General features: G+C 37.9%; 4 protein-coding genes and 2 long non-coding RNA genes across 23 annotated transcripts; 4 read left to right on the top strand and 2 right to left on the bottom strand.

Moving 5' to 3' along the window:
• The first annotated feature begins 3,078 nt into the window (after positions 1–3,078).
• Positions 3,079–20,363, top strand: LOC136266237 (carnitine O-acetyltransferase-like). 2 transcript variants are annotated; one of them, XM_066061248.1, is made up of 15 exons: positions 3,079–3,238; positions 8,891–9,196; positions 9,393–9,511; positions 17,859–17,912; positions 17,964–18,018; positions 18,070–18,123; positions 18,184–18,370; positions 18,819–19,012; positions 19,066–19,166; positions 19,217–19,348; positions 19,398–19,520; positions 19,574–19,709; positions 19,761–19,823; positions 19,872–20,000; positions 20,060–20,363. In XM_066061248.1, exons 1-15 carry the CDS (start codon positions 3,218–3,220, stop codon positions 20,276–20,278), a joined length of 1,893 nt encoding a protein of 630 aa, XP_065917320.1. In that variant the 5' UTR covers positions 3,079–3,217; the 3' UTR covers positions 20,279–20,363. The 2 variants fall into 2 exon arrangements, with proteins under 2 accessions (XP_065917320.1, XP_065917319.1); XM_066061247.1 differs by having other exon boundaries at positions 17,964–18,123.
• An 85-nt stretch (positions 20,364–20,448) lies between these two features.
• On the top strand, positions 20,449–84,192 carry LOC136266236 (far upstream element-binding protein 3-like). 4 transcript variants are annotated; one of them, XM_066061244.1, is made up of 25 exons: positions 20,450–20,598; positions 24,384–24,429; positions 24,478–24,561; positions 24,856–24,922; positions 40,069–40,142; positions 40,194–40,265; positions 40,323–40,383; positions 40,901–40,961; positions 54,799–54,865; positions 55,048–55,079; positions 55,179–55,277; positions 55,362–55,409; positions 56,425–56,469; positions 57,089–57,142; positions 57,196–57,298; positions 57,351–57,445; positions 57,500–57,629; positions 62,921–63,022; positions 63,401–63,465; positions 63,691–63,740; positions 67,325–67,469; positions 67,531–67,567; positions 81,561–81,620; positions 81,666–82,078; positions 84,063–84,192. In XM_066061244.1, the coding sequence occupies exons 1-25, from the start codon at positions 20,539–20,541 to the stop codon at positions 84,063–84,065; spliced, it is 2,073 nt and encodes a 690-aa protein (XP_065917316.1). In that variant the 5' UTR covers positions 20,450–20,538; the 3' UTR covers positions 84,066–84,192. The 4 variants fall into 4 exon arrangements, with proteins under 4 accessions (XP_065917318.1, XP_065917316.1, XP_065917315.1 ...); XM_066061243.1 differs by having other exon boundaries at positions 57,491–57,629; XM_066061245.1 differs by lacking the exon at positions 56,425–56,469 and having other exon boundaries at positions 57,491–57,629.
• Positions 52,239–54,792, top strand: LOC136266238 (uncharacterized). Its single transcript, XM_066061249.1, has one exon. It carries the CDS (start codon positions 52,285–52,287, stop codon positions 53,170–53,172), a length of 888 nt encoding a protein of 295 aa, XP_065917321.1. The 5' UTR covers positions 52,239–52,284; the 3' UTR covers positions 53,173–54,792.
• Positions 84,193–91,138: 6,946 nt separating the features above from the next.
• On the bottom strand, positions 91,139–93,347 carry LOC136266233 (uncharacterized). 4 transcript variants are annotated; one of them, XR_010705974.1, is made up of 8 exons: positions 93,012–93,343; positions 92,903–92,958; positions 92,784–92,855; positions 92,523–92,646; positions 92,408–92,474; positions 92,243–92,360; positions 91,374–91,623; positions 91,139–91,329 (listed from the first exon to the last, which is right to left on the bottom strand). It is a non-coding gene; the product is annotated as an uncharacterized lncRNA (long non-coding RNA). The 4 variants fall into 4 exon arrangements; XR_010705976.1 differs by having other exon boundaries at positions 91,139–91,623; positions 92,235–92,360; positions 93,012–93,347; XR_010705973.1 differs by having other exon boundaries at positions 91,139–91,623; positions 93,012–93,347.
• LOC136266234 (uncharacterized) lies at positions 93,305–103,299 on the top strand. 10 transcript variants are annotated; one of them, XR_010705985.1, is made up of 7 exons: positions 93,374–93,482; positions 95,667–95,706; positions 95,771–97,226; positions 99,427–99,589; positions 100,925–101,073; positions 102,700–102,812; positions 102,875–103,259. It is a non-coding gene; the product is annotated as an uncharacterized lncRNA (long non-coding RNA). The 10 variants fall into 10 exon arrangements; XR_010705986.1 differs by having other exon boundaries at positions 93,468–93,482; positions 95,625–95,706; XR_010705979.1 differs by having other exon boundaries at positions 93,305–93,482; positions 93,536–97,226; positions 102,875–103,299.
• Positions 93,377–100,853, bottom strand: LOC136266232 (uncharacterized). 2 transcript variants are annotated; one of them, XM_066061242.1, is made up of 10 exons: positions 100,422–100,853; positions 99,842–100,046; positions 99,425–99,791; positions 97,037–97,319; positions 95,727–95,835; positions 95,622–95,673; positions 94,490–94,693; positions 94,376–94,444; positions 94,274–94,326; positions 93,377–94,227 (listed from the first exon to the last, which is right to left on the bottom strand). In XM_066061242.1, the coding sequence occupies exons 1-10, from the start codon at positions 100,505–100,507 to the stop codon at positions 93,616–93,618; spliced, it is 2,040 nt and encodes a 679-aa protein (XP_065917314.1). In that variant the 5' UTR covers positions 100,508–100,853; the 3' UTR covers positions 93,377–93,615. The 2 variants fall into 2 exon arrangements, with proteins under 2 accessions (XP_065917314.1, XP_065917313.1); XM_066061241.1 differs by having other exon boundaries at positions 94,376–94,693.
• Positions 103,300–104,025: the final 726 nt, after the last annotated feature.

The following is a 104,025-nucleotide window of genomic DNA, read 5'->3' as shown; positions in this document are numbered from 1 at the left end:
TAATATTATATGGCATACACAAGACCATGTGCATTTCATTTACAAAATATTCTTAGCAGGCTAAATGTTTCCATGCATTAGATGGTGTTGCAGATGCTAGTTTTCATACCTAGCAACTATGGAGGATTAATAGTATTTTGTGTGGTGACTGTTCTATTAGAGTATTTGACTGACTGCTCTATTAGAGTATCTCGATCTTGCTTTATTGTTGTTTTTTTTGGGGGGGGGGGGGGGCGTGCCTCACCTTGGATCCGCCACTGGGCTGTATGGCCTTGTCCGTGATGAAAAAGTGTGGTGGAGAAAAGATGGCTTCCTTTAAACTGCAGCCGGGTAGAAAGTGACATCCAAGCACAACAAAAAGAAGTCAATAATTATATCCTCCTGATATCATGATGAACAGCCCCATAAAAAGCTATCACACAGCAATACCATTAGTTGACTGTTCAGTAGAATACTCAGTGTGTGTCACAAGTGTTCTTACTATTTATATCTCATTGGGTGCAATCACAAAAATCTACTTCTTTAATAATTGTTGATGAAGTATTTGATTTTACTGCATATCAGGTATGCTCTACCAGTGTGGGGACCCCCTCTTCTCAATCGACAAGTTGGCCACTTAGAGTATAATACAGAATAGGGCAGCGAGGGTGGTTTCATCTCTTTAAAAAAGTTTGACCATGATTCTGCCACATGAACAGCTTGGTTGGCCTAACACATACATATCTGAAGAAATCAAGATCTGTAGTTCACCATCACTAGTTTCCAGTGTTTGCAACTGCAGCCTCCAATAATGGTTAGAATCATAATACTAGATGTTTTGCTTTGCTAACAGTCTTCATTGTCACCTGGTTAGAACATGGCAATATTTCCAACATATTACCACTTGCTGGTGAAATAATTGCCATTAAAGTGCTCCGCAAGCATGGGGATTTAGTCTCATTAATTAGGGGGCAAGCAACTATGTACTATGCCTTCCATGAATAAAATTATTTAAAGTTGTAAAGCTAACACAGGTACTGCAGTTCCCTGTGCCTGACAAATAACATTTTAGTTGAGACATTGAACTCAGCTTAGTGTAAATCTGAGTGAAATTCTCCAAAGAATGTACAAGTGGTTACAAAACACTAATTTTTACACTAAAATTGATTCTTCTCCTACAGCTAATTGGAAACTTCCCAAAAATAAGGTATGAAAACAGAATTTTAGGTATGACTACTATAGTTTTAAAAGAGGAGATTACTGTTTCAGGGAAGCTTAGATAATTCAATAACTTATTTGAACGAATACTTTAAATTTTACTTCTATGCTTTTGTTACAAATATACTTAAGTAGAAGAGGACAAAGTGTAAGAAACAGAACTAAAAGTGAAAGACTAGATGCAAAATTGGTGATTCCCATACTTTTGGTCTAAAACACTCAACCAAGTCTTAATGTCTACTTCTAATTGGTCTTAATGTCAGTACTTCTAATTGGAGATGATGATTTTTAAGTACGTACCACAAACACATCTGATTCAAAAGGGAGTAGAAAGGCAGCAGAGATTAATGAAAACCATCATTTTGTAAGTAAAGCCATAGGAATTAGCCGGTAACGTGCCCCCTGACTCTTACTACCTGGTTTATAATAGATAATGTGTGTGAATAATTATTTGCTTTTTGTCATTTTTTTGTGTGTTTTTCTAGCTACTCTGGCATGGAAGAATATATGGCTAAGCCAAATGTCACGAGTTTGAACAAAAAATCAAATCAATTAGCTATAGATCTGAGCTACTGCTTAGCTAGTTGAAATAATTTCAGCTACACTGTTACTTACAATGATAGGAAGTCATAGTTGGTGTTTGGAATTTTTATGCAGATTTTGTACAGTAAGACTTTAAATGATGATGATGATAACGTAGTACAATAATTTAATTACAGGGGGTCAGGAGTCTAGTCACAGGGTTACCAAGTTATTAAAAACTGGAGCCCTGGCAAGACAAAAAGAATAAAATTGTCTCAGTAGCTAGCCTAGCTATTTAATCGACTATATGTACATCCCATGGGATGGCAACACACTGCTAGTACAAGAACCGATACCAAGTACCTTAAAGTAGTTACTTCATAGTGCACACATTTATTACATAGTGCATTTCATGGTATTCTTGTACACATTTTCAGTATGGTTCATGTTTATAATGAAGTAGCCAATCAAGATTCACAAAGAAGGAAGTCACTGAAATGCAAACCAGTGGATATTCCAGTATTTTTCTGGAGAAGTGTAGATAATATCATAATGGTGCTTACAAAAACACTAGCTAAACATTCTAATACTGAAACAGTGATGAGAGAAGAACCATCAGTATTATTGATGACACAAACAATTACAATCAAATGTCCTCGGACACATGCTACCACAAAAATAGGGCATAAAAAGCCCCACAGGTGGGCATGGCAAGGAGTACAATTAACAAAAAACAAAACACACACACAATTAATAATGAAAAATGTCTTGCCAACATAATGTTCAAAAGTCCACACACCATTCTTGGCAGCTCTTCGCCATAAATATTCTCCTAGAAGAGGATATTGAAATTGCCGCTGCTAAATCAAAGATTCTCTTACATTGAGATTTTAACATGCTCTATTAGAGTTATTGACTGTTCTATTAGAGTATATCGATCTTTTTCTCAGTAAAGCGTTTTCCCACGTAGGTTTCAGCATTGATCAGTAATTTTGCTGGGAGTTCCCTGAGTTACGTAGCTATTAGTGTTATACTTGATGCTTTTAGGCGTCCACTGTACTAGTAAAATGAGCAAGTACAAACAAACGTTATTTTATTTACACACGTGATAAGAATCGGTATCTGCAACAATATAATGGCCGATTCCGATACTTCATGAAAACAGTAGTATCGGCCCGATACCGATACCGATACTAGAATCGGTGCAGCCCTACATTGTACCCTTTGGTAGATGGCACTAATATAAGTCTTGTAATGGTGGTCACTGAATGGCATGACTACGAATGGCAGACAGCCAACTACTCATTGTTGTTTGTTTTACATCTGTATGTGTGTATGTCTGTATGATACGTGTGGACTCTGTGGACCACCTTGTACAGGCTTTTTAGCATTGCTCACGTGAAAACCACGTGATACGCATTGTATCCCACCATCCAGCTGGAGTGTACGTTCGTGGATCCAATCATTCTCTTGGGTTCTGTATTACTGATTATGAAGTATGAGTCGCAAGTTATTCAAGGTATCATCATGTATCGTTTAATGCATAACGTTTTGATTGTGGGTTTCGCCTCGTTTGTGATTAACGTGATTGTCTGCATTGAGCATTGATTTCGTAGCCAGTGACAGCCGTTTTCTTAGTTCATCATGCAAGTGTACCGTGGCCAGCAAATAATACATAGGTGGCTTTTGCGGTACTGTTACTTGGACTCCTCAATGTTTTAAGCTCTTAATTAGCATACTGAACACGGTATGTTCTCGCAGTATGTAGCGAAGTATGTAGTACTAGTGTTCTTTTTGAGGTTCTTTTTACGTTCGGTTACAACCTGTGGTTATGGATCACATGGTTACTTGAGAGGCTAGGACTATTTTACACTTGGCAACACTAAAGGTAGGCACTTTAACTATTTTTGTTAATTATAATACACCACTTTTTAAGCACTTGGTTATTTTTAATGCTGTGCCTAGAGTCGCGGCACATTTTGCTGCTCATGTCATGGCGCAGTCACCCAGTAATTCACACCCTAGTTGTATGAAGGTAAGTTTTTGTTGAGTTTGACATGAGATAGGGTTGGCATGCGTCCAGTATGCCCCGAGTATTCAACTTTAGGACACATGCCTATATAGAGGGTTTGCACGCGAAAAGTATTGTGGCGCGAATTATAAAAATGCCTAGCAACCATTGCTAGTCTGACATTTGTGAGGTTTACTTTTCAATGGTACGCATTGGGGCAAATACACTTACTTGGTCACCACGCTTTACCAAGTAAGAGAATCTCTGTCAAAAGCTAGGATAATGTTAGAAACAAACATTAAATACTAGCAATAAGTTGGACAAGTGTAATATCAAATTTTTGTCAATTAGTCGTGAACATTAACACTTTGTACGATTTTTACGACGGCTATCCTAGTTATACAAGTGACTAACCTAGCGAACGTATTCCGTTCTACACTGAACCATTGAGAATGGTCGTAGCCTTCACTCGCTTACCTCACAAATGTCTGACAAGCAACGGTTGTTAAGCATTTTACGAAAATAAGTCATAATGCATCACGCGTGCATTCCCTCTATAGTAGTATGTCCCAAGTATTTGACTTTAGGATATGCGCCTAGTATTATGCCCTGAGCATTCGACTTTAGGGTGATGTGTCTTGTACTTTAGAGTTAGGGCTAGGGTCAGCGTTCAAGTTTGGTTTCTTCTTTACTGGCATTATATAGGCTTCTTCATGAATGACATATATAAGGTACAAACTAAGAATGTAGGGTTAGTGTGTAGTACTAGTGTAATAGTCAAAATTTTTTATTCTTGTATCTATCATGACTCTAGGCACAGCCTACTTGGCAATTGTACATGTGCTAAGTCCAGAGGAACAGTCTGGTGCAGACGACCCTTTTTACATGCTTATAAAGTGCCCCAAAAAGGGTCCACGTAACGGTGGCATAAAGGACTTGTGTCATTGTTATTGAATGGTGCGTCCAATCAGATCGCAATTAAGTACATTTTTGATGACCCTTTTTACGTGCTTATATTATAAAGTGCCCCGAAAATGATCCACATAATGGTGGCATAAAGGACTTGTGCCACTATTATTGAATGGTGCGTCCAATCAGATCGCAATTAAGTACATTTTTGATGACCCTTTTTACGTGCTTGTATTATAAAGTGCCCCGAAAATGATCCACAAAATGGTGGCATAAAGGACTTGTGCCACTATTATTGAATGGTGCGTCCAATCAGATTGCAATTAAGTACACTGTTGCAGCATGACGAGTAAACTACAGTGTTGAAACATAAGCTGTGCAAATTCTTTTAGTATCGGGGTGGGTAAACATTGATTTTCTATTTAACATTCGCCTTCCCTGGAAATATCGTCTACACAGTAGTTGTGCCATGATATGAAAGTTTTAATACCACAATAATCATGACACTATGGAACCTTATATCACAATAGCCACAACTTATTAAGTACTAGCAGCGGTACCTGCCCTTTGTGCACGTTGAACCAAGTGATTGATATAATAATATTGTGCCTGTCCTTCATGCAGGTGATGGGTATTGTGTTGTTACACATGTATTGCTGCAACAGCTAAATATACTCCAGTGGCCATGTTTGTGATCCATTTAGCCCACCAACTGTACGCGCTAATTGAGACAATTGCAAGTTTATGTATACTCCTTTGTACATTGACACACTCACATGCATCTGTATTCGCAACTAAAAACAAACTGCAAGTGCACTTATGTAACATATGGAGTTAGTTTGTGCATAACAGTTGAATACACAGTGAAGTTGAATTAAAGTTGCTATGCTGATCATGTGATTCAGCTCAATGTGCAGACCTGCAAATATCTGTTGCTTTCACTGTTATATATCTACTGTACATGTGCCATGTATGAATGCTAGTTCTCCTTGCTCCTAGTCTCTATCACTCCAAGTACAGGTGTAGCAACTTGTTAATATTCAAAGTTACAATGTATTCATTTGACTTTGGCCGCACACTCAAAGCTATGTTTCTATCCCTGCACTGTGCTATTCTTTCCCTTCTTCAGAGTTCATATTCTGCTGTGCCCATGTGCGAACCATTGGCTTTGAAATTCCATCTAACCAACTATGAAGTTTGTAAGTTCTGGCATGCATAGTTCCAGTCATCCTAGCCTCGTAAGAGCATATTATACTATCAATTTATGCAGTTACATTCTGTTCCTTCAGTCTTTGGTTCATTCAAAGCTGTATTCCTATCCTGGCCTGCGCTGTTGTTATCCTTCACCCGATTTCATATTCCGTGTAACTGAAGCTTCCTCAGTCACGACTTTGGCTGAGATGTCTCATTGTTACTCTTCTACTTTGCTGTGATCCACCTATTTACCATTCTGTAAACACAGAAACTCGTTTTCCTTCATAGCGCATTGTTTAGAATAGTTAAACACGTCACCTGCGTCTGACGTCATCACTGCTGACATAGCAACAGACTTGCAAAGTAAGCGTGTTTCCGTAATCACATTATATTATACTTCAATTTTCCTATCTGTTTGCTTTCTTGCTGGATTGTAAGGTAAGTTCATTAGTTGTACGCATGATTTCCATCATAGGATATACAATTTGGGGTAGAGATTGAATAGGTTTGTAGAGCTTGAAGTTAAATACAGACGTAATGTGGGTGTGGCACGTGTCAGAAAACTTTGAAGATTTCTTTACCATAGTGAAATCCTAGCGGTAGAAATCGCCATGTAACTACCACCAAGGGGTGTTCATTATAATGTAGATCAACAGCTTAGGGCTGCAATAGCCATTCCATGTAGTGGGAAGTAGCTATGCTCATAAAACCTATTTATGAACTTGCGGTAATGGCAATTTATCTACGCTGTACAGTGAATGGGACATGCTAGAAATTCCTATTAATGAACTCCTTAGTGCCAGCTTGATAGCGATTAATATGCAGTAAATCCAAGGTCAATCAGTGCAACTGTTCGGGAGTTAGCTGGATCACGGACAGACAGACAGACAGCTTTTCTGCTTTATATAGTAGATTAAATTGACAAAGCACCACTGCTGTTCAGTACTTGTGATCTTATTATGATTGTTATTGGGAGCCGCAGGGGAAAATTATGCATTCCTAGGTACAAGTCTTGAGTGCTAGATAAAAAAGGGTCAGCTGTGCCAGACTAGAGGGACAAGAGGAGTACACATGCATATGTACTAGGAAATATTTCACTGTGTCAAATTCATGTGAGCCCAATGGATCCTGTAGAAAATGCCGATGGAGGATATTTATATTCATGATGGTGTGAATTTCACAGGTACAAATGTCTAGGAGAACTAGACATACGGTAATGACAATGGATGCATATGGCGGTCACTGACTTAATTCCTACGAAGAGTTACAACAATTATTAAATCACCATTTATATCCTTATTGGGGCGAGCCTGAGCAAGCCCCACACTAGGGAGTCAGCGGTGTAATGGACACGTTTACAATAAATTACGATATAAAGCGGATACCTTACACGTGCTTTCAGACCATTCTCCTTATACGGTGTGCATAGTCCATACAAGTGCGTGTAATCGTCCATTCCACGGAGGATTTACCGCGTAGATTACTGCTTAGCCATATTTGGTATGTGTAATGGTTCATATTACGAGAGTTATTGGTGTAGATTACTGTTATGCCATGTGAGTGATGTCTGGCCACGTGTAACTATTGAATGGATATGGAGGAACGTCTTAGATGTAGGAGGGAGCAGTACAGGCTCAGAATGGATGCAGAAACTCCTGAAGAGACAGAAAGGAGAAGGCATAGAAACCGTGAATAGCTATATGCGGTGTCGTAGAACTGCAATGACTTGAAAAGAAGTGGGTAAAGTAGCAGATCAAAGACTTGACCTTATCAACACTTATCATACCATCAATAAAAGCTTTGCAGATGTGTACATAGTGATTTTGCACAGGCTATATTGATTCTTAGACACTCTCCTCCATAATGTTTCAGTAGTTTTCACTGCCATCAATACTTCAAAAATATACACTCAAGCTCGCCCCATGATGCTGTTAGCATCTGTCTAGTTTATGCTTGTTACAGTATATTTGTTATGGACATGTAAAAGAACCTCATTTTATAAAATACTTTTTACTGGTGCTTTAGTAAATTGTTGCTACATGTATGCTCATGCGACCTGGTTTTATCATCATTATGAATAAATCCTTTGTTTGTGAGTACATTTTTAGTGCGTACCCTACTCAAAAAGTTGTACATGTAACCCTGTAGCAGCCATCTTTTTGCAGGGAATATGCGTGTTAGAATCCCATAACACTGATCATAATACAAAATAATGACTTTATTATGGTGAATCAGTACTATTATTATTATCGTTATTACCGTATAGTAAAAAACTTTGGTGATAAAACAGTTTGGAAAAAACACAATATAGAAGAATTGGCAGAAAAAAAAACTTTGGCGGATGGGGACTCGATCCACCCTATATATTTCCTCTTAATTTACGTGTTATCTCATCGAACATATATGATAGATTGCTGAGGGGGAGTATAAGTGTGCTATCTATATATAAACGTACAACATGCTAGTGTCATTCGATGATGATGAATGTTGAGTGCAAAGTTTAGTTAGTTTTAATACAGTGATCCAGCATAGCACGAGACTATGTAGATCCAGCAGTGCAGGCGATCATGCATATCACAGCATTTTGTTGAATCCCTCACAGAGTGATGAACTGTGCCTTCTTTTTTATCTCTTGGTAGTGGTTTGAAATATTGCAGGACAAGTTGTGCAGGACTGATTGGTCTGACTCGCTATATGCAGTCATGTGATTGCTAAAAAATTGGTGGAAAAAACTTTGGCATACAGTACTACTATACATATGTGCATGTAACTGCCCAGCATGCTTTAGGCACTTCAAAGTACTCTACCATTAGTCTATAGTTAACAATTGATCATAGTACGTAAGCATAGAAACAGCTGTGGTGTGCATGTGGCATGAATGTACTGTACCATGGTTGCTAGCTTTTGACCATTGCCTGCATGTTGACACTCAAACATGTTGCAGCTATCCTGCTATATGGTAGGGATCCAAGCGATAAATATTAATGAATTATTTTTTGTCGCTTGGATAAAATTAAATACACTATTTATATACTTCATGTATTAATATTGACGTAGTTTGTGTCAAAAGATGTTGTGAGAAGTGTGATGGCTACAAGACAAGCACGTTTGCACACTATTGTTTCATACCACCCACAAGGACCAAAGGGTGACATGCTCAAAAGTCAGTCTTCTTTGCCCAGACTACCCGTGCCTCCTCTTCAGCAGTCATTGCAGAAATATTTGAGAGCAATCAAACCAATTATCAATGAAATTGAATATCAAAAGACACTTAAAGTTGTGGAAAAGTTTGGTAGAAAGAATGGAGAAGGGGAGAGACTTCAAAAAGCATTGGAGGAGAGAGCTAAGACTCATGATAGTTGGGTAAGTGATTCTTGTAATGTAGATCTTGTGTACTACATGTACACGTAATTGTAGTGGATTTCATGCATCCCAATTGTGTTTTTTTATTATTCACATCATCACAGATTAAAACTGCATGTAGTTGAATTTTACATACACTGTACATCTTGATGGAGAATGTGGACAGTAATTCATGTGTTGTATTGTATTTCTTTAGCTTAAGGAGTGGTGGGATCGTGAGGCTTATTTAGGCTTCAGGGAGTCAGTTGTGATCACTAGTAATCCATCCATCACACATCCGAAGTATCATGCTATTGACAGAGATTCATTTTTTAGGTAAGATAGTGACAGATCACATTTGTTTTTGGCCTTTCACATAATTATGTTTACTTGTATATCAAATGTATAGACTCACTATTGTAGTACATATAGTACTGTGTGCAACGAACTGAACATAGCTGCATGAAAACAAATTGTAATGACTGCATCACTTTTTCAGTAATTAATAGTTGGGGCATGCATTCAGACAAAAGCAATAAGTGTGGCACCATTCTTTCGTTTGATGCGGTATAAGCATGTCATAGTGATGTTACAAAAAAAGTAAACAAACAAAAATTAGAAATTTTAAGTTAATTTGATTAGGTATCATGGTTTTGAACAAGAAACAATTAATGGGTGGTATACCTACTCTGTACACTTGAAATACTCTTGCATGTGGTCTTGTGTGTAGCTTTATGCATTGTGAATTATGTTTGGGACAAGACAATTACTTGAAAAAATACCATTAAGTTTATGTGCTATATAGATATTATTAATACATTGCTGTACCGTGATGCTTACACAGTAATGAAAAAATCTTTCTGTTATTAATGCATGCATCATGTCAAAATCAGCAGAAACAACTGATGCACAATTACCAAATGATAATATATTGAGTATGTCAACATGATTATATACGCATGCTCTGTGTGGAATAAATATTGTAATGCAAATGCTGAACCTACAGTATAGGATGTCTAATACCTAGCTCTTACTGGCTTTGTTGCAGGCCAGGGGTGGTGGAGCAGGCCAAAGAGTGAGGGGGCCAGGCCAGCTGTAAGTTGAAGACCAAAAAAAAAAAAAAGGTCGCAGCCTGCTGACAATAGCTGCTCTCCACCAATTATATCTCCTTATTTATAACTACACATATGTAGCTAAGTAATTTGCTACACTGCTTCTCTGAATACTGTGACTGCTCTATTAGAGTATCCAAATCCTGACTGTTCTATTAGAGTATCTCGATCTTTTCTTGCAAACAGTGTCCCAAAAAAGTGGGGGGGCCATGGCCCCCCCGTCTCCACCGCCTATGCTTTGTTGGTTTCATTGCATGAAGATGATGACAACCAGCTGGGGCTGTGGGATTGTGACTACAATTGCATTTGCAAGTTTTGATTACTGCCATTTGCATTCTATATATTATTCTGGGCTGTGTGTCTTTAAAAAAGACAATTACTTGTGACAAGAGTACATAATAATAGAAGAGGGAGGAGAGTGTCTAACTCTCAATATAATCCATACAAACACACTGTGCTCAAACCCTCCTACTTGAATCCATAAAACTTTTAGAAATAAATCAATACCTTTAAGTGAACAGAAGACTGTTGATATTTCCTAATTGAAGTAGTAGAAGTGCTACAACCTCCTTCATAGAGCAAGCCATTTGTCACCTTTGGTGGCTATAGTTGATTGTGCAAGGTCTGAGCCAGTGAGTTTGGTAAATCCACTAAAGTTAGACACTCTCCTCCCTACTCTATTATTATGTACTCTTGCTTGTGATTTATGCAACTAAAGCTACCTTTGATACACTAGGGTGACATCAATACTAAAATTATAGATTATAAGGTGAATGGACTATACTTCCAATTAATTGATTAATTCTAACTTTTGTGATTGTTACATATCATGATTAAGGCTGCAATCGATTAGTATAGGTAATCGCACACATTTGAGTGCAATTAGGGAATAATTGTACGAAAATGCGTGTTATTGCCTACTAATCACATAGTGACCACCCTTCATGGTTTGTAGTACACATCTATCCAGTTCTATGTGGCCATTAACTTCTACAGGGTGATTGCATCATCCTTCTTCGTATTACACCTTTTTTTTGTTGCACTTAAAAGGCTTCACGTGTCAGCAATTCTGATTAGCTACTCAAAATGTCTACATATGTCGCACTTAAAAGGCTTCTATTGTCAGCTCATTTGATTGGCTATTCATTATATCACTTTCTTGTTGCACTTAAAAGGCTTCTGTTATTCTGCTATTTTATTGGCTACTGTATAGTGCAATTACAGAAACAAGGCCATGGGATTTGGGATTAATTTAATTGCACTCCTTACTATTGAGACTAATGTATGGCAAATTAAATCACTATGTGATGATCACAGAAGCCTTTTAAGTGCAGCAAGAAAGTGATATAATGAATAGCCAATGAAATGAGCTGACAAATAGAAGCCTTTTAAGTGCAACATATGTAGACATTTTGAGTAGCTAATCAGAATTGCTGAGACGTGAAGCCTTTTAAGTGCAACAAAAAATGGTGTGATATGAAGAAGGATGATGCAATCACCCTGTAGAAGTTAATGGCCACATAGAACTGGATAGATGTGTACTACAAACCATGAAGGGTGGTCACTATGTGATTAGTAGGCAATAACACGCATTTTCGTACAATTATTCCCTAATTGTACTCAAATGTGTGTGATTACCTATACTAATTGCACAGTCCTACAACCAGAAGATAAAAGATGCAGAGAGGAGACACTCATGTGAACCACAAAATGCACGTTCCAGATGTGAATTAGGTATTATAAAATGGTGGTTGCATAATTCTCTATCCTTGCAACTGTGATCTGGCAGGCTAACAGGTTTGATGTTTTTTTAAAATATATGTATTTATTTGGCCTCGTTAAAAGAGTTTTGTTATTTTCAATATGGCAGGTTTGATGTTGTAAAGGTACTTTTCATCATGCATAATATTTCTACAATGCTTTTTAGTAGCAGCATTTAAGGGAGCACCATTGTTTTTGGGGATCCTTATACTACTGGAATATTTAATAAAATTATTCATTTAAAACAAAGTAGCGATCAAGTGATAAAAAGTAGTGAAACAATAGATAAATGATAGTATTACAGCATAGAGTAGCTCAGTGGGAAAATTGATTCATCTATTGTACATGTTTCACTGCTTTTTATTGCTTGGATCCCTACTTCATTTTTACATTAATTATTTTAGTTTGTTTAGTTTTTTTTGTTTTAGCATTTACACATGTGACTGTTCTGTTAGGGTAACTGCTGTATTAGAGTATCTTGAGTCAGGGTCCTGCCTACCAAGGGGCATGGTTACTATTCCTGCTATAATAGTAGCATAAATGCTGCAAATAATTTTGTGACATCTAAATTATGCTGCTCAAGGAAAATGTTGATATGGAAAATTAACTCCTTGATGTGGTTTTGTTCCATGAAAAAGACGATGACCAGATTGATTGAAGATAAAAGGAAAGACAAGGCGCAGAGAGCACACACTCGTCAGAACCCCAAAAGGCACCATTGATGAGTTTGTTATTGTGGCATAAAATAGTGGCTGTACACTGCTTCATTTGGCCTCCAGCCTTGCAAGCTGGCAGGCTGGCAAACGAAAGTTCGAGTTTCAGCATTTAAAAAAAGATTCTATACTCAGCTGCCTGTAATTGTTTTATTGGTTTTTGTTATGAATGCACATGTTTAATGATTCTAATAATTGACACACACAGCGATTGGTGCGCATGCGTATATACACACATGACAGTATATCCCTAACATTGTACTACATCATCCATCCCCCTTTACAACCCCACAAAAAAACAACTACAAAACAGACAAAATCATTGAATAATAAAAAAAAATCACTGTAAATTTTAGTTAGAGTAAAGGTTCCTAAATAAACTACGCGGGCTATTAACGTTTTATGTACGTAGTCCCTAAGGCAGCTTGGTGGTTTTGAAACTTGGCCAGCTCTCAAGACCGCATGGTCAGAGTGCTGAGTTTGACTAGATGCATGCTCGGGTTGTACCATGTCAGGTTCATTGGCTTGTTGGGTTTCAATCATAGTTTCATTTGTGATCGGTATTGTCGATTCATCTTCAGTACCCCTTTCTGCTGTGTTCGTATTATCCAATGGTGTTTCTTTGGTTAGGCATAGATGTTTTCCCCATTGGCAGCTCTGACTATATAAGGTCTAGTACTGACTTTCTTTATGACTGTGGCCTTCTTCTACTGATTCATGTACTTAACTGGCTGCATATGGACAGTTTGTCCTACTGCGAGAGTTGGGAGTCCCTTTGCTGTTCTATCGTACTGTATTTTTGCTTGTTGTCTTCAATGTTGCATTTCATCTTCCGTTCTTAAACTCTCTGCTTCAAGAGTTTGCTAGATGTTGGTAGTTGTGTGCGCGTTCTCCATGAGTGCAACTTTTGGACTGGGCTACTATAGTGTCCTCCTGCTGTTGGTTTGTTACGCCATGACAGTATTGCCAGGTTTATGTCCCTGTTATCTTTGGTCACTTTCTTCAGCACACCATTGGCAATTTTAACCGCACTGATTCTGCTTTGCTATTGCTTTGGCTATGATATGGGGAGCTGGTGACATGATTAAAATCCCCACTATTTAGCAAAATCTTTGTAGAGCTGGGCTCTGAATTGTGGTCCATTGTCAGTAATCACCTTTTCTGGTATGCCATAATGCGCAAAGTGACCTTTGGTGCGCTGGTTCACTTAATGTGTCACTTGCGGTGTCACTTGCGGTGTCCAATTCCCAAAAGTCACTGTAGTAGTCAACCGTGATGAGATACACCCTGTACGACTTCCCACACAAACATGAACAGGTCCTGTGCAACAATAGACCATGGTGTAGTGTAGTTGGAACTTCTGATGACAGCAGAGGTTCTTTTTGTTGTTTCGCTGTGTACTTGTTACAAATGGAGCATTGGCTGGATTTCATTTGCCATGCCAGGCCAGAAAATGACATCCCTTGCTCGTCTAACACAGGCTTCTGGGCCTTGGTGACTCAAGTGAATCCTTCGCATGCATTTTGGGATTAACACTTTAGTGCCTTTGAAGATAATGTTAGTATCCACTACAAGTTCATTTCTGTAAGGCCAGAATGTTCTAATGGAAAGTGGTACATTTTGCTTGAGTTTTGGCTATCCTTGGTGAATGACTCTGGTAAGCTTACTTGGGGTCTCATCTAGGGCTGAGCGATACTACCGTTTTAGCGATATATCGCGATATTTAGAAAGTATCGATATCGCGATATTTTGTTATTAACTATCGTGATACCATGCCTGTACATTACTGTCATTAAAAATCCATTTGTTATGCAGTACTTGGCTAAGAATCCTTGTAAATGATAAAGTCCACCCATCTGGTTTCCCCTGCAGAGAGGTGTGAACACCATACATAACAACCTCAAAGCATGTGTTACAATAACTGTTACTGTAAACAAGGATGATAGTGGCTAGTTTGCTATCACCTATAAGGACTTCCTGCATGAATGCTGAGCAATAAGCCATGTGGCACCAGCTATGATTGACTTATTTGTAAGTATCGTGAACTATTCAGTATCGTGAATAGTGACTTTAGTATCGATCGTGATACTAAAATGGCAGTATCGCTCAGCCCTAGTCTCATCCTTACATGTAAGTGTTGCTTCTTTGAGACTTGCTAGCCCATTCTCACTGAGTCGCACATCCTTGGCTGGATTTATTTCTTCAGTTTCTTTGTACAGTTTGGCTTCTTGATTTAGTTGAAAATATTGCACTTTTAGTTTGTATTTCTGTAATCACAAGAGCATTTGCTGTAATCGTTTTGGTGCATTATAGATAGATTTGTTAAAAATGGGCACTAGTGGTCTGTGATCACAATGTAGCACCGTTTGCTCCCTACCATGAATATATTGATTGAAACACTCACACGCAAATACAATGGTTAGACACTTTTTTTCTATTTGTGTGTAATTTTGTTCTGCTTTCGTCAATAAGCGCGAGACAAAGGCAACAGGCTGTCCCTGTTAAAGAAGCGTTGCGCCCAGTCCTTTTTCAGAAGCATCACATTGTATTGTGGCCTCCTCCTTTACGTCATGAAATCTGAGGACTGGTGCTTTTGTGATCATAGCCTGGAATGCTTCTTCTTGTTGGCTTTGCCAAGTGAATATGGCTGACTGTTCTGTTAGTACTCTCAGTGGTGCTACTTCTGCTAGTTGTGGTAGAAAGCGAGACGAATATTGCAAGGAGCCTAAAAAGCATTCCACTGCCTTCTTGCTGTCTGGTCTAGGCATATCACCGATGGCCTTGACCTGGGCTTAGACCATGTTTAGTTAAGCGGTGTCTCATATATGAGACTTCTGAAAGGCAGAGTTTAAGCCTTTTCTTGTTAGCTTCAGATTCTATTCACGTGCTTGCTGAATCAGGTGTTCCAAGTTTGCATTATGATCACATTGACACCCTTCGTCACTATTTCCTCACCCAAAAACCAGTATGTCATCCGCAATTACCTCTACTCCGTGAAGGCCTTGTAGGACCGTGTGCATTCTCCTTTGGAATTCTTCAGGAGCAGAAGATATACCAAATGGCATGCGCAAATAGTGATAGCGGACAAATAGAGTCCAAAAGGTGGTCAAGTAAGAGCTAGTATCATCTACTGTAGCTTCACTTGTTGGAAACCATCATTAGCATCTAGCACAGAAAATACCCTTGCCTTTATCAACATAGGCTGGAGCTTCTCTAGTGTGGGCATTTGATACTTTGTTTTATTGCCTTGTTTAAATCTCAGGGATCTATACATAGTTGGAGTATACCCCATGCTTCATAATTGCCACCATGTTACTGATCCATGGTGTGGGCTTATCTACATTTGTTATAATACCTTGCTTAGTAAGCTCCGTCAATTTTTGTTTAACAACTCTTTCATTGCCACAGGTACCCTTTGGGGGATATGTTGTATTGGTACTACCGATTTATCTACATCTATGTGGTACTCATCCCCCAGACACCCCAAGCCCCTAAACACATCAACGTACTGGTCAATAAGTTTATACTAGTAACATTACAAACCGTATGAGCTGATATAAGTCCTAACTCCATGCATGTGGTACCTGATAGTACAGCCTTTTTGTCTCTGGTATGATATGTCTTGTTCTGGTATCTGCATTCTAGAGTTTACTGGCCTAAGGTGTTAATAACTGAATTATCATAACATTTCAGCTGTGAGGCTTCTGGGTTGCAGGGGTGGGTTTTTGATTGCACACACATCTTCTAGACGCATCACATTGCAGGTAGCTCCAGTATCCAACTGGCAGTCTGAGATGGTGCTACTTAACTCATGGTCAAAACTCAATGGTACAAAAAATTGTCCTTTATGGTTGTGGTTGACTGTTCCTATTTGTTCAACAGCAAAAAGTTCATCTTCACTCTCTGTTTCTTCTGATTGTGATTCTTGCACCACTGATATATGCTTTGTATATGTATCTGCTTTTCCTTTTCCTTGTAGACAGATTGTATGGAAATGATTAGCCTTTCCACATTGGCGACATGCCTTCCCATATGCTGGACATTTCATTCTGGCTGCTTCATGTTTTCCTCCACAATGCTTGCAGGTTGAGGGGGTGGTAGTGGGTTTTAGCTTGTACCAGTTTTTTGTAATTGGTAATTTTCTTGTGGTACACAGCACTCACTGGAATAGGGCTGTCCTCGCCTCCCATGTCTTTCAGCTGCTCCTGCGTTGCCTCACTAATTTGCAGAGCTTCCAGTGCTTTCTTGAGCAAACATTCTTTCTCTCAAAAGAGACGAGCTCTCACGCCCTTGTCATAGTAGCCTAATATAAGGCAATGGCATAACATTTTGTCGTGTAATACTCTGAATTTGCAAGTCTCTGCCAGGTGTTGTAGGCGGATTATGTATTGATCTACTGTTTCATTTTGTTGTTGCTGAGCAGAGTGAAATAGATATTGTTCATACAAAACATTTCGTGTAAGTGTGAAATATTCCTCAAACTTCTCGAGAATCTTGTTACTGTTGTTAGGTTTCTTATTGTCTTCATTGTTGAGGTCTAAGCACGAGAGGATTTGCCGGCACTCTCTACCCATCGCCATCTTCAATGTGGCTGTTTGTATTTCTTTGCCCTTGTCAGTTTGTTCCGTAGTGGTGGCAAAGTCGTTATAGGCTTCTTTATATACCTTCCAATTTGCTGCTGCAAATCCAGTGCAGATCAATGCGTCAGGGGAGGAAGTTGACAATTTACCATCTCAATCCTATTGTCTTACTAACACTTTACTTCTGACGCCATGTTATGAACACACATGTTTAATAATTCTAATAATTGACACACACACACATTGATTGGTGTGCATGCATATATACACACATGACAGTATATCCCTAACAGTTTTAATGCTGTATTTGATGTATTATTCCGTAAAGGTGATTTTCATCTCATAATATTTCACTAAGATGATTTTAAGAGCATCATTTTAAGTGACACGTGTCATTCGTACCGTTTATGTGTATATGCATATGTAATTCGCGTATTTTATATCCTTTTAAATGCTGGGAAGTCCATTTTAGCTCCATGCTGAGTATCATGTGGTATGTGTACTTCACCTTTTATAGGCATGCTACTAAAATGATTGTGGTTGTTGCAAAGTATTTGTTGCTGATCCGAAGGTACTAATAGAGATACTATTTGTTTTGAGATTTAAACATGTACTCTTTTAGTGCCATGCTTCCTCCAGAAATGACAAAGGATGGTCCAGTGTGCATGTCACAACATGTAAACTTGTTGTCGTGTTGTAGAATACCATTTAGTAGTGTTGATACTCAGAGAAGATCTCCTATTGATCAGTCATGTCACATTATTGTGGCACATAATGGTCATGTGAGTTTCCTGACTGTATATACATTGTACGCCTGATTATGGTATGTATGTTTCATACAGCTGTTCTCATTGGACATACTATGCCAATTATCTGATGGTAGCTATGGTCTTGTACCTGCTCAACACATAGAGGAACAGCTACACAGTATAGTTAACAGTACTCCTGTAAGGGCACAATACCCATTGGGTGTTTTGACTAGTGAACATAGAGACACTTGGTACCAAGCTAGAGAGAGGTTATTAACAGGTATATAATGCAAGAGCCAACCCCAGCTCAATTATATGTACTGAATAATGTGCTTTATAATTTCCATGTATCTGTATGTCCAATAAAAGTTCAATCTTTACAGACCTTGTTCATACATGCACATGTATATCTATCCAACAGGTCTAATTAAGGGATAGCAATACAGTACGCATGTGATGTGGTGGAGTAAAAAGATACTGTTTGTGTTTATGTAGGTTGTGTGTTCTATTTTGAAATTTTTTGCAATGCTGCATAGGTCACACATGCTATTTTAGTATTTGCCTACATATTGCATGTAAACAGTACTAAACACGATAACATTGTGTGATAGTATGAGAATGTGTCACTTTAATATATTTTATCAGTACTCGATCTTTGTCAGGTTATTAATTATGTGCTCGAGTTCTTTTACAAATGGTTATATGCTGTATGTCTCTTTTTGTGACAGATCCAGTTAACAGTAACAGCCTTGATGTAATAGAGAGGGCCCAATTCATAATTTCCTTGGATTCAGCACATCCTGGCATAGACCCTCATTCTCCTACTACCGTTGATGAAATGTCGATTATGAGTGGCAGATGTCTTCATGGGAATGGCTCAGCTCATGATAGCTGTAATCGATGGTTTGACCATGCTTTACAGGTTATTGAATGGTTGAAATTGTTTTAATAATACTTTTGTTTGCTTTCAAATAGCTATTCGTGGCTCCAGATGGAGGTAATGGATCTAACATAGAGCACTCGGCAGCTGATGGGGTTGCATCTGCTCAAGTCAATGCTTTTGCACTTGACAATATGTACGTATGTATCAATAATGTAGATATAAGAGACATGATTTGAAATACAGGAATTCGGATGATTTGTTAACCTATACTTCACCAGTTTCTAATGAACAGCTTACTCAAGCTCGGCAACTGGATTGGAAGATCAGTTCAGAAAGTGCCAATGATATTGAAACTGCCAAAGTGAATATAGACAGGTATACAGTACATATATACTGCTACTTTTTAGCATATATTTTGTAATAGTGCTGTGTCTGATTGTGACCACCAAAATTTTGTATTTGAAGATTTTGGTAAAGATTATGTGAAGTCACAGAAATTGTCACCAGATTGCTTTATGCAAGTTGCACTGCAGCTAACTTACTACAAGTATGTACTGAGCTACAGTGCTGTCACTCTGGTGTTATACATATTGCATTCAGAATGTATGGACACTTTACTGCAACTTATGAAAGTGCATCTACAAGGAAGTTTCTGTTTGGCAGAACTGACACAATTAGAGGAACTACTGCTGAAGCCTTGGAATTTTGTAAAGCAATGTCAAACCCAACTGCAACTGTAAGTTATAATCCTTCTACTGCTCTTTTCCACCTGTTATGTTTTCTAAAGGATACTGAGAGAGCTTCAAAACTTGTAGGTAGTGTTCAAGCTCATCGTAAATCTACAGTTGAGGTAATGGAGTGGACATACCAATAGTTGTGTGGATAATTCTGTTTGTAGGCAATGTCTGGGGAAGCTTTTGATCGACACTTACTAGGATTAAAGCTTTTAGTTAAAGAAGAATTACCGTCACTATACACAGATCCTGTATATTCCAAAGCCTTTCATTTTTGCTTGTCCACTAGCCAGGTAAGGAAAAGTAATGTTTAATATAATTCCCAGGTTATTTATTGTATGTATATGTGCAGATTCCAAGTGAGCATGGAATAATTTCTGGTTTTGGAGCAGTAGTGCCTGATGGGTATGGAGTTTGTTACAACCCGATGAAAAGCAAATACTTGATTTCAATTTCGTCATTCTGGCAATGCCCACAAACTAACTCTGCCAAATTTGGCACTGCCTTAAAGGAATCATTAAAGGAAATGAGGAATGTTCTCAACAGTAATGTTCTAAAGGCTAAGCTGTAGTATCAGCTATACACTGTTGAAAACTGAAACTGTACATGCAAGTTTGTAAATAACAAAACAAAATCAGAGCATTATTATCACAGGACATTAAGTACAGTAAATATATAGTGGATTGTCACTAGTTTAGTGCTCAGACCTTTGTATTTGCGCCAAGCTTTCATATCTTGATGATGCGAAGGGGCGTTAACCAACCACTTACATGTGAGTGGTGGGCGTTATTTAAAATCAGCGCGTGAGGTGTTCGAGAGCTATTGTTCGTTATGTCCGAATCCGAAGAAAAGGGAGTGACAATCCTTGATGCTGTTAGGAGAGCGAAAGAAGTGAGCATACAGTTTGCTGAACTTTCTACCGGCACGTATCTTAAGAAATTTCCATTGTTGTTTGGTCATGGGGGTGTATTTGTTAGTGGAATTATTTGTATGTGGTACTAGCCTATCTTAGCAAACATTTTTGCTACTTTACGCTTAGGTAAGTACTAGCACCTGTACTTGTATGGGGCGTATTAAATAGAACTGGTGCTTTCGGGTGCCAGTTTCGGCTCTAGTACAAAATATGAAGATGTAGACGAGTATATGATAATTTTCCCCAACAATTTTCTAATACAATTAGCAAACTACTATGCAGGCCGGATGAGCTTCAAATAGAGTACAAACTCGTGTTATACAGGGGGCGTGTCCGAATGACGTTATCCGCATACGCGCGCGTATTTCTTAAGTGGACACCATTTTCAGTGGTAAGAGGGTGAAGAGCTGTTGTGTCGTTGATTGCAAGAATAAGTTTAAGAAAGGTGGTAGATTGTCATTTTACAACTTTCCAGCGAATGAAGAATTGAGAAGTAAGTGGATTGCTGCCGTCAAAAAAGAGAACTGGGCACCTAATGAATCCACTGTCAATGCTCATCTGTAGCGAACATTTCGTGTCAGGCACAAGGAGCAAGAATCTCCTCGTGCCGAATTGTGTTCCTAGGCTGTTTAGTTGTGTGAAAAGCCCAGAAGGAAAAAGGCACCTTGAAAGAGAAATGGAAAGATTTGAAAGGAAGCAAGCCGTGCTGAAGAAACAACGCCAAATTTTGACTAAGGATGATGGAGGGAGTGCTACAGTTATGCAGCAGCAGCAAGATAGTGAGGAATTGGATGAAGAGTATAGTGAAGAATTAAGTGAAGCGTAGTTTCCAAGCAACGACAACTACCCAGAAGAATCTGCAAGAAGTGAAGCCAATGACATGGAAGTGGTAACCAATGAAGCAGAGCCACAGGATGAAGGTTTACTTGAAATTGCACAAGAACTTAAGAAAACTAATGAATTGCTTTTTACAACAGTTACAGAGCTTTTGGAGACCAGAAAACAGCTAGCAGAAACTATGCGCCAAAAGACAGAAACTGAGGCACAACTCTTGCAAACTAAGAGTGAATTATCAGAAGTAAAGAATGAGCTGTCAGTTTTACAGAAGAAGCATGACAGGTTATAAACTCAGAAAACGTCAAGTTACGCAGCAGAGTAGTCAGTGAAAGTTCATTAAGTGATGATGATAAGCCAGTGAAATATTATACTGGGTTACCATCGTACATATTGCTTAAGTGCATATTTGACTTTGTTATAGTTGGCTTGCCAAATGGGTTCTTTGCCAGTTCTTGTAGTCCCTTTGAACAATTCCTTATGGTTTTGATGAAACTTCGTCTTAACCTTGGAGACCAGGACTTAGCATACAGATTTGGAATACACCAATCAACTGTGTCTTGCTACTTCCAATAAATGGCTTGATGTTCTATACCAAAAGTTGTCGTGTTTGTTTGCTGGCCAGAAAGAGATCAATTAATGAAGTCAATGCTGATGGAGTTTCAGAAGAATTTTAGGAAGTGTGTAATTATTATCGACTGTTTTGAGGTTTTCATATAATGACCAACCTCACTCATGGCCCGGGCACAAACTTGGTCTAATTACAAAAAGCATAATACGGTTAAGTTTTTAATTGGGATTACACCTCAGGGATCCATTGCATTTATTTCCAAAGGTTGGGGTGGTTGAGTATCTGATGTCCACCTAACAGAGAACTGTGGCTTGCTATGGAATCTTCTACCTGGAGATACAGTTTTAGCGGATCGAGGCTTTAATATTCAAAAAGCTGCTGGGATGTACTGTGCAGAGGTTAAACTCCCACCCTTTACCAGAGGAAAGAAGCGGTTGAGTAAAATGGAGATTGATATTTCACGTTAACTATCTAGTGTCAGAATCCATGTCGAAAGAGTCATCGGTATGGTGAGACAAAAATATACCATCCTTCAGTCTATTTTACTGATTAATTTAATAATGTGTGAGGGTAGTGAAAGTGAATTAGACATTTCTTCTATAGATAAAATAGTTGTTATAGCTTGTGCACTGTGTAACCATTGTGATTCTGTTGTACCACTAGATTAATATTGTACAATTATTTCAAGTTTCGCAATACATGTACGCAATTACAAAATCAAAGAAGTTTTAAAGTATATTACAATGCCATATTTCACAATGAAATAGTCACTTATTCTGTTCAGCTTTCCCCTTGCATTTTGATTGATATTTCTCCTTGTGACAGTCCGGACAATACCATTTACCCTTTGGCAATTGACTTAATTTAAGTTGCAAGTAGGACAAGTGAAACCATTTTATTTTACAGCTAGGGTTATCACAACCGACCAGTTCTTCTTGTAAATTCTGTTGGCAGTAGCACCAAAGAGTGTCGTCTTCTTCAGAATCTGCACCACTATCTTCATCAAGCACTTGCAGACTATCTTGAGTGCTGGTAGGTACCTCACTTGTCACAGTTACTGTTGTGCTGACAGTATCATCAACTTCAGTAGTAGTCACATTGGTGGTACCATCTAAAGAGTCATGCACCATGTCCGTATGTAACACACTGTGCAGCTTTGAGGCTGTGACTCTACCCGATCGCTGTTCAAACCACACTTTGCTGTTTGACTGTTGTCGTGTATCCTCTTCAACCCTGGAAGCTTGCTGCACTGATAGTGAAATACTGTTATATACTTCATCGCACCTGTTTAGGAGGTCTGGAAATGACATTGATAATGTAGCTTTATCATAAAGGTAAGTTAACGGATTAGGTAGAGCACCACTAACATATTTTGGCACATAGGACTCATTAAATTCTGAAAGAAATGATAAGATTGGTTTTCCCTTCATTCTTGATAGCTGTAAATGGTGGTTTCTGAGATCTCCTTCAGTTGGCTTTGGTATTTCAAGCCTGGATTTCTTAGCTGAAATGCTCTGTTCTCCACTGTGATCATTACTTGATGGCTTTTGTTTTACTTGAGTTGCAAAATCAATGTTACAGATTTCATCAAATTTTACGCTCCGAAAGGTTGATGGTAGCCATGAACATGGTAGAGATGTTGAACTAAACTGACGCTTAGTAAGAGTATTAGTTTAGCAGCAAATAACATAGCAGCTACATGGGAACAAGCCTCTCCTAACCCAGCCATGCATGTACAATGGCCACACAGTACTTGACCATTCTCTTTAGTAGCTACCCAGACCTTCAGTGGCACCAATGACAGACTTTGGGAGTGTTTAATGGCTGACAAAAACAAATAGTTCCTTTGTCTCGCACTACCTGTGGCTACAACAGCAATATTGTTTAACCAGCCATTTACCAACAAGTTGAATCCATCTAAACTTTTATAAGCCCTCATTTCTTCTCCAGTGTACAAGCTGACAGTGAGAATTAGATAATTATACACGTCTGGGTACATTACATCAGGCCAATCGGTCCATTCAACAGTGTCAGCAATCCCATCCTTGCACTCTAAGTAGCAGTACGGATCTTTAGCACATCCAACAATTTTCATTTTATCTTCATACCTCTTCTTCCCTTCGTCCTTAAGCTCAGAAAAATACTTAGAGTACTTGAACGTTGACATAGTTCACCAGTACGGTTCCACTGAAAATGGCGTCCGCACGCGTGTACAGAATTAATAATATACAAACGTGATACTGACACACCCCCTGCATAACCTCTAAAGACTGTGCATTTAAAAGGTCTGTATGCCAATTTTCTTTTAATAATGTGTACAAAGTAATTAGGGTATTGTAATACTTTCATTTTCTTTAGATTGCTGCAGCTGCCAAAGCTAACGCTGCACCATTGAACGGAGAAGGTAAACCTGTTTATTATACAGAGTAATTTATTTTATGTTATAATGTAGATCCTTCTAGTCGCAAGAGGCCACCAGAGGATTCATCTAGCTTAGAATCAGGAGAAGGAGGTCCTCCTGTGAAAAAACCGGCAGGTAACTTGTTTGAAAAGTTTGTGATGTGTGTCCAAGAATTTGTGGTGGCAAAGACAAAGAATCCAGTACAAGCATATTGTCAACTTTTAATCAAAAGGCTGTGCTGCTATCTCTTAGTAATAGAAAATTGTTTATAGGTGTTGACATCTCTAGAGGTGTTCTTGTGCAGTGTGTTTGGTTGCTCTCTTAATTGATGCTTAATATACTCAATAAAGCTTTCAAATTATTTGACATGATGTATTAACTATTTGGGGGGTTGGTCTGATTTTTATGCATCATTCATACATATTTTAGGAATTGGAACTAGCCCAGCAGCTGGACAAATTGATCCTAAAGCTATTGCCAGACAAGCTATAATGAAGTAAGTTGTATTTTGATCAAAATAGTCCTGTTACAAAAACAAGGATTATTTGATTTGTCGGTTTACTGTTAATAGAGACAGACGATTTCCTCTAAAAAGTTATGTGAAGTAGTGATGTGCAATATACCGAAAAATTATCAACATTGCAATATATTTTTCAATATCAATATCATATCGAATCTCAATATTTATATAACCATAGATAATAGAGTACATAAAAGGGATGGGAAACGCAATAACGTGACGTCACATTGTTGTTAACGTGACGTCAAATTGTTGTTAAGACAGAATTTTGTAACCAGCGACTGTGAAACTTCGCTACAGTGAACTCAAGTAAGTAATTGAGGGGACTAGGATGGTGCCAACCCTCAAGGAAGTTGTATGCACAATTAAAGGAGATTGAAAGTGAAAAAAACGGCCCAAAAATTACTTTAAACCACTTACCTTTCTTTGTAAATGTATTTTATCCTTTTAACTGTGATAAACCTATTCCTTACCATTTAACAGAGAGAACCAGAGGAAATATCAGAGCAAAACAGGAACTGTTGCTTGAAGAAATGACTAATTATATTCCATTTTTACCAAAACTTTAAACCACCTTGCAGTACAACGCAAGGGTAAAAGACTGTGTTGGTGACACGCCTAGCTTACCACAAGATTCGAAAGTGGAACCGGCTATACAAGAAGCGGTATGGATGAGGCATGAAGGTACTATAAGCGAAAGTATGACGGCGTGTAACAATCACGGTTAATGCGATGGATACGTTTTGTTACAAAATCTACGGTCTGAATTCTCTCTCCAAAATCTCTCACAAAGGCCTAAATACTTGCTATAGTCTGTTGGATTACTATTTACGCTGCTTAGAACACTAATTCCCATGCTTGAGCACAAAACTGTCTTGTTCATTCAAGTCACGCATAACGGAAATCAAACCGGAAATTGTTTATGTTTCCTATCCCTTTTACTCTATTATCTATGATATAACCTATATCAATATTTATCGTATAGTCAATATTTTGCTACATTTTCAATATATTTTGGTAATTCACAACTTTTGGTGTGTGATTGTGCAATCACAGTAGAAATGAAGCTCAGTTCTGTACGGTTTAGCCATTGTAAAAAGCGTCTACCAGTTTCCCAGGGGAATTAGTAAAATGCGGAATAACGAAATAAGCAAAACTTAACTTTTGCAGATTGTACAAATAGTTATATGCTCTATAGTAATTATACTTTATTTACCTTGTAACAGCTCTGCATGGCGCACCACGGCATTGAATAGAACAGCAGCTGGCGAGCATTAAATGGGATGAGCACACAACCAATCACCCTAGCATGATCTACCTTCACTAACTTTACTTACCTCTTGATTCAAACCTGAAGAGTTTTTAAAGACACACAACCACTGGATTTCCCTACTAAACTCTAGTGTGACTCTAATAAATTTGGTCGTATGCACATGATATTTAACCTAAGAAAGAACTACCGTATAGTAAAAAACTGAGACGGTAAAAAACTTCGGCGAATTTGGCGAATAAGGTTCGATTCGCCAAAGTTTTTTACCGCCTTTTTTTTTTTTTCAGTTATCACATGATCACAATCGAGTGGCCACGTTGACGGATTGTGATGAAGTCTATCCTTCAATATTTCAAACCGCTACCAAAAGAGAAGACAGAAGATATTGCTCTACCTGCTCCACATGGACCGTTAAGCAGCAAAGTTCCACCGGGAGCAATCGAAGCGGCCAATGAAAGGGTATCGTCTAAGCTGCAACCTCCGCCGTCAACGAAATCCTCCAGTGATGCTGATTCCAGCAGGGGTAACTACATAAAAGTGAGTGATGCCCAAAGATTTGCTATCGCAAAGCGAGCGGCACAGTTTGGAACAACCGCTTCGATGAGATTTTTTTCCAGCAAATACCCTGATCAATTTGCGTCTTTGAAAGAACCTACTGTTAGGAGGTGGAAGAATAAATATAAGGCAGACTTGGCAAATAATGAATCTGTTGGCACTGTGAATGATGATTCTGAACAGGAAGAATCACGAGAACTCTGTTTGAAAAAGACTGGACGACCACTCAAGCTGGGTGAAGAACTCGATAAACAGGTCAGGGAGTATGTTGGGGTTCTAAGAGCTAAGGGCCTTGTTATCAACACTGCTGTTGTTATAGCTAGTGCTGAGGGTATACTCATGCACAAAGATGCCAACTTATTACAACAAATCGCTTTGACAGAAGGATGGGCAAAGTATCTGTTACGGCGAATGGGGTTTGTGAGGAGGAAGGCTACAACAAAAGCTAAAATCTCTGTTGAGGACTTTGAAGAAATCAAGAGAGACTACGTTTTAGACATGGAGGTAGTGGTATCAATGGATGAAATTCCTAAGGAGCTTATAATTAATTTTGATCAAACTGGAATACATTATGTTCCAGTTTCAGATTGGACGATGGCTGAAGAAGGGGCAAAACCGGTTGAATTGGTAGGCAAAGACGACAAAAGACAGCTAACTGCTGTTTTTGCAGGTTCCATGAGTGGAGAGTTTTTGCCACCTCAATTAGTTTATCAAGGGAAAACAACACGTTGCCTTCCACATTATGACTTTCCGTCGGATTGGCACATAACATTTTCTGCTAATCATTGGTCAAATGAGGACACGATGAAAGAGTACATTACCTACATTATTCTACCATACATCCATAAGAAGAGGGAAGAATTAAAGCTTGCTAGTGATTATCCAGCATTGCTTACCTTTGATAATTTCAAAGCCCAGTGTACTCATGCAATCCTCACTCTCCTCGATCAAAATAACATTAATGTTGTATTGGTTCCAGCAAACTGCACCGATAGGTTGCAACCACTAGATTTGAGTGTGAACAAATCAGTGAAATCTCACTTACGAAACGAGTTTCAGACCTGGTATGCCAAGAAAGTATGTACACAGTTGCAAGGAGAGTCGAAACACGAACCTGTTGATTTAAAACTTAGCACAGTCAAGCCATTGGGAGCTGGGTGGATGAAATCTTGCTATGACTACATAAAAGCAAACCTGACATCATTATAAATGGCTTCAGGGAAGCTGGAATTCTACTTTAACTCAACCAGTATTTGATTTTAATGATAATTTTATTAATGCAATAAATTATTTAATGAATCATAACATACACTATAGCAAAGCATGAGAAGTAGTGGGGTATATATCCACATTATTTAATTGCATGCCCTGAAAATGGTGTCATTTGTTTTGCAGCAAAACAGCGGACTAGGTGCATTCTCATTGCCGACTGTTTATACTTTTGCTTGCTTGGGTGTAATCCAAAAGCCAAGGCTGTAGCATTAGCAATAGAGAACAGCCCACAATCCATCCCTCCTTTCTGCTTTTGACAACGTCCCATTGTTATGGTGAGCTTCGGAAAATTTGCTGTAGCAAAGAGTTTGTGAATTATTCCAGTTGTTTCTTGATCACAGTGATTGAACAACGTATCAAAAACCTTCACTTCACCTAACTTGCAGTTTATAGTCGAAGCTGTAACCCAGTGATGCCTTGCTTGACAGTGAACAATTTGGATGCAGTTAGTGAGGAAACCATTTGGAAAAAGCTGATTTCTTTCTTGAAAAAGTGTAGACTGAAGTCCACTCACTTTTGGATATTGAGCTTTTAGCAACTCCTGTGAAAGATTGATCTCAAGATCAGAGAGTTCTTGGTCCATTATTATGTCTTCTTTACAAAAGTTTTTTGGCTTCTTTTTTGGTGGTGACTGATCAACCTGATCTTGAGTGCTGCATTGAGCAGTTAAATCCACCATTGATACAGACCCATCTATAGATTCCATAGCAACTGGCGGTGCAGTTGACTCAGCACTGGCATTAGCAAGAAAGTCCAAATTAACTAAATCATCCACACAATCTGCAGTTTTTATGCCCAACTTTACATTGATGGTTTCCTGTGTCTTTGCCCATTCCTTTTGGTCATCTATAATGTAGGTTAAAATACTAGGAATTTCTAATCCTCCTTGCTCAAGGTCAGCTGAATAACGTCGGTGCCCATTTACCCTACACTGAATCGTGCCACCACGCCTTATAAAGATTGAGCTCACTTTAGAAATCTTCCTAGGAACGTGTCCCACAGTCGAAAGTACTCCAGAAATATATTTCTTGATGGCAACGGCATGTGTATCGTGACTATTTCCAGGTTCTCATTCGCATAAAAGTTCATCGTATGCGTTTGGATTCGGCCATATACTTTGGTACTCATGATAACCTCTGCTGCTAGAGTCAACTGAAAAACGAAACGACGATCTTGGCATCGCAGGAGACTACAGCAAACTACACGCTTTCACTAGCACGTGGTTCCGGTTTGACCAAACCAGTTTACGAGAGTCCACATGCCTTGTCGTACGCCATTACGTAATTTCACAAAAGCCACCCAATCGTCAATGTTTTTTCTGTCAATTTTCAAACTGCGGGCATTCGCCAAACTTTTTTACCGTCAAAGTTTTTTACTATACGGTAGGTCATGTGTTACCATGGCAACTAATACATATCATACGATTTCATTTTCTATTGTCATGAAGACGGGTTTAAGGTGGCGCTGAAGTAATTGTGTGAAGCCGTACAATCCCCATTTGTCACAATTGAAATTAGCCCATGCGCTTAATTAGCTATTTTAGGGTAGTGAACTCTGCTTGTGAACCATGTAGTCTACGTTTAAAGGGTTCTTATGATAGTCTGTAATATTGTAGCTTAGCATGCCAAGTTCTGTGAAATCACCCGCTTTAATTTCGTGGCTATTAAACTCTGAACATACGAACCGATTTTAAAAATAACTCACCCGAGAAACAACCTAGCGCTAAGCCGCCTTGGCTGTTATGGTTTCTCACCTTGTAGAACAACTCTATGGAATCCTTTTTAACGATAACAACGTGGAAACTGGTTAAAATGCAAGCCTGCATTTTTCAACAAGTGATATCACGCCCGTCAACAGCGAATCGCAAAAAATCATTCCATAGACCTGTAAAGAAACGCTTCACCAGTGCCTCTGCCAAATTTTGAGGGTCTATGGTACATAAATATGGAATTATTTCACGAATTGTAAGACAGTGTAACTGGCCAGGGTGCGCTCCGTAAAGCAGTAATCACGTGATGATAGCTGGTGTTGTTCACGTGCAGTTACCAGAGTTTTGACAAGGTGATGAAGTTAGTACATGAATATCGTTACTTGTATCAGCAATAGTAGCCTGACAAGTCTAATGGAGTTGGCTCTTTCAATATTTCGAAGCACTTATCTTTGTTCTTTGGCCAGCCAAAATAAATCAGTACTAACACTGCGTTCACATTAGCACGGTAGCACGGTTCAGTTCGACTCGGTTCGGTACGGCCCAGTATTGCCTCTGTTCACACTATGTAGTCTCGCTCGCTAAGTGATCTGGTTTCTATAAGCGCACAATTAAATATTATTTAGTTTACTTACTAAAACTGGATGCAGCTCTTGCCCTTCGAGCCTCTTGTGCTGGAATTCTTTCATTTCAACCACATAGACGGCCATGTAGCTGAAACTGTAAATGCAGAAATCATGCCGCGAATCGGAGTGAGTGAAACAGTAACTGCCACGACGACAAATAGTTCATAATTGTCGTTAGGGTTTCTTCCGTGCTGAACCTCGTGTCGAACAGTGTTCCTGAGCCCTTCTTCATTGCATGTTGAGTTTATAAAATAATTATTTTGTGCGCCTGGTGAGTAATAATCGTACCGTACCGTACTGGCCTGGTTCAATCGGGTGGGCTGACTCGGTTCGGTTGGGCCCGGTATGGACGGTGTTCACATTGCACTTTTTGTCGAGCTGTACCGTTCCAAACCGTGCTACTGGGCTAGTGTGAATGGGGTGTAAATTAGGTGGTGTTTACCAGACCGGCTGTAAAACGAAAAACACATTAACTTGAGTGTGGCATCTCTCAGTGGCATCAGTTTGCCCTTGCTCAGTTTCGTTAAACGCTTGTTTGAGTTAAATGCCACACTCGCTCAGCCAGTCTACAACCGTCTTTTTATAGCATGTGTCTTGTTAGAAAAAAACATGGCGACAGAAAGTGAAGCGGACTCTTCATGTAGTACAAATAGTTTAAGTACCAGTGGTGGTAGCAGTAGTAGTAAGAAGGCAAGGCGACAAGTTACAAGAGCCACTTTTGAGAAGTGGCAGTGTGAGTTCAAAAAGGAATATCAGTCTATGTCATGGTTGCATTGTGAAGTTGAAAAGACGGACAAAAACATTGTCAGCAAGTTATTTTGTCTTGTATGCCAGAAATACGAAGGTAGGATTCAATCTGTGAAATATTTTTCGGCTGCATGGATTACAAGATCAGCGAATCACAATACAAGCAATATAATAGACCATACGAAAAGTGAGCAACACAAACAAGCTATGTCACGTTTGAGAATTGACCAAGCACGAGCTAGTAATGAATCTATCACCAGTTATTCTACAATCGCTTGCTGTCTTTCTGTCATTGATGAACAAACAAGGTTAAAACTTATAGGAAATTTGAGCTTTGTTATGTGATGGCAAGAGAGAGTATACCATTTATGAAATATCCATCATTACACCAACTGTAAATTCATCATGGAGTGGAATTAGGCACTGCTTACGGCACTGTAGATTCAGCAAAGACCTTACTGATTACATAGCTGAAAGTCGGCAACAAGCATTTATCGGATATTTTGGGAAGCACAACCACTTCTTTAGCTTTCTGATAGATGGGTCTGTGGATGCAGGTAATGTGGAGGATGAACTAGTAGTAATCCAGTATTGTAAAAAAGATAACGTGTGTGAAGAAATAAGATCAATAACTCGTTATTTTGCTGTATGTAATCCAACACAAGGCGATGCAGATGGACTATTAAATTGTTTAGGAGTGGCATTAGGTCACCTTGGAATTGAAGACATCCAAGACAAGAGCAATGTGCTTGAAGTTGGTGAGTTACCAATTTCTGATTGGTGGTGCGACTGTCAAGCCATTATACTGTCAACATTGGCCAGCATAATGGCTTGAGAGCCAAGTTAATTGCTGCCTTACCGTGGCTTTTCTGGTTGTGGTGTTATTCTCATAGACTTGAGCTGGCTTGCAGTTAGTTCATTGTATGGAAGTGTTTCAGATATGGGTCATTCCATGTCAAATCACCGAGAAATTGTAGGGTCACCTCTCGGATTTTGACGAAACTTGGTGTGTTTGTAGTACCTATGGTGCTCATCACCCATACCAATTTTTAGCCTCATACACCACATAGTTTCTGATTTATGACCACAAATATTTTGAATATTTCATGAAAAATTGGTTCGTCTTGAGTTACAAAATCAACTGTAGCTCACCACTGTGTAAATATTTAAAAATAAAATTTTCAGCGATTAAAGACTGTTAATTGATAGTTCAAGTAATCCATAAACTATGGGATATCAATTTAATTGAGGTTCAAGCAGGCTTCATTAAAAAGTTTAATCCTTAATATTTCAAAAAGTGCTTCTTTAAATTCTTTGAATTTTTTAGTAAATACTAATTAGGTTATGGTCTATTGTTGGTAAAAATTTTGTTTTGAGGCCACAATGGGTTAATTAAATATGTTGCGGTATGTAGTGGAATTATGTAGTCTATTATTGCTATATGAGAGTGTACACCTCTAATAACCACTGCTGATAAGGCCATGCCAACTTTGTCTTACACAATGAAGGTGTCCAAGTACAGTGCAACCTGTATAAGTGACCACCTGTATTGAAAGACCATCTTTGTGCTGCAATTTATTTAGCTGGATTTACTGTATGGGTAATTCTTTGCACATGGCCCCCTCGGAATTGGACAAATTTGGTGGGTGGATATCCAAAGTGGTCATATGTCCCTTCACCCATTGCTTGTATGGCTTCCCAGAAATGGCTTATTTAGCATGCTGTTTTCGCTGTACTTGTGATCATTCAAAGCATCATAACTTGGGTGTTTTTACAATGAATTATACCACTTTAAAGCTCAAAGAAAAAGCTTTCATTTGGTATATTTAACAGCTTAATTTGATGAAGTTGATAATTAACTATGTCTCCTAATCTTTGACCTTTGCTCTACCAAAAAGTGCTGATTAGAATTTTGTGAATATTTGTCAACATTCACCTATTAGTTGCAAAAGTTTCAGTTGGGATGAGATAAGTAGCTAGCGGTGTTTGCGGTATTATACATGTAGTAGATATCCCATGCAGTATTGCATACCTTGAAACCCATTCTGTTGATTTAGGTTTGCAGACACACAAGACTCTTTGATTCAACTGCAAGTTAATATAAACAGGTTGTGACAAAGGCATGCCTGTAATACAAGTTTGTTACTGTGGTGATACAATGTGATGCTGTTTGGTAGCAAAAGTCATTTCTTTTTCTTTTTTGTCAAAGTACACACAACCACTTCTTTTCCTTGGGTCTGTGAGAGTTAGAATGTCGAACAAGTTTGATGGACCGCAGAATGTCAGCTTTACTTCCCAGTGTCATTGCAAACTTCAAGCACACAAGCTAACCACCGATTCTCTTCTTGTAAACAAGTGACAAATCCAACAATGGATTCTGGTGAAACTTCATTCTTTGCTAGAGTAACTCTCTCTTTCCTGAAAACATCAGATTATGAGTAAAATTTTATTTCCACTCTGCTTTCTGAAATTGGCACAAAAGAGTGCTTTTCTCATACCATGGATTATACGCGAGAGTTGAAAGCAGCATCCCTATTGTCACAAATAATCTTCATTTTTACAATACCCACAGTAAGCAGAAAGTATGTTGTTACATGCTCAATTGAACAACTGATGTGGTGTCATTGTACTGCCTTTGCAAGCTATATAAGCTAGCTGCATTTGAAAACTATACAACTAAATAAATTGCAGCATAAAGGTGGTCTTTCAATACAGGTGGTCACTTATACAGGTTGCACTGTACTTATACAGGTTGCACTGTACTTGGACACCTTCATTGTGTAAGACAAAGTTGGCATGGACTTATCAGCAGTGGTTATTAGAGGTATACACTCCCATATAGCAATAATAGACTACAAAATTCCACTAAATACCACAACATATTTAATTATATCTCTTGAACCCATTGTGGCCCCACCACAAAAATTTTACCAACAATAGACCATAACCTTATTATTATTTACTAAAAAATTCAAAGAATTTAAAGCAGCATTTTTTTGAAATATTAAGGATTAAAGTTTTTAATGAAGCCTGCTTGAACCTCAATTAAATTGATATCCCATAGTTTAAGGATTACTTGAACTATCAATTAGCAGTCTTTCATTGCTGAAAATTTTATTTTAAAATATTAACACAGTGGTGAGCTACAGTTGATTTTGTAACTTAAGGCGAACCAATTTTTCATGAAATATTCAAAATATTTGTAGTCATAAATCAGAAACTATGTGGTGTATGAGGCTAAAAATTGGAACAGGTGATGAGCATCATAGGTACTACAAACACACCAAGTTTATTCAAAATCTGAGAGGTGACCCTACAATTTCTCGGTGATTTGACATGGAATGACCCATATGCTATTGAGATTGTATGTCCTTTACAAAAAGTCTTCCAAAAAGTCATGGGGATTCAGTACTATTGTTGATGATATCAAAGTAGTCTTTGATTTTCCTGTGAGTGGAGACCTTCCAATAAGATCATACGGTACCTGATGGATTGATCACAAGCGTAAAACTTTGCAGTGTGTGTTGGACAGATTCGGTGTATATATTACTCATTTTAGAGAAGTTTAGTCAAGACGTCACACTGAGAAGTTAAGACAGAGCTTGTCTAAAGGGATATCTCAAGTTGTGGAGACATTCCAAGATCTTGATAGGTTGTGCCATGTTTATAGAAGCTGTACGACCAGTTGCTGTGCTTAGCTTAAGTTTACAGGAGTTGAATACTGACATAGTTCTTTGTATTGAATGCACCTTAAAAATCTTTAAGGTCCTTAACTGCTTTACAAATACAGGACCCATTGCAATGGCCCACTGTGAAACTAGCTAGAGAGAGGATTAAAACTGTTGACGATAAAAGTGAACACCAAGGTGCAACACTGAAGTGTTACAATGTTTCTACTCTAGAGTTTTGTAAACAAAATGTTCTGGCCAATCTCGAAAGATTAATTAGCGAAACAAAAGAGCAACTCATGTGGTCAGACCCTGGATTACTCTGATCTACTTTAGCATTTATTGACACAAAAATTGGATATACAAAGACGATGGTGTTGGTGGGGATTATACAATGTTTGAGGTCAGAGAATCAGTGGAATGTATAATAACAAAATTCCGAAATCCACTTGAGACAAAAGAAGCCTCTCTCTCTTCAATTCAAGATGAGGTGGAAGAGATGCATGTAAATGAGTACTACCGAAAATTCTTGCCTATCAGCACCAGCAGCTATAGAGAAATATGATACAAACTGCACACATGTCATGATTCTAACAGGTGGCCAACCTTACTTTTACTAAGTGAGTTGATATTCAGTCTACCTTTCAGCAACAGCCATCTAGAGCAAATATTCTCATCCCTAGGATCCATTAAAACAAAACGCAGAACAAATCTTTCCATTACCACACTTCATAACTTACTTGAAATTTTCATTGAAGGTCTGCCTCTGTCAAAATTTTCACCTGATGTAGCTGTAAACCTGTGGTGGAAAGAATGTAATACCAGTTGAAGGGTTACCTTGTAAACTTTATAGACCGAGAAAGAAAAGTAGCACAAACAGATTTGATGAAAGCAGTAGCTCAGAAGATGAACTTACTCTCATGCGGTGGGACAAGTGGTTTAAACGAGTGAACAGTGATAATGAATTTGGTGATCAGATGACTTAGACTCATGTGAAGTACTTACTATATTTACTCACTTTGAGATTTACACTGTACCATTACTTAAGTTTATTGTTATTTTACTTGTAAGTTTTCACTTCTTCATCATTATGATCACAGTTCTATAGCAAGGTTAACTATATAAAATATGTTTAGCATGCATTGTCTATGAGAGAGGCTGAGCCCCTACCAGTTATGATGTCACGAGTGTATCACATGATTGAATGTCATTCCAAATGTGAAATATACACATCAATTGATCATGTAGTGGAAGCATTGTGCTTAATGTATGTCTTACCTGAAAGACTATAATTTTTTTTACAAAAATAGTGCCACCAGGTTCAATCTCATAGCACCTATTTTTTCAAATTTTCCTTGAGGGGGATGCCCCAGACTCCCCTAGAAGGAGAGCATGCTTCACATGCTCTGAGTGCGCTTTGCGTACTGTGTATACCCACAAGCAGCTATCCTCTGCCCCTCATTTTTTCGTACCTTCCTCCACCACTGGCCAATGTCAGGCAAAGTTTTACTTTACCTGACATTTTATCAGCCATAAGAAAAAATATATATAATTGTCTCTGGCTGAGATGTGCATTCAGATGTAACTAAGTCAGTGCCGTTCTTTCTTTTGATGTGGTATGTGCGTGTTCACCAGTCACAATAATATGTCACAAGAAAGTAAAACAAGTGTAAGGTAAAATTAGGAATTTTAAGTTTATTTAGGGATCATAGAAAAAAGTAGAGAAACAGGGGGCCCACCTGGAGATATACTAGTGGACATTTAATCCCTAAGTCAGTGGGTAAAAGAGATTGAATTAGGGATTAAATGTCTACTAGTATATCTTCAGGTATAGGTGATATCCCTTCCTTGCTTCTCTACTTTTTTCTATGTTCCCTAATAGAACGTAAGATTCCTATTTTCCTTACACTTATATCTAGGACCGCGTCACATACAACCAAGTACATACATCAACATGACATCCCCTGGTGAGGCTATTAGGTGGTGAAAGCACGATCCCCAAATCAACTCAATATGCCACAGTAGTGACAGATATAACGAAATAGTGGCGTCGTAACTAAAGGCCACCAGTAGCTAAGTGCCAGTACATCATTGGTTTGGAAATGGCACAGTGATGTGTACACATACAAAACATACAGGAGAGAACTATACATTATTGCAGTATTGTATGCGGCAATACATTGTAGACAACATCAACAGATAAAAATTATACAGCACAGTATCAACATCAACTAGAGCTAAATAAGTTTCATCAGTGGTGTAGCAATGGCAGAGTGATGGGTGACACACTATAATTATGCATACACAACTTGCAGGAGATAGATACACAATACTGTAGGAATATGCAAGCCAGATGAACCAGATAAAGGAAAACAGCCAAGCCAGCCAGAGCCTAGTAGCTAAGCCACTGGTGAAGGCAAAAAAGATTAGGCATGTATTGAATTGCCTGACTCCAACACGAAGGAAGTTGGCCATGCCAGCTGCACAAGACAAGGTTGTTTACTTGTATTTTATATGTAACTGTATTGTAAAGAGCATGACTTGTTTTAATGTTTTCTTGTATTGTTTAATTACATATTTTATGTGAATGAATCCACTGGCAGCTGTCATGGAGACTTGAGATCTTACAAACAAAAACTTACTTGTAATCTTTTTGTTTACCTGTAAAGTGGCCTCTGGCTCTTCTGCAGTCACTCCACCGGACATTTGTAATTAAGCAAGGGTGTGGGACTGGGTGTTATATAGAATTACATGTTCATTCAAGTCATCAGCACGAACAGGCGTAATTATTATACGTTTGTGCCTTTGTTCATTGGAGAGTCGAGTCCCGGTTAGTGCAAGTTCATAGGCCTTGCAGTTTTCCCCAAACATTAATTATTTATTTCATTCATTATTATTATTTGACGTAATTTTAACCGCATTTCGTATTTTTCTTAGTACTTGGGTGTATAATTACATAAAGTGGGGGTCTTAAGTAGTGAAATGGTACATGTATACAATTCAAAATAAAGAACAGGCTCAAAGTTTTAACTGTCAAGTGAATTTTCATAAGAAAAGAGGATATAGTTCTAGTGTTGTTTTTCCCTTTAGGTGGTTTGAGTCAATTATGCTTAAGCAACAAAAATTGAATTACAAAATAGTGTTAATTTAATGTATTAGTATTAATTCTTTAAGCATACAGCTAGGTACCTGATTGTTTAGGAACAGCACAACATCTACTTGTTGTCATACTAATTATTATTGTCATTACAATTTCTTTTTACAAATTTAAGTGTATGTAATTACATGTATGCTAGCTAACCCCTGGCTGTGGAACTTTGATACTATTATGTGCATGAAAGAGTTCATAATATTTGTATCATCCAGTACGATAGTTACTGTATACTAGGGGCCACAAAGGAGTAGGTGTGGCCCACGAAACTTTCACCCCCAAAAAAAAGCAGCCTCAATTTCCCCTGACGAGGAGGAGGCAGTATTGGTTAGGTAAAAACAAACAAGCTTTCAGATCGACCCGAAATGCTTTCAACAAGTTGCTACGGAATTTAAAAAATAATTTAATGGAATTTTCTAGTGACTGACTGCCTTATGCCTTCAGACAAGCGTGACTCGATAACGGCTAAGGCTACGGGCTTGATTTTTTCACTGTTCGATGTCGCTTCGGCCCGACAGGTACCTTTTGGCATACCGCAGTACGTATAATGCATTCTTCATGGACTTACCAGTGTCCTCCTTTCTGTTCCATTCATCTTTGCTGACAGCTCCTTTGTGTCCCATTCATCTTTGCTGACAGCGAAAAGTGTTGATTTGGCGATAGCATGTGATGGCTTCCCTTTGTAACGGAAAATATCTGTATTTGTCATAGTGGCTATTTTGATAGCAGAGGTGCTTTTCAAACAGTTTTTGATTCGTACTGCTGTGTAATGGGTTGAACATAGCCGACAACGAAGCGTAATGGATACTTCATTTTTCTAGCGCTAGACAGTAGGAAGAGCAAGATAATCGATTTGTACAGCAACTATACTGAAAATAAACTACAGGCGCTTACATTCGCAGCCATAACTTCCATTTGGATTAGTCTACAACGTTGCAATTTGGCTTAAAACGTTCACCATGGATCAGCACATCAACCAAGGTATAGTGTTAGCTTTGTAGTCACTTGTACATATACATATGAAGGCGGTTTGGTAGAAGAAATGATCACAGTCCTGTTTACGTTTACCGCATCGTAAACAAACGCACATGACACGCATATGGTTGGAGCTAGAGATACGAAACAAAGATTTTCAAGCTCCCCATGAACAGGTGAATAAGATGGTATATAGTTTTAATTGATTTGAGTCTTCCTTCCTCGAGTACTGGCCCAATAAAATTTGCATAATTTTTTTATAGTATGCATAATTTTACGAATTATTTTAAAATTTCAATTTTCTCAATACGCTTGCTTGTGCGAACAAGTTGGGTTTTTGCTGAGACAGTCACAATTGATATAACTGGGGCGCATGGCACCATTTCTTTTGGTATGCGTGGCACCATTTCTTTCGGTATGCGTGGACTGCAGAGGTGCTTTTCGAACAGTTCTTGATTCGAAATTCTGTGTAACAGGCTGAACATAGCTGACAACGAAGTCTAATGGATACTTCACTTTTCAGACGATAATTGGGGATGCGGCACTATTTCTAATGCGGTATGCGTGGGTTCACCAGTCATAATAATTATTTACAAAAAAAAGTTACCAAACAAATACACAGAAAAAATTGGAATTTTCAACTCAACCATGCACATCGATAAAAAGTACTGAAACAAGCTGGAGTGGTGCACGATATTAAACAATAAGAAGTGTTGTATCCCTACTGTGCATATCTTGAGCACAGTAGGGATATAACACTTCTTATTGTTTTACTGTGATTTAATATCATGCACTACTCCAGCTTGTTTCAGTACTTTTTATCGATGTGCTATGGTCCCTACTCTAGTTGAAAATTCGAAATTTTTCTGTGTACTTGTGGGGGAGAGTGTCGATCTAACTGGAGTACATTTAGCAAAGGCACTGCTGCAAGTAACACCTCTGGCTTCTGAAAGGCTTGACCTTATTATTCCCAATCATCACCTATCAACAGTTCTTTGTCATCAGTAGAATCTTGTAACAGTGCTTTAATACAGGCCATACTGGCAGTTAGGCACTCTCTCGCCTTACAAATGTTATGAACTCTTGGTACATGCATAGGCATAATAATAGGCTTTATGTTGTGTACACATGTCTTTCTTTGTTTTGATAGCTTAACGTGTAGAGTTGGTCTTACACAAATGGTCACTGTTGAAGTCAAAATACCCAACCGATTAGTTGGTCTTGGTAAGTTATTGCTTTGTTGAGAAGTTTAATTATACCATATTGACACCCTAGTGATTGGACACCAAGGAGAAATGATAAGTAGACTCCAAGCTGAATCAGGGGCTAGAATACAGGTTGCACCAGGTATTCTTTTGAAAATGCTTCAGCATAGCTATGTTGGAAATTTTTATGTATTGATAGATGGATCAGAGATAAATGGTGAAAGGCAGGTGACAATTTCGGGGACTCAAGACACTGTTGAGTTAGTTTAGTATCATTTGTGTTATGTATTTATACATATAGTTCATACATGTTAGTGAACATACTGGATTTGGATATGTAAACTTAGGCCTTATATTCAAATTTAATTAAGCATTCAAACACAAGACAGTAGAATATATACCAGGAGGGGTAGGACATGATGTCACAACACGTATAGTTTTGCATCATTTAATTAAATTCCAATGATAATTATACAAGTGATGAAAAACTAATGTACCAGCTACTTGCATCATTGTATCAAGCTACAAATTTTGTGTAGGAAAATTTCTGGTCTCCTTCCCCACTATACGGTATACGTAGGTTTTGAAGGTTTGTGAACTTTTGAAGCATGTTTTGTTTCCAACATACACTTATGATGCTTTGTTGCTATTGTTGTTATGTTACTGTATGGTAAATGTTACTGTATGGTGGTAATATGGTAGTGACCTAACTATTCCATGTATCTTGTTGTATATTGTTTTATATTGTACATTATTAAGCCAATTGTCAACATTTAGGAGGGCTAAGGTATTAGTTGAAAAAACTGTTAGAGAAGTTGGATTGGTTGATTTACCAACTGTAAGTTTGACCCAGTTGTATGTAAGCTATAGGAGTAAGTTATTGTGTAATGTATTTAATCTCCAGATCACAGGTGATTGCAATTGCATGCTTATATTTTTTGGGGTAGTGTTACAGCCAGAGCGCAAATGGAATCAATTAGTGCATGTGCCTGATATGCAATTACTTTAATCAGCTTATATAGATAAGATACATGTACACTATTTATCACTATTAGTATATAGTCATCACAAACTAACTAGGGTTACGCTAGCCTTTTATACCTACAAACATGTTAGAATATTGTTTTTGCTAACTTTCTCTTTAATACCACCGCATGCATGCTTCATAGCAATCTTATGCTGGTGAAACAAGTTCCTGAAGATGTTATGAATGCCTTTCACAATGGGCTATATGGGCATTAAAAAATGACATACCTAGCCTGGTAGGCAATGAATTCCTTCAAGGGGAAAGGAAGCGTCTCCCATGCTTGACGAACAAATATGAAGGGCAACCTCTCTAAAGAGTTATCTGAGAAAGCACAATAGATGCACTAGCTATAAACAGTTCAAGATACTTCTGTGTGCTTTTGTTGTTACACTGCATAGCAATGTAATTGCCAAATTACAAAATAATGAATGATTTACAAAATACACTGAATTATAATATTCACCAATTATATTCAGGTTGTTATAATTTCCCGACCAATTAATTTTATGATTCACGGATGCGACGGGTCAATGTTTTGGCACACCCATAAATAAGTGTAAATCACACACTCTTTCGAAAAGATTGCTAATATATCTAGACTCTTTAACCAATTAATGTTGGTAGCCGCCATATGTAGTATGGCATTATAAATCGCAAAAGAAATAAAATCCAGCATCACTATAAACTGTTTAGTGCGTGTAATTGTGAGATGCACTAGTGCTAAAGTGGACACGCCCATAGGTGAGCCGTTTCTGGGATAACCAGATTCTTCCCGGACTAGTGTGCGTTTGTTATGTAGTAGTGTAAAGTGTAACCTTTCATAATAATAGGTGAATTAAATCGTTCTTTTAGTTGAAAACAAGTTGTTAATAACAAAGAAAGTGTTATACATCAATGGAGACAGGTAAAGTCAACAGTCGGCTGCTTTATCCCAGATGTGGCCACGAGTGCAGATACGCATGCGCAACAGCAAAAATGGGACAAATTACAATGAAACCAGCTTTGGAATGGATCGCACTGTAAGTAAACTGTATAGAATAGAGTTCTTTGGAGTGTAAGGCACCTTTGTAGATAGTTGGTTGGGATTCTGTTGTTTGTTTGGGATGGTTTTTACCAATGTTTAGATTTGCCGAGTAATAACTTTGTTGCGGTTAGTATTATGTAAAGAAAACAACACAATTGAGTTCCTAAATTCATGGCGAGTATTTAGATGTATGGTTACTAAATAGTTCTGTGTATGGAAATGGTAATATGATGCAATTCGAAATGGTAATATGATGCAATTCGCAGTTTCGGCTAGTAGTCGGAACTCAGCTGGAAATGGGTTAATTTAATTAATATTATGCAAGCAATAACAGGTGTAGTAGCAAAGTAGAAGGAAATGGAGCTCCATCACTGTATTTCCGAAGAAATTTAGTGTTTGTTTTCCACCTGTCCAAGATCAAGATACTCTAATAGAGCAGTCATATAAACTCTAACAAACCAGTCAGTTGCAGCTGAAATGATTTACATTTTAGTTATTTTTTCAACTTGTCGGGTCACTACTAGAAGGCAAACAATCTGTGAAACATATGGTTAATTTTGGTATGGCATAAAATAAAGCATTAATTAAATTATATGCATGGTTGCTAATAGCTGAGATCACAAAATCATAGCATGCTATTTGGGATTATATTAAGAAGACAAAGTCGAGCATATCAATGGTGTCCTATTATTACCATCTGTTAGTATACATGGGCATGTGTGCCACCTGCCTGCAGTGCATCCACATGAAGGACTCCTATAAATACCACCACACTTGTCCGACGTTTGAATTGGTGAACCCGTTTGGTATGTGCTTGACTCCACCTTCTTCATGTAATCCCAAATAGCATGCAATCACTTCGTGATCTGAGCCATATGGAAATTATATTTCAGAAGGCTCAGTCTCACATGTCATGGTGTTGTTTGTAGCTTAACGCAGGGGAAGCTGAGACCATTGCACACATACAATATGTGACCGTCTCAGCGAAAACCTGTACAGTTCGCACAAGCATGCGTATTGAGACAATCGTAATTTTAAAATAATTTGTAAACTTACGCATGCTACAAGAAAAACTACCTGTATGCAATTTTTTATCAGGCCATTACTTGAAGAAGGAAGACTCAAATCGATTAAAACTATATACCATCTTATTCGCCTGCTCATCGAGAGTTTGAAAATCTTGGTTTCGTTTTTGTAGCTTCAACGGTATGGGTATCACATGTGTTTGTTTACAATGCGGTAAACGTAAAGAAGATTGTCATAGTTTCTCAACCAAGCTACCTTCATACGCCTATGCGCAAGTGACTACAAGGCTAAAACTATACCTTGGCTGATCTGCTAATCCATGGTGAACATTGTAAGCCAAATTCCAACTTTGTAGACTAATCCAAATGGAAGTTATGGCTGCGAATGCACCTACCTTCTCCCACCCATCATCGAAGCATTTAGGTATGTCTATAAAAGCAATCCAGTGGTAGAACTCATATTGGCTGGGTTGATTGATCACTCAGCGCGGAGAGGCTATCAGCCTTCACTGGCTTGGGTGATTAGTCGTACTGGAGTGAGCCCCGCAGGCTATTAGCCTACACTAGAGCACGTGGGCAACTGTGCTTTATTGCCCACAAAGAGTGCTTTATTCGTTCAATAAAGCACTCTTTGCGGTGCAATACAGCACTCTTTGTGGTCGATGAAGCACTGTTCGCCAGCTGAGAGTGCACAGTTTTATGAAATTTAAAGTACACCTTTTCCTTTGATCTCGCCCACACAAAGTTCTATAATGGATGGTTAAAAGGATTTATCGCAGCCAGCGGGTAATAGTACAAGAAGCAACCAGCTTATGCGATCTCACAGTGGCCATAAGTAGCTTCATGGTATCCTTAGGTCTTAAATCAGCTGTGGCAGATTCATATTGCCGGAGTGTCTCCACTGAACACAAACTGGCATTATGTGGGAAAATCAGTAAAAATATTCCCTTAGGACTGTTCCCTGAGAAGACTGTTTTGCTAAGGTTGATGGCACAAACTCTATCCCCTTCTGGCGTTTAACAACGTCGGTCCAATTGTAAAGAAGCCAAATCTGCCGACAGGGATAGTCTGGTCAACGAAATAATATCACCCAAGAAAACAGCCTCAATTTCCCCTAACGATGATCAGGCAGTATTGGATAGGTGAAACTAAGCCCAAACAAGCTTTCAGATCGACCCGAAACGCTTTCAACAAGTTGCTACGGAATTTTAAAATTAGTTTATTTAATGGAATTTTCTACTGACTGAGTAAGTAACTGACTGACTGACTGACTGATGCCTTCAGGCAAGTGTAACTCGATAACGACTAAGGCTACGGGCTTGATTTTTTCACTGTTCGATGTTGCTTTGGCCCGACAGGTGCCTTTTGGCATACCGCAGTACGTACAATGCATTATTCATGGACTTACCAGTGTCCTCCTTTGTGTCCCATTCATCTTTGCTGACAGCGAAAAGTGTCGATTTGGCGATAGCATGTTATGGCTTTCCTTCGTAATGGAAATTGTCCGTATTTGTCATAGTGGCTATTTTGATATCAGAGGTGCTTTTCAAACAGTTCTTGATTTATACTGCTGTGTAACAGGTTGAACATAGCCGACAACGAAACGTAATGGATACTTCTTCATTTTTCATATGATAATTGATATAACTGGGGCGCGGCACCATTTCTTTCGGTATACGAGGATTGCAGAGGTGCTTTTCGAACAGTTCTTTATCCGAAATGTTGCATAACGGGTTGAACAAAGCTGACAGCAAAGTGTAACGGATACTTTACTTTTCAGACGATAATTGGGGTGCGTGGCAACATTTCAGATGCGTGGGTTCACCAGTCATAATTATTATTTACAAAAAAAAGTTAACAAACAAGTACACAGAAAAATTTGGAATTTTCAACTAGAGTAGGGACTATAGCACATTGATAAAAAGTACTGAAACAAGCTGGAGTAGTGCACGATATTAATTCACAGTGAAACAATAAGAAGTCTTATTTCCCTACTGTGCTCAAGATACCATAATGGAAATGCACAGTAGGGATATAACATTTCTTGTTGTTTTACTGTGAATTAGTATTGTGCACTACTCCAGCTTGCTTCAGTACTTTTTATCGATGTGTTATGGTCCCTACTCTAGTTGAAAATTCCAATTTTTTCTGTTTACTTGTAACATTGCCAGTTTAAATGTGAGAAGCTTCAACAATAAGAAGCTTGATGGACCCAGTACTCTAGCACCACCTGCACACTCCATGCAGTTGTGTATCTAAGTGGAGGCCTAGCGTGAAAAGCTCCCTTCAAGAGCCAGCTGATTATGCCCACCTACACCCCATCCACTGGGTCATGGACTGATGAAATAATTGATCCGAAGGAGTTAAGGTAACAGGATTGATAGCCTACCTCGAACACTATAGGAGGAGAAACAGGATCACGGTGCCGTTCAAAACACCAGCAAACCCATTTGTTAAAATAAGTCTGTGAGGACTTTGTCCTCCAGAATGCCAACATAAGTTTTAAAGTCTCTGTTGAAAGCAACTGTTTCCCGGAGACAGGCCACACGGCCTGTGTAAGGTGAACTCCACCATCCTCTGTCACTCTTTTCTTTGCATCTGGGCCTCCTGAGGTTAGAGGAATCGAGGGTAGTCTGTCAACATTCCCAGGAGGGCATGGTACCAGGCCTGGCCTCTCCATACTGAAACTACCAGGACCAGTCAAGCTTCATCAAGTTCTCACTTTGTTGAGTAGTCGACCTACCAGGTACCGTGGAGGTTGGTGTATCCCTTCAAATGGCTCCAGTCCTTCTGAAGGCGTCCACTGCTTCTGCTTGGGGATCCGGTCTCCAGCTGAAGAACCATGGTAGCTAGCCATGAAGCAAACAGGACCCAGAGTTTGGTTGATCTTCTGGAGCACTATGTGGGATAGCATTCAATCCAATCTGCCCCTTTCCACTCTGGATTCGCAGTCTGCAGTTGTATTCAATACCCCCAGAATGTGCTGCGCTGTGAGCATTATGTCCCTTTCCAGTAACCTCAGATTTGTCTGCCACCAGCTAAGTTCCTCCTTGGCTTAGCGAGACGAAAGATAGGGGGTGGTCATAGTCCTGTTCCCCCGAAAGCTAACGCACTCTGCAGCTCACCTTGCAGAGCCCGATAGAAGGAGAGGGAAGGGTTGCCAGGATAGCCTGGGAGGCTGCATCCAGCTTCCCTATGAACTAGGAGAGGTGATGGGCTGACAGTCTCTCCTTCTGGTAGAGCCCGAATGCCTTTTTGAGGATCTGCCTCAATTTTTCCCTGGGGAGCTGGAGTTGAGTGCCCTGGGAATCCACCTGTAGGCCTAGATATTCCAATTCTTGGAATGGGAAAAGGTGCTAGTTCTCTGAATTGATCATGAACTCTACAGCTTCCACCTAGCAATAGTGTGGAGTAAAAGCCTTTCGGGCCACTGAGGAAAAGAGAGATGACTCTCTTCTGTACAAAAGAGTCCACTTCCTCCTGTACAAGAGCTGCTTGTTCCTGTGAGAATACCCCTTGTTGGGGTCTGTAGGTTGAGAGAGGCCTCCACAAAAGGTATTTGTACCCTTCTATGGTGTCCTTTATCAACATCTTCCAGGTGCCCACAAAAGAAGCCAGTCTTCCTGCCACCTTCAAAAGAATCTTTACTTTGGTGGAACCCTAAATCCCATTCCCTTTGCCTAGGGATGTTTGTATTGGAAACATAGGTACAGCAAGGCATACAGGATGAATGGAGTTCTGGGTAATGTCATTTTCAGGCTTTGTTGGAGGGTCTCTTCTGTTCTTCCTGCTGACGTTTCGTTAGTGGATGGCATGGACTCAAGTCAGTCAGGCAGTAGAAAATTTCACTAAATACATATATTATTAAACTTTGTAGCAACTTTTCAGGTTGTACTGAAGGCACTCATGGACTTGGTTATATCTAACCAATACTGCCAAGGTGCCATGAAGGTATTGTGAGGGTGATACTTTTGGCCAGAAAAGCCCAAACTTTTACGATCCTTAATGCACAGTGATTAAGTCTGGCGTCGTTCTTTTGATGCAGTATGCATTAATTTAATGCTACGAAAAAAGTAACAAGATGATGTATTTTTTCTGCAAACCAGGTGCCATGCAGCCAGCTAACTGATAATTAGGATGCTAGCACCTTTTTGAAGCCACACAAATGCTGTTCTTTTTACCTTTGATACAGGCAAAAAAGAATCTAAACTACTGCTTCAAGGATTGACTGAACTGTCTACTATACAGAGTCCAAAGTACCTTGCTTCATTCACTCGCTATTACCTCAAAGTTAACCCATACATTTTTCCTATTCTGAGATATTGGCTGCTTGCACAGGCATCTTCTTCAATAAACTTGTGGAAACTTAGCGCATGGATTTGTCTTTGCACTTCTTCTTTCTTGAGTTATGAATTGAAGAGCGAGTGCCCGCGAGCGAACTTCGACATCCAGGCCTTGCAACTTCGTGCTGGATCACAACTATTATAATTCTATGCGCTAATTGTTTACAAATTTATCACTGATGGCCCACTAAAAGTTTGGTAGAGATCTGATTATCGTGTATTCCAGAATATCACCTTTTGCAATGTAGTGTAGAAATTGCGTACACCAACCAGTTAATACAACAAATTCCAATAAACTACTGTACAAATGCCAACTTTATCAAATAACAAGCTATAAATGAAGTTCTGAACAAAATAAAAGCTCTTGTTCATTTTTACACCTTCCTGTTGCTTGTGGAGTCGCCAAGCCACACTGTCAGTGTCTTTTATTGGGTGAAAAATCCTACTGGAACATCCTCACTGCCTAAAAACAAGTGTACAATTACTAATATAACTTAATTACCAGCATACACTATCACTCGAGAAACACAGGAAGAACGTGTGTTGGCTACAAACCAGCTTGCATTCGCACATGTCTTTAAAACTAACATTTACTTTCAGGCTAATTCATTCTATTGTCACTCTTGGGCACCCAGACAATCATTTTTTTGAAGGTTTTCAAATGAAACAGGTTGTTTCTTGGTCAATTTCTTTGGTGCAAAGCACAGTCACCTAACAGGAATACTTTGAGTATGCATAATATTGCCAATTATGATGTAACAGCCGCATGTGGTGAAGTGGGTTGTCCCTTGAATGGCTTCAAAAACTACTAGCACCCTTAAATAACTATGTTATTATTTTAGCTAATAGGTTATTGTTGGTTTTGCAATAATACATCAATTAATCAGAAGAGGTAAAACATGCACACGTGAGGGCATATATTTTGTACAGGGAAGCTATTTCGTGGGGTTATCAACAAAAAATACGTGCCGATCGAACTCTTTTTCTTATGCTTAATTCAACGGTGCAATCAACCCCATTCAACCCCATTCAACCCCAGTGATTCAGTTTCAATATACACAACCTATTGGAGGAACCGTCACGTGATGAATAACTAACTGTACAAAATAAAGCCAAACAGCAAGTTGGGAAGAGAAAACCAGTGAAAATCAACTGCACAAGTGTCTACAGTACGTAGCTTTGCAATTCATCAAATCTTATTTACGAATTGATTTTCTGTGATTTTACCATTTGAAGAATGCAATTACTGCGAATTTTCAATAGCGCTTAAGTCTTGTCGTACCTCCTCTGTCAATTAATTAACTTATTGTAATTTTGGATTTCATAATTTTTGCAATATACTGCTAAGGAAGCACTTGTTAAACAAACTGCTTTTAACAACATATCACGCAAAGAAGTATCTTCTAAACTGTTTTATAGTTTGACTATCCCACAAATTCTCTCAAAAAGCATCCAAGCTGCTATTCATTTTCGTTTGTGTACATAGGGAACATGCCTCCTTTCAGTTCTAAAGGATAGGCTATTTCTGGTAGTCTACTAGGCCTACACCATTGTTTTTCAGTTGTTAAACACCTGTTGAACCTGAATGAAAGGTTAATTCACAATCTGAGGAGAGTCATCACATCCGTGTTTCAGACCGCCAGAAGAAACCACCTCAGAGCAAGCTTTACCTGTTTGAAAGTTTAATACACACTTCATTTCGCATTTACTTTTTACATGCAAGCTCACGTGGGTGCATATGGACAAACTTAAATAGGTAGGCACCCTTACAAAAATGTATATGTAAACTACATGCAAACAATTTGCATGCTGAATGCAATCTGCTCACAAGCAGATGTTTATATGCACAAGTATAAGATTTGGCCCATTTGCATGCAAACCAAGATTTGCAAGCAGCATGCATGAACTTGTTTGTGAGCAAATGTTTGTAATTCACACGCATCCCTTAGTGCATGCAAACTGCTTTCGAGTGCTTGCAAACTGCTTACATGTACTGTATTACTGAAATTCTAATAATATAGTATGGTTACAATAAGGTATCGTATACACATAACTATTTCTTAAGGTTCCTTCTTGCACCAGCACAAACACTGTTGATGATTATGTTCATTTTCCCTTCCTTGATTTTCTCATTTTGGTAGTTACTCAGTATAAGGTCTGCAATGATAAGGAATATGTCACCGCATAGTAAATTTGAAATTCTACATACCTTTGAGGGCATTTAGCTTCAATGTACCGAGTGCCGTTGTGGTAGAGTTCTTCCTTCCCACTGCACATGATCCTGCCAAAGTATCCATGCCAAACACTATAACTAAAATCTTTCTCAAAGCCACTGTCCACCCTAGAGCACTTGACAGGATCATGTGCACAGCCAGCTCTTACTCTCTTGACAGTTCCAATACACTTGGCATACTGGTACTAGAATCACCACCTGTAGCATTACCAGAAGCCATTGCAGCTTCAAGCTGTTTTACTCTCTCCTCTAAAGAGTGGTACAGTGCTAAAAGATCGGGAGCTTCCTGTTGTGGAGGAGGATAGGCAGGATACGGATAGAAGCTATGGTTGGCCATACCAGAACCTGTAATTATATGTATTCAACGTGTTGATAACTGTGACAATTTTATATGTATTTTAATTATTACCATAATAAAAGTTGTCAAAAAGTTGCCGTTGCGTAGGGAAACCAGGATTATCTGGACTATTGAATGCTCTGCCCCCATGTGGTGTGCCATGTCCAGTGGTGGTGGTATGTCCAGTTGAGGTGGTGGTGGTGGTACATCCAGTTGAGGCGGTGGCGGTGGTACGTCCAGTTGAGGTGGCGATTGTACTAATACTTGTGACCACACTGGTAGCAGTGGTAAAACTAATCACAGTCGCAGAACTAGTCACAGTCGTAGAACTGGTCATAGTGGTGTTACTTCGAGCCACTGTAGTGGCATTGCTTCGGACCACTGGTGCTGTTGTACTCCTAGGATTGACTGACAGTGTGGCAGTACTAGTTGCATTGATATTTCTATTCATGGTAGTACTGCTTCCCACAGTAGTAGTGGCAGCACTAGTGTTAATTTTTATTGCAGGGAGATTCAGAGGTGGTGGCAGTGGCGGAACTTCATCATCATTATCACCACCAAGAATCTCTTCCTCAATTTTTTTGTCCACAGCAGACTTCTTACTAGGTTTTTTTTCCCTTGTGAATAGCTGGACTAGCACGGTTCCTGGAATTGTAATTGTTCATCTCTAGCTTCAGTGTTTTAGCGTCATTTCCTAAATGAAACAAGAAGTTACAGTAAGTATATAATTGAGGAGAAATTTTACAAGTTTGGTTGATGCTTACCTACTGAAATGATTTTTGCTTCATAATATCTGCCTTTCCATTTAACTGTAACATCCTGTTTCGGAGCGAAAATACCCTTCTTAACGCCTTTACGTTTAATTAGGCTGGTCTTTTGGCAGCCATCCCACAAGACAAATGCGTCGGAATATTCCGCCATTCTATCATCTAGCTGCTTTACCGGTACGAACTACGTTGTTAACAACAGGTGCAGGCTATTATAACGAGCGCTCTTTTCTTTAAACTAGCTGATGATTGGCTTATATTAAACGGCGCGGGTATTGTGTAATTGAGTAGTGCCAAGCTTTCATTGCGTGGCTTACCTTAATGGCGGAGAGAAAGGAATAACGAAAAAGAGTTTCGTACAAGGGATACTTGGGAGTCAGATAATCCAATTTCCTCTATGCCGAGAAGAACACGACATCCCGATGTGAAAGCCATCAAAGCGCTCGAGGGAAATTCATTAGTCTAAGGTGATAATTATGTTGTGACTTACCATAATTTACATAGGTGGTTATGTTTACAGCCAGCAGTTTAAAAGTGGACTTACCACAGACAATTACCCACACATTCAAAGATGACCAAACTCCACCAGGTGCTACTATATGACTAGATAGCTGTATAGCCCCACATAACTAACTTGCACATAAATGGAACAGTTACTACTATAGCTACACTGTAAAAGATCATAACATCAAAATATTTTTAATGGCTTTTCATTTCTGTGCAATTATTATGTGAGACTTTGCTGTTCAGTTGATAATGATATAATACACACAATTATAGAACAGTTATCTGGTCGATGTGAGGAATCACAGTCAAGTTCTGATGATTTGCAGCCGTATAATGAATGTCCTGGCGATAACCACCAGCACTTTGAACACCCTGATATAGATAAACAGCACTGTGAACACCCGAATGATGACCAGTACTCTGATTATGATCAGCACTTTGAATGCCCTGGTGATGACCAGTACTTTGAATGCCCTGATGATGGCCAGTACTTTGAACACCCTGATGATGACCAGTACTTTGAACGCCCTGAGATGAAGAGCACAATGAAGAGGAGCACACTGAGAATGATAGACCACCAACTAATGATGATCCAGATAATGATCCATTGCTCTCAAATGATACTCCTCTTTATGCAGGTGCTTCCATCACTGTCAATGTAAAAATGGTACTTTTGTTGGCGTTTGCAGTTCGCCATAAGCTAACCAATGAGGCCATATATGATTTACTATACCTCATCCATACCATCTGCCCACAACCTAATAGAGCTTGCACATCTTTGTTCAAGTTTTAAAAAAAAATTTCTAGCTTAATTATCCCAGTACATTTTTGTTATTACTGTTCCAAATATTTAAATCCCATCAGCAATATTGCGACCTCTGCATACTCTGTTTGCAAAATGGCTTTTAGTTCTATAAAGGATTTCAACTGTTTTGTTCATTTTTCGGTTAGTGACCAAATCAAGTCCCTTTTCACTAGGAAACAATTTTTTACTAATATACAACATTGTTTTTTGAGGGTCAAAGTAAACGAAAGTGATTATGAAGATATATATGATGGCAGCCTGTACCAGAAACTCATGTTACCAAATGGAGTAGTTTCATCTAAAAACAACATTTCATTGACATGGAATGTAGATGGTTTACCACTTTTCAAGTCCTTCAAGTTTAGCTTATGGCATCTCTATTTTGTCTTAAATGAGCTGGGTGTTATGAAGTTGTTGATGTTACTTTGGTTTAACTCAGCGCACAACCATGAAAGATACTATTTGGGAAGGAAAGTTAGCATAGTAGACAAATGTCTTAGTGAAATTAATCCACCATCTATCATTACCAGAAGACCACATGGATCAGAGCATTTCAAATTTTACAAAGCTTCAGAGTATCAATCCTTTTTACTTTATTATTCTTTGCCTGTATTACACGACATTTTACCACCAGAATATTGGAACCACTATGCATGCTTTGTAGTATCTATTTACAATTTAACACAACAGTCTATTTCCGATGAGCAACTACAATATTGTGAACAAACAATTAAACAGTTTTGTTGCAAATTTGAACAATTGTATGGAAGGCGATACATGTCTGCAAACATCCACTTGTTGCTTCACTTGACTCAGTGTGTAAGAGAATTAGGGCCACTGTGGGTATACTCGTGTTTTTGCTTTGAAAGCCAGAATGGTATTTTGAAGTCATTGGTGCATGGAACACAGCATGTAGAGAAGCAAATAATTTCTTCTTTTTCGTACCAAAAAAAAATTTGCCTTCACTTGCCAATGAATTAATACTGGATGACAGTGTTTACATGGATGTATTTGGTCAGCTGCATCTTTGCCGTCATGTTCCAAAGCATAATTGTTCAAAGATTTTTGATGATGTGTACTTGCTAGGAAAACCTACAAATCCAAACACTAATGCAGTCCGAAGTGAATGCCTGTGTCGAATATGATATAAGTAGTTGCGTAATATATTCTCGGATAAATAAAAGTGAATGATATACTTATTCATGCATGCTACTGCAACAGAGGAAAGAAAAGTAATTCTGCTATAGCTTATTACAATAAAGATCATAGCAAGATTGAATATGGTATTGTCCAAAAAATTGTATACATTTTTCACTGCAATGAGATTTCTTACTTGTACACAACTTGCAGCACACAGCACTTCTCTTTCACTTGGTGGACACAGAATTCCTCACATATTAACTTGTAATCCTCCATCAGATTTAGATGTTGTAGCCGTCAGGGTAACTGACATTTGTAGCCCTTGTGTTTTCATGTCTTTTACTGATGTAACTGATAAAACCTCTATTTCTGTATTAGCCAATGTATTAGAGAGAGACTAGAGTTTTAAATGTACACTGTATATACTTTATATAAAATTAAGTATTGCTTTAGATGGTAATTAACTGTTAATTTGTCAAATTATATAGCATAATTCTACCTGCTATCAAACACTACTAAATTGTTTACATGCAAATTGATAGCCCATTAATAGCGTAGTTCTGCTATCGGTTGCTATTAAATTGTTTGCATGTAAATTGATAGCACATTAATAGCACAGTTCTGCTATCAGTTGCTATTAAATTGTTTACATGCAAATTGATAGCACATTAATAGCGTAGTTCTGCTATCAGTTGCTATTAAATTGTTTACATGCAAATTGATAGCACATTAATAGCACAGTTCTGCTATCAGTTGCTATTAAATTGTTTGCATGCAATTTGGTTGCATAAATAATGAACAAGTGAGCAGTTTGCGAGCACACTGCTGCTACTAACATGTTAACAATTTGCTATCAAGTAGAACTTGCTGCATGCATGTGAATTACAAGTGACTTGCTATCTGCTATCAACATTTTTGTACGGGTAGGTGCACGCACACACACACACACACACACACACACACACACACACACACACACACACACACACACACTTTTTACGAAAACAATTTCAGTAGACCAGGCACTTGCCCACAGCTGACTTTCGGCCTGGTTTATAAATCAAGTAGGGATCACAGACAAAAAAAAGTTGTGAAACAAGCTTACGTAAACCTATAGATATAATATAGTGGATGTTCAATCCCTACTTCAACTAAAAAATTTGTACTTGCATCAATAAATTTTATAAAGTTGAGTGCTCTATTAGAGTTTTTTACATTTGTAGCTCATTCTTTTCTAAAATTCAAGTAGTTGAATAAGTGGTCTGACAAAAGTATGACCAGCCAGACTAGTGCCTTCACTCATCGGTTCACATCATGCACATGTGTTGTATGCATGTGCATGTATTGTCCAATACCTGGTAATGATAGGTAATAATAGACCATTGAGACTGACCCTTACCTCATATTGTACCAAAACATGTGGAATTATGGCCATGTAATAATGTTTATAGTAATTTTTCTTACTAGATCACTGCTGCCGGCCATGAAGTGGTTGAGATGTTGATTCCTTCTAACAAAATAGGACTAATAATTGGTTAGCATTTTATTCACTCATATTGACATGCACATTTACAGTGTGTGCATATTTGCAACACATACAAGTTTATGCCATAAGGGCTGTGAATTATTACATCATTTGAGGAATTTATAAAATGAGACATCACTGTTATAGAAACTTGTAAATGCATTTGTATTGTGTTATGTTATCTTTTGTAGGAAAGGGTGGTGACATGATCAAAGCTCTGCAAGTATGTATGCAATCATTATAATAGCAAAAGTGTTATAAAGTTTAAGGCATCTTGCTTCTTATTATGAATTCTTGATATTATGTAATGCTTTCTATGTAGGAACGAGCAGGCTGTAGAATGCAGATGCTACAGGACGGTGTATATTCTACTGCTCCAGAGAAGCCATTGAGAATGACTGGAAATCCTGAGTCTTGCAGAGTGAGTTACTGTTAATCTGAAGCTATATTGCATTTGATTTCCTTCTTTTGTGTATTGTTAATTTGATTATGTGTTTTCTTACAGAGAGCCCGTGAACTGGTTATTGAATTAATAGAACAGAAAGAATTGGAGGCAAGTTACTCATACAGCATAGAAAATTTTGAATCTGTCACTTTTTGTACTGTATTTGAAAGTTTTACAAACTTAGCGAAGGAGTAGTATTTTGCCAAAATAAAATGTGCCAAATTGTTTGTCCAATACAAATCTGTTAACAAATTTGCCAAATCCTATCACGGCAGGTTACCTGCCACCAAGCTTTCCTCGGTGTGTATGTGTGTATATGCACTTTTATATATTTGTGTACTTACATGTACTTTTATCACCTACTGAAATATCAGTCTTACACAGTAACCTGAATATTATGTATTAGATCAGTAGACAATGGCAAAAGTCATCCATGTTGACTATTTGCTAGCCTTGTCTTGCTAGCCTTTGTCTAAGGAGTGTTTTCTGATTGACATTCTGGTGGATGGCATGATGAAGTTGTGGCCTGCTTGATTTAATTCTTTTGTTATACTGCAACAGCACCCTCCATGTTTTTGGGTGTACTGTTCTATTTATATTTCTGTTAATTCTGTACATGATCAGTATCTTCTTTGAATGAAACTATTGACTAGGACGCATAACCTGCCTGGGATATGCTTGATCATGAATTCATCATTTCCCCACTAGGATATATCTAGAGGTTGATTTTATTTCATTAGTGAAATTATAGTTTGTATGAATGCTCTATTAGAGTATTTTGCATGTTTGTTCAATTCGAGTATGTTGCCTCCTAGCTGTGCACTTTGCTTTAATTAATTGCATTGATTTTCTTGATAGCCAGTATTAGCCACTGAAAGTACGTCTAGTATACTGAACTGCTTGGATTAAGAGTTATTAGATAGATAGTCTTGACATTGAGTTTTTAAGGCTGTGGTTTGGTATATTTTAGTGTAAATATGCACACTCATTTTTTTGTATGACATGAATTGACCGTACGTATGTATGCACGACGTGTGAGCATTCATTTCTGCATTTTGGCAAACCTTGCATATTGTACTCCTGTATGGATGGGCTTGCCCAGTTTGTTATTTTATCATATTAGAGTGGGAACTTCGCTATAACATGGAGGGGGGATGCTGAATCGCAAGTGATTTAACATACTAAATTGCATTGTTTTATTGTCCAGGCTTTGTGTGACGTCACAATAGTAATTGCATGTATGCAGTGATACTTTTACGTATTAGTGTGTTTTTTTCTCTCTCTTAACTGTGGCGTTTGTATTAACCTGTTTGTTCATGTGCGCTAGCAAATCTGTGTAACATTTTGTATATGCATGTGTCTATTTTCAGTACGACTGCTGCACATTTGAAACTAGTCTGAAAACCATTTATAGTTATTGCATCCTTTTGCTTTTATGCTTCCTTTGTTATGGTTTGTATTATCTATGTATTATAAGGAGATGTATGAGTAGTTACTAGTTAGTATTACCGTATACATGCTATTATGTTGAGAATTGAAATGTGATTTTTGATGGATGAATTGTGACACAGAAGATACTTTCGTGGTTTATTTTCAAAATCTTTTGTATTCCTTGTACATTAGCTATTGTAAATATCTAATATCAAGGATGAGGTTTATGGATACAACTTCTGTGTTTCTTGTTTCTATATCTTATAGTGACCTGTCAAAGTTTGTAAATGTGATAATTGCATCCCAATTTGATCACTGTTGTATTTTGTACATTAGTTTTGTGTTGTGTTTTATAGGCAAGAGGCTTGTCAGTTGCTCAGATGGGTCCTGCAGGATCTGGTACCATGGAGGTCGGTACTAACCGGTAAATTAGGGATGCAGTGTAAATGTGTGCCGCATCTAGATTCAAGTACCTCGTCCAATGGTTGGTGTGATTATTGGTAAAAATGGCGAGTGCATCAACAATATTCAGCAAACTTGTGGAGTCCGTTTGCAGTTTCTCAATGGTAAAACATTGTAATAAAGGAGTTGGTGCTGATCTTGATACTCTACGTTTAGATGACATGAAGTCTCCATTTCGATCTGCCACTATTTCTGGATCTCAAGATGGCATAGAAAGAGCTAACAAAATGGTTCAGGATATTATTTCTGAGGTGAACAATTGCTACTCAAGGTGATACCTTGTATTATATAAGTAGAAATCACAGATGGGTGGTGGTGGAGCAGTCATGCCAAGTGGTCGTCCTTTTATCAACTTGCCAAATCCCACTGGACCAGGAGTTGTTACAACACAGCTGGCTGTGCCATCAACTAAATGTGGAATAGTTATTGGAAAAAGTGAGTAGCAGTGTAAATCCTGCACTATAAGTTTTTATTTTATTTATATATATATTTTTAAATTAAGCTTCTAATGGCTATCTCTAGCTGCTTAGGTGTGTTCAATTAAGGGTATAAAACAGAACTTTGACAGAATTCGTTTTTATTAACCGCATGCATTAACGCTCATGCCTTTATAACCAGTTTAACATGTGAAATATGCTAGTGGTTGACGGAAGTAACACAGGCTGAGATGCACTGATATGGAATTTATTACTGTTATTCTAATATATATCATACAATACGGTAGTACTATATATTAGGGATCATGAAGAAATGGGCTTTTCCAGCCGAAAATATCACCCTAAAACCAGCCTCAATTTCCCTTTATGACAGTCTGGCAGCGCCAGACCTAAAAATGTCTTCAGACCATCCCCAAACCCTTCCAAAAAGTTATATGGAATTTTAAAATTTTTCTATTTAAGGGGTCATCCACAATTTTCAGCCTTTTCGCGAGCGTACAAAACCATATGCTAGGGGGAGGGGGCAAAATCGCGGCATGCTTTTTAAAGCAATACCGATCACGTGAGTTGGTGAGACCCAAACGCAGTCCATAAAGCTCTTGTAAACAGCTACTGCTAGTGTCCATTAAAACAAAGGACTACAGGTTGATGCTGTTAATGCATGGGCCCAAGCCAACATGATTGAAAATGGTATGCCGGTGTACTGTTTCAGCAAACTCTGGAGAACTATGCTACAAATGAAATGAAGCTTTGTAAGCTGAAGGAAAGACTAAGATAATGCCATTGAATCGTTATTCAAAAGCAGTTATCAGCATGATACCACTACAGGCTTTATACTTTTGTAACAGTCCTTTCTTTCACTTTAGTCTACAATACAACCAACTGAATAGTACTTAGCTACACCAGTTGTTGCTTTTGTTTTTTACCTGCAGAAGGTGTTGTTGGGTTTAGGAATACTTTGGCTCTACTGTTGGGTATGGGAGGATGGATTATGTGGGTACTAATTTGTTAACACTACATAGTTGTGGGTTGCCAATAGAGAAATCGTGTGCTCTGACGTGGAAGAACGGCTATGCCAAATGTCATGAGTTTAAACAAAAAATCAATCAAATCCTGTCTCTGCAAAGGTACCCACATCTCCTGACTCCAGTCCACCTCAGCCTGGAGTCAGGTGAATGTCCAACACACTACGTAGTACTGCCGTTGCTACTGCCAGTGGTGGGATGGTTTTTTGCGAAGATAGCCAAAAATGAATTATTTCTTGGTGTGTACACACTCACATACATCAGATTAATACTAATGCCCTGTGTGTAGGAACTTTTCCTTCAGAATGTCGAAAACATCAAAAGGATAAAGCCATAAGATGCCTAAAGATCATAGCATGCAATATTAAAAAGTATCTGTGTATTTGTTCTGCTATACAATACATCTATATGTGTCAACATTTATACAGTACACTTTGGGCTAGGGGGGAGTGGGTTAGAAAAAAGTACTCCTTGTATGCTCGCAAAAAGGCTGGATGACTCCTAACAGATTTTATGCTGAGTGACTAACTACTGTATCTGAAACTCGACAATAGATCGGGTTTCTAGCTTGACTGTTTGACATCACTTCGCCCTGAGATGTGCCTTTTTGCCAACTGCAGTACATGTAATACACGCATCATGGGCTTATCTTTGTCTTCCTTTGTGTCCCTTTCGCTGACAACGCAAGGTGTCAATTCGTAGCATGATGCGGCTCCCCTATGGCTGTGTTGCATGGCTTATTGTCTGTAATTTCTGTAGGGACTGAATTGATTGCAGATACGCTTCTCGTACTGTTCTTCGCTTGTAACGTTGTGTAATGGGCAGAGTATAGCTGAAAACAAAGCGTAATGGCCACAACCCCTTTCTGTTATGTCATTAATTGCTGGACATGCATTCTGATGCGAAATTACTTTTGTGGCATTCCTATGGCATTCTTTTGATGCAGTGTATGCTAGTTTAATTTTAAAAAGTAAACAAGCAAGTAGAAGGAAAATAGACTTGAGTTTAGGGATTAACTGTCCACTGGTACATCTGCAGGTATAGGCAACCTTCCTTGTTTTGCTACTTTTTAGCTATACCCTTGTTTCATCACTATTTATTTCTTTGATCCCTAATCCAACTTAAAATTCCAAATTTTTCATAAGTATACACACCAAGAAGAAAAAAACAGAGACTTCTGAAAAAGATGGCAACCAAAAAATGGTCTGTGCAAACAAAACATAGCACTTTTCATCATAAAAAGGAGGTTCATGCTTTACCTTCAGTGTTACCAATTCTCCAGTGAATAGAATGGACAATCATATGCTAAAGTATTACTAATATTAGTACCAATAATCAGTGCACCTCTGCTACACTTATTTACTGTGCCTGTTTATACTACAGATTGCTCTGGGTAAGATCTCTTCAATGCAATCCAGATCAATTGCTGAGTTGCATTCATGTAGGTCTGTCCTGCTCCAATTAGCAAAAAGCTTAACCCATGCACAACAATAAGTTTCATTAAAGTAGAGATTGTTGCTGAAATTGAAAGATTACTGCTCTTGAAGTCTTAGATGGTTGCAACAAATCAGTTGGTTAACTGTTTATTTTATATGTGTTTGTTTGTTTTGAGCCCTTGTGTTGTTCACGATGCCTTTTCCTGTATTGTCACCTATATGCTTTACTGTTGCTTCATTTCATTATAATACAGATATTAGGTATAGATCTTATGTACTTTTGTGCCACATTTTTTTATCTGCCCATGTAAACTTTTTTTTATGACAGTGGATACACAGTAGGAGACTAGCTAGATCCATACCCTTCAACATGTGCTAGTTTCAATGCTCAAAGTAGCAATGTAGGTGGTTAAATACACTAGATAGCTGAATTACGTAGCAAGAATACAACCTATTTTTAGCTTGTTACTAAGTTCTAGAGTTGCGTTCACTATCAGTAATACAAAATATCAGTTGATGCGGTAAGGAAACAGCAATGCAAGTGGGGATGTGAAATTAATATGCTTTATCTAGGGCCACGTCACATACAACCAAGTACAAATACCAACGCAGCAACCAATCAATGGGACATGTACAAACAGTGCCACTATAGCCAGCACTAACCAGTGGAAATGATACACATACACACAAGGGATTTAACTGTTATCTGACAATCATAACACTACAACTTTGAGTTAAAATTTGGCATACACAAAAGCAAGTATGCTAGTGATATTAGTTGCATTGCCTACTTGCTATTTTAATAGTTGTATTGTTGACATTGTGGGTGCGAGATGTCTCGGAAGATGATTCAATCAGGAAGTGAGGCTATTCACAACAAGGTGATGAAGGCTGGCGCAATCAGATTATGAAGCCAATATAATATTATGGCACATTAATTACAGACCCTATTGCCACAGGTAGCCAAGACCAGTGCATCAGTTAAGCAGCATTGGCAAAGTGATGTTTACACACTATTGCATATGCATTCACAACATAGAGATGTTTATTAATTTGGGCAGACAGCACAGCTGGTATCAGTGCCCAGGAAAAAGACAGAATTGCAACAGACAACTTCACATTATTTGTATTAAGCAAGGCATTATTGGCAAGGCTGAAGGTGGAAAATACTAATTCAGCTACGTAGCACACCAGGTGAAGGATGAAGTATTAATACACAAGTATTTCAAAAAAAATTAGAATTTATAACTAGAGTAGGGACCATAGCACATCGATAAAAAGTACTGAAACAAGCTGGAGTAGTCCACGATATTAAATCATAGTAAAACAATAAAAAGTGTTATATCCCTACTGTTCTCCAAGATGCCATAATGGAAATGCACAGTAGGGATATAACACTTTTTATTGTTTTACTGTGATTTAACATCGTACACTACTCCAGCTTGTTTCAGTACTTTTTATCAATGTGCTATGGTCCCTACTCTAGTTATAAATTCCAAATTTTTTGAAATACTTGTTTGTTAACTTTTTTTTGTAAATAATATTATGATTAGTGATGCATACTGCATTTGAAATGGTGCCGCGTGCCCCAGCTATATCATCTGAAAAGTGAAGTATCCATTACGCTTCATTGTCAGCTATGTTTAACCCATTACACAGCAGTACGAATCAAGAGCTGTTCAAAAAGCATCTCTGCAACCCACGCATTCCGAAAGAAAAGGTTGGTGCCACGTGCCCCAGTTATATATATACATGTATATATTATTGTCTGAAAAGTGAAGTATCCATTACGCTTTGTTGTTGGCTATGTTCAACCCGTTACACAGCAGTACGAATCAAAAACTCTTTTAAAAACACCTCTGCAATCGAAGTAGCCACTATGAAACATACGGTTGATTTTTGTTTCGAAGGGAAGCCATCACGTGCTACCACCAAATCAACAGTTTTCGTTGTCAGCAAAGATGACAAAGGAGGACACTGGTAAGTCCATGAAGAATGCATTGTACGTACTGCAGTGTGCCAAAAGACACCTCTCGAGCTGAAGTGACGTTGAACATTGAAAAAATCAAGCGTGTAGCCTTAGCCGTTATCGAGTTACGCTTGTCTGAAGGCATCAGGCAGTCAGTAGAAAATTCCATTAAATAAAAAAATTTAAATCCCGTAGCAACTTGTTGAAAGCATTTTGGGTCAATCTGAAAGCTTGTTTGGGTTTAGTTTTACCTAACCAATACTGCCTCATCATTGTCTAGGAAAATTGAGGCTGTTTTTTTTGAGCGATATTTCGTGGGCCACGCCTACTCTTTTGTGGTCCCTACTATACACTACTATCGTAGTGTATGATAACAAAGAAATTATGCAAATAGACAAACACTGAAACGATATCGTTATCATGATCATACCCTTAATCATGTGCTTTATGTGGAGCACATCCACTGGCAGCTGGCATGGCATGGTGACTTGAGACTTAGTGAGCCAGCTGGCAACACCTTCAAAAATAAATGATCGATAGTCGCTTGTCTATTGCTGTTTGAATTCACCTGGTCGATTAACTGCTTTGTAGTAGGTGTCACGTGCTAGCTGTTTTGGTTGGCATTAAATAGAATTATCGTGCTGTTTCTATTGTCCACCTAAACACCCTATGATTGTCTCTTCATTCAACATGGATTCTATTCCCGGTGAGTGCGAAGCCTTAGGCCTTGTAGTTTTCTCCTTAATTATTTATTTGTGATGTAATTTTAACCACATGTCTTATATAATGCATTTAATACATTAAGTCCCTATGTGTGGGTGTACGTATTATCAGTACATATATTGTATGCTCTATCAAGGTGGTGAGACAATTAGACAACTTCAAGTTCAGTCTGGTTGTCATATCGAGCTGGATAGAGGGCCAGACATGAACCCTAATGAGAAGATATTTAATATTAGAGGTAATGACCTTCTTTGTTTTGGTGTATATAGTACTAATACCTTGAATTGTGATGTGATAACATATCTATGCCACAACGGCTATGCTGTAAAAGAAGGGTGCAGCCATCTAAAAAGTTGAGGTGAAAAAGTTATGAAATGAAAGATGATGGCCAAGCAGTGATGTCAATGTTGTAGTGATTAAAAAGGTTCAAATTTACATCATTTCTTGTGTAGATTTCACAACTTTTTTCACCCTGGATTTTTTGGGGGCCATACCCTTGTTTTGTAGCTTGGCTGCTGCGTTGTACCTACTCAACACTGAACACTCAATACAGATACTGCCATTAGCTACACTAACTTAGCTACATACTTTTGAATGAATATGATAATCATTGCAGGAGCTCCACAAGCTGTTCAAGCCGCTCAAAATTTGGTTTGGCAAAAATGTGATATGGCACCAGGGGTATGTCCTTTTTGTATGTATTGAGTTATTTATTTTATTTATTAAGACTTTTATAGCACAAGTGCTGAAAGTCTGTAGGACACTTGGTCCTACAGCTTGTTTAAAGTTGTTACTTTATGTAGTACATGTGTGTTTTTGCGTGTGTGTGTGTTATGTTTGTGTGTGTGTGTGTGTTTTATGTTTGTTTGTGAGAGATAATGACTTACTATGTTGTCTCCATTTTAGAGTGGAATTGTTGGTGGTGGAATGAGCTTTGCAAGCCAGCAACCTCAAGGGTAATTTATTTTGGAACTTCTTTGCTGTTATCTGCATATGCTATTCACTTATTCTTGTTGTTCCAAGCTGGCTTTTGTATAATTTCCACTATAGTGTAGAACTGTATGAAAAGGCAAACTCGAGTATATCAATCATTGTAGTTTCCTATTAGTACCAACCAGCTATTAATACCTACACTTTTTTAATACAAGGAATTAATAATTAGAAATTGTCAGAAAGGGTGCTTATGTTCTCTAAATAATAAGCCCTTGCACTGGAATACATGCAGGTATGGCCATGTGAGACTAGCTATTTACAATACATAGACATGAATGCCAGCAACACATACACAAAGAAAACTCTTATAAATACCTACCATACTTGGGAGCTTTCACTTTTGAATTAGTGAACCCATTTGTTTGGACTAAGGTGGATGAAACCATTGATATGTTGTTCAACTTTGCCTTCACAGCGGGTTTTTTGGTAATCTTGCTGTTTTGAAATATGTATGTGCGAATTTTGAACCAGTTGTTGTACAAGCTGTATAAAAACTGTGATGTATTTCTGGTGAGCCTTTCAATGATGCACAGTTGTGTTATCACAATTCTGCAACAGTAATCTTCAGCCCTGATTTGTTTAAATTCAATTGTGACAGTTAAGTATACATGTACACTGTATGCGTATTACAAATGGCAAGATTACAAAAAAACTGCTGTATATGCAATCCCACATAGCATGTAATTACTTTGTGATTGAACTTTAAAAAAATTATATACACTAGGAAAGTTGAGCTCACAACATTAATATGATGTACCTGAAAGTTGAAATACTGTTCTGTAAAATGTAGCGTTATGAGATGGTTGAATTTTTGAAAACTATATGAGCTCCACTGCAGCTACGTAACATACTGCCTAATCTAGTTGTCGTGGCCTTTAGTAGATTAATTCCATTGGTTATAGCTGTTGTAAGGGCGATGGTGTAGACCCCACAGTTGCTAACATCTTTCTGCTTTTGAGAATGTACAACCTTTACCTTAACCTTCCTGGAGCAAAGATCAACTTTTTGTTGTGTGTAGTTACAGTTTTCAGTCGTATTGTTTTGTGTACACTCCAGTATGGTGGAACAGCCCTTGGCCGTAGTCTAAACAGATCAATCAACCAAAAAATATTGTCTTTGTCACAATAGTCAACGCAATATTTCAGTGATACAATGTTTGTTTGTAAGTCGTTCTGCACTCAAATTTTTCTCCTGATATAAAGCTTGGGAAATTATCACTTCAGTTGCACACACTGACTTAGGCTTGCAGTTTATGTCTGTAATCAATGTGTTGGATATTGCTTGTACTTGATCTTTTAGTAATTTTTTATAAAGTTCATCAAATTACAAAGCCATATGATTTCTTACCTATTAAGTACTACCAAGAGTTAATAATATGAGTGCACCATATGAATGGCTTCTGGCTAGACACATAGATTGGTTCAAAGGTGTGGTTAACTTTACCGTGAAGAAAAGAAATGCTACAGCGGAGAGTGAAGATCCAAAGCCTAAGAAAGCATCAGTCAAAGACTCTGAATAAAAGCATGAGGAAAACATTGCAAGCCTCCATTAGGATTATGGACACGAGTGTTCTTGTAGGAAAAATTGTCACTGCTCTATGCAAACAGTGTTTTGATGGCTCCCTTTTGAATTACCAAACGAGTTATGTGAAGCGAAATACTTACAGTGGGGGTTGTATTACTGGAAATGGTCGACTACCATCTCGACATGTTCACACAACTTCATTCGGACTGCAAGAAAGAGAAGAATTCTAAAGTTTATTAAAGTGAAGTGGGCCTCCTATTGCAGTGCATTTCTTTAGGAAGAATAGTACTCTCTGAGTGCCATCAACTTAGTAGAAGACAACCATCCTGAGCTAGTGAAGTTGAGGCATTGACTTCAGCAAGGAGCATAAGGCTCCAGTACCAGCAAGTAGACCAGTGATGATGGCTTTGTCAACTACCATGTACAATTCTCTGTTAGAGCATGTTAGATCCTTTCAGTCAAGCCAAGGTGATACAGTTGAGACAAGCACTACAAGTAATGAAGTCGTTGAAGAAGATGGGATGTACTATCAGTTTGGTGGTGGAGCACTATGTGAAATGCTTCATCGTTGCTATGATCAAATCTGTAGTACAAAGAACAAGAATTTGACGTCCATTGAGATCAGCATTTTACAAGCAGTCAACACAAAGGACTAATCTGATATACCAGATTATTTTAAATATCAAAAAGGTCGTGGATATATGTACTTTCCCCACAAGGTATTTCTTCCTTTTTTTATAACAAGTGGACACGAGTCTGAAGAAGATTGTAAACCCGACAAGTTTTAATGAGCATGGAAGTAATTTTATAAAGGTATGTTATTTAACTTGTTTACCGTATCTATTATTTTACAGATCTCTCATGTCTCTTATCCAATGTCCAATTTTCCTTGAGCTTATTGCTAACACCATGCGTTTCACCTTCTTCAAAAATACGTTGTAGTTCATCAACGGCAACTTGACCCATGACATCCATTATATCACACATCTGTGTGTGCTGCTCTTCAGACAAGGTGATCTCAGTGTTCTCATATCTTGCAAGCTTCCTCTTGTCAAGACCCTGTTTCAGAGTGGCATTCTGTTTTCTTTTCACTTGACTTGCTGGGGGCATGTATGTTAGTCTGACTTTTAATGAAGCAGCTTGTCTCTTATGCTTTCTTGATGGGCTTTCGCTTGAAGCATGCTTTAATTGCCTATCCAGGTACGTAATTAACCTCTTGCAAGCTGAACACAAGCCACAGGACTACTCTTTACTGATAGTGGTGCATCAGCTGGGACCTTATACCATAGACTACAGGCACCTCTGTTCGGTGCACGGTCTTGAGATGGAAGAGAATAACATTGAAATGATGTTCATGGTAGTGGGTCCACTCAATCCCTGGGCAAAACTTGTATGAAGATACACACTTCTGTTTCATTCCATCTTCAAATGCTTGCAGTAGGACATGAACTCTGTATTAACTATCTTCCTGGACAGTAACTTGAATACAAGAAGTGGTGGCATAAAAGCCAACACATTGGGTTACAACTAGTAGCTTCTTGTCAGAATTGTCCAGTGCACGTCCAACAGCGAGAAAATGGTTTTCTTACTTTCCAGCTATCTGTTCCAGTTGAAGCTTGCTTGCAGTCCTTGTCGCCTACAAGATCGCCTCGACACTTGCAGTATCCGTAAGCAGGTCCACTCTTTCAGGGTTAACTGACGTCTCAATGAACAGCCACCGTGAAGACGATTCCTCATTGTTACAACTTCCCAGTGTTTCACGTGTTAGAGTAGCCACTCCATTTCCTGCGCGTTGCAGTGACTATCGATAACTAAGCCCAGCTAATTTTATTAATCATCCAAAAACCAACACATTTATGATTATGAAGAAGTCCGCTAATACCCAGGTTTGCTTTACCACAGAAGCTATTCAAATGGTGTGCTCATTTTACACAGGCCTATCAGTGTTAGACACTCTCCCTCCCTCAATTATTAACTCTTGGTACTACCATACCTATTAATAACATTATGCTTAATTTTGTAGGGCCTTTCAGTCTCCAGGTCAGCCAATGTACCAACAACAACAACAGGGACAACAAGCCGCTTATAGTCAGCCACAACAGGTGGCTGGCACTGCACAAAATCCCTGGGGTGCTGCTTATAACCCATACCAACAGTTTGGTGCACAGGTAAGTACAGCAGTAATGATATGATACTTCTTGTTCAATTTGTTGTTTGTGTATTTAACAGGGACAACAAGGACAGGCTCAAAGTGCTACTGATGCTAGTAAGATTTTAAAAATCAGTGTCTTGTTTTATATAGCAATCGTACATTTATCTTGACTGTCATATTAATTGCTGTGGGTTTTATGGTACAAAAGATTTATTTCATTTGCTGTTGGAAGTTTAGTAGAAGAAATTCACTTGCTACTAATATATGTTTGGATTTTATTGCCATCAACATTATTGCCATGTGTGCCACCTGATCTGTACGTATAGTGGTCATTGTTGCTTGGTAGGTACACATACAGTATAGTGGTCGTGCTTCAGAGAAATTGGTTGTTTTGTTCACTGTACTATTTTTTTTCATAACGAAGGTTACGGTATAGTTATTCAAAATTTTGAATGCCTATTAATGCTTTTTAGAGGACATACAACTTGTGAAAACAACGTGATATCCTACAAATTAAATGTTAGCTACAGGATAGTTGGTACACTACAAGTTGTTGTAGCAATGCAGGTACGCCAGCCTGAACAGCTCTTAAATTGTTCATGCTCCAGCTGTGACTACCATGTTTTCCACACAATATAGCAAAAGCTGTAGGCCCTATGAGCGTTTTTGGGGCATACTGATACTGTATACTAAATTTATTAATGCCTGTAGAAGCATTTGTGGCATGTTTCTTCCCAGTGACAGATACAGGCCGTCACAAAATTTTGTTTCCCCTTAAGAAAGTACTAAAAATTCATGTTCACAAGCAAAAATCGCTTCCAGAGGACCTAGATATTTTAGTTGTTTAATGTATTTGTTAGTCTGGTTTTGACAGCCAGTTTTTTTTCTGCAATAAGTACAAATAGTTGTTTTATTACAACAACATAGTTATTGAAATAATTTATCCCAGCTTGTGTAAAATGTAGGTTTTGTAAGTTTCACACCTACCCATTAAAGATATACCATAACCTTAGCAATACTCTATACGTTAATTAGTGCTCTGATTGCGTATATGTGTATGGTAGCTTTAATTGTGGTCTGATTGCTTATGTACTGTATGTTGGCTATTTACACTACTATATATACATGCTTGTACTAACTGAGAATAGGGTCTCTAGCAGCTACATAGATACTGTATGCTGTTTGACCAATTGAAGTTGCAGGATGTTGAACAGTGTACAGTGGAACCTCAGTTATCCGAGTCCCTGTGGAACCTCAGTTATCCGAGTCCCTGTGGAACCTCATTAGTGTTCAGACAATGGAAAGTCCATAACTTCGAAATAGCATACCAATAGTTTAGATAACATAGTACGTATGGTACTCTAATAGGACCACTCAGGCATTCAGTTGAATGGGATTAGGGTCTAGATATTTGAGGTGCCACTGTACTCTTAATACTGTACATGCAGCAGTTAGTTTAATGTTCATACTCCTCAATCTATTGGGTAATACTAACCATCAAAAGCATAATAAAAAAATATGCCCTTAAAGGTCACTTCATATAGATTTTGAAAATATATATTGTTAAGATATACAGAAGCATTGTAGGTATTCAGTCAGTAGTATTAGTTATTTTATTATCGTAGCCTTTACATACAGTAGTATTAGTTATTTTATTATCGTAGCCTTTACATACAGCTGTATGTAAGTATAACCTTCAGGTCTAACAGGCATCAGAACTTGTTTGGTATGCTGTATGGCCATGTGTACCAAATTACTCTTGAGTACACACCAGCATTGTAGAAATTAAGTCAGTAGTTTTAGTTGTTTGTTTATCATAGCCCTGTGTGTACGTAAGTACTCCTTCAGTTCTAGCAGGCATCAGGACTTCTTTAATATTTATTACTTGTTTCTGATACTATATAGCTGTTTGTACTGCATTCTGAATCACAGTACTGTGAACATGTAAATTCTGCTATAAAGCGCATATATAAAGTGTTGTAGGTTTGCTGTCAAAGCAAGATGTGAGTTGTCACCCATTTGTTCTAGCATTATGTAACATTTAGGTTCGTATTATATTTAGGGCTGAGCGATAATATCGATAGTTCGATACTCGCGATCAAAAAATCATTATCACGATATGATAATTACAGCTTACTATTGAGATATTGCTGTAAGATAACTAGAAACATTGCTACCAAATTTATTTAACTGTTTTGTAACTTTTCAGGCTTGTTTATTCGCAAAATGTTTGGTTGTAAGACTATACCAAGCCTGTGTATATTTATCGGCCGCCCACGCATTTAGTCAAATGCTTCACAAAGGGTCTAGAATTCCACTAAAAAATGCTACTTGAGAAGCTAGCTTAGCTGTTTTATAACTACTTGGCTTGCTTTATCACGGAAAAGTTTGGCTGCAAGGCTGTAGCAAAAATTGTAGAAATATCGGCCGCCTACCCTATTAATTACCTAATTGATGCACTTACAAGAAAACCAAACAAACAATAATCTATGATGGTGTTAATTATGCTTAACATGCATTGAATACCTGGAATTTGACTGAAGATCATTCAAAAAGTGTAATTATCGTGATATTATCGTGATATTATCGTATCGTGAATAATACTTCAATATCTATCGTGGTAGTGAATTTTCTACTATCGCTCAGCTCTAATTATATTAAGGCACTTTTGTATCTGTTCAATGATAATTTTATATGCGTGATTTGGAGCATATTCTTTATTTGATATGTTGCGTTTCTATGTCTGGACTTGGATTGTGTATATGTATATCAATTATGCTTATTGTCTTGGCTGTTCTGTGTATGATAAGGACTTCATAGAAGATGTATGTGTAGTCATAAAATTTGCATATTGCCTGTTTTGGTGTTTGTACATATATCAACAGTTCTTTCTGCTTGTACTACTTATGCAGCTACAGCAAGGGATCATTAGCTAATGTTCTTTAAGTGATTCGTGATTTTCCACTTTGCATTTTAGAAGTAGGTCAGGAAGAAAGGTCAGCATAAGATGAGAAGCATGTTATTATGTACTAGATGAATAAAAAATTGGAAATTTTAAAATGGGAATAGGGATCGCTGGAAAAAGCCACAAAACAAGAAGGGATCGCTGGGGTGGTAATGTAAACCACAAATCCTTATTTTGAATCTCTGTTATAATAAATCTTTACTTACATGCTGTGTCATTTTGAAGTGAGGGATCTGTGGTTTACAATACCACCGACAGAGTCAAAAATAGGGATTTGTGGTTTACATTACCACCCCAGAAATCCCTTCTTGTTTTGTGGCTTTTTTCAGCGATCCCTATTCCCATTTAAAAATCTCCAATTTTTTATTCATCTAGTTTTGTGTACTTTTTATTAATTCAGTAATGGATTATGAAGAAGACTGTTGTGAATAGTGAAATTTTGCATTCTGCATAGTAACACCGTCAACATTTCAGTACACACATGAAACTGATCAAATTGCAATGTGCATACAGACTGAGAGTCTCCTAATATGAGCTACAATTTACATTACTGGTGCCTTTAATAGCTGTCAAATTCAGTGCAAGGATTGTTGTTATACACTTGACTGCAGTATACATCAGGGTAAACTTGCTTCACACTGGAAGAGAGCATATGTAACACCAGTATACAAGAAAGGCCCGTGTACTAATCCATCGAACTATAGACTAGTATTTGCTGCAAGTTGTTGGAACACATCATCTACTCAGCAATATCTTCTCATGCTATTGACTGCAATATCATGTGTACAAATTAACATGGATTACTTTGATTTATACTAAAGACTGTGGTGAATGGTGTAATTTTGCATTCTGCATAGTAATGCCGTCAACGTTTCATTACAAACATGAAACTGATTAAATTGCAATGAGCATACAGACTGATAGTCTCCCAATATGAGCTACAATTCACATTACTGGTGCCTTTAATAGATGTCAAATTCAGTGCGAGGATTGTTGTTATAAACTTGACTGCATTATTAGAGTATTTACATGACTGCTCTGTTAGAGTATTTAATCTGGATAACCCGCTCACGTACAATAATCACGGAGAGAGAAAACCACCTTGCAACAGTCATCAGCCCAGATTAAGCTTCCTGGCCTATACTGAGTTTAAATAAAGACCGGTTCTATTAGCCACAAGCAGCGCACACCAAAAACCCTAACTTTGAGGAAGATCTTGTGTGGCTTCTCAAGCATTAATGGCATTTTGGCGAGAAGAAATGGCCCGGTTTGGGCTGTTTCCATCCGAAAACAAAATCAAAAATAGGTCATGGACACGCACAATGATCCATTCAGCAAGCCTTGCTACTTTTTATCCCAGGATTCTCCTTGTAAACTTTGCTATGCCTGTGAAAGAATAATAATATTATGAATAATAATAATATGAACAAATGGGCATATTTCAATTTTGTCTGAAATACACATACTGTTTCCTTTTCACTTGATACTTATTAGTGGACCTATACTCATTGCAAAGAACCACCAGAAGGTTGTTTTGAGTTTAAGGATGCTTTTCAAGGTGGTTTTTAGGTGTGCGTTCTATTAGGAGTTTTGCAACAAAAAAAAAACATGGGCGATCCCTATTATGAACCCATTATCGTGGTTCATGATACACTCAATATGAAACACAGTCTTGCAAGTATGCTTTACGTAATTCTGGTGTAATAGTGTGATGGCTTTTAATATAATGTTATGTGCGTTTTTTGCTATTATTTAATGTGCGTGTCCTTGATTCTTGGTGTTCTGATTGCCTAATATATTAGCATTGTATTGAGCAGCATCATCAAGGAAAGAAGATAGCTACTAGTATTGAGTGAGTGAGTGATTGAAGACAAGACACAGGATTGATCACAAATGTGGTTAAAATATTGTTTAGGATCTTATTAGCATCACTGCCCTTATGGTTTGGTACTATTGCATTTGTAATATTACTGCTTTCTTACGTAACTGCCATGGGGATGTCAACTGTCATTAATTTGACTTAAATTTCTGTCAGGTAAAGCCAGTCTTCCAAGAAGCTACAATGTCAGATTTCTGGGTCAATTTGTCGATAGTTCTGGAATACGTCCAGATCCACAGAAAGTGGGAGCAATCCAGTTGATGAAAGTCCCACCTCTCCAGAGGTCGTCTACCAAACCAAGTCATGTAATGTTTGAGAATGATGAGTATTTATTTCGTGCATATACTATGATCTGTATATATATGAATTAAGCTTTAGCATGACATTGTGTGTAGCGGTCTTTTTTCTATTGGCATTCTTGTTGCATGTTGTTGTTCCTATTAAAGGGTTTTTGTGGCAGGGCTACAAATTTCATTTGCATGTCTTGTGTATGTGTGTATGTATACGTGTGTACCTCCAAATTTATGTATCAGTGATTCCAGGTTATTATTTACTGTACTGTGTCTATAATTATGTCATAGGCATTCCAATAGGAGTACTGACTGCTTTGAATATCATAAGAGTTTGTTATCCTGCTCTGGTTGATCTACCTATATGGCCACATTTTAGATATTTAAGCTTCTACGCTGATGTACAGGTACCTATATATGTGAGATAGCCCAGCTTCTTACACAACACAAAAACAAATAGATATCTTGTCAGATATGGATAACTGGCCTGATAGAATATCATACTGCCCGAATCTGGTTTCTGAATCAGCTTTTCTCAGACCCTGTGAAAGCCACTAGTAGAAGTTTGGCACCATGGCTTTGAGTAGTGAGTTGGGGAAGCCTTTGAGAGCTGGCCAGTGTTGTTTTTCTGCACTTGGAGTAATTCGTAGAGGTGTACCAATTTGCGATCAAAAACTCATTATCATGATATGATAATTATAGCTTGCTATCACGATATTGCTGTAAGATTACTAGAAACACTGTTACCAAGTTTATTTAACTGTTTTGTAACTCTTTAGGCTTGCTTATTCATGAAATGTTTGGTTGCAAGGCTATAACAAGCTGTGTAGATTTATTGGTTGCCCATGCAATTAATTACCTAATTAATACACTTACAAGAAAACAGTAATCTATGATGGTGTTAATTATGCTTAGCATGTTTATTTATGCATTGAATACTTGGAATTTGACTGAAGATCATTCAAGTGTAATTATCATGATATTATTGTATCGTAAATAATACTTCAATATCTTAGAGATAACAGAAGTGATGTAACTATAAGGCACAACTATACCTGGTTACTTTGGTTGGTGAGGCCTCTATTACACATCCCAGACAATTAGGCACCACAAATATTTTAATACATGCTCCACTGTCTGGATAGACAGCTACTATACACATATCTTTCCTTCTTTATTGTTAAAGTGTAGTGGCTGTCATTTTCAGAATATCTGGATAATAATATTTTGAACACAAATAGCAATACTTGCACTAGCAGTCATATGGCTTCTGGTAACAGAATAGTATAGAGAGGCTGTCTATTTGTTTGTAGTGAGCAAAAAGGCTTTTCATTGCTGCAAATAATGGCATTCATATTTGCCATGCGTACTATCGGCAGTGATATTGGTTTCCAGAGCATTTGTGCCGATTACCAATATGGTAGTAGTCTGTTTATACTAAATGTTAACAACTAGTTTGACAGTCCTGATTTTTGGTTCAGGGAAATATCGCCATTAGTCAGCAAAACTACCCATGTGCTTACAGGTGCACCAGTTGCTAAGTGTGTTGTATCAATGTTATCTTGTACTGTCACCTGTGTTTTCTTGTACCTTGTAACTGTCCAGTCTGCATGCTATGATTCTCCCAACAATAATCCTGTTACCAGCTGATACACAACAAGGCACATAATATTTTTGTTTGACAGTCACTCACTATCCCATAACCTTAAGGAAAGATTTGTGTGTCAAAGCTGGGTTTTATGAAATTTGTGTCTAATGTGGGCATTCAAAGCACCATTTGGACCTGGAATTATGATAAGCAGCTTGCTAATGGTTTTGATGCCCAAATAAATCAAAGATACAATTATACGCGTGTATTGTAGGCTTAAATATTCTTTTGACTTAGGCTGAGTGTAATCATGTTAGTTATGACCCAGTGATAACCCAGTGATAACATCATCCTGTAACAGCCACACAGACAACACTATCAATTGCAAATGGTTTATGTTGTTTTGTTTTGTTTTGTTTGAGGCACAACCTAGTAGTGTAACACTTACAACTGCTAAAATGGTTATTCATTTACACAGTATCACTACACTATTGTGTTAGTTCAAGCAAATTCCTAGAAACAGTCTGATTTTTTTTTTTGTTCAACCATCATTCCCAGCAGTGTACAGTGAAGAATCAACTTCCTCTGGCTCCATTGTTCTAACTTCATATTCTTTGCTGTTTACTAATCTTTTTAGTGTCATGCAATACTATTCCACCATTCCCGGACAAAGGTGAATCACATCTGGATGCTGTTGCTTCATAAGCTTGTCTATCACTATAGTTTATAGCGTGTATATTGTATCTCTAGTAGTTACAATGTAAATCTCTATGGGCAAAATCTTGTGCGAATTAACAAGAACTTAAGCTTCTATTTATAGTAAGGAAATCTGTAATCTGTTTTTTCGGGAGATAAGATAGTTACGTCTCGTATACTTGGATGATATCCTCATTATTATACTCAACCTTGGCTCCACCTCGCTCTCTTGGTAATGTTGCCATCATAACTACAAGTAAAAGGAAAATTAGGGATTTTAAGTTGGATTAGGGAGACAAAGGAAGAAAAAAAGTAGTGAAAGAAGGGAATACCTAAAAAGTGATGAAACAAGAAAGGTTACTATACCTGCAGATATACTAGTGGACATTAAATCCCAAAACTTCACTCTGACCATGACTGAATTAAGGATTACCGTATGGAGGGAAACTTTGGCGCCGTTAAAATTTGGAGAATGACCATGAATTCGCCAAATTTTCCCCATCCAAATATTTTGGTGGCAAAGAAAATAGCAAACCAAGCCTCAAATTAATCAATTTTCTATTTGACCAAGAGATAGTGGGCCAGGCATGAAGCCAAGCCTGCCTCAACTACCTCACTAGGTAGCTAGTTACTGTACACATGGTATCCTCAAACTTCACCTCAAAACGGGCGTGACAAGCGAGTCCTACCATATTAAGTACGATATTCACTATTCCAGAGGGTGTAGATCTACTGTCTATAGTATTACCTCGAGTATTACCTTTTAGTTGGTAGCTAACTCCAGGCGCCACTGAGACGCTTCAGGGCCAGGCACAGCAATTAGTAATCTAATTAATTAAATAGGGCGTGTGCTTTGCTGACAATTTGCCAAATTTTATTTCGCCAACAGTGATATTTTGCTTGATTCGCCAAATTTTCCCCCCTCCAAACTTTCCCCCCTCCAAAGTTTCCCTCCGTACGGTAAATGTCCACTTTTCTTGTTTATCACTTTTTAGACTATGGTACAGCTCATTTAGAGGGTTACTATATCACTTAGTCACTTGACATGCTCATTTAGTCACCTGGCATGCTCATTTAGTCACCTACACATGTTCATTTAATAACCCGCCCTCAGGCAATTTTGTACGTGAAAAATAATTACAACACGATAGGTACACTGGAGTACTTGATAATACTGTAATACAATTCTTCTCCATATTCTGCGAATAATTCTGGAGAAATAGTAGACTAAGCGGCGTATCTACTAAAGCTCTAGCCGTTACTCTGGTTACCGGTCGAATAATTATTTTTGTGGGCGCTGTAAGGACATCAGGAAGAAACCATTCTGCTGTTCTGCATTGCTCTTTCACCCCACCCTAATGCTCTGGCTATAAAGGTATGTACTTTAAACCATAGTCTAAATAAGTTAGACACCGCGACCAACGGGAACTAAGCGATTTAGTAACCCCTCTGGCCCTTAGTAGCGCCCTTGCTACGCTCGGGACGCTACAGCCTCGGTCCATCGGGGTTACTAAATCGCTTAGTTCCCTTGGTCTTGGTGTCTAACTATTATTTAGCTATTGCCTTGTTTCACTACTTTTTCTTGAAAGAATGGTGCTGGGAATGCCATAAAAATAATTTTGCATCAGAATGTGCATCCCAATAATCAATTATGTAACGGAAAGGAAGGTGGCTAAACAAAGAACAGTACGAGAAGCATCTCTGCAATCTATCCAGTCGCTACAGGTAATACAAGCAATAAGGATGATAGCCAACACAGCCACAGGGAAGCCACATCACGTTATTGGAAATCGACACCTTGTATTGTTAGCAAAAAGAACTGGAACACAAAGGAGGACAAAGACAAGTCCATGATGTGTGTATTATACATACTGCGGTTGGTGAAAAAGCACATCTCAGGATGAAGTGCCATCAAACAGTGAAGAAATCAAGCCCGTAGCCTTTTTATTGTCAAGTTATCCTTGGTTGTAGACATCAGTTAGTTAGTTAGTCAGTCAGTCAGTCAGTCAGTCAAATAAAATTCTGTTAAATATAATGCTTTAAAAATTCCATAGAAACTTTTTGGAAGGGTTTGGGGTTGGTCAGAAGACATTTCTGGGCTTGGCCGTGCCTAACCAATGCTGACAAGCTGTCATGAAGGAATAGTTTTAGGGTGATGTTTTTGGCTGAAAAAAAACCATTTCTTTATGATCCTTATTGTATGATAACTTAAACCATATTAGTTTATTAGCCCACACTTTAAAATCACGATTGATCATAATAATGATATTATTATTATGTTTCTGTATGAAAGAAATAGGGGGAAGTTCTTTGACTTAAAAGGTGGGTGTGCAAGGTGTCAATCCCTTTTAAAAGAGTAACTGGATTGTTTGCAGAGATGCTTCTCTTACTGTTCTTCCTTTGTAACAATGTGTGACAGGAAAACGCCATTTCAGTTCTCAATAATAATTGATTGTTGAGGTGCATGGCAAGATGCAAAATTTATTTTTATAGTATGTTTGGTATCATTCTTTCTTTGATGCAGTATGCTCGAATTGTTTATACCACGAATACTCTGGATTTGTTGAAATGTATACTCTCAGGTTTGCAACTCACCGGCTTCTAGTATTTAACTGTATATTAGGGATAATGGAGGTTTACACTTTTCACAACAAAGTGTTGACCAGAAACCAACCGCACAATACATTCTTGGTGCCTTGTCAATATTTTTAGGTATAACTAAGCCCAAAATTATTTTCGGTTCATCCAAAGTGCTTCAAATTGGTTACTACAAAAGTTTTACAACATTTATTTTATTGCGATTTCTGCTGACTGACTAACTGATGACTTTAGAACAGCATAACTCAATAACAGCTAAGGCTACCTAGACATTAACAGGTTCCTTTATGCATACCACTTTGACCAGTCATAATTGCTGTAGTCTGGGAAGTATTCAACAGTAAGAATATTTTGTGGTTGCCTCGACCAATGAAAGTAAAGTATATTTTTGCTCACGAATATTTTTTAAACTTTTTTGGTGGTTTGACACATTACACAGGTTGAAACACTTGGAATGAGTACACTGTCAGAGAAGAAAACCTACAGAGTTCCAAACGTTCAATTTCCACCAGAATAAGTTTGCATGTCACTGTAGCTACAAATATAGAGAGGTTGGGCTAGCCTAGCTCTTCACAGGCATCCATTACAATTACACATTCATTGTACAACATGTACCCGTATAACATTGTCATCGTACCTTGATAAACTTTTATCAGCATTGAGAGGCAGTGGCTAATGTACAGTGGAACCTCAGTTATCCGGACCCTACTTATCCGGATTCTCGGTTAACCAAACTATGGAAATTACTGCTCTATTAGAGTAGTGACTGTTCTATTAGGGTAATTGAAAATACAGATTTTTTTGTTTAAAAAAATTGATTTTGCTATTTTAAGGCTATTTATACACAGTTTCAGAGATACAGACAATTCAGACTTATAGACCACCTCTGGTCCCAAGGGGTTTGGATAACTGAGGTTCCTCTGTATAAAGTGAATATGAATATAACAGCAATTGTAAAAAGAGTTTTTGTTTTTAGTTATTGCAATTTTTTGAGACCTTCTGTTGCTTAAAGATAGATTCCCACAGTTGACTGCAACCAGCATTCGCCTATTCTGAATATTTTAGTTCTGTTATAGGATGTTTCGTTTAAGAGATATGTGCGTTTGAATGTATGCGTGTAACAAGAGCCACTATAATGGCGTTCGCATTTAACACAACACTCTTATTATTAACTTAGGGGCCAAAGGTTAATTAAACATTGTGGATATTAGAAGAAAAGTCAGTGTGGCCACTATTATTAGCTTTAAGGTGACGCTGAACCGATTAAGTCCAGCTGCACAAAACAATTTGTTTCAAACCACGCGCTTATTGAGCTATTTTAGGGTGGCCCAAAACCTCACTAGTGTACAACTTAATCTACGCCTTAAAAGCTGTTGTGATAACCTGTGATACTTTAGTCTAGCATACAATGTTTCGTGAAATAACACGCCTTCATTTTTCGCCTATAAAACTCAAGTTTTAACCCAATTTTTTAAATAGTTTCGTCAATGAACAACCTAGCGCTAAGCCACTTCGGTTCCAACCATTTCTCACCTTGTAGAACAATTCTACCCTTTCCTTTTCACTGATAACAACATGGAAAGTAGTGAAAACACACACCTGTGGGCTACAACATTGGTTAACAACTCCATCAAACCCGAATCGCGAAAATTCGAAGCGTACTGTTGTAGAGTATTACCCAATGCCTATACCAAATTTTGATGGTCTGTGGTGCATAATTTTGAAGTTATTTAGTGAGAAAGGAGACGATGTGTCTATTCAGGGTGCAGTCTATAACAATAATCAGGAGATGGCAGCTGGTACTGTTCCCAGTGAATTAACCAGAATTGTGACAAGCTAACAGTTTTAAAGCGTGAATAACATTAGTTGTATCAACAAAAGTAGCTGGGTGGTCTGACAGAGCTTGTTCTGTTAGTCCACTGAGGTGCTTCACTGTGGTCTATGAATTTCCACATTTGTTCCCACATTACCACAAACATGCTGTACAATTAACTTTGTGTGGCTGCCCTTAATCGGTTCAGCGCCACCTTAAGAAATTATATACAACCAAGCTATGATACTGTCATATGGATATAATCCTATTCAACCTGGTTTGAAATATCATCCTATTCAACCTGGTTTGAAATATCATCAGCCATCCAAACAGGTGGTTGTCACCATACGTGACATATGACATCAATGGAGCTTTTACAGCTGCTGCAACTTGTTAAATACTTGTTAATTGTCATGGGTGGCTGCATGTTCATTCTTTGATATTGTTCTTTTTGAATTTTTTTGGTTTCGAAATTTAGGTTTTCCTGTTTTGCAAACACTTTAAAATTAACCCACCATGGGTTTGTTGCTGCTTCTTTGAAGCAGTTAAAATATTTTTGTTTAACTACAGGCGCTGTATTTGGCTGTTTGCTGGCTGCTTATATGTCAGAATTGTATTTAATTGTGTGAAAATGGATTTGTTACTACTTAGAAGCATTTAACTGCTTGGATGCTTGCTGGGCTGTTTATCTGCCTAAATTATATCTGATTGTGTTAAGTGTGTGTGTGTGTGTGTGTGTTTGATATTAACTCATGCAGTTATGAGCATTCTATATATGGTCATATTCACTTTATCAATGACATTAAAATTTTGCAAGGTGTAGCTATGTTTTTAAGAAAGTAAGGTCATCATGTGTTTAAGCAAACTAATGAAGTCATATATAAACCAGACTGCATATTGAATTAGTGCTTACTTTGTCAGCTAATTTCAGTTTGTTTTTTAGTTTGTGTTAATGTCATGGTGCATGTATGTATGCATGCAATCACTAGACAACATGTCATCTTCCTATCACATGGAAGCAGTGTAATACTTGGTCTATTAATGGTGAGCACTTTATTTCCTTCTTGCGCATTCTTGTATATCGTAATGTCCATGGAAAAATGATTTACTGTTTTTATTTTATATGTTTTATATATATATATATATATATATGCGAAAAACAGCAATGTGGGCAGGGACATGAAACTTATATTTAACAGTATATGCATAGCCAAAAATCCAAACACGAGTTAGAATGAATATGGTAAAAGTTCATATTGTCATGCCTCATAGAATAAACTGGTTGCAAGTTGAACATCAGTTGGTAGATCACTGCTAAAGCTATTCTAAGCTAATGACAAAATGAGGTATTGTAATAGAACAGTGACATTATGGTGGAGTGTTTGTGAATAAGTACAGGAGGTTAAGACATGTGTTGTATGCTGCTGTTTTTTTGTAACTGTGTGTGATTTCATACCAGTCTCACTAGTTGTAATTAGCAAACAATGAGATTCACTAGGGCTCAACGGATCTTTAGATAGCAGTTTATTTAAGCTTCAAGAAAATAAGCTTTTTGAAAAAGCATCTGTTTAGCATGTGAAAACAGTGAGTTTTTTTTTTTTGTGTAGAATTCCAATAGCCTTCCTTGAAGTTTATGTAAGGTGATATCTAAATTTCCACTGAGTTCCACCCATTGTTTTCTGCTATTATTGTACTGTGATTATTGTGACTCATGTGATGTACAACTCATTTCTTACCTCAAATGCAACTGGAAAAAATTAGATTTGGTTGTCCAAGACATAGAATGACTATGGACTAAAGATGGTGTCTTCTGTTAATTAAGAAGTGCTTGAATTGTGTAGAATTAGTCCTGACCTCTCACAAAACCAATATGTGCGTGGTACTGTACTAAATGGATCACGTGCTCTGTCTATCTTATGGAGCAATAACATCCAATTTCTAAACAAATAGCAAATTGTTTGACAAAATGTCAACATTGTAGCATAAGACATATTTCATTTCCTTTTGGTTATTCAATATCCAGATTACTTTGCTAATTTTGTATTAGTAGACAAAATGACAACACGTCATTAATATTTAGTATTTCATATAGTGTAACATTGACCTCCATCATGTGTGACAAGTATTTACATAGATGTCAGAGCAAAATTAAATATCAGAATACAGTGTATTTCTTGTCATAAGAGCATTTTTAAATAGAAATTTCCAAGGCCAATTTTAAAATCCAAGTGTTGTTAGGTTGTGGCCAAATTGTTAGTAGAGTATCATATTTTTTTAGATGCTGCTGCATGGGCTGCTTACTACCAACAGTACTATGCTGCACAAGCTGCTGCTGCAGGTATATTGTTACCAAATGCTTGTTTTGATTTGTATTGTCTTGTAGCTGCAGGTCAGGCGACTGGTCAACAGCCACAACAACAGCAGGGTGCCACAGCTACCAGTACAACACAGGACTATTCCGCTCAATGGGCTGAGTATTATCGTCAGTTAGGGTACAGTTATCCTTACCAGCAGCAACAGCCAGCCCAACAGCAACAACAGCAAACTGTAGGAATGCCACAACAGCAACAACAACCTGGCATGCCGCAGCAGCCTGGAACTCCTCAACAACCTGGGATGCCGCAACAACCAGGAATGCCAGGAATGCAGTCAAGTGCTCCTCAGCAGCAAATTCAACAAATGCCTCAACAGCAGCAACAACCTCAGATGCAGCAGATGCCACCTATAGGACAGCAGATCCCAATGCAGCAAATGCAGCAGATGCCTCCAGGCATGCCTGGTGTTCCAGAGAATAAAGTAAATTATTTGTGACCAGATCTACGAAACCCGACACAATCGCGCATTTTTCGAATTCCTGTTTATTAAATATTTATAATCTACTTAGCCAAATGCATGCTCTGGTAAGTTTAAGCCTGATATGGCAATAACTTTGGAAGTTACAGCCCTACAAAGAAGCAACAACAGAAAAATTGATTTGTACAGCAAGTATAGGGAAAATAAATTATAGGTGCTTACTGAAACGGTTGTAACTTACAGGGAGAATGACACCAGGAATTGTAATTTGCACCATCATGCTTGCCGGGGGATCAATTAATGGGTAGTTTTTCCTTGTACCACCTTTCTTCACTACAAACAAAGGCAAAGAAAGATTGACTGTATACTATCATTTTGATATGACATAAACAAATGCCTATAACTTCCGTATCCCTTGCATCTACTCCAACAAAACAAATATTTTTGAACTCCTCTTGAGTAGGCAAATAAGATGATATCCAGGTTTTTATTGTTAGGTCCTTTCTTCACTACAAAATATTCAAAAAAAATATGGAATTTTTTTTTGTTTCACCCATTGTATTCAATGTTTTATATTGTAAATTTAGGCTGCACCATTATGTCAGGCTTTTGCAGATCCGGTCACATTTATCATGCAGTACAGTAGCAAGCATTACACCACACACAAACAATACTGAATTACATAGATGACAAGAAAGGCTGACTGATTCCTTTGGCCAAGCGTAAAGGATACAGGCTTGCTGTTTAACATGTACTTGTTAGAAAACAGCTTCTTCAGTGACCCCATGTGTAACATAGAGCATAAAACTGGTACCTTAGTGATTGTGAAGAAAAGTACACTAGTCTAGCATGCAAAGCATGCCAATACTAGCAGTATCCCCCACAGGGAAATTTTGAAATTTGAATACTGTGCGAGTAAATGAGAGAGTATTTTTAGTGGTAGCTACATGTGTGCTTGAATAGAATACTCCTATACTAGCAATGACTATGTATTAAGATACTGTACAGTCAGTTAAAGTTGGGGCAGTTGCCCCCCCTCTCCCATTTCTCCACCCCTGGAAGTGTGCAAACGTTATGAAAATATAATACCAAAATCTAGGTCCTTACAAATCCCCCAGCCCTATTCATGTGAATATAAAAAGTGCAAGGAAAAGTTGGGAAATGTTAGGGATCATGTGGTTATATACTAAAGTAAATGTCCCCTAGTTTATCTTCAGGTGTAAGCAACCTCCCTTGTTTCACTGCTGTTTTTCACCTAAAATTCCCAAATGTTTTTCTTACACTTGCTACCAGGCTGCAGTAGGAATAAAATTTGTACTAGACTAATACAGTATAGCTACAGGTGTAGATGACATCCCACTTGTTTCACTGCTTTTTATTCTATTATCCTAACCTAACTGTGCTACCCAAATGTAAATTCTTGATTTTTACTTTAAATTTACTTGGGTTTTAGTCAAGTGGGGCTCGTGCTCATCATCAACCAGCAGTTTCATTGGCTATAGTGTGTTGGGAGGCCTGAATGCTACCATCCTTGTTAACTAGTGCACATGTTGATGAATAGTTTTACTTCTGAAGTGCAAGTGGCATCAGTGAAGGTGAAAGTGGTAAGGCTGTGAAGATTTGGTTCCTAAGAAGCACCAAAAAATGTTACAATAGACAACTAATCTGAAATTGGGGGAGGCTACCCATTTGCCTTGAATATTATATAGCTTATTTAAGGTGCATGCATACTCGTGCTGTCAGCCTTTCAGTACTTGCCACTGTAAAGTTCTAATAATAATAATAGCAGTACAACTAAGGTAGTGATTTGCAATTTTTCATCTCCCATAGTGTCCATTACAATTTTATATTTTGGATGAAGACTATAAGGCCCCTTCCTTGCTTGTTGCACCTGCTCTGATACCCGTGACATTATTTATTGCACTTATCAGAAGCATGTGCACAATATGTTGAATAGTGCTGTTTTATCATGCGTTTTTTTTTTCAGTGATTCATTGATGATTTCAACGTTGAAAGTTGCATATGAACTTTGCCGAACCCTATCATTTAACCATTTTGTAGTAGTATGTGTGTATGTTTGCATGTGTTGGTCAAATATTTATGTTTAACCAATTAGAGCTGCATCACTTATTCTTGGTTATATGTATTTGTTAAAATCTACTGTACATCAAACTTCTACATCCATGTCTATTTGCCGATCTCTTTTTACAAAAAAGGTCCTGCAACTAATTTCCTGTTAAACAGTTTTAGTGTAAATATGACTAGGCCTGCAATAGTACAGCATGTGACCATGCAATTTGGTAACTATAATTCAATTGGCTTCATGATATAAATAACAGAATGCAAATGTTTTAGTCCAAGAGATGACTTGTGTGATAAATAGTATGTGCCCACCTGCCTATTTTTGCAAGTCTCTTCACATGCAAATACTGATGGCAGTAAAATGTCAACGTGACCCAATTTTGGAAAGCCATCTTTTTTGGCACATTGGTCAATTCTTTTATAGGTAAAATGAGAAACTGAGTATTTCTCTATTTTTTGTTTAAAATTTTCAGCTTGAAATGAATCGTTCCAGATATATGGTCAATTATTTTATTGTCTAATACATTGCAGACTATTCATAGTAACAAGTTAATAATTATTAGTACAGCAGGACATTATCCAAGCTGAATCAAAAGAATGTTCAGATAGGTGAATTTGTTTGCATAAATGAAGCCCATTGATTTATATACAGAGCTCTGTTGAACTACTGTAATAGAACATACGCCTGTTGACAAATACCTTAATAGAACAATCACCCCTACTGTTGGGATAGTCCAGATTCTACTGTAATTAATCTATTGCATTCTGTGACATCCCTTTGTTTACAAGTATTTCTATCTTCTAAAAACATAACCTATTATAATTAAATCAAGAACATGGTTCTTTGCTTCAATTAAATAACATGTATCATTGTCTATATAAATGCTCAGTTTCAATCATTCCATCATCTGAACAAATCATCCCATTTGTAAGTTAATAATTGATGTCTCACACACTACATGGTCTGATAAACTCATCCACTTCTTCTAGCAGAAAGAATTGAGTGCAATTTCACAACAAGGTTGAGTTGCTTTATCTGAATGTACAAACTGAATACATTCAGATAAATTCAGAATAAAGTTATACCATGCAGAGTTTAGCATAATGGTACAAGCATCACCCTGCGATGAGTACACTCACTCTCCATAGGTATATTAATAACTCTTCTTAACTTGTTCATACTTCACACTAATAATTATGATTGTTTAGCATTAAAAAAAATTTATTTATCCCTTTAGTATAATGCAAAATTAATGTCTCAGTCTTTAATATAACACAACTGTATAGAGCAAGTAGGATAGAGATATACTAATTGGTGTGCATTATAATTGTGGGCCAAATTGTTCAATGGTTACTGCATTGGGCTACTCACCTGGAGGTCCATGGTACAGATCCACAGTGGGGAACATTTAAAAAGTTGTTTTCTTTAACTTCAATTTTTATGTATTTAAATAGCAGTGCCTAGCTGATGGACCAGAGTGGTTGAAGGAGACCACTTGGGAAACCCTGCGGGTGGTGCTGGCATCAGGGGCCCAATCCCTGGACCAGGAGCAGCCAGCCCCCTCCCCCATCCCAACAGCCCCCCCCTGGCAGGCCAGCTAGGCCAAGTTATCAGCAAAGCTGATGACCAAGTCCACGTGTGGGCCATGTGGTGCCCCACCGGCCGTCACCTGCATCCATGACCAAGCCCATGCGCAGCTGGGGGGGCAATCAGGATTGGGCCAATTTCCCAATGTGAAATGGCACTCATTAGTGATATTCTTTTTACGTTTTCTGGACAGTTTGGTAGCACCTTTTTCTGTTTAATTATTTTATTTTTTTGACATTTTCAACACATTTTGGTAGCACTTTTTTCTTTACTTATTTTATTTTTTTACACTTTTCTGGACTTTTTGGTAGCACTTTTGTTTAATTACCTTTTTGTTTCAATTGGAAACATGCTAAGTGGGCCATTAGTGACACTATAATACGGTAACCAGTGGTAGCAATAGTCATTATAGCAACCAGAGTACATGTATATACCAGTCCTGTAAGAAATTATTATTTTGGTCTGGTGAGGGTATTAAATTTTGCTTCAGCCACCAATAGACTGGTCGTAAACATTAAACAATGCTGGACATGGTTTGGAGACATTTTTATTTTATTCATACATATTATAGTCAGCACTTCTTTCAGCACCAGGCTACAGTGTGGTCGACATCTCAGTGGCTTGAGTGTTATTTTACTACAGTTGTAATAGTTATTGTGTCAGTGTTGTGTAGCTTTGTCTGTGCTCAATGTGTTTGTCCTCAGTCTACAATTCTGTGAGTCTATAGCTAATTCTAAACTGAGAAGAGGTGCATGTTGGTGACAGGGCCTGCGAAAACAGGGTATTTGGGCACAAACCACACCCTGTCATGCTACAGGTTATATCAGAGTATTCATTACACCGAATGCCTGAAGATTGCATTGCCATTGCACAAGTTACGTATGAGTGGCCTATAGTAACAAAATGAACCATACACTAGTATATTAAAATTATAAATTTAAAAATAAAGTAGGAATCCAAGCAATAAAAAGTAGCGAAACAAGACAAGAACGATGGTAGCCATTACAACATAGCTCGGTGGGAAATCCCTACTTTGGCATGATATAGCCATTATTTTGTGTTCAATGCCAAAGCAGGAATTTCCCACCGAGCTATGCTGTAATGGCTACCATCGTTCTTCTCTTGTTTCGCTACTTTTTATTGCTTGGATTCCTACTTTATTTTTAAATTTACAATTTTAATATAGTCTACTGGTTTGTTTAGTTTTTTTGTTAAAGCATACAGCTAGCTATAAACATGTGACTGTTCTATTAGGATGACTGCTGTGTTAGAGTATCTCGAGGCAGCCTGCAAGATGTGCGCTTGCCCAAAAAGGGGCGTGGTTTCAATCGATTATAGAGTATGTCGAGTCAGCCTTCCAAATTGAAGGTGTGTAATCACTGAAATACAGCTAGTGCAAAAGGGGTGTGTCATTGTGGTTTCAATCAGTAGATCGATAATGCGTAGAATGAAGAATGGGCGTGGTCTTGTGACCAATCGTGAAGCTATCTAGCTAGTACCAGTACCTCCATAGAGTACCCTCCGTCATAGATTATATCAGTAAGGAATATAATCTATTCCTCTGTACAGTAGCGTAGTCTAAGCGCCTTAAATAATCTTGTGGCGTCTATTATGCTGCTTAAATGTTGATGCGGAAAATTAACGCCCCGATATGGTTTCGTTGGATGAAGAAGAAGACAAGCAGCCTGATTGAAGATAAAAGAAAAGACAAGGCGCAGAGGGCACACACTCGTCGGAACCCCAAAAGGCACATCCCACTGGTGAGTTTGCTAGTGTTGCGTAAAATGGTTGCCGTGCACTGCTTCGTTTGGCCTCTAGGCTTGCGACTGTGATCAGGCAGTCAGGCAGTCAGTCTAAAATTCAAAGTTTTGGCGATTTTTAAAATTCTGTATCCGGCCACCTGTTAGCGTTTTGTTGCATTTTATGTATTATATGGACTAGCACTATTCCGTAAAGGTAATTTTCGTCTTGTAAGATATCTCTAGGATGATTTTTAAAGGCGCGATTTGGGCGGCGCGCGAAAATTTCACATGGATTCCTACTTAAACGGTAAGGTCTAAACGGTACGACCGTACCGTTTGATAGCCGTTGCAGCTTTCGTACATATGGGATTCAGTATTGATACTAAAAAAACATTAAGCTATAATAAAATAATACTTTGCATCATGGTACATGGCAAGAAAGAGAAGTCGGTTAACTAGTAGTCTAGTTCTTCTAATCAGCTTGAGAAAAAAAAAAAACTCAGCAACTCACTAGTGTGAAAAAGCTAACTAAAAAGAGTGTGCAGGAGTCACTCTCCACTGCTTCAAAGACCTTCAATAATGAGAGGAATTATAGTGAAACTTCACCACTAGTTCATTGTCTTGTGTACTTTTTGAGGAGTTAGGGGAGGAGGCTGGCTGTTCCTAGCCAGGGTTTGAACCCTGCCAGCACCACACTGACTGCTTTCACAGCCGGCTTGCCTCGACACTAGACACTAGCAACACGCTCGGAAAGCAAGCAAATTTAAGAGCTATTTAAATGCAAAGTTGGTAGCTGCAGGATGAAATAAAAAAAGTTCAACTAAAATAGCCACAGCTGGGAATCGAACTTGGTCCGTGATCTGACCTCCTGCGATAAACACAACTGCTAATGCTTGCACCACGAGGAAGTCACATCATAAGGAATTATTCCTATGGTACATATTGTATGCAGTAAGCTAGTGAGCCAAGCTAGCTAAAGCCTTGTGACTCAGTGAGGGAAAGCTACTAGTAAATCTGCTGAGCTGGGAGGACTGAGTCAAACCAGCTTATCTTCAGCAATTCAGCAAAGCCTTGTCTGTTTAACTGAGCGGTGGCTAGCTAATTGTCTTCCATGCAAACTGATTGAATGTCATTTGTCATTACTGCTATTATTGTGTACACACATACAGCATGATACTGGCTGAGAGTAGCCTACACTGGTTCGTGCGCAGAGTAGCTATGTTGGAAGCATTGACTGCTTAGGGGAGGCTATATCGCCAGCTAGCCACTTGATCTAGAGCTGTCAGGAGTCTAATGCCTGAAAGAGGACCAGCTCATGCAGTGCTGTTAAGATACTATGATATTTCAACCACTTCTAAAATACTGATTCAGGCATAAGTCAGGACATCAATATTGGTTCTTGTACGTATAATATACGTAAATCATGATCCGCAGGATTAGCACTTCCAAGTCACTGCTTATTAATTTGCATGAGCCGATCATGTGTGATGTCATGCATTTGAAGTGGAATAGCACACACCCCCTATAGTTTTGTTTGGCACTTAGCTAGTACACATGTGACCTACCATTTGAGGTGGCCTTGTTAATGAGGTCCTGATGCATACCATAACTATGGTATGCTTGCAACCTAGCTATAATTATGCATGTCCTTTTAAAAAGTGTCAACGATTCTATATATATCATTCCTTTTACACACAACAGAAATACAGTTTGATCTTAGGTTAAAACAGCATGTACAAATTGATTATGGCAAATGCATACCTGTTAAACTATGCATGGTATATTCTTTTAATGGACACGCAAAGAATTGTAACAGAATAGTAGCTACATAAAATTATATACATACACACGATCGTGAATTACAATTAAATAACTCCAGTTCCAAACTATGGGAACAGGTTAAGTCAGTGGCCCATTGCATCGGTGGTGGCTTGATCTTGATCTTGATCTTCTTATATACATTACTCATGACTAATTTTTTCTATAAGGACTGTGTGATGTCCTGACCGCTCATCAGTGTTGCAAGCCTTTTATAAACAATGGTTGCATTGCAGCAGGACCCAGAGTAGGAAAACAGACTCTCTATAGCTACTTGTTCATCGTACACTGTACATTCTCTTATTATCCAGTTCAGCTCAACAATATAATTTAATATAATAACATTGGGCCAAAAGGGAGGAAACATAAGAAGTAGTCCAAGGGTTAAATACTTTTACGTCAAAAATGCCATAAAATTATTCTTATCTCGTTTCTGAAGACTCATCAAGCTAGGCACTATCTTCAACACATTAGCAGATATATAGCGGAAATGATCCCAACAAAGGCTGTAATGGTGGTTCAGTGCATACATTATGACATGCCTGGCAACAAGGCAGCAATACTAGTGATATCACCCCACAATTCATTAGCTACATTAAGGAAACCACCTGCTCAATAGATTGGTTAAAAGCATGCTCAACAGTCATTGGCTTTCCCACAAACACAACTTGAAAGCAAGTTAAGGAGTTCTGCCAACCACATCAAAAACCAAAGAGCATCACAACATGCTCCTTTTATGTAAGGTGTGTATCCATGATCTGGACGCCATCCTTTTAATTGTATAATATTAGTATCTTATTAATGGAGGTCTACACCGTAATGATGTACACCTAGATAACTTTTGGGATAAAGCAATGTGGTTACAATGGAATGATATTATCCTTGCCAATGAGGTAGCTAGGCAATTATAATGCTCTAAAATGCAATAATGTGCATGGCAATTATTCTGCCAGAGATTAGTAGTGAGGAGTTGGATGCAAAGAACTTTAACAAAAATCATTCCACCATTCCAGTAGTCTATTCCACTGTTTATACACTCCATAGCCTGCCAAATTTAAAGCAGGGAACATGAATGGAGAGAAAGTAGAGAGAGTACTTACAAAAGTACATACTTGCATTCTCTTCTTATCCAATTCAGCTTGATGGTAGCATTGGGCTAAACGGGAGGAGGCATAAGAAAGTGGTCAAAAGGTTAATTAACTATTTTTAGATCAAAAAGGCCATCTTCTTATCTTGACCCCTGAAGCTCTCAGCGCTCAAGCTGGGCAGAAATTAAAGCAGGGAGGAGGGTGGGGCTGTCAACCTTAAAGGCAAACAGAATCACAAATGGCTCCTTTATGTCATGCATGCACGATCTGATCAAGGTCATCCATCTTATTTAAGAGGACATGATGTACACTTTGCTAACTATGTTTATGAAGAGAAGGCAATGCAGTTACCATAGAAACTGACCAGACTATATATCATTGCCAATGAGGTAACTGGCTTGTCAAGTAGTGTATATGTAAGCTTTACAATTGCCAATTGTTTTCATCAATAAAATGTAGATATAAATTTTAAGTGGAAGCTGTAAAGAAAGCAAATGGTTACCATGGTAACTGAGCAGATCACGCTTTCCAATGAGTCCATGTAGGTGGAAATTAATGTTCTCTATAAGTGTATGGTAATAATATTATTTTTGAGATCAGTGATGGTAACTCATAGCAACATTAGCAATGTACATTGGAGAGATAATTGTGGCACAAAAACATGCTGTTGTACACAGGTGGATTGCATACGACGTACTGTCACAACACTTGATTATATAATTCAAGCTTATGCAAGTACCTATCATAACTTCAAGTTATACATCAAATTTGCATGACATCACTGACATCATAAAAGTAAGAATAAATATAAAAGCATGTATAGTACTTAACACACGTAAATACTTTGATTAACCATTCGTCAATCATAATAGTCATCAATCATAATAGTTTTTTCACATCACAACGTCCAGGCTACATAGCGAACTCTTCATGTACCTGAATATGCTACAAGTAAGAGAAATTGGAAAAAAAGAACTCACCATGACCAAACTTAATGAATGACATCACAGCCTTTGCAGAACGTGTACAATGTCATCATCATCTCCATATTATCCATAAACCTGCCACTCAGTAGACTGTTTCGTACTGTATGTGCCAGTAACAATGTGATCGGCCTCACAGATAGTCAACCCACAATCCACGTTGGCAAGGATGCAGAGTGAGTAACCTGGAGAATCTAGCAGCCACAATCAGACACATATGATTTCCAGGATAGGTCATGAGCCCAATCTGAAAGACACAACACACGCCATTACAAACTTATACATAATACAGATTAATTGAACCTCTAGCTTTCTACTTGGAATATAGGATCATACTAAACCTAAACTAAATACACAATAATGTGTGCTCAAAATCATACAATAATTAGTCCTGTTAACAATCTTCTACATGCCTGTCAATATATCAATAGCAAATAACAATGTTGATACACTGAATAGGATCATTGCTGTGGCAGGGTGGTCAGAAAGAACTGCTGCAGAATAACAGTAGCATGGTGGAAGGCATGCTGCATACATGCTATATTGATTTGTGGGCTTGTCGGTAGTCTATCATGTAACACTTTCACATATCAGAACAAGCAGACTATATTTCACATACAGGTGTACATAGGTAGCCCTGGCTATAACTAGGCAGTGATTATATAGACATTAAGTCCAAAATTGATTATATTGTGGGGATCGATTAATAGAGGGCAATAACAACCACCTTGTTACAACAACATGTAGTGAAATGTCCAACAATGAAGGGACCAATATTAATGAGGTGACATACATCTTAGCATTGCTACTGTACTATCACAACATGTAGTCTCATTAAAGTTTCATAGTACTACATACTTCCTCACATTAGTGATTAAATCTTTCATTGCTTCAGCCACCATAGACCTACACATTGGTGAGTCATCATTAACAAGACGACTGGCCACTGGGATGAAAAAGTATGTTGCCATTTTGCAGAGTTGTCTGGTGAAAGCAAATACGAGCTTAGTAAACAGACCACAATTTTTTACCTTTGGGAATTTAGCAAATATTACAGACGTTTCCAATACCGGCTCTCTGCCACCCTGCACCTCAAAGCTAGTCACAAAATATAAGTATGTAAATATAAACAAGTATTTTACGTACCTATATGAACAAATCAAGGTAAGACTAAAGCTTCTTCTTCAGTTTATAGTCTGGGAGAAACTGTAGCACAGCATAGGTAGCACACAGCATGTCACTTAGGTAACAGTGATGATGACCAACCTTCCTGAAAAAAATTAATAACCACTCAAATTCATAAGTAATGAATAAAGTGGTGCAGTTATCAATTACACCAGACTGTTCCAAGAAAGCCTAACACATCACAAGTTACATCGCACATTAACATGTACTATGGAGACACACCCTTAGCAGTGGAAAGGCTGTTGTTTGGTATTGATAGTCGTATATGTCTTCTTCAATGGACGTGAACAATAGCTAAGAAGATGCGACATAAAACACTTCTTTCACACTCATGCACACACCTTAAGCTGTGCTTCACTAATCTGCTGACTGATGCAGTCCCTTACAAGTACTGCACCTACGTCAGCATAACACATACTACACTACTTACAGAAACACAATGGTGCAAACCTTGAACGCTGATGTTAATACCTTTTGGTTTGAACCACTGGCAGAAGAATCCCCAGCTCTAGCATAGTTTCTCAGCACATCAACAATACACTTGCAGTTGTCTTTGAAGATTTGTTAACAGCTCAACATAAAGATCCATCATTTGAAGATACTCATTGTCTTTGCTATTAACTTTTCCTCTTTTCAGCGAAGTCCATAAGATCTAATGAATATAAACAAGAGTTTTTAATATTAGTGAATTCTTGATATAAGAAACTTCAAACTTGTATACCAACCAATCAATCACGAACACGCACACACGGTTAACATTAAATCCCGTTATGCGACGCGAAGCAGGCGCTTGTAACCATGAGAACGTAATATTTTGTGCGCTTAATCAGTGTAGTTTGATGCGCTTTTTGGACTACGGGGACTTCATTTGTTCAGTTAATTCACCTGCTTCTCAATTGTACACCGTTGTCTTCCTCGCCAGTAAGTTGTGTTTTGTACATTACTGTTTGTATTTCTTAACCTTCCCACATTAGGCTCCCACATTAAAATAAGATAAAACTCAAGTAACTCTTTGCAATATTAATAGCTAAGTCGAGAATAAGTCATTAGTTATTTAATGAATCGTTCCTCCTTGGTGGTGCCTTGCCATTATAGTTGGTTCACTACTACTGTTACTGTCTACTGGTACAATGGGGTCAAAATGACAAGAATCTAGGTGGGCTATCTCCATGTAGCTTTTATTTGTGCATGTCTCTTCAATAGTTTTCAGGTGTGTAAGTGGAGTGTACTTCCTCCAGTGAGATGTTTGATCTTGACTTGTGCTGGCAACGTAGATTGGCACTTGGTAGAGTGTTGCTGCCCCTAGTAATTCAACCTGTGTGCCCCATGTACCAGGCTTTGCCATGTTGTGTAAATGTCTGTCAATGTTCCTGTCTTGTGTTAAATATGGTTGAAACATGTGTTTGTGTTGCTTGATAAACCGTGTGATGTCTTCTCTGGTCTTCACATGCATATCTTGGTTTTTGTGTACATTAAAGGCAAGGGAGCGGAACAGACAGTTCCCATCTCCCAACACGCTCTCAATTCTTCCTTGTCGTTTGAGGAAGAGAGCTGCTGCACTAAAGTTACTACTGCAAGTGTTAAACAAATGGAGAACTTGTGGGGGGATTGGATCATCGGCTATTTTGGCTGTTGGTAACTTGTTGAGTGTGCCTGCTGCTATTCCCTATACAATCAGTATTTGATATTATTGCCGCAACATATACACGTACCTGGTAATATTGTGCAACGGACATCTTTGGCAAGGAATTAGTTGTGCATTGATCTATTTTAAAAAATGGTGTCATTCACATATAGCTTCAACTATTACATACCTGAGTTCAAGAACAATGAACTTGATGTTGTTGCACTTGTTACTGCAGTTAGTGTTTGAGCAATAGTATCTGTTTGAGCATAAGTGACATATGAACATCTTGTTAAAACCTTACAAGCTTGCAATGTTTCTTGAAGTACAGTCAGTCGTGAATTTGCACTGTTTATTGCAGTACACACTTTCTTGATACATGTTTTCTTAAGCCGTCCTGGACCACCATTCTTTTTCTTGTCCTTGCAGTGCTTACAGCAGCTGCAGTCAACTGTAGTAGTACATCCATCACACACTCCACATCTGGTACCTACACGCTTGCTTCCCACTATAATATGTTATACCAAGTGTACAATATACAGGTGTATAATCATTCTGATTGCATCAAGCAAGAATACAGATGCATGTTTACAGTACACTGTATGTGTGCATTCATCTCCTATGCAGTTGATAGCTCAATTTTTTATTAACACATGGATGGATTTATAGCAGCGTAATTGAAATTTGTTACATCTGTAGTACTACTTGACCTACATAACATTTCAAAACCAAATATCTGTGTCTGCACCCCATGAAAGTTTCACCATATGTTCTTATGATGAAACCATAAAAGTATACATTCTGTTACTGTACAACAGGAAATTATTGACGAAAATAAAATTTGACGAATTCACAATTAATCAGCTTAAAAAATTTGATGAAAAGCAGGAAATCACAGATCTAAACCCTAAGTAAGTTTTGAGGTGATAATTGACACAAATTAAAATTTGACAAATGTAACCAATAATTTGTTAAACTTGTCAAATTTTTTTTCTTCAGAGTTTCCTGTCTTGCGGTATGATTCTTTCCAAATTTGTGATGAAGCATTCTAATTATCTAATTGGCTGAAATGTTGAGAATTAAAAAAAAATAAATAAATAAAAAATCCTGCTTTTGTCAGGTACGTATCAGCTTATTGACAACATGCTACTGTATATGGTTTAATTTTAAAGTATGTACAAATCTTTATACACACAGATTTTTGTCTAAATTATTGCAAAATTAAAACTTACCATGTCAACATATTACACATTAGCAACTGTGTAGATGCACACGGACATTTTTATTTTAAGAGTCAGGTAAATCAAAGTGCACACTTGGGTGGTACAAGAAGCTGACGTACAACACCAGTGTGTTTGTTAGTAAACAATTACGTGATTTTCCAATATTCCTTTGTGCATCCATATACAGTAATGCTTATGTGTACTTGTACATACCAGTTTCACGTTCTTTCTTTGTGGTTACATCATCCTGCACTTCAGTGGTATCCTGTGCAGCACATGACATGATGATAGAGCATCAGTATGTTATTATATTCTTACATCACATGTTATCGTATTTGTTTGTTGTCTTGCCTCATTACTAGGGTCATCATCTATTGTTGCTACCAGTACCTTTCTAATGTGTTGCTTACTTTCTTTATCAGCATAGCTGTATTGTCACATATGGCAGCCATAACCAGCAAAACAGCACAAGACACACGTGATACAAAATTACAAATGAAACTAATTTCAAAAATATAGAGTGAAACTATATACCAGACATAAACCTGCTGCACTATTAAGACCTTTCATAAAGCCAATACACAGTACTAAGACTGGTGGAAGTTTAAATGATTACATTGTAGTATAACAATCATTAAGTAGGTACACAGCTTGCAGTCATTAAATATGTCCGTACATGTGTAACTATCTTGTTATCATGATTACCCTAGTCTATTCACAGCAAAATTGTGTGTTAGTATGTATTATGTGTGTAACTATTAAGTACTGTACATACATATGTAACTACTATGTGTATAGGGTATGTGTACAGGGTATGTATTGTACATATATAGCTAGTATGTACTCTATGTTACGTACAGTACATACTAGCCACCACACACATGTGTGTAACTAGTACATTACTAGTATGTGTATAGCTAATGTATGTACTCTGTGTGCGTGTGTGCGTGCGTGTGTGTAAGTGACTAGAGCATCATCCTGGCAATCAAAAGCTTCCAGGTTCGATGCCTGTTTATGCCAATTTGGTGTTGTTGATTCCTTGAGCAAGAATCTTTTCTTCATGCTCCAGTCTACCCAGCAGTATATTGGGGACCTGGTGGACTGGTGTCATCTGGGGAAGCAGCCCGCCCAGCTGTAACATCAATTGGTAGGTACCTGGTGTTTACAGAACTTCGGGTTCTGCAACCTCTCTCTGTGATACCTGGACAGTCCTTCCGCAGGTTACAAGTCCTGCCCCAGGAGGATTTGCCTGCACAAGGGTCAAGTTCCTGAGTGATGCCAGATATCCCGGTGCTGGTGCTATGTTTCATGGGCTTTGCTTTGTGTATGTGTGTGTATATATGTAGAGCTGATATGTACTGTACGTATGTATCTAGTGTGTGTATACGTAGCTGGTGTGCACTGTATGTATGTAACTAGTGTGTATGTGTGTGTGTGTGTGTGTGTGTGTAGTTAGTAAGTTTGTATCTAGTGTGTGTATGTGTAGCTGGTGTGCACTGTATGTACGTAACTAGTGTGTGTTGTCTCTGTGTGTGTGTATAGTAAGTTTGTATCTAGTGTGTGTGTCTGTGTGTAGCTATTATGTATAAGCACACTGTATGTAAATAGAAAATTTATCATTTACATACTGTAACACATTCTTTCTTTTCTTGCGTCCAGGAGTATTACTGGTAGCAGTAAATCGTGGTTGAAGATTCATTTTCTTTCCAGGAGCAAAATTTTCCTTGTCTTCAAAGGAAGTAATTGTGCCTGTAGTATCCATCTTGCTGGCAGCATCACAAGTGTATACAAGTTTCTTTAATGTTGCATTTACATGAGGTAAGCAATGCTGCAATCCTGAATTTCCACTACTTATCATAGCTTGTAATTGGACTAGTAAATTTTGTGCTATCTGTAAATGATGTTCACATGCTATAGACAATGAAAGAAGTAAAAAGTTCACTGATAATAGAACAAGGCAACATAAGTAAAGGCTAGTATTTACATGATTAATATTATGTATCACAATCTTGTACAATATGTGTTAAATCAATAAGCTTTGCAAAAGAGACAATTATGCAGTAATACAGCCACCCGGTTAAATGAAATATGTGACCTATGGTGTAGCTGCGAATACAAGTTAATTCCACTGTAATACTGAATTGTGTTGACCCTTGAATAGTATGAAAATAAATTTTTTGCTGGCTGAAAAGTGTCAAGGGGTAGTCACTTCTATACTACCTGTCGAAGCATGATTGAGATCCAGTCAGGGTGCTGTTTTGCGGTGAATGAAGCAATTAAGGTGTCCTGCAGAAATGGCAATCAAGCAGCAACACAAAGAATTTAGTAAGCTTATATGGTTGGCAATCAAGATTCAAGATACTTTTAAAAATAAAATCAAGTGATCAAGGCAATTTTTTGATGATTAAAATTCTTGATCCATGTTGCAACTAGCAGAGTGAAAATGGCTACACCTTTCATGTCAAATGGTAGCTAAGTTACATTATAATTGCTGTACCATTTGTCAGTAGCCAACGACAGGGTACATGGTGGTAACGTTGAGTGTTCCTTACTTTTGTAATCCATTCATGGAATTATGTCTACTTGCTAGGTGAACAAAATAATTATATTACTATATTTTGTACTGAAAATATAGGATCTTTCTTGCCAAAAAAACACAAAGTTTATTGAAATTGGCCTAAGATGTGAAACATTCTTTATTTTAAGTGATATAGCTACCCTACATATACCAGCAACTGCTCATAAGTACTACAAAAGCAATGTTCAATTATTTCGGTCAGTCTATCAGTAGAGTGTTGTTAAACAGAACATTGAAAATTTTTGGAAGCTTTCAGGTAATTTCAATACATCGGATCATACCCGGCAAATAGCACTATAGCACCATACAACATATGTATTGAGGTTGATATATTTTTGGAAACACAAACCTTTGAGATTCCAAACACATACTCTTGACATTAACAATAAGAATCGTCTTGCATGAGGTACTACTACTATTCATCTTTTACAGTTTAGTTGAGCAGATTGGCTACTGAAATGTTTGCGTCTGTATGCAAACCTGTGTATTACACAGAACACAGCTAGTACTAAAGTAAACAACCAATTGATGTTCCACTATAGTCATGTCCTCAGCTACACATGTACTTGATAATGCAAAGGTCAATATTTTGTGTGTCAAAACCTTGCCGCAAAACTGGCTGGGGATATACAGAATTTATTTTTATTTAGTAACAATTTGTACACTAAGCTACTACATGAGCAATTCTAATATCTCTTGCATACTATATTCTTTCCTATGATGTGGCATGCATATATATATATATATACGTATGAGTTCATTAATGTTGAATTACAGAGCTTCCCTAAAGAGTGATAAAATGGTGCAACACCACCCTACTTTACTAAAAATTCTTTTGACGATAAAACGAATACATGTATATTATTAACTAATTGACTTTGATATTGGTAAGCATATTGGCAGTTTCACTGCTCTACTTTGTTTTGCTGGGGAAAGCTCTGAAATATGTATAACAAACAAATATTAAATTAATAATGAGAAGTATGGGGAATTTACCTACACCTGCAACTACGTATATGTAAGCCTACTTTTGTTATAACTATTGCCAAGAGTTCATAGTATTAAATGTTTTACAGAATATTAAAATTATAGAGGATTTATGAACCCAGAGGAGGTTGGTCACACGTCATATAACCCTATGATGTGAAATTCAGCATTGTTGTAAGTGTTAAGGCTTGTTCAGCAGCTAGGAAAGTAGTGCGTTTTACTGAGAAGGTTTGTAAGGGCTCTGGGACACTATGGTATGTATATACAATTTGTCCTTTAGAATAGTAAGAGATATGTGTCAATGTTGAATTAGTTCAACACTTTCTTAGAGATCACGAGATGAATGATGACATGTGACCAACTTCCTTCGTTATGAACTCTTGCTTTTGCATACATGATAGATGTGTATATAACATCTTTTCTTCATTTGATTACTACACTAATATCTCACAGGTGCTTCTGGAAGAACCATTTGGCAAACTGTATTGTGGGTTGACTGGATCATGGGTCTCCTCGGTGTCTTCTGTCTCCTCATCAGTTACTACCATCTCAACATTAGCTGAATCATCAATTTGCGCTTCTTCTGCAGAATCAACTAACAAGGAGTGAATTCGATGTAAGTGTTTGCAGAGGTTTCCGTTCATGTAATCGTAGCACATGTCATCACATTTGTACAAGTGATAACACAATTCACCACAAATTTTACATTTAATTGTGCAGTTTGTGTTTCTGCAAGTAGTTGCCAGCTTTGTGATGGTGTACCCTGGAAAATGATTCCCAGACTGACTAGGTATATGCCATTGGGTGTCACAAATTTTCTATATAAAATACACATGAGCACATGTACTTAATAAACTATTACAGTTACATTTACTGATTCTGGTGAGATCTTTATTCCCCTTTTGTGTGCATCTTCAATTTTGATGGTCTGCTTATTTGGGTATAATAGACGGTGTTTCATTTCATATTGAAAAAACTGATCATGTTCAATCTTCAAAAGAACATCAAGTAGGACATCAATCCTCCTGTTCACTTTCCCATTTAAGTAGACTGTCTTCAGTTTATTGTGAAAGCTACATATAGTAATATTATACATTAACGTGCTACAGATACATTGTAAATACAAGTTCTAATGTACTGTACTATGTTATATAGAGCTTTTTACAAACATACATAGGAGTCTTATACTGTAAAAATGGTAGCAGCCTTCATGTATTATTATGTATTTTTAGCAGCATGGTGTTTTACTGAATATTGTTTAGAGGATTTTGTTTTACATTTCCCTTAGTACTATACTCACATGCTCAATTGTGTGTTATCTCGCCCAATGCCTTCCTGTACAATGTCCCCACACTACAGCAGCCATTTTGTTTTGTCACATCATAGATAGATATACATGAAAAGTCATTGCGGATATTGCTCATTGTTGTTGACTGACTTCTGCATACCTTTCTAAGTACATGTTCGTGTCGGTATCAGCATGTGCAAATTTCCGAAAACACCGTGCCCATTTCTCTATATGTAATAAAAGCATAATGTTACTGTATAGGATACATACACTTGTGTGGAAAATGCAGCACAAGGGAAATGTTAAGAGACTAATACAGCACAAAACTAAGCCAAGTACTGTATTAGTCTTGGGGCACACCAAGAGTACTGTTTTTTTTCATACACACAAACACAGGCAGTACTCTAAGGAAGTTGTCATCTACACAGCAATGTGTTGCTTACTGCCAGTACTCTAAGGAAATTAATGTGTTGTTGCTGCCAGTACCTGCTTAATATTATTCTTGTTTATACATACCTTTGCAACAATACACTGTAATGTATGTATGTGTGTGATGCTTCAATTATGTGTACGTAAAACGAGCTAATAGTATATTTCTTACCTCATCTATTTAAATAGTTTTCCTGGAAATATTTAATGAATACTGTTTCTTTCTTTTCCCAGTGTTGCACAAAGGAGCAGATCATCCTTTTGAATTCTTCTTCATCCAGCTCACTTTCCATAATGCAGAGTGTCTGATATATATCCAGTTGGTTTGGTTGTGAGACTTTTGATCGAACATTGTTTCTCCATGATCTACAGTATATGTAATTGTAAGAGCATTGCAAAGTGTACATTACATGCAGTATATGCAAATATATGTGCACATGTACATAATGTGGTGTATAAATTGAACCATACATACATACACGCTTACCTATCTAAATGCCACCGGCAAAGTAAGTGATGCAGTCCTTGTCCAAACACTTCTTGTGCTGCTTTCCATCCAACATTGTCTGAAGTTACATACATGCAGCGATAATGATATCATGTTTAACAAAAAGCAATAACTATGATTCTAAAAAAATATTATTTTAATATGACCTACCATCATCTGTCATAATTACTGATACTTCTGAATCTGGACTTTTCATCTTCATCTTTTCTAGAAAAATTTTCACAACATCTCTATCCTCCTTGTCTGTAATACACCATCCAACAGGCTGGCCTGCGCAAGTTAAGTAGATAAATAGATCACAAGAGTAAGCCACGATGGAATCACAACTAACCTGCAGCAAAATCATCTGATACTAACAATGTGATGAGCTTAAATTTATACGAATTTGTGCCATGTGTTGAGTCTATGCACACAATTTTAGAGCAAAACTGACTGTACATTTGCCTCTGAAATTCTGTTTGTAAAATCAGTATGAAGGTGTCCGTTGATAGCTGTGGATTATTTTCATCATCAATGTGTTGGGGCTTAAAGTACAGAATGGGATTGTATTCCTCTTCTTGGAGTGCATTAACAGCCAATTGAACTGATGTAGCATCATCACTATGCTGTATGACTGATTGATCTAGAGTGCCATGTTTGATGTTTAAGATGTCCCTTCTGGATGCTAAGTGCTTTCGAGACAGAGACTCGTGAAACTGTTTTCGCATAGTGCGATGTCCAACACCCTCCTTAATGTCTAGCAATAATATTAATTACGTACTAAAACTACTGCGTAAACATCTCAGATAAGCTCATATATTATGTGATACACTTATATATATGATAGCCAGTGTATATTACTACTTTATATTATATGCACCAGACATGTTCATGTCTGTATGAATGTCTGTGTGTGCATGCATACATGCAGTACTAAATACCTTCCATTACTCTTTCAATCGAAATCCTCACACTAAGCTTCATAGCAATTTCTTCCTTTGTACTTACTGGCAGTGGTACAAATCCAGCTTCATCTTCATCTGGGTTGTGATTGGAATGGGCTGAGATGAACTTGACTTCCATTTTACCCGAGCTAAACTTAGTAACATACATTCGAGAGATGCATGTTTTCCCCAGTTTTCTGCTTGGCTTTTGATGTGGCCGTTTTTTCTGAGTTTTGCGTGGCTGGTTGGATGCTTTGTAGTTTCCATCTCGGCAACATACATAATAGTAGCGTTCCTGTGCTACATCTAATGGCAATAATAGAACTGAATATCTGAACGTAGTAAAATAACTTACCACTAACACCATCATTTTCGCTTGATGACATCACATAGGGCTGATGGTGTAGGATATAGTGTGTATTTGAGGTAGCCTCTTCTTTTTCTTTCCATGTTATACATTCTTGATTGGTCTCAAACTCATGATTTTGCATCCCTACATATATATCATATATACACTTAATAGTTAAATATATAGATAATACAAACCAAAATTAATGTCATGGTGATATTCATTACAGTGGGATACCAATTCTGTCATTGTCCGATATCGAGCATCGCATTTTGGACATTCAAACCTACAAGCATGATGTTTTCCTTCTTCACCGTGGGCAGTCTCCTTGTGACTATTAAGGTTTGTGCTTCTTGTAAATTTCTGCAAACAGATGTTACATTGAAAATTCTTTACCACTGCAGGCTGAGACTGGATGAAGAAAAAAATCAACAAGATGTACTGAGATAACACTTGGTTACACCGTTACCATGAGACATAGTGCAAAATACAAAAAACAGACACGTTTGCTCAACAAGCCACATACAACATAGCAGATGTGGTTGTCATTGAGCTCTCCCCCCCCCATATACTGGTTGCTTATATATACACGTATATATGCATATGTGTGTGTGTGAGTAATTTGATACAGGTTGGTGTGCATGGTATAGCTATTATATAACTGAACCCCCTAATGTATAACAATTCTACTAACATTTCTCCAAATTGTATGTAATACAAACCACTTTAATAGAACAAATCTTACATAGAATAGCATTCTACAACATGGCAGTTAGAAATTGTTTCGTAAGAAATTCTCAATAATTTTGGTGTATGATAATCAAACCAACTACATGCACCTTATATGTATTCATTTGTTAATGAAGAAAAGTGGCAGGAACAAGTAGGCCTTACACATGGGAATGATAAATTATTGTAGATACTACATATGTGTCACCGTGTGCAACTAGTATATGAGCAAGCTTGCAACCTTAAAAAATTGTTCTACTGTAATCTCATAAACTACACATTCTTTGTGGACAATGAATATCTCTGGAATAATATGTGAATATGCTTACTTTCACTTTGAAGTCGAAACAGCTACTATATGATACATGCACATGAACACTACAGTGCAAATATACCAAAATAATTGTCAAAAGACGTTATGGTAAAAGTGGCATATTTAGGTACGTGTAAGAAAGCATACCCATGCCTTCTCCAAGTTCACCTTAGCTGTAATTCTCTTTAACTCTGGCTGGATACAGGCTCACAATTTCATGCAGACTAAATAATTAAGAACTAATAACAGTATGCTATAATATTAGTGAATTACCACTGATGCTATACAGTATAGTCTGACCACAAACTGGTAACTTAGTGGTAAGAAGGATTATCCTAAGCAAAAGCTTACCTGAGCATCACTTTCTTGTGCCAGTTCATCTATACCCAGTTCAATAGGTGGTAACACACCTTTCAGCTGTTCTGTCAAGCTTACAGCGTCTACACAACAATCACCACTCATCACGTTGACAAGCGCAAACCATTCAAAAAATGCGCGAATATCAAGTGACCA

The sequence above is a fragment of the Dysidea avara genome, chromosome 9, assembly GCF_963678975.1.
Source record: "Dysidea avara chromosome 9, odDysAvar1.4, whole genome shotgun sequence".
NCBI lineage: Eukaryota > Metazoa > Porifera > Demospongiae > Dictyoceratida > Dysideidae > Dysidea > Dysidea avara.
The sequence above is the reverse complement of the archived record's forward strand: the minus strand, read 5'-3'. Positions and strand labels throughout refer to the sequence as shown.

Bases quoted from the DNA above. Each gene is read 5' to 3' on its own strand.
- LOC136266237 (XM_066061247.1), top strand. From the start codon at position 3,218: ATGAGTCGCAAGTTATTCAAG. The intron at 18,371-18,818 runs GTATATAATGCA...TTTTTGTGACAG, and splicing joins TAGAGAGAGGTTATTAACAG to ATCCAGTTAACAGTAACAGC. The intron at 19,710-19,760 runs GTAAGTTATAAT...TGTTTTCTAAAG, and splicing joins TGTCAAACCCAACTGCAACT to GATACTGAGAGAGCTTCAAA.
- LOC136266236 (XM_066061243.1), top strand. From the start codon at position 20,539: ATGTCCGAATCCGAAGAAAAGGGAGTGACAATCCTTGATGCTGTTAGG. The intron at 24,430-24,477 runs GTAAACCTGTTT...GTTATAATGTAG, and splicing joins TGCACCATTGAACGGAGAAG to ATCCTTCTAGTCGCAAGAGG. The intron at 56,470-57,088 runs GTGATTTAACAT...TGTGTTTTATAG, and splicing joins GGGGGGATGCTGAATCGCAA to GCAAGAGGCTTGTCAGTTGC.
- LOC136266238 (XM_066061249.1), top strand. From the start codon at position 52,285: ATGGCTTTTAGTTCTATAAAGGATTTCAACTGTTTTGTTCATTTTTCG.
- LOC136266232 (XM_066061241.1), bottom strand. From the start codon at position 100,507: ATGCTTTTATTACATATAGAGAAATGGGCACGGTGTTTTCGGAAATTT. The intron at 94,694-95,621 runs GTATGTACAAGT...AACATATTATAG, and splicing joins AAAGAAAGAACGTGAAACTG to TGGGAAGCAAGCGTGTAGGT. The intron at 94,228-94,273 runs GTACGTGTATAT...CTGATTGTATAG, and splicing joins CCGTTGCACAATATTACCAG to GGAATAGCAGCAGGCACACT.